The 144,179-nt window shown below is 39.8% G+C and overlaps 2 protein-coding genes and 1 pseudogene across 7 annotated transcripts; 1 reads left to right on the forward strand and 2 right to left on the reverse strand.

Annotated features, from left to right (window-relative positions):
• Window positions 1–3,775: 3,775 nt before the first annotated feature.
• LOC145801651 (uncharacterized) lies at window positions 3,776–7,171 on the reverse strand. Of its 6 annotated transcripts, none has more exons than XR_014343283.1 (5): window positions 7,095–7,171; window positions 5,611–5,689; window positions 5,450–5,496; window positions 4,260–4,452; window positions 3,776–4,161 (listed from the first exon to the last, which is right to left on the reverse strand). XR_014343283.1 is itself a non-coding variant. In XM_082893384.1 (4 exons), the coding sequence occupies exons 1-4, from the start codon at window positions 5,717–5,719 to the stop codon at window positions 4,408–4,410; spliced, it is 249 nt and encodes an 82-aa protein (XP_082749510.1). In that variant the 5' UTR covers window positions 5,720–7,088; the 3' UTR covers window positions 4,187–4,407. The 6 variants fall into 6 exon arrangements, 1 of the variants encoding a protein (XP_082749510.1); XR_014343284.1 differs by having other exon boundaries at window positions 5,280–5,496; XR_014343282.1 differs by lacking the exon at window positions 7,095–7,171 and adding an exon at window positions 5,280–5,327 and having other exon boundaries at window positions 5,611–7,088.
• An 8,472-nt stretch (window positions 7,172–15,643) lies between these two features.
• Window positions 15,644–18,530, reverse strand: LOC145800464 (uncharacterized). Its single transcript, XM_082890144.1, has 3 exons — window positions 17,110–18,530; window positions 16,670–16,967; window positions 15,644–16,399 (listed from the first exon to the last, which is right to left on the reverse strand). The coding sequence occupies exons 1-3, from the start codon at window positions 18,528–18,530 to the stop codon at window positions 15,644–15,646; spliced, it is 2,475 nt and encodes an 824-aa protein (XP_082746270.1).
• A 23,523-nt stretch (window positions 18,531–42,053) lies between these two features.
• LOC114256987 (putative aquaporin PIP2-2) lies at window positions 42,054–115,280 on the forward strand (annotated as a pseudogene).
• The last annotated feature ends 28,899 nt before the right edge of the window (window positions 115,281–144,179 follow it).

Raw genomic sequence — 144,179 nt, forward strand, 5'->3', positions numbered from 1 at the left:
TCTGTACCATGTGACCATCTGACACTCCATATGTATTGTAATTAATAAATGAAGTGAGACTCACGATTTTATATTGAATAATTAAAAAATATGAAGAAATATAAGAATTTGTGATTAACCTAAAATATAATCACGTGATATTCTAAAATTAACTAATATTTTTTCTTAAAAAAGAGTCCTATTTCAATCCGTCCTCTCCCCATCCCATATTAATAATTCCTTTTAAAAATTCAAATTAAAAAAAAAACATAATCATTACATTTTTACAATTCAAATTTTAATGATTTATTTTTGAAATACATTTCTATTCTTATTTTTAAATATATTTATAATTATTTTATAAGGAATAATTTTAGAAACTTTTAAATTTAAAGTTTTAATTTTTTACATTGGACATTTATTTTGGGACAATAAAAAATGAGATAATAAACCAATAAAATGAAACAGATCGAGTATAATTTTATGGGTAAATTACACCAATCTCTCTCAAAATTTGTAAAATGTATAATTGACATAATTTTTACTAATATGTCTTTTAATAAAATTAAAATGACTAAAATTTATGCAATCATTTTTTCATTCATATGACTGATAAATTATTGATAAAAAGAGAGTTCAGTATTTCATAAATTAAAATTTTGAGAAAACTGAATGTAATTATGTTAAATTTGTGATTTGATTGTATTTTTTCAGAATCTCAAAAGAAATCAATATAATTTATCCTAATTTTATAAACAAATAAAATAAATTGTTTTATATTTCAATTAAAACTGATGGCTATTGTTGGGATGCCAACCAACCCCTTAATTTGTACAATATGACAAGTATGTCAATGTTTTGTAAGAGAGTAATATAATCATCAAATTTTGAATGAGAGTAATATAATCGTCAAATTTTGTAAGAGAGTAATATAATCATCAAATTCTGATGGCTATTGTTGGAATGTAATTCTTGTTTCTCTCTCTAGAATGAGAGCGTCTCTCTCTAGAATGAGAGTTCCACTGCCTTAGTGCCGTTTTTTGGGGTCTTTCTTCTCGCTCTCTTTCTTCATTCTTTTCACTTTTCCTTGGGTTTTCATGGATAGTACATCGGTTTCATCGACAGGACTAGATTTTGTGGAACTCCAGGAGGGGTCCGATGAGTATGTTTATGTCTCGAACCTCTGTCTTGTTGGGAAGGTTTTAACTCCCAAAACCCTTAATAAGTCTGCAGTCACCAATATCATTATGAAAGCATGGAAGCCGCGGGCAAACCTGGGGATCTCGCCTTGGTCAGATAATGTTTTCATGTTTCAATTTGAGAATGTGGATGATCGTCAACGAGTCTTAACGGAGGCTCCTTGGTCTGTCATGGGTTTTTTGCTGGTCCTACAACCCTTATTACTTGGAAAGCCTGTTGAAGATATGGAGTTTAAATGGAGCCCTTTCTAGGTTCAGGCTTATGGCATCCTGGTGGCCAAACTGACACGCCAAAATGGCGAGATTATCGGTCGGAGAATTGGGAATCTTATTGGGGTTGAGGCCCGTCATGATGGTCTCTTTTTAAATCGGAATTTTCTTAGACTCAGAGTAGAAGTAGATGTGACTCAACCCCTGCCTCTGGAACTCATTTTACAACAGCCAGGGACTGAGGAAAAGGAATCTTGGGTCTCCTACCGGTATGAAAAACTATCTGATTTCTGCTATGATTGTGGCAGGAAAGGCCATGATAACTCTTCCTGCAAATTTGTGTCTCGAGTGGAAGGTCAAAAGTCCGGTTATGGGCCCGAATTGTGTACCACCAGAGCTCCTATGTTGAATATATCGTTGAAGGAGTTTTGTCATTGGGTGAACAATGCGGAGGAACGGGTGCGCAACCTGGTTGGCAATCGACCGATGCCGGAGTAGAGGGAAAACGCTTGTATGGTGCCCCCCAAGGACAACATCGCATACCCAACCCAGAAGCGGCTGGTAATAAGGATCAGGATGATGTCCTGAGGCAAATCGTGGTGTTAGATACTGGAAGAGATAGTGGCCCTGGTGACACGTTCTCACCACAAGTTGAGGTGGCAGGGGTGAACGTTAGTATACCCAAACTAAAGGAAAAGAACATCATTTTGGGTCAACCAGAGGCCGCTAGAAGTAATCTTCTTGGTAAGGTTTTACTGTCCTTAACCCAATCTCCTGGTGGGCCTGGGCCAAAATACTTTGTTACTGAGCCTTTGGATAATAATCTTATAGTAGCGCCTTCTCCTAGCTGCGGGAGTGGAATTAGGCCTTTCCATGAAATTGGAATTGAGGAAATTAGCCCAAGCTCTAGCCCAACTAGTACTTCTTTTATGGATCAGGCTCTGGATAAGAGTATGGCCATTTATTTCCAAGACTTATCTATTAAAAAGAAGGTCCATGATGAGCTCGGTGAAGAAACCCAACCCAAAAGGCTCAAACAGGATAATGTTAACACAGACCGAAAGTTTGTAGTGGCTTCAAACAGAAAGGGCAAGCCCAATCGAAATGATAAAAGGAAAAATTACTCCAGAACAAGACGAACTAGGCAAGGCTCGCACCCAGATTTGTATGTCGGCACTAGGGCCAGCTTGGTGAGGAAGACAGATGATGAAGCTTTAATACAAGTTCCAATTTCGTGGAGTCAAGATGGTGGGGAGTTCTACTGTTCTCAAGTTCCCAGTAGTTTTCCGGTTGAAGATTTGACCAATGCAGATAGGGCTCTGGTGGCTGACCCTCAACAGCCACAAGCACCATGTTGATTCTAAGCTGGAACTGCCAGGGGCTGGGGTGACCCCTGACAGTCCAAATCCTTCGAGGGTTGTGCTCAACCCATCGCCCCTCTGTGGTGTTTTTAATGGAAACAAAGAATATAGCCTCAAAACTAGAGAGGACTCGTCGAAGACTCCAATTTACGCATAGATGTTACGTGAACCCGGTTGGGGCTTCTAGCGGGCTTGATTTTTGGTGGGTGGACGAGCTTAATTTGGATGTTCGGTTCACATCTAAACACCTCCTTCGGTGCATTGTCGGTAACAAAAATATGGATAGGGCGTGAGCTATTTCTTTTGTTTATGCCCCTCCTAATAGACACTACAAGAAATTGCATTTTTCGCAACGCAACAAAATATGTTGCTAAAAGGGAAAATTCGTTGGCAAAGAGTTTTGCCGACACACAAAGCTACGTTGGCAACCCGTAGGCAAAAGTGAGTTGGCAAAAGTTTTTGCCGACGAAATTATGATTGCGTTGGTAAAAGTAATGCCTTTAGCGACGAATATAGTCATCGCTAAAAGCCTCCATCCATCGTCGGCAATTTACCTTGCGTTGGTAAAAGTCATTCAAATAGGATGATTGTGTGGCACTTTTCGCAATACAAATTTGCATGGGCAAAAAATATACTTTTAACAACAACATATGCGTTGGCAAAAGTAAACTTTTGGCGACACATTTACGTCGGCAAATGTTGCCATTTGCCGACGATTTGTTTGTCGCTAAAGCTTTACTTTTGGCAACGACAAATTGGCATTGGCAAAAAATACACTTCTACCAACGCAATATGAGTGGGGAAAAGTAACTTTTAGCGACACATTTACATCGGTAAATGTTGCCATTTGCCAGCGATTTGGTTGTCGATAAAGCTTTAGTTTTGGCAACGACAAATTGGCATTGGCAAAAAATACACTTTTACCAACACAATATGAGTGGGCAAAAATAAACTTTTAGCTACATATTTACCGACTAGTTATTTGTCGAGAAAGCTTCACTTTTTAACAACGACAAATTTGCAACGGCAAAAATAATTGAAACTCATTTATAATTTTTTAAAAAATTTATAGATTTACAAGAGGCATCCCTCAGGCACCACTATAACAAACTAATAACATGGATATGAAATCACACAAAATACCCCCTCCATACCCTTCCAGCCAAAACACCAGCAGTTGCCCGAACTTACACCTAATGACAACCCCCATTAATGAAAACCTGATCTATTACAGATTGGACAAAAAGTCATGCACCCTTCCAAACATCAACAACACCAGCAACACCAACAAACATCCAACAACAACACAGCAGCACCTTATCGTAACAAACACCATCACAGCAGCATCACCACAGCATCTCAGCAACAGCAGCAACAGCACAGCAGCACCAGAAGAATAGCAGATCAGCAAACTGATTTAACACAGATCATCACCAGTTCAGAAAACCATTTCAACTTGGCAACCCAAACAAAATCATATAACCAAATCAGAATTGACGCAGCAGTTTACCTCATTTACTAAAACAGTCAGAAAACAAATCAAACAAAACCAGCAACAAAACAACTCAACCAAATCAGAAATCAGGACAAACAGATCGCATCAATCAAAAGCTGCATCAGAGGCAGAGCACACAGAACAGAGCCAATCAGCACCAGATTCAACGCAACACAGCATCATGCCACAAAAGTATCCACCAAACAAGCTGCATCAATTGTTCAACCAGCCCTCAAAACTATACAATTCTTAGTAACTTTTAAGCCATCAGGTTAACAGAAGTTAAGTTAAGTAAAAATTCAAACTAATTCACTGGCTGTCATGTTTACACTAGGAGAGTGAGTTATATAAAAACACTCAATTCAAGTACACCACAATGGGTTAATTGAAATCGATTTGGTTGTGTGTTTGTGAAACTATTTCAATTTCTGAATTGTACTTCATTTTTCATTCATAATAAATGATGATCTAGTTGAAGCCACCCTTTTTTTTTTTTTTTATACTAAACTTATAAAAAAGGTTATAAGAAAAAATAACTTATAGATTTGGGTAAATCTTATATGTTTTTACTAAACTTATAGATTGAAAACGACATATAGATTTGGGTAAATTTTACTAAACATAAGTTTTCTATTTATTCTATAACTGATATATAGTTATCTGTAGTCAGGAAACAACTCCCACTTCTAAGAGAAAATGGACCAGCATAATCTAGAGATGCAATTTATTGATGAGCAATACAAGTCGTATCCAGACTTCGGCAGCAAATTTTCAACATATCTGAAACAATTATCAAAGCAACAAGCAACTTATTACACTACACCTATAATAGATATACGACAATGGCATTATTACCTCAACTACAAAGAAATAAAAGACCACCAGTAGAATGCCTTTTAGTCAGCACAAACTTTAGGAGAGACAGCAGATGCTGTTCTGCAGTGTAATATATGATACCTAATTGACCATCTGATGCAGCAGACTTGACTCGGAATGACATTTTATTAATATTTTTTTTCATAAATAAGTTTGTACCATATTGATAGCATTGGTAATGTTCACCCCATATACTTTCTCCCAAGCCTGTGCAAGAACAGGTGTGTCTACTTAGCAAATGGCATGTTAATATTTACATAACCTCAAAGCAAGTAAAAAAGCCACATAATATAACTTTTATATAAAAGAAATTAGTTCATGAGAACAACCTTGATCAATGTGTCATCACCATCATTTCCATGACCATGAGAGGAGCCTGTGAAAGGACAATTGGAAATTAACAAAGTGAGTATCAGGTTGCTCCAAAACATTAATAGCTGCCACCTACAGATTATGGTTGTGAGAAATTGTAAATCATGCAGATACATACCTGCTATTAGATGTTGAAAAGCAACTGCCAGAAGTGGAAGAGGAAATGTACATGATTTGGCCATATCCAAAACAATACCCTTCAAGTTGGACAAAAACCCATCAGGCATAATTGACTCATCCAGCCCTTGATAGAGCGAAATAGAGGAAAATGATTCATGTAACTGACGCTACTTGATTGGGGACACAAGGCTTAGTTTGGTTTGGTTTAGTTTTAGCTTTGCAGTTCACAAAGAGATCTCTATTGAATAAGAGTTCAAAGATTTGAACAAGAATTTGTTTAGATTAGAATGACAAAGCTGTCCACTTAAGGTCTTTCCAATAAAGTGATTAAGCTGAATAGGATTTTAGTATTTAAGATAACCAGCTTATTTTTTTCTCACATTAGCACTTCTACACTTCAATGCCTAGCCAAATAAGTCTTTTCTATTTTCTACTTCATAAAAACATAAGTTTTCTTAATGTGAACTTATTTCGTACATTACTTTATTTTATCAATAATGAGTTCTTAAAAAAATAAGTGGATAAGAGACCCATTTAAGAATGTGATTCTGAATTGAGGTCTACCTTACAGTATCAATATCTCAAAAATCATTATTGAAAGTCTCAATGTGTCCAAATTCATTGATGAAGAAATGATTACCGAGTGGTGTTCAAGTCTAAAATTTTAGTATGCATTTAGCAGATGGTCCTCAAGTAAATGTCCTAAATGCTAAATCCACCACAAGAAAGGAAGCATAATTTGAATGGAATTATAAAACTGCAGTTAGCATTTAATTCACCCAAAATCCCCATTGAACTTAACTTCAAAGTCAAGAAGAAAAGAAATTACTCATAATACACTCGAACAACACTAAGAAACTTACAACATGAGAAGACTTACCAAATTTTGAACAAAGTATTCAAGAGATGTTTGGTTTGATTATCCCTTAGCAACTGGGGAACATGATTCTTGAAAACCCTGTAAAATTGAATCCAACGGAAGGATGTCTAGTAGCAAGGTAACACAGTATCTGCTTAAGAAAACGCTAGCAAATTCCAGGAATGTCATGAAAAAAAAAACTAACTACGGCATTTACATATACCAACACCAACCACCAAAGCCTTGAATACCTATTGAGTTAGTATAAAAATGCACAGATCTTTGAAAGTAAACAGATGTTCCCATGTATGTGTATACATGTAAGCACATAACAAGAAGGGCTTTCAGTGTTCAATAAATTTTGCAGCTAATTTCTTTAAAGGCATGGGTTCTACAAAATCAGTTCATTGTCAGAAACAGAAAGTGCCAATCAGTGCCACGGTCTCAACTGGTGCCCATGGTGCAAATCAGATTATTAGCAGTCTCATCTATCAAGGTTGTGCCTGATCTAGAATTGGCAATTTCAGATCAGAATGCTTATAAGGAATGCTTCAGGACTAGAAATATTTAAATTTTAAACACACAACATAATCCTCAGTAAAGAATTGTGAACAATAATTTACCATGAATTTCCAGCAGCATTAGAAATAATGTCATAAATTATCCATGGATGAATACCAGCTTGGGCACCAAGACAGAAGAAACAAAATGAATGCCCTCAAGCAGCTCTATTACCATTTTAATTTTGCTGCAATTTAAAAAAGAAAAGTAGACATTAACAATAACATCATCTAATATGATATTAGAACACCTAACATAAATAAACAAAGAAAAAGGGCCATTCCCCTGTGCCAATCCCTGTTAAATTGGGTTAAACACCTAGCACAAACAAATTTACTATCAAGTGGCACAACCAAGACACAATTAAATTATCATTTGAAAAGCATTGTTCAAAGATATGAAATTACTTAAATTTGTATTGGAATATTCAAGAATCATTTAGTTGTAAGTTTATAGTAAATTAGATTTGACTTGGTTTACACAATCACTAGTGTAATATTAGGTCAGGTGTTGTTTTCTGCACAAAGCCATTAGTTTTTTTTTTTTAACCAAATTTTAATTCCACTTCTTGTTTCCAATATTTACATGTTATCAAAGCCATATCACTACTAAGAAGCAGCCTATCAGTTCTTGTATTCCTGTCAAGTAAAAAAAATCTCCTATGGTTTCCTAGTGCTGTCTTGTGAATTTTCTAGTCTCCAATGGTTCAATAGCTACATGTTGAATATTGTTATAATTTAGCAATAAAAAGAGACAAAATGCTATATATTAGCAATGTTGCTCCAATGATGACTTTGCTCCCTCCATTTATTCTCCCATTTCAACTATCATTTCAAAATAACAAGTACATGCTACTTAATCAAACTTTATTAACTTAATTTAGAGTTACATACTGCAAAATAAAATAACATAAGACATAATCATGGAAGAGGAAGAACATAATAATCTGAGTTACTTGATCGTGCCAAAATTTTTGTGCCTGATCGTTCATTTAGAGGTATCTCAAGTCAGCTCTTGTGAAATGGATCCTGTGCTCTAACCATGATCACTTAAAATTGAAAGCATTGAGTGATACAAATTGGGTTGGTTCAATCGATGATAGACAAAATGCAAACATATGTGTGTATAAGAAGAGAACATGTGCCTACTTTTGGTGTCTATCATTAGCCTTTTCCTGTATTTCTCTCTCTTCTCTCTATCTCTCTCTCTCTCTCTTCTTGTCTTCATCTTTTACCCTAAATTTAATTGTCACCAATTTTATATGAAAATTTGTCTCAACAACACAATTCATATTGTTCTAAAATCTAAACATGACAAAGAAATTGGTAAGATTGTGAAGAAAACTCACCTTCCAGCACCAAGTGCCCCCTCAAAAACATAAAGTTTCTCACTCATAGCTGTTTGAAAAACACAATAGTTTGTCTTAGAGATGCAATAGAAAATTTAAAAGTAGTGATCAAAAAACTGAATCCTCATGCAAGTGTTGCAGAGTAGTGACATAAGTAGATTGTACCAGAGAGAATAGGGCGTGCCCTTGTAATGGCATCCAACTGTCCTGATGAAATAATCTGCGTATTATAGAAATATCAGCTTCAGCCAGTTATAAAATAGCAAAACAAAAGTAAAATGATCCTCTACTTATGTGAGGAAGAAATAGGATATGAGATATATAATCTTACCATTATTTTGCCATTCAAAACCTCTGGCATTCCCTTAGAGACATATATATCAACTACAAAAACATGTAATATGATTAGCAGGCGAAATGACCATCAGTACTTTACTGAGCTCAAAAGAAAAGACATTTCTCGGGACCACTTTTCTAGTAAGATATAATACCCACTACACTGCACTCCAGAGTTGTTAACCATGACAATAGAGAAGAATCTGAAAAATGTAGACATCCAATCCAAGCAGCAAGCATATCTCATCACACTGTGACTGAACAACTAGCATATACACGAGAATGAGATGCTTAGCAAGGCAAGAAACAGCTTTTTATATCAGTTTCTAGACTTACCAAAAAGAGAGGATATGAAGCAAGCAACGAGCGGGGAAGTGCTGAAGTGAAGTACCAATAAAATGGGATGTGTCTAGAGACTAAATATTGAGGAACAAATAAAATATGAATTTCACAAGATACTCTAGTTATGTCAAGGGTGTATTTTGACGAGAGTTTTGACGAATTTATGAAATAAAAAGTATAATAGAGTAGCACAAACAGACCACTACCTGAGCATAGCTGAGCAGCCAAGAATTAAAACACCCAAAAAACAGTAGCAAACTTACCAACAACATAGCACACCAGAGACCATCACAGCAGCAACCATGCTCAGACCACCCTCAGCCATTCACACAGATTCCAGTGAACATTGCTTCCATATAAAGAATACATCTAATTAAACATACTGACATATGCATAGCTCAGCTCCCATTCCTAATGCAATATTGAACCTGCTGCCATGTCATGATCCTTGCTCCATTTAGCAGCAACTGAAAGTGATAACTCAGAGCCCACCCAGCAACAGGGCAGCCTTCTTATAAGCCCAGAGAACTCGAGGCCAATCCACAGCAATAGACAACAATATCACCAACCTCAAGGCCACACTCCAAAACAACATGTCAATTTAGTATCAGTTAGGTAAAACAACATGTAAATCCAAATCTGTTAGAAGAAAAATTCCAATAAATATTAGAAAATATAAAGTAATTAGTTTGTAGGTAATAACATTTCTATGAGGGAGAAAAAAGAAAAATTTTAGACTTAAATTCATATACAACAAATTAGATATTAGCATATTCCTATCGATGTGTATTTTTAACAGAAGTCACTGAAGTCAAGGAGCATTTAACCAAAAAATAACATGATATGCAAAACTTTTGCACCTGCTTTCACTTTTTCTCCTTCCCCCCCCCTCCCAAGGTTAGGCTCCAAACCTTCAACCCAATGCTTTTTGAAAAGGCAGAAGGATAACAATTTTTCATTTACAAAATTCAAGAATAGGAACATTGTTACAGTTGAAAGTCAATCATGTCACATAACAAACAGAGGCTTGGTTTCAAAAAATTAAGCCTTAACATGCCTAAGAAAGTTAATCAAAACTAACAAGTAAATGACAACAACATACTGACAGTCTAGCAAGCGCAATGATTTCAGCTTATGGATGACATATAAGTGGTAATTTGGCTTCTTTGTGATATTATTATCAAGAAGACTAAGAAACTGCAGCTTAGGGAGTGATGCAAGAGGATCAATCTCAACCAAATTCGTTAGTTGATTGTTAGTGAGAACCAAAGTATGCAACTTGGGCAAGAACTCTGCAAATCCACAAAACAGAACATATTTGAATGATTGTAATTGCATAAGCATGTCACCTGGTTTGAGTGTATGAGAATTTTGTCAAACTCCCTCTTCTCAGCAAACGCAGTAACAACTTTTGGAGTCACTCTTGCTTTAATGTAAATTTTCAGTGCAAGGTCATTATCCACTGTCTGCAGTAGAAACAGGATTCATTACATCAGAAATTCCAATAGAACAGATCTGATAAATAATATAGAACAAGCAACTTTGGGAAATTATTTTCATTTCAGGTAAATTTTTGTAAGTATAGTTTAAACAATGAGTAAATTTGAAACAGAGAGATTAAAAATAAAGAATTACAGAAAAGTTTTGTATAAGAACTATAGCACAATAAACATCATGAAAAGTTCAATCCTCCAAATCAAACCTTCACAAGATCTCCAAGCTCCTCGCTACATTCAAGTTTGTCCTCTGCCAACCAATTCTCCAAAAGATTCTTTTTGTTCTGATTTACAACAAGACGAGATAGTTCCAATGTCTCAAAAGCATTGAGCTTTCCCCTAGTTAAAAGAGTTCCAAAGTACTGCAGCAAAGGAGGTGTTTGCCTAGTTTGCACTGGAACACTCTGCAAAGCATAAAGAGTAAACGAGGGCCTTGACATTTACACCTTCTGAAGAAAAATGGTTAGGGCTGATATCATGTTAATAAAACCTGAAATTTAGCAACAGTGTCAGAAGTGCGCAGAATTCCCTGTGGTGACTCTGCAGCAAGTTCCGCAGCCTCCTTATACTTCCTCCTTCCAACCAACACCTGGAGGACAGAGCAGAAGCAAGCGGAAACAGCAGCAGAGGAGTTCCACCCAGGTTAGCCAATAACCTCAGCAGCCAGAGGAGTCCACCCATATCAGACTCTAACCTCCACACCCTGATGGTAATGCACTTCACAGTCATACCAGCCATATCAATTACCTCCTTAGACACTTCTTCCTGAAATACACCTTCTCACTTGCCTAAGATTAATCGCAAAGTCCAGAACTGTAAACCTATGAATGTAGCAATGTTCAATTAAGTGTGCATGTTGAAGGAACCTTGAAATAAAGGCAAGTTTAAAGCTTGGCTACAGAATCACTTAATTCGTTTTGGTTGTCGGGATATCATGAAAGAATTTTGGAAAAAGGGACGTTAAGAAAGCTTGCTTTTTCACGAGTAAAATCTCGTGAGAGGCATTTTCTTATTACTTGTTCCCATGATGGGGGACCTCTGTCAATGAGACTCAGAAGCCTGGATTTCTTGTTTCAAGAATACAAATAAAAACATCCGTATGAGTTAAAGATGGAATTTAAAAAAGAAAAACGAATTTTGTAATCACTGAAGCTGAAATGATAATAATAATCAAGTCAGTCCCAACTCAATAGGACTCAAAAATAAACACAAACATACGTCAGGTAGTCACTTACCTGGAGAAGAATCAGAAAAGATAGTGGACCTTTAGAATTTGGATCATGGCAAAGAGAGCAGACATCTTGTGTGGGCTCTCCAGTGTCGCTTCTGATATCAGAGGGGCATGCTTCTTCTCCACCTTCTGAACCATCCAACCCATCATCTGTAATTGAATTAATGCTTGCCAAAAATTTGGATTGCTGGGCTCGCATTTTTTCCTGCATATCAAATGTAGTGAGATTTTAAAAGACATTTCTAACAAGGGCTTCACTAGGTCTTGTTCCGTCATTGATTGATCCAACCTGACCCAGGGCAATTTTGGTACAGTTATCATTCATATCTGTTGTTACTAAAACAAGAACATATGAACCAACCACAATCTAGTCTAAAAGTAAGAATATACTAGTCGTTACCTTCCCTTCAACATGCATGTCCGACAGGTGCAACTTCACCCACATTCCGCAAACCATTCACTTCCTTAGTTGTATACACAGGACACCACACCACATGTTGCAGAAGTTTCACATATGCACGCCTCACAGCAACATTGCAGCAGCCGCAGCAAGCATCAGCCACCACGGCAGCAGTAGCAGCAGCAGCAACCAGCAGAATTAAAGATGAAGCCATTTTTTCTTTCTTTTGGGAACAAAAAAAGAATTTGAAAACAAGTTACTGCAAATGAATATAAAAAATGCAAGATAAAATAAGACACATTGACACCCTATACTTTTTTCCTGATGATTAAAATTATTGTCAGCCTAACCATCTAAAACAAATTCAATCTTAGCTTCTCATGACCTATTATTACTTAGCAATTCATACTACACCTAAATCCTAATTGATCCACTTCCTGAACGTGTATTTCTAAGTAACTTGTATTTCTCTGTAAAACATTCCAAAAAAACCTTTACATAACATTGCGTAAAAACTAAACTGAACATATTATAACAATTAGTAATGTAACCAAATTAATATCAAATGCATTTCAATATCCCAAATTTTATTCAAATATCCAACTATACTAAACATAAGAATCCTAAAATGCATCTAACTATATCCAACAATCCCAAACATAATAATTCCAAAAAGTATATAAACATTCAACAGAAAAACCTATAAAACGAAACAAAGAAAAATTAAATGAATGCCAACGTGCAAAACGATATATATCACTACTGAACCACGAACATCCATCACCAACCTGTGAACAAAGGATAAAAACATGAGTATTTTATTAATGCATTAACTTCAACAATAATATACAAATATAGTTAAAATTAATCAAAAAATTGTTGTGAAGCTATTGTTTTATCAAGCTATTGTATACAAAGGTTGTAATGCTAGGATTGTAATACAAAGTTTATATAATTTTATATTGTTGACACATGTTAGGATTGGTTAAATAAAGTAAATGAATTTAATGAGGTGTCAAATTTACCTCTATTTCAACCGAGAGAAGTTTCATCCTCCCTTACACCCGATGCATCCTCCCCGACATTGTTGCTTGGAACTAACCCCGGAATGTTTGCTAGATCTATCCCATTTTTTGCTGCCAACATTTGAATGATAGTTTGCATTGTACTCATGTTTTGAGCCTGGTCAACTAACTGCTTTCCTTGGTCAGCTAATTGTTGTCGCTGGTCAACTAACTGCTGTTGAAGAACAATCACCTCGGAGTTAGGAGCCTCAAAATGTGTAGAAGATGAAGTACTGTCCTTGCGGATCCCGTATCCCTTCAAGAAGACAGACCTCTTCCCAAGTACTTCTCTGGAAATCTGCTCCTCAGACAATGGATGTGTGACACTAGGTTGAGATTGCTCAGCGATCTTTGAAACCATAGTGGCCTATGAATGAAACATAAATAAGCTTAAAACATAACATCAAAATGCAAACATTTATTATTGAAATTGAAATAGTTATGGTTACATGATGTTCCTCAGCTGTGTTATTTATCCACACTCCCCCATGCCGGTGACGTTTGTGGGTGTCCTCGAATAGTTTCGTAATAGTCGGTTTGCTTCCTTGTACCTTTCATTTCATTAGATTTTCTAGTCAATCAAAAAATTCTATATTTATAATTTAGTATGTTCAAATTTGTAAATCTACACTTACAATGATAAATGCTCGCGATGCAAATGATCTCGAGCCGATCGTATGATTATACTTCACATAACCTCTCGCTTTCATCGCATTCTCTGACTTTACCTACAAATTAAAAAAAAAATTTGGTATTAATATACAGGAGGATGTTACTTTAGTAAATATTTTTATAAATACCTTCCAATCATCAGTTTCCCACAAATTGTCAATCATCCATTCCCAAGCATCCTTTGTACAAGGATATAGTATCTGACTTTTGAGGTCAGATACATTGTCTTTTTTAAGGGATTTGTAGTGTGTGTGTAATCTACTTTTCCATTCACTGTACAAAGTTTGGCACTTTTGATCAATAATACATCTCACATCCACATCATTATTGTAGTCCCCAAAGTCAAAAGTTTGCTGCAATTGGAAATAATAAAATTCAATATATTTTATATATCATTCCGATTAACATAAATAACATGTTAAATATATAACACATATATTTCAAATTACCCCAACTCTTGTAACAATGGACTCTCTTAACCCAAAGGCAATTTCTAGCCATCCATCATTTCGAACTGGGGCATGAACTCGAATTTGTTGACCAAGAGCAGCTGCTAGCGGTGTGGCGTAATCCCCTTCTATTGCTTTGGTCAAACGGTTAAATGTAACGGGTATTTGATCACCACGTTCCTTTCTAATCTTCTCCACATTCTTTCCTCGGGTCGGTCCTCGTACACGTTTCTTGCCCAAAACTGGAATTGATGCTACTATGACCAAAATTTTATTCAATTTAGTCGACATAAAACATGAATGCACTAAATAAATATTGAGATAAGAAATTATCATTTCATTTAAGTGGTCATTTATTTCTCACCTCCACTGTTAGTCACAGTACGTGGACTTGAAAGGTGGTTAAGTTGAGTGGCGGAGGTAGGGAGCTGATCGGGCCTAGTATGTAAGGTGGGAAGATGGATAGGTTGGGTCGATACCTCAGGTGTGCTCTCTGAATGATTAACTTGTGCAGCTACAGGTCGTCTCGGAAGAGTAAGTGTATCTTCATCAACAGTACTTCTCTTTTCCCTAGGTGTTTGTGAAGCTATTAGGCGAGCTGCACACCTATTTGTTTTCCTACCAGGACCCATATGAATATCCTGACATAATATAAAAAAGAATTGTTAGTACATTTTCAATAATTTAAGGTTGCTTAATAAAAAATAAATTTGAAATAACTAAACATACCACAAGTAACAAGTGAAAAAAATAGAGAAATTACTTTTTAAACACACATTTATTACCTCAATCACTTGAGAATCAAAAGGCTCGCCATTATCACTTGAAGAACTCAGTCCTTCATCATCATCAAGTGGTTGATAGTCCTCATCATTATCAGTTTCACCCACCTTTCTCTTTCCCACCCTACAACTTTCACTATTGTCCTTTTCAATAGAACCAAACATTGAATTCTTGAGGGACTTTATCTCTAGAGCATCAAATCTGATTTTATTTTTCTGGATTGTTTTTTTTCCTATCCTTCTCATATTTCGTCATCTTTTGGACTAAGCCGCCGGGCTTAAGAAATGATTTACCATTTTTGGACATCTTTGTAACTATACATATGGCATATAATTAAATGAAATGAAATAGAGAAACAATGCTATGAAATTTGAAAAACAATGCCATGCAATGTAAACCAAGCAATTTATTATTAAATTATAACACTTGTCCATATAATTAAAAATTAAACACTACATATCATAATCTATATCAAGATCTATATCAAACACTACATATCATAATCTATATCAAGATCTATATCAGGATCTACATCAACATCAGGTTGTCTATGCAGTTCATCATCTTCATCATCATTATACTCTATGATTGTGTCGTCCTCGTCATCATTGTGAACTAAATTCTCTGCCATTAGTTGATCATTGAAAATGATCTCAAGATCCATATCACCCCTGCTGTATTGAACATCATTATCTTGGATCACTACCCCAACACCATCAGTGGTTTCTTCCTGTTGAAAAGCATCATTAGAGACATCATCCCGCTCTGGTATATCCCATACTCCCCGATGCTTAACACGTTCAATGACTCTCCAATTTTTGCCTTTGCTGGTATCATTGACGTAGAATACTTGTCTTACCTGACTAGGTAGAACAAATTGGTCATCTTTATACCAAAGTCTTGTAACATCAGTACTTGTGACATGTTCATCGGAGTATATTCTATTCTTGTGACCGGTGTCATACCATTCACATTGGAACAAAACCACTGTACCCCAATGCAAGTATTTCAATTCCCATATTTTGCGCAAATAGTCGTAAAAATTAATTTGGTTCCCATTATGGTCCCCTTCTACGACCAACCCACTATTTTGGCAGGTACGACGATTTTCACGGTTTCTAGTATGGAATCGAATTCCATTGTAGATGCACCCAGAATAAAAGTCAATTACCAATCCAGGACCATTTGTTAATGACCATAATTCGTCAGCTGCTTCAGGTGACCCTTTCGTTCGCAAATCATTCATCTACATAAAACACCATACGACAAGTGTACTAAGTTAATGTGAATTGAAAGTTTCAACAATTGTATTCAGTTATTTTCTTTAGTATATCTTACACGATTTTTGAACCATTTTGGAAATTCTTCTCGTTATACCCGAGTTATGTCATGTCCTTGTAGATTATGTAAAATATTCTTCTGCTCCCTACCCAAGGAAATGTGATATACGTAATTAACTTTGAGAGTTCGAAACAAAATGGAACGATTATGCATAAACGTAATTAAACTTAAATACATACTCAATATACGGCTCCACCTCAGAGCTATTGTACAACACAAACCAGTGAGCCATTTCTTGTTCATTTTGTGAAGGGTCAAGAGCCCTTGTGATAGGTGAGAATAGACGAGCATTTTGGGTAAAGACCTCCATCCCGGGACCACGTTCACCACCATCATCATTTCGTTTAGGTTTATCAATCCCTTTTAAGTGCATTGAACAAAAAGTAAGACACTCTTTCACAATGTAAGCCTCAGCGATAGAACCTTCTAGACGTGCTCTATTACTGACATACCCTTTCAAAGTCCCGAGAAACCTTCAACAAAAATGGACAATGAAAATTATGCTTCTTGATGCAAGAAAATTACTTCTTAAACATTAGTCTTTTATGGGTGGATTTTTGTACATTAGTTTAGTTATAACAAATTAATAAATAGCCATATGTTCATAATGATTACCTTTCAATCGGGTACATCCATCGATATTGCACTGGTCCAGCAAACATGGCCTCACGGGGCAAGTGAACAGCCAAATGGACCATCACATCAAAGAAAGCTGGAGGAAAATTTTTCTCCAACTTGCAATGTATGAGCACAATTCGTTCTTCCATTTTTTCCAAATCAGTCTGCCTTAATGTTTTTGAGCACAGTTCTTGGAAGAAGTTGCCCAACTCAAATAGTGTTGTACAGATCTCCTTGTTCACAAAACCACACATGCCAATTGGTAGAAGTTGAAGCAGGACATGACAATCATGGCTTTTCATGCCTGATAATCTTCCATTTTTAGAAGTCACACATCTTGAGATGTTTGCTGCATAGCCATCTGGATAACTAATCGACTTCAAGAATTCACAAAAACCATCTATTTGTCGAGAATCCAATGTGTAGGCTGCCCGAGGCTTTACAACGGATCCGTTATCTTTCCTCTGTAGATGCAATTCTTGCCTTATGCCCATTTCTTGCAAATCATCACGTGCTTTGTACGTGTCCTTGTTTTTCCCATCTATGGCCAACATCGTTCCGTAAAAGTTTTCACAAATATTCTTCTCAATGTGCATGACATCAAGATTGTGTCGGAGGTTTAATTTCTTCCAATACGGTAGCTCCCACATTATGCTTTTCTTTGTCCAATTCAATTCTTCAGACTCTCGTGGTCTTTTCTTGTTGGTAGGATCCTTTCCAAACTTGACTTCCCGCAATTGATCCAATTGAGCCATTACTTTTTCCACCGGTAAATCCAAGGATTTCTTTTTGAGCTCAGTTAAACCATCAAACTTCTTGTCTTTCCTCCAAAGGTGGTTATCAGGCAAGTAAGCTCGATGACCCACCCACCCAATCTTACCGATCAACCCGCGTGACAATGGATTATCATTACAAGGAGGGCAAGACAAATAACCTTTAGTTCTCCATCCAGATAAGTCACCATATGCAGGGAAGTCATTTATGGTCCACATTGCAGCTGCATGCATCCGGAAGGTCTGTTCAGTGGAGGCATCGTAAGTCATCACGCCATTCTCCCATAACTCCTTCAACTCATCAATCAATGGCCTTAGGTAGACATCAATATCAGTCCCTGGTTGATTACGTCCAGGAATAAGTAAGGACATCATGAAAAATAGGGCCTTCATACATCTCCAAGGTGGGAGGTTATAGGGCATGAGTATGACAGGCCACATGCTATAGGAAGTGCTCATGTTCCCAAAAGGGTTGAACCCATCGGTGGCTAGGCCCAACCTAACATTGCGAGTCTCCTGGGAAAACTCTGGATAATGCAAATCAAATTCCTTCCACTCTTTATAATCAGCCGGATGCCTCCCTACACCATCATCCACACGCTTATCACTATGCCATCTCATGTCTTTTGCCGTCTTCCTAGACATGTACAATCTTCTCAACCTAGGTGTCAATGGGAAGTAACGCAATATCTTGTGAGGGATCTTCTTACCCTTGCTATCATTTACTCTCTACCTAGATGCTTGACATGTGGGACATTTTTCCAAGTGAGCATTCTCCTTCCAGAATAGTACACAATCATGTTTACATGCATCGATGAGCTCGTACCCCAAGCCCAAGTCACGTAGCAACTTCTTGCACTCGTAAATTGACCTTGGCACCACGTGGCCTTCTGGTAGGAATCGCCTTTGTATCTCCAAAACCTTGTCAAAAGACTTATTGCTCCACCTATTTTCTACCTTAACATGTAGCATCTGAATAACGAATGATAACAAAGTATCTGAGTTTTTGCAACCTGGGTACAAGCAACATTGGGAAGCATCTAACAATTTATCAAAATGTCGTACATCCTCTCTTTCTAGAGTATCACCCTCCATAAAATTCCCCCTCTGATAGTCCTCTATGAGTTCATCATATTCATCTTCATCCTCATCATTCTCACCATTGCTTTCATCAAGGTTATTGTGTTCTAGAAGTTCACCGTGTTCTAACCAAGTGGTGTATGATACTATCATCCCACTTATGAGCAAATGAGCCTTCACACTATCATACTCCTGCTTATAAAAGTTACAACAATTGATGCATGGACACTTAATCTCTCTAGCCTCACCCAAATGAACCTTTGCAAATTCAATAAATGAGTTCACCCTATCTACATATGGCTGACTGAAGCTATCAGAAATTAACATCCAACTCCTGTCCATGTCTGATCATAAGATAGTAGTTAATATCAATAGGACACAACCTTTTATTTTTTATTTTTTATTTTTTATTTATTTATTCTTTAAACATGAAGACAAAGTAGTTAATATAAGTGTAGAGTGACACATCATCGTCAATAAAGGTGCATCTACCTATAGGCTTTTTTAATTTTGTATCAAGGTTTCGACCAACAAATCCTTTAAAGTTCTATTATATCTGCATATATTATGTATTAAGTTAAGTGTTTTTTACATTTATCAACAAAAAAACAAGAAAATATATATATTTTTAATGTCTGTTAAATGGTAAAAGGCAGCTAGCATGGCAATGTACCATTCCAATTCATTCCAATATCTTTCTTAAAGGACATTACCTAATGGGCTCCTACAAATTAAGGGCATAGGGAAGGAGTAAGGGTGGCTACAGGCCTAACCTCTATAATATTTGTGAGAAGGGACTACATTTTTCAATTCCAACCCATATTTTCATACACGGGAACTCAAGCATTTACCACTACACCAATCAATACCCCCTCTTTGATGAAACTTCTATGTTTATCTAAAAGGGATTTTCAGCTCTCCTAAAAAGCCCTAGCACAAATTACATCCAGCCACTGCCTCTAAATTTTCTATTAATGAACCAATTGAAAAGTCGGGAACCAAAGTGACACAAACCTCAAACTATAGGGACCGTTAGTATAATTCGCCCATGATAAAAAGATCAAAAATAAAAAGTGCACTTTTGTAGTACACCCCAAACACTCTCTTAGCTTAAAAAACCATCTAAAACCCAACTTAAAAAAGTAAGCTATTTAAACTTTTTTTGAGCGGAAAAGAAAAATAAGCTGAAAACAAAATAAGTGGAACCAAACACCCTACAATTTTAGGTACAACTACTAACGCATGTGTTTTCAAAATTTAAACAAAATAAGTTGCAAATAAGTGGAAACCAAACAGCCTTTTTATATACAACTACTAAAGCATGTGTTCTCAAATTTTAAATTAAGTTGGTTGCAAATTTTAACTACTAACGCATGTGCTTTCAATTACTACATTGTATTTATGCTTTTATATTCACATTCAAACACGTAAAAAATCAGAAGTTGGCCCTTAAGCTTTATGGTATAATATCTTACTGCATCCTCTATTTCTAACATTACATTGTCTCCAGAGTGTTCTTATACTGGATGCAATAGACCATTTCCTTTGTGAGACAGAATTTCAACTCCTGAATAGGTGCTTCAGTGAGCAAGGCTACATGAAAGAGAATCCCAGTAAGCTTCAGCATGGAAGTGGGTTACTAAAGGTATGACAAATAAGCCACCTCTATGCCCTGGGGGCAAGGATGAAATGTCAACACTCATAGTAGGGGCACTAACAGGCTCAGAATTGGTGACTTGTATTGGGTTTAAGATGGAACAGATTTTAAAGCCTCTCTTATTCATATGCACCAGTAGAAGTGTTCTTATTTTATTACCTTACATAAATAGTCACTGTGGGTTCTTATTAATATTTGAAGTAAGAGGCCCACTGAGAAGATGAATAAATTCCTGGTGAATGGGCACAGGCATCCTCTCATACAGAGGCAAATCCATGTTCTAACCTAAACGTTTGATGTGGATTCAGGTTAGGTGTTCATTAAAATTTCATATCCTTTTAGTTTTGCATTTCAAAATGATATTGTACTGGACAACCCGTAAAGGCCCCATCTTCCCCAACTCAAGCATGGAATTTGTTTGGAAAAAGCATCCTTCAGAGAACCCCAAAATCTAAATAATAGAAGAAGTGAAAGTAGACAAACATAGATTCATTTAAGAAATTGAGAGAGAGAAGCAGGGGCATTGAGATACAAAGCAAAAGGGAACAAACCTGTAATGGGAGACTGATGCACCGATCTCGCACGGCAGCAGCAAACGGCACAAACCCTACGATCAAGAGTGAAATCGTGAGGGAGAGAGAACTACGATCAAGAGTGAAATCGTGAGGGAGAGAGAACTACGAATTCTGAGATAAGGATGTAAAAGAGTGAAATCGTGGTGATTGATTTGGGGAGATTTGATGAGGGGAAAAAAAAAGGAGGGAATTTTAAGAGGAAAATGTCACCGCTGATCCCCTATCTTTACCTGCTCTACCCCAAAAAAATAAATAAAATAAAATAAAATAAAATATTCAAAATAATTTTTAGATTTGTTTTTTTTAAAAAAAAATAAAAATAATTTCAGAGCAATAAAAATAAAAATTATATTTTTAAAATTTTAAAAAGTTTTTATGACCTAAAAGATTAAAAAAAAAACAAAAAAAAATTTAGATTTGTTTTTTTTTGAAAAAATTAAAAATAATTTGAAAGCAATAAAAATCAAAATTATATTTTTCAAATTCTAAAAAGTATTTATGCCCTAAAAGATAAAAATATACAAAAATAATAAGTTTTTTTTTTCACCCAAATTTTTTTTTAGTTTTTTAGGGAAAAAAAATTTGAAACTATTTTCTGAAAATAAAAACAAACATATTGAAATTGATAATCTAACCATATTCTTTGAAAAAGTTTAAATTATCTCAAATTAATCACATCAACTTAAGAGTGTGTTTGGGCTCAATGGGTTCATTTTGTGATCTAATTCAATGATTATTTTAATTTTACAATTCAGTAACTAAAATATTTAAAGCTCTTTCAAAAATTATAATAAAAAACAAAAATCACTAAATCACATTATTCCACTAGCAAAACTTTTGCCGACGAATAGTGTCATCGTCGCTAAAGGTTAACTCTTTGCCCACGCCAACTTGTCGTCGCCAAAAGTAAGCACACTAATAGCAACGCTCATTGTGTTGCTAAAACATAAGCCTCGTAGGTAAAAGTTTTGAAATTTTGGCGCCAACCAAAAAATTTGGCGCTAAAATAATGTTATGCCTTTTTAGCGACGGCAACAAATTGCGTCGGTAAAGGTATACTTTTACCAACGAAATTGATCACTGTGTCACCAAAAATATACTTTTGGCGATGAAAAATTGACGTCGTCGCCAAAAGTAGTCGCCAAAAGTGTAATTTCTTGTAGTGAGATCACAGCGTAAAGATTTTTGGGAACTCTTGATTCATCAAGCTCGGGACAATTGGTATCCGTGGTTATGTGTGGGTGATTTCAATCAAGTTGGCTCCATGTGGGAAAAACAAGGTGGTGTGGATTGTTCTAGATCTCAAATTGACGGGTTCCAGGTTATGCTTTCGAAATGTGCACTGATGGATCTTGGTTTTAAAGGTAATGCCTTTACCTAGACTAACAACCAAGTTTGGGAAGCCAATATTCGGGAGAGGTTGGACAAAGCTTTTGCCTCGGTGCAGTGACGAGATAAGTTTCCTTATGCACAAGTCTTCCATGAAAATATTTTTGGCTCTGATCACTATCCTTTGATTGTTAACTGCTGTGTCCCTCCTAATAGAGTCCCTCAGATGTTTAAACTTGAATCTATGTGGGCTTCCAGTCTGAAGTGTGGGGAAGTTATCAAAAGGTCTTGGGCCTCTCCACAATCTGGCTCCCCAATGTTCCAACTGGTCCAGCATTTGAAATTGTGTAGTAATGATCTATTATCATGGAGTTGGCGTGAATTTGGCAATAACAAGAAACAAATTGCAGCTTGCAAACTCAAGTTGAATTATCTTCAGGGCCTTGCTTCCACATATCAAAACATTTTGGACCAAGCTTCCATCCAGTCCATATTGGAAATGTATATGATGAGAGAGGAGATGTTTCTACATCAGCAGTCTGGGGTCAATTGGTTATCTTTTGGAGATAGAAACTCGGCTTTTTTTCATGCCACCCTTAACCAACGTCGGCAGAGAAACCAATTAGTTCATCTAAAGGATGATAATGGGGTGTGGCTAGAATCTGCTAAGGAGATTAACAACCATTTGCACTCTTACTTTATTGATTTATTCTATTTTGTCGGTCATCGGAATATGGAGGAGGCCTTAAGTGTGGTGGACTATGTTCTCACTAATGAGATGAACTCTCGGTTAACTAGGGAAGTGACGGACGATGAAATCAAATCAACGGTGTTCCAACTTGGCTCTCTCAAAGCCCCTAGACCCGGCGGGTATCCGAGGTTTTTTTACCAACGTTTTTGGGCTGAGATTGGGAATGAGATTTGTAAGGCAGTCCGAAGTTTCTTTGTGGGTGGATTTCTGCTAAAAGAGTGGAACCAAACTAACTTGGTTTTGATTCCAAAGGTTATAGCTCCTGAGTCCCTCTCACAACTTAGACCAATCAGTTTATGCAACTTCAATCTTAAAATCATCACCAAAATTCTAGCTAATCATTTGAAAGAAGTGTTAGGAGAGATTGTTTCACCATATCAATCAGCGTTTGTTCCCAGACGCATGATCCAAGACAATATATTGGTAGCCCACGAAGCTTTTCACTATCTTAAATTGCTCAAAGGGGGCTGCCATTCGGACACGGCTGCGAAGCTCGACTTTAACAAAGCTTATGATTGGGTTTGATGGGATTTTCTTGAAGTGGTTTTGCGTAAGATGGGCTTTCATGAAATTTGGGTTAAATGGGTGATGCAATGTATTACAACGGTTACGTTTGCTGTGGTTGTGAATGGGGCTGTGCGAACGACCTTTACACCTTCTAGGGGCAATCGACAAGGGGACCCTCTCTCTCCTTACCTATTCCTATTGGTGATTGAGGTATTGTCAAAACTTCTTCAAAAAAGTCTGGAAGCAAATAGGTTATCAGGAATCAAGATCAGTCGAGGTTGCCTAGTGCTATCACATCTATTCTTTGCTGATGATGCTCTCTTATTTCTTAAAGCGGATGTGGCTCACTGTCAAGAGATCCTCCGAGTATTGGCTATTTACGGCCAAGCATCGACCCAACAACTTAACTTTGATAAGTCAGGCATCCAATTCTCCCCTAACACCAGTGTAGGGCGTCAACGACAAATTTCTGATCTTCAGCGCATTGCCCCTGTTAAATCGGGATCCAGATATTTGGGCCTGCCAACTTTCTGGGTGAGATCCAAATGTGAGACATATAATTTCATTGTTGATAGGGTGCATGATAAACTACAAGGTTGGAAGCTTAAACTCTTGTCCCAAGCGAGATGGAAAATTCTTCTTAAATTGGTTGCCTAAGCTATTCCCTCCTATGCGATGTCTTGCTTTTTATTCCCCAAGAATTTATGTTCTGAATTGAATGCGTTGCTGAGCAATTTCTAGTGGAAAGGTGACTCTGACAATAAAGGTATACATTGGGCAGCGTGGGATAAATTAACAATGCCTAAATTCCAAGGAGGAATGGATTTCTGACATTTTTGTTCTTTTAATAGAGCTCTGTTAGCTCGTCAAGGGTGGTGGCTAAGTCGGTTTCCTAACTCCCTCTGTGCTCAAGTTTTCAAAGGCTGGTATTACCCTCATTCAATTTTTTGGACTGCCAGAAAAGGACCGCGGGCATCATGGGCGTGGACCAGTATTCTGGAGGGTCGAGAGGTGTTAAACAGAGGGGTTAGATGGCAAGTTTATAATGGGAAGTCCATTAATTTTTGGGGTGATAAATGGGTAGCTTCTTCTCAAGACTTCCGTGTCAAATCTCATAAACCTATGGGATGTCAGCTAACTAAAGTTAGTGATGCAATTAACCCCATTACCAATTGTTGGAGATTAGATGTGCTACACAGTGTGATTTCTACGGATGAAGCTAATAATATTTGTTCGATTCCCATTGCGACTGAGCCTCAAGAAGATTGGCTCATTTGACATCATGATCTGAAACGAATCTATTCAGTTATGTCAGGATATCGAGTGGCAGTCACAGATCCAACGCATCACTCCGAAAATCGACCTTCTTCTTCATTTCAAATGCTCGAGCAAGTCTGGAAATTCCTGTGCGCCCTCCTAATTCCTTCAAGGCTTCGAAACGTTTCGTGGCGGGTGTGTAACAATCTGTTGGGATCCAAAGCTAATCTTTTCCGGCGTCATTGTGCTTAGGATGAGTTATGTCCTATTTGTAATTTGGAAACTGTAGCACTTGTATCTTTCAAAGCTTTTGGGAAGTGTATTCGAATCCTTTATTTTTATTTTGGAAATCTTTGGTGTTGTTGTACATTGGTTTTGGAGGAGTATAATCCAATTTAAACTTGTTGGGTTTGGTTGTTGGCACTTATTCTTGTCAAAAGTTCCTTAGAGACTTAGAAATTCTATTCTAGGGTCGACACCAGCCTTCCTAAGGGTCGACCCTTACCTGTTGGTGAAGTTTCTAGGAGTGTTGCTAGAAAATAGGGTAGACACTAGACTGGAGAGGGTCGACCCTCTTATGTCTGTGTGTTGGTTGCTGGAAGATAGGGTCGACCCTCTCCTGTCTAAGGGTTGACCCTTGCGTGTTTTTTTTAGATTTTTGAGGTCCGAATGGGCCTTATCTAAGGGGTTTTTTTGGCCTATTATTTTATTTGACCTTAGGGCTTTTTCTCACTACTATAAATAGGCCTAAACCATTTTATCTCTCATGATTTTCCATCACATTTTCCTCTTAAACCGTGATTCCTCTCTTCTCTCTCTAAAACTCAACTTTTTCACTTAAATCTCTAGATCTACTCACCTAGAGTGATGTTTTCACCTTGCTCCTTTGAGATAAAGTGTAGAGCTTGTCAAGGGCTTCGTTTTGATTGCGGCAAAGCATGGTTTCATTACCATCGACTTTTAAGCTTTCTCTCTTCTCTCCCATCTAACCTTGAGGTAGGGATATTCTACTCTTTAATATGAGCTTTAACCTATATATTTGTCATTTTGTATAAATGGTGGGATTTGGAAAGATTTTGGTAAAAGTTAAGGTTTGGGTTTTAAACTAAAGAGGGTTTTTCATGTTGATTTACAAAGTAACCTTGGGGGTTTGTGTATGAGGTTCTTCATTGTTGAAATGGTGAGATTTAGACCTATGAGTTGATATTTTGGAAAAAGGGGAATTTTTCCCTAAGTTGAGTTGAAATAACTATTCATGTAAATTATGAAATTGGCTTGGGAATCATGAAATTGGAGGAATATGTGATTGAATGGTGTAATTTGGTTTGAGAAATCACACACCTATGGAATTTGATAAATTATCTGTTGATAGATTTATTTATCTATTTAGATATATCTACTTTGGGCTATCAGTGGAGGATAGCTATGATTGTTGTAGAAATTTCATGAGGACTACGCAAATTGAAACTAGTCATATGAGTTATGTCATTGAATATGATGGGTTGATTAAATTGTTGAATATGTGATTTGATTAGTCATTGTATATGACAAAGTGTTTAAATACATTGTATATGTATCATTGTTTGAGAGGAGATAGGGGATGTACTCCATTGTGTGGAAGGAGATAGGGGATGGACTCCATTGATAATTAAGTTGGCCATTTACGGTGAAAGTCCTGAAATCTTATATAGTTATGGGTGCTGGTTCCCTCGGACGTGGTTCCATAAAATGGCAAGAAATAGAAGTGTTGGATTTGGTGAATGTATTGAATTGTGAACCATTGAGTTGTACTCTTATATTGGTTGCTTGATAATAATGAATTTGGTTAATTAATTTACCCGAAATGGTAGAATGGAAATGAATTGAGATATTGGTTATCTATATTGAATGACCTTGAAAAGAATATGTGTTGGTTAAGAATGTTGCACATTTATCTAATGCTCATAATTTAGTTAATTCTCATGTATGGTTTAGCATATCTCTACTAGGCTTTGGCTCACCCTACTTGGGAAACCATTTTTAGGTACAGGTGACATGCCACATCCAAGGACATAGCTTAGGAGGCTTAGGGGCTGAAGGCTCCATCTTTGTGATTTTGTTTTGAGTTGGACGTTTATTCAAGCCGAGGGCTTTACTTGTATAGAGACTAGACTCTTTTTTTGTTGTAGCCAAGCGAAGTCTTGGAAAGATGCAAGCCCTTAGGGCATTAATTTTGTTGTTCTAAACTAGAGTTACATGCTACAGTTTCAAGATGAATATTTATGAAAGTGTAATGCATGTGATATCTTTTGTAATATTAACTCTAATGAATGAAAATATAACATTTCTATTATGTCTCTAGACTTTATGAATGGTTGATTTGTATAATATTTTGAGGATGTTACAACTTGGTATCAGAGCGTACCGGGTTTGAATACTTTGGGTACGTGGGAAGTGGTTAGTACCACATTGGGTTTGTCTCGCTTGTTAGGGACTTATGTATGATGTTATGTGCTTATTTGATAACATGTTTATGTGACTATATGGGTATGAGATTTAGTTTCTAGGATGTTGATCAGATCTATGGGTTTCTGGGGGTCCTGTTGGAAAGGCACTTGATCACTGCCGTTTCTAACTGGAACTCTAGCAACGCCACGGGACGGTCATTATCCGGAGACGAAATTCATATGTGTTTATGTTATTATGTGCTTACGTGCAGTGAATTACAGTTATCCAATGTATTAGGACACGAGTGAGTTAGCTTCGGCACATTTATGAATGTGCAAATCTCTTATTTCCCTTATTAGGCTGCCTAGACGAGGAAGTGACAACTTCCCCTTCTTCCACATGGGAAGAGTTACAGAAATGGTTTATCGAGTTACGCCAAGGTACCACACCTTTGGTATAGTTTGAAGCATGGTTTACTAACTTGTCGAGATTTGCTCCAGAGTTGGTTGTAACAAAAGAGCAACGTTGTCTTGAGTTCGAAGGGAGGTTGTGTGATGCTATTTGGAGAAGAGTTGCTGGGCAATGCATAGAGATTACCATGCCTTGGTAGAGGCAGCGGCTCACGTGGAGACCGTTATCGATAGTGTTGGTCAGGATGAGGAGGAAGAGTTCATTCCGATAAGTTCAATTGTTTGGAGAGGTAGTAGACCTAGTAAGGCAGGCGTAGTTGACGCCTCGGGCTGCTCTCGTTTCATCAGACTCGTCCTTTGGAGAGTCTAGCCAGACTTAGGCGTTCTCGAGTCAACCTCGGGATAGAGGATCACCATGGTGTTTTCACCTCGGGATAGAGGATCACCTTGGTGTTTTCAAAAATTATGCATCACTCATAAATATATAAAACATATTCAAATTCAAATTTAATCACAAAAGTATTATTGTATAAAAATTTATTGCACTTTTGTGTGTGACGGTAGTGTCAGAAGGGTATTTTACATCTTACTCACTAAAATGATTTTGTTAACTCTACAAATGCAATATAGTAATTTTTTATTAATAAAGTACCTCTAGGCTTATAAATTAGTGAAAATTAAGTGGATACAAAACTTTATCCTAATTTTTATTTTTTATTTTTAAATTACTAATGAGATTTGACTATTGGTGATTGCTAATTAATTAATTAATTTTAAATCATATATCAGCTACGGTGAACTCATCAATTTTCTTGGCAATACCTAACACACTATTTTATTTGGAATCTAATATTTGTTAATCAATTTTTCAGTGTGCACTCTTCTAATCAATATATTATACTTAGAATATAATTATTGTACCAATTAAACCAATTAAAGTAAAAATTGAATTATCATTTGGGGTTTTTTTTTTTAATGTTATTTCCCCCACCCTCCCAAAAAAAAAAAAAAAAAAAAAAAAAAAAAAAAAAAAAAACTATTCTTGTTATTTCTTTAGTAGGACAGTGGGACTTAGATAATATAAAATATGAACAGATAGCAAACATCTTATTATAAAAACATTAAAGCAATCAAAAGGCTAAGAAAAGCAACACCAATAAATGACATAAAACATGTCATTTTATTTCAACATAGGTGGTAATTAAAAAGGTTAATAAAGAAATTATCTATCCCAATAATAATTAGAGGAAATTGTGGCGAAATGGATTTAGAAATACTTTTTCATCCAAACAGAACTTCTTAATCCTCTCTCTCCCTCTTACTTTTTTCTCCCTTCTCTTTTCCTTAAGCATGGCTCTTCCTTTTATAATGATTCCTCCAGGGGCCATCGATGGGCCCACTGCTTCTTGGTCTTTGATCCTGTTCCTGGACCTTTTGTATATGAAAGGGTATAGTTGGCTCATATGACATTCATAACTTGTTCGTACTCAACTTCTCAATTTGCCTGACTCGGCATGGCCGACTTGTATTCGGCCATATGGCGAGCACTTGAGTCAATAAAAAATGATAATTTCTTTTTTCGACCACCACAATTTCCCCCCGAACATCCGATTAACATTAGTTATTCAGCGTGGTAAGTGTACTTTTTTAGTTTACAGACTTGATGGACCTTGATAGTCGGGAATATGGTGCTTGCACGCTTTTTAGTGTTAATGCGTCAGAATAGACGCGATATGATATCATCATTACTTCCCACCCATTCATGCTTTGACATTCATTTAATGCGATTTTAAAATTGTTCCTCCATATGTGTTGAATCTTGGTTCTTTGACATTCCTCATTCCATTCTTCCTTCTTCACAAGACTTACGATTTGCAACTCTTGCTTCCTATCACTCTAACCTGTAAGTCCCCCCCTCTCTCTTTTGTTCGTATTCCAGTCCCTTTTTGTATTTTGTTATTTGTGTATCTTCCCTTCCGTTTGGGATGGCAACTCATTTGAAAGCTCTCCTCTCTGAGGAGCGAATCGCCATTTTCTGCCGTCGCTTTTCTATTCCAGACGATGTCCAATTGTCCCTCATTGCAGACAGTGTGGTTGATATGGAGAGGATGGATGCAAACACCATTATTTTTCCTCTCTTGTCAATTGCTGAGGATGGGGTTCGGTTCCCCTTACACCTATTCCTCAGGACTGTCCTGTGCTACTGGGGCCTCTTGCCTTCTCAACCCAATGTGAACTTCTATCGTATAATCATGAGTTTTGTAGAATTGAACCACTTGCTTGGGCTTAACCTAGGGATTCTGGCTATTCGGCACTGCTATGTTATGGTGAAGTCAACCAGTCGTCAGGGCCGTTATTTTCTTAGAGCCAAGGATATAGATCACAACTTGGTGACTATGCTTGCTAGCTCTAGAAAAAGAGTTTATGATGTTATGGTCGTCGTTCGAGGCAATTGGGAATTCGGCGAGGGAGAGGATCGCCAAGACCTTGTGCTTGGACGGAAAGACGAGACATATGGCTGAACAGTTGCTTAAAAATAAGATTTATTTGGCTCAAAGATACGGTGCTGACCCAATTTACTGTGTGTAGGTAATGACTTAAAAAGAGCCCTCCATTTGGCAGACGAAGTCGTTCTCAGTCAGGTGAAGACGGTCCTTAAATACAAAGGGCGTTCAAATCTTTAAGGACAAGGGCACGCTGCTCATATTCTGTTAAAGTACAACCCCACCTACGCAACATTTTCGATCGTCGATCATATTCCTGTGCCAAGGAGAGAACAGCAATTGACGGCACTCGTTTTCCATAATTTCAAAAGTTTTAGGGATACTTGTCTTGAAGGTTCAGACACCGAGAAGGCTGGACTTGAAGACCGTCTAGAAGAAGAGGGTGCAGACGACAAAGAATCTAGACTTGAAGCCCATTTGGAAGACCAAGAGTTAAGTAGGGAGCTTGAGTCGGTCTTTGAGCAGTTTATCCTAGAGGGTAGCGGCCGACCTTCTACTGTCGGCCGAGCTACAGTTGCCTCTCCTGAAGATGATATTTTCACCAAATTAGGAGATTTTCCTGGGGTCGATTCTGAAGAGATGAGCGGAGAGTCGCTTGCCCAATTCGCTAGGCGGCGGAATGTCGAAAAAATGGCAGTAAGGAGGAGAGCTAGTACTGGGAGTGACCTGGAAACTCCCCCTCCAACGGCCGTTCCAGAAACTGCACAGTTGACTGTGGATGAGGTTGTGAAAACTTCATACTCTGAGCAGATAGAGCAAAAAGGCAAAAAACGGCCCACCGAGACCCTTGTCGAATCATCAAAAGAACCAATTGACAAATGACAAAGGATGGAATCCTTTTCCCCCGTCACAGAATTGACCAGCCATTCAATATCCAGCCCAGGTTGAAGAGTTCGCCAGTTTTGGCCAGTGCATCGGCCATCAAAGATACTGCCGTTGCATTCAGTGTTGTGTTGGCGCTTTCACTTCCGTCTGACAGGTCTACATTTCGTGCTGAGCCAGTCATCGTTTCCATTACTTTGGCGACACAATCGACAATATTGGTAAGTCGCTTTGGATTGTACATTGTTCTTGTGCTGATTACTAACTTTGTTATATCATGTTTGGTAGGCGGCAGGGAGGATCACGAAAATCAGTCGTCGACATTATGACACCGTGGAAAAACTCGGTGTTTTGGAAGGCGGACTTGCAGAGGAAAAATGCAAGGTTAAAATTGCAATGGCCAACTTCCTAATGGCGACTCAGAAGGCGGAAGCAGAATCCAAAAGAACTGATGAAGAACAACAGAGGGTGGATAACGAACAGAAGAGAACCAAGCACGCCGATCTGCTCTTTCGGCCGCTGAAGAAAGGGCAAACAATATTGACCGCGAATTGAAGTTGGCCAAGGAAGAAAACGTTAAATTATAGGCCGAGTTAGAGAAATCAAAAGAGACGTTGGCACGTGCAGAGGCCGATGCAACTAAAGCATACGAAGTCGAAGAAACGGCAACAAAAAGCTATATGCAAACGAGGCGTTAAAGTTTGAGAACTGCGGCTTCAAGCACGGCTAGTTGAAGGCTCTAGCAACTGCCAACGTAACGCTTAAGTAACCAATTCCTTATGAGCAGTTGGAGGTGGAGCCTCTAGAGTCCGATCCAAAGGAGTTTGAAGATAATTTATTTGGCTTGCTTTGTATTTTTGTTTTGTTTTGTACTTCTGCAAGGATGCTGTTTGTTTTGAAGCTTTCCTTGTACGTTTTGTTTTTTCTTTTTTCTTTATTATAGTAGTCGGTCATTTTCATTGATAAAATGGCCTATGTTTGAAGTACAGTTTATGAATGAAAATGCATGATTTAATAAAAGTTGTTTGAATCTTGATGACTGTCGTTCGAATCTTAATAACTGTTTAAATGATGAATGTTTGAAGTTCACATTGGTAGTTAATTCGGCCATGTTCAGAGAATAGGGAGTTCCTAATGCACTTAGTGCCGAATAATTAAGATCAGTGTTCAAGTGGGGAAGTGGAGACAGTCGGTGACTGAAGGAAGAGGCCGAATAGATTCACATATTTTCCCCTATCCCAGTTGAACGAGTTGCCACCATTGTTGATGACGCATGCAATGCCAAATAAATAAGGTTAGTGTGTTTAAGTGGGGAAGTGGAGACATTCGGCAAATGACGGAGAAGGCTGAATAGATTCACATATCTGCCCCTGCCCCAGTTGAACATGTGTTGCCACCACATTGATGACACACATAATACCGAATAAATAAGATCAGTCTGTTCAAGTGGGAAAGTGGAGACATTCAACGAATGAAGGAGGAGGCAGAATAGATTCACATATCTGTCCCTGCCCCAGTTGAACATGCCTTGCCACTGCCATTGAGGACGCACGTAATGCCGAATAAATAAGGTCAGTGTGTTCAAGTGGGGAAGTGGAGACATTTGGTGAATGAAGGAGGAGGCCGAATAGATTCACATATCTGCCCCTGCCCCAGTTGAACATGCATTGCCATCGCCGTTGAGGACGCACGTAATGTCGAATAAATAAGGTCAGTGTGCTCGAGTGGAGAAGTGAAGACATTCGATGAATGAAGGGGGAGACTGAAAAGATTCACATATCTACCCTTACCCCAATTGAATAGGTGTTGCCACCGCGTTGATGATGCAAGAAATGGGCATTTTGGCGATCGTGGGCGCATCGTAAAGGTTGCACTGTCATTAATGTAGGGGGCATTGTTAAATAGACGATGTGCAACCCAAAAAATGTTTTATTGTCGAACCACGAAGTGGCTAGCGAACAAAGTAGAGGCAGAAGCCTTGTGCAGTGAATAGTGTATACGCATGTCTAGCAGGTTATTCTTTAACAACAAAGGTAAATGAAAGAGTTTGGTAGAACTGGAAGTAGAGATGAATTGTGGAGAGGGTGGGGATGCTGCCAGAGCGAGCACGGTAGCTTCAGAGGAGCAGGAGAAACGTCGCTCACCCTGTCATCGAAGTAGATCGCCAAGGAGGGGGGAGGCGAAGAAGGCACACAGGGATAGAACGCAGCAAAAAGGTAGTGAGAGATCTGGCGGATACGAGCCGAGTAGACCACTATGCCCATTGAACTTTGCTGTCTTGATTGGCAACAAACCTATGACTGAGACAGACTCGATCATTCATGATCTGAACGTGGTAGTGGATTTTTCCAGGCAAATATTTCCGCCCGAAGTTTAACAGTCCATGATTGGGCGAAGTGACTACGAAGTGTTCAGAGAGGGTGTTTATGGGTCCCTCAAAGGGCTCTATTGCGCATATGAGATGAGTATGCACCTGCAGACCGCTCAGAAAGAGATAGCGCAGAAGGACAGCCGAATTTGTGATTTGGAACATCGTGCGAAGAAGGTTAAGAATGAATGGCGGAAAGCCAGGGCTGCCAAAAAATAGCCTTTGGTACCGGCAACCATTGTTGTTACCGATAAAGTGAACCAACGGCAGATTGATCACGCTATTGCCGATTGAGACACGACGACTGTGTTTGCCAAAGAGGCAATATGACCGCGCACCTATGAAGAGAGTTTCTTTGATGGGCGGAAAATCGGTATTGCGAAGACGAAGAAAAAGCTGGCCGATGATTTATGTCGATATGAGATTCGCGGGTTTAAACACGGATAGATCAAGGCACTTCAGGTTACGGGCATGGATTCAGCATCGCCCCTGTACCAAAATTACAAACTTCCGTTTGAGGCCTATGACGCCGAAAATGATGAAGAAGAGGCTGATGACGAGAAGGCTGCAACAACTTCTAAGAGAGCTTGAGCAGCTTAATGGACTTAGATCTTTGTATTTCTTTTGCTCTTACTTTAATAAATTATGTGTAATGGACATTAGTGCATATTGTGTTTGTTTTTTTGAACCAATATGGTGTATGGCACTTGTAAGAATGCATTATGGAATAAAAAACGGAAAAAATATACTAATTATTCTGCCAATTTCATTGTGCTAATTTACGAAGGATTGATAATTGCACCAAATTCAGAGTATCTAATCAACTGCCAATTATACCAAGCACAAAAGGTGCTCCGAATTCGGAGGCTTATTCGGCTAATCGTGTTATTGGCCAATTGTGCAAGCACAAAGGGCGCTCTGAATTCGAAGGCTTATTCGGCCGATCGTGCCAAGCACGAGGGGCTCTCCAAATTTGGAGTCTTTATTTGGCCAATTATGCTAAGCACAAAAGGTGCTCCGAATTTGGAGGTTTATTCGGTTGATCGTGCCATTAGCCAATTGTGCAAGCACAAAGGGCGCTCCGAATTCGGAGGCTTATTCGGCCGATCGTGCCAAGCACGAGGGGTGCTTTGAATTCGGAGTCTTTAACTGGCCAATTGTGACAAGAAGTGCCAAGCACAAAGGGCATTCCAAATTCGAAGGCTTATTCGGCCGATCGTGCCAAGCACGAGGGGCGCTCCGAATTTGAAGTCTTTAATTGGCCAATTGTGCAAGCACAGAGGGTGCTCCATATTCGGAGGCTTATTCGGCCGATCGTGCCAAGCACGAGGGGCGCTCCGAATTCTGAAGTTTATTCGGCCGATCGTGCCAAGCACGATGGGCGCTCTGAATTTGGAGTCTTTTTCAACCATTCATATGAGGTTCAAGCAAACAAAAGCCAAGCTAAAGTCATAGATGAACTGAATAAATATATTCATATTAGCAGAAATAGAAGATAAACACGTGATTGCTACATACTTCAAAAAGCCAAAAAGCATGGACAGTTCCCATATCGGTTAATGATAAAATTTGCATAAGTGGGTGGAATTCCATGGTTGGGGAAGCTTTTTTCCAGCCATGTTCGAGAGTTGATATGCCCTTGCCCTAACAATGGTGCCAATGTAATATGGGCCATGCCGATTGAAGCCCAGCTTGCCGTTGGCTGGATTTTTAGTGGCAGGAAGCACTTTCTTGAGAATGAACTCTTCGGGGACGTAACGGCACGACTGTACATGCTGATTATATGATTTGGTGAGCTACTGCTGATAGCGTGCCATATGCATAAGAGCCTGATCACGTTGTTCATCAATCAAATTCAAATCCAAGGCCAACATCATGTCATTCTTTCTTGTGTCAAATGCTTTTGATCTTAGAGTGGGTAGGCCGATTTCAAGGGAAATAATAGCTTCGGTCCCAAAACATAAAGCGAACGGTGTTTTGCCTGTAGGTCGCCTTGGGGTAGTGTGATGGGCCTAAAGTACACTAGGTAGTTCTTCAACCCACTTGCCCTTGGCCTTTTCCAACTGTTTCTTGACTCCATCCAGGATTACTTTATTAGAGGCCTCAGCTTAGCCATTGCTTTGTGGATAGGCTGGTGAGGAGAAGTATGGTCTTATGCCATATGTGTCACACAGCTTGCGATAGACGCTGCAGTCGAATTGGGTGCCATTATCGGATATGAGCGCTTGCAGTATGCCAAATCTGGTTATTATGTTCTTCTAGACAAAACGTTTCACATCTACGTCTCGTATGTGCGCCAATGGTTCCACCTCGACCCATTTTGTGAAGTAATCCGTTGCAAAAATCAGGAATCGTTTGTTTCCTGGAGCTCTTGGTAGTGGTTCGACGATGTGCAAACCCCATTGAGCAAAAGGCCAAGGACTAGTGACAAAGTTTAGTTCTTCCGCGGGTAGATGAGTCAAAGGAGAGAAGTTTTGGCATTGCTCACACTTCTTTATGTAGTTCTTTGCGTCAGTCCGCATGGTAGGCCAGTAATACCCCTGGGTTACAACTTGGTGGGCTAGTGAACGCCCTCGAAAATGGGCACCACAATTGCCTTCATATATTTCATCCAAAAAGTCCTCTACCAAGTCTAGGTGCACGCATTCGAAATACGGCCAGAGAGAGATTTTTGTAGAGCTTACTATGGGGGTCCAAATAGTAGGGTAGGGCCTTATTCTGCAGCTTATAGGCCTCTTTCTTATCCGTAGGCAGCTACTCTAAGGATAAAAGTGCAGCAATGGGATCTATCCAACTCGACCCCTGGCCAATAACATTGATGCAAACGGAATTCAGGAGATCAATACTCAGCTCACTGACGAATTCCATATCAATGGTCCACTTAACCTCCAAATTGATCGCAGAAGCCAAGCAAGCAAGAGCATCCACATGGGCATTTTGGTCGCGGGTAATTTGATTCAAGTCATGGTGGTTTACAAGTAATGAGTTTTCCATTTTCATGTACGCTGCCATTCGATCGTCCCTAGTCGTATACTCCCCCTTCAATTGATTGATAACCAACTTTGAATCATAGAAAGCCTGTAACCGCTTAGCACCAAGTCGATGCGCGTTACGAAGGCCGATAAGCAAAGCCTCATATTCAGCTTCGTTATTTTATGCGTCGAAGCCGAGCCTGACCACTTGCTCTGTTACGGTACCTTCAGGAGTCATAATCAATACTCCGGTCCCGCAATCACCCTTGTTGGATAAACCATCGTAGTACATCTGCCAAATATCTCCAACATACATCCTCCACTCCTGTTGAGGCTGGAAGGCCAGTTGTTCTGGCTTTAAGTCGGCATAACAGCCAGTAAATATGGCAACGAAGTCGGCTAAAACCTACCCCTTGATTGCCGTTATGGGTGAGAATTGAATGTCATATTGGCAGAGTTCTAATGCCCATTTGGAGACGCGCCCTGATGATTCTACACTGCGAAGTACTATTTAGAGAGGGTAGTCCATTAGCACGGTTATTGTATGGGCTTGGAAATAGTGCATTAACTTCCTGGCGGCCACCACCAGGGCCAAAATCAGCTTTTCTAGTGGTAGGTATCGCGTCTCGGCATCCACCATTACCTTACTAACGTAGAAAATGGGCCGTTGCTCTCCTAGCTCTTCTTTAAGCAGTACGGCGTTGACAGCATGATCTGAGACCGCAAGGTACAAGATGAGTGTGTCGTCCGGTGACGGAGTTGTCAAGAGCGGCATTGAATGAAGATAAGCTTTTAAGCCATCTAGGGTAGTTTGGCACTCGGGGGTCTAAAGGAATGCTTTCCCCTGTCAAAGGATGTAAAAAAATGGTCGGCAACGATTCGAAGAATGGCTAATGAATCTGTTGAGCACCGCAGCCATTCCCATCAACTTCTGTACTTCTTTGATTGATTAAGGGGAGCCAATTTCGAAGATTGCGGTGATTTGTTTTAGGTTGGCCTCCATTCCCTGATAGTTCACAATATAGCCCAGGAATGTGCCACATCCAATACCGAATGCACACTTTGAGACATTAAGTTTCATCATGTATTTTCGGAGGATGTTAAAGGTTGTGGTCAAATCGGTTAAGTGGACATGCTTTTCTTTGGACTTTACCACCATATCATCAATGTACACCTCCATGGTATGGCCGAGTTGCTCCTTAAACATGGTGGTGACAAGCCTTTAATGAGTTGCCCCAGCATTCTTCAGGCCGAAGGGCATGACTTTGTAACAATATGTGCCCCTCGAGGTAAGGAATGCCATTTTTTCTTGATCCTCAGGATGCATGGCTATTTGATGGTATCCCTTGTATGCATCCAAGAAGCTCATATGCTGATGATCCGCAGTTAAGTCCACTGGTTGGTTGATTCGTGGGAGGGGGAAACAATCCTTAGGACAGGCCTTATTCAAGTTCGTGAAGTCTACGCAGACGCACCAAGACCCATTTTTCTTCTTTACAACCAGGTGGGATAATTCACTTCACGGATTGCACCAGCCTCCAGGAGCTTGTGAACTTCTTCAACAATGGCCGAAGTATGCTCGGCTGCGATCTATGACTCTTCTGGATGATGGGCTTAACCTTTGGGTCCACGTTCAAACGGTGTTGTGCTATGCTGGGATCCACTCCTGGCATTTCGTAAGGCGTCCAGGCGAATACATCACAATGGACGGTTAGGAATGAAATTAACTCCTGGCATTCATCGACATTCAGACAGGCACCGATTAGGAAGAATTTATTTGGTTCATGCCCGAGTTCAATCCGCACAAGATCCTCAGTTGCCTTATCAGTGGGGGGTTTTCCAACAGCCTCGAGGTTCTCCCAGTTTGGAATTTCAATTGAATTGATCTCCAGCTCCCTTGGCTTTTTGTTGGAGGCAGTAGTATCAATCCTTTGCTGACTTCTGAGAGCCTCGAATCTGCCCAATACCATGTTGTGTTGGGAAGTGGAGTAGCTGGTGATAGGTGCTTGGTACGGCTTGCATTGCGTGCAGCCAAGTTCTCTCCATGATGATGTTGTATGGCGATGGTAGTTTAACGACCAGAAACTCCACATCGAGCATCCTAGTGCCTACACGTACCGCAACCGTGACCTTGCCCAAAGGATATTCCGGATTCGCGTTGAAGCCAAACAAGGGGTATGCTGCCGACAATAGATCTGAATTCATGGATTTGAGTTTCAGATATGTCTTGTAGTACATTATCTTTGATGTGCTTCCTTGGTCAACCAGAATGCGTTCGACAGCAAATTTGTTTATTCGCAATTCGATAACAAGAGCATCGTCATGGGAAAGGATCAGCCCCTCTAGATCTGTGTCATCAAAGCTAATCTTGCCGGTTTGATGGGGCAGTTTGGCTAGTGTGGACGGCTTGGATGGGGTCGGTTAGGATACTTATGATTGGATTGTATGGATGCTGTTCGGCGTCGGAAGACAGTATATCATATGAATGGTGCCCATCGGAGGTGAGTCCGGGCTTAGAGCAAGTGCATTAGGTTGAGTGATCTTGTGGGGGAGGGATTGGAGGAGTCGACCATCCTGCACCAACTCCTTAAGATGGTCCTTCAAGGTTTAGCATCTGTTGGTTTCATGTCCATGGTCTTTGTGGTATTCACATCGTCGATCCCTGCGTCTTGTGTCGGGGGGTCTAATCATCTTGGTCGGCCATTTAAAGAAGGGTTGGTGTTGGACTTTGGGAAGTATCTTGCTAATCAGCTCGGTCAACTCGGTATAGTTCTTCTCGGACCGCTTGGGGCGTCTGCTGTCCACTTGATATTGCTTGCTCAATCGGCGCGGCTCGCGTCGAATTTCTCGTTTTGACCTGCCTTAATGCTCGGGGCTCCTTTTTGGTAGGGCTACGCTTATCGGCTGTACCAAGACCAACGTAGCTGTCTCCACGACCTTCTGTCCGGCTTTGATGTGGAGGGCATCATCTTCGACTTTGCAATACTCCTCAACCTTCTTCATTAAAGCCTACACTGTTTTTGGAGGTCATCTAGTTAACAAGATCTGGAGCAGACTGTTAGGGTATAAGCCCATCTTGAAAGCAGTAATGGCTGTAGAGTCTTTACGAGCATCGTCGACCAAATTGAAACATTCCCAATAGCGCTGAATATTCACAGAGGGTTTCTTCTGGCTTAATTTGCATTGCCCAAAGTGAGTCGGCTTGCTTAGGTTGGACCTCGTTGGTGATAAATCTTGCTCGACAAGATTTTTGGAGCTGGTGAAAACTCTTCACCGAGGCTGGTTCAAGTTTGTAATACCACCGAACTGCCAGCGGACCTAAGCTGCTTGGAACATGTGACACATAAGTGCTTCATCATCAGCGTGCAACGTCATTGCCTGTTTGTAATGGTGAATGTGGTCCATTGGGTCAGATTTACCATCATACAACGTAAATGTCGGGACTTTAAATTTTTTCGGCAGGACGACCCTAGCAATTTGTCGTATGAAAGGGTCATGCCTGTCTTCTCTGTCTGACCTATCTTCCTTTCCTTGTCTATGCCGCACATATGGACTACCCTCAGATGAGCTAGACATGCCAACATGCCCCTTTTTAATAGGTTCTTGAGCTGATGAGTCGGAAGCCCAGCTGCCATCGTGTTTCCGTTACCGACGTCATTGAGTTCCCTTCTACTGTTTAGGCGATCGGCCTCGCTCATTATGTGGTGCGGTCTGTTGAGATTTGGCTAACTCCAGAACCGGCTCTTTACGTAAGCGCTCATTGTCAACCACCATCTCTTCCAGATGTTACTCGTTTCGTTTTGCTTGATCCATGATTGTCTGTGTGGTTTCCTGCATGGAGGTTGAGGGTAAAGATTGAACGACTGGGTCAAAATTCAAGGCTCTTTGAGCGGGGTTATTCTCCGGACCAAGCATAGTTCTTGGTGTTACATTTGGTGTAACATCATCAGTTCTGAACCTAGGATCGTCGGTAACGTCTGTCATGAACGTACTTGAGTATTCCCACAGACGGTGCCAATTGTGGTGAAATGGATTTAGAAATACTCTTTCGTCCAAATAGAACTTCTTAATCCTCTCTCTCCGTCTTACTTTTTTCTCCCTCCCCTTTTCCTTGAGCATGGCTCTTCCTTTTATAATGATTCCTCCAGGGGCCATCGATGGGCCCATTGCTTCTTGGGCTTTGATCCTGTTCCTGGGCCTTCCGTATACGAAAGGGTATAGTCGGCTCATACAACATTCATAACTTGTTTGTACTCGGCTTCTCAATTTGCCTGACCCGGAAAGGCCGACTTGTATTCAGCCATATGGCGAGCACTTGAGTCAGTAAAAAATGATAATTTATTTATTCGGCCACCACAGAAATATTAAAGAGTTTCTTTTAATATATATATTTTTGCTAGATTTTGATCTTATGATTGGAGGTTGTAAGTTCAAGCCTCATGTGAGGCATTGGGGGTAATTTCCTTTCCTTTTCCTTAGATTATGATAGTGTAAGTTCTAATGAGTAACCCTCCCCTCCAAAAAAAAAAATAAAAAATTTAAAAGAAATGTATTTCTTTCTAATATGGGGAGAAAGTATTTTATATAACTGATGCACCAATGTGGTGCACTTGAGAAATACAATATTTTTTCATTATATGGGGTAAGGGTTGCTATTGTCTCTTACGGTGCTATACCTTCGTAGGCTCCATTTTGAATTTTTCTCAACGATTCAAACAGTTAATTTTATATAGCTCATCAAGAAGATTATTTATGTAAAAAATTAAGTTAATTGGATATTGATAGTTACATAATCACTTCATTTTTGTTAAATAATTTATTCTCAAAATCATATTAATTATTCATATACATATATATATATATATATATATATTTGAAATGAATAAGATCTGATGTGTGGTTGCCAATATCCAATGTATTGAATTTTGTACATAGATAATTTTTTAAATGAGTTTCTTAAAATGAATAATTCGAATTATAAAAAATTATCTAATGTGATAACTCTCTAATATGTATGTTCAATTGTTGCAAGAAAATAGAAGTCAAATCACAAGTATCTGTTTCATTTTCTCTCAATTTTTTTCTAGTTGAAAGTAAAGTTCAAATATTTTTGTACATAAACTCTCTTATAAATTGAACAATTAACAAAAAAAAAAAAAAATCATTTCTATTTTTTCCTTTAATCCATAAATATTTCATTATATTATAAAATTCTTAATAAATGGAGCCTAAAAAATGAAGAGGTTATAAAGAGGTGGGGTCACTAAGCACTGAAAGTGAAAGAAATTAATAAAACATAATTAAAAACAAAAATGGGGCCGCAAAAAATAAACTTTAATTAATGTTAAAACATTCCCATAAATACCCAGATTTGCCTTGTCTCTCAAACACCATCAAATTACTCTCAACACCTAAAACACGCACACGCACACGCACACGCACACGCACTTTCTCTCTCTCTCTCTCTCTCTCTCTCTCTCTCTCTCTCTCTCTCATACACACACTAGCCATGTCAAAGGACATAGAAGTGGGAGGCAACGAGTACGCGGCAAAGGACTACAAAGACCCACCACCAGTGCCATTGATAGATGTAGAGGAGCTGACACTGTGGTCATTGTATACAGCCATAATTGTAGAGTCCATAGCAACACTCTTGTTCCTCTACATTACATTTTTTACTGTGATTGGGTTGGCACCATAAAATATCTTCTTCTTCTTATTATTATTGTTATTATTTTCAAGACACTTGGCATCCTCTTATTCATTTGGAAGTTAAAAGAAGTTATGGAGATAATGGAGAACATGAAGGACAAAGTGGATGAGTGGATGGACACATGGCAAGACAAGGATGAAGATGGGAGAAATGGGTAGTTACTAAGTAGTTATTGCTATATTTTTTCCTCTATGAATAGCCATCAATGGCTACATTGTAAAGATCCAGAATTCAAATCAAAGACAATTGATTTCAATATTTCTTGTCATTTTCCTTATTTTAGGAGTAGTTTAACATAGATTTATATTTCGAAGCATTTATTTTCAGCATTTCTTTTTCGAAGCATCTTATGCACTTCATTTTCAAAGTATAGGAGTAGAGGTAAGTAATTGTTACTTTGATTGTTCATTCAATCATCTTTATTCATCTCTGTCTTTATGATAATTTTTCTTTTCTTTTACACTTGGCAATTTTGAAGTTCTCTTTGTTGAGGCAAAAGAACCGTCAACACAATCTCTTGATAAATGACTTGAATTTAATTTGTAAGGATTTTTCAATCCTTATTGGCACGCTCGCATTTATGATATTTTCCTTCATAGGAAAAATAAGCCAACAATTTTTGGCACGCCTAGTGGGACGTCAAGTGTAAGAAATGAAAAATGAATTTGATTCATCCATTTCAAATAGCCTAGATGAAATCTATTGGCATAAACAAAAAAATTTGGATCTTCAAGAAGAGATCCATTTCTTGATGAAATAAACTTTCATCCCTTACAATATTATTTGGTGGAAGAAAAACGACACCATTTAATTGGAGAAATTCATCAACTTGATATTGAAATTCGCCAATGGAATGATGAGTTGTCAACTCTCATTATCAAGTCTTTAACTGAGACTTTAACGGCCGGAATTGGTGAATTTTTTCAAACTTTTTCCATGGTTGAAAATAGCAAAAGCAAAGAGTTGATTTCATCAATGGCTCGGGGGGGTCAAAAAACTCATTTTTAAAGAGCCAATTTATAACATGGCTGAAAAGTGTGTTTTTCAGCCAAGCATGGTTAAAAATAATGTTCCATATAAGACTCGGGGGGTTGAAAAACCCATTCTTAGAGAGTCAAACCATGGACATAATAAGATGTCAATGAAGGATTTTCACAAGCCAAACATGGCTATCAATGATGAACAATTTAATATTTATGAATCTGAATTTTTTAAAATTATTCAAAATGTCAAGTTGTTTGAATTTTTAAGGCCATCTTGTGCTATGGTTCTTGGTGTTCAAAATCCTTTTTGGATTTGTGGTTTACATCAAAATTTAATTTTGATGAAATGGCTAACAAAACAATCATCTTTAAGCATTGTTTTGATGAGTTTGGATTAGTCATGTTTTTGGTTCGGCCCTTCAAAAATTTAAGTAAACATCATTTTTAAGGGCCATGGGGGATAATTTTGGCACCATAAAATATTATTATTATTATTATTATTATTATTATTATTATTATTATTATTATTATTATTATTATTATTATTTTCAAGACACTTGGCATCCTCTTATTCATTTGGAAGTTAAAAGAAGTTATGGAGATAATGGAGAACATGAAGGACAAAGTGGATGAGTGGATGGACACCTGGCAAGACAAGGATGAATATGGGAGAAATGGGTAGTTACTAAGTAGTTATTGCTATATTTTTTCCTCTATAAATAGCCATCAATGGCTACATTGTAAAGATCCAAAATTCAAATAAAAAACAATTGATTTCAATATTTCTTGTTATTTTCCTTATTTTAGGAGACATAGATTTATATTTCGAAGCATTTATTTTCAACACTTCTTTTCCGAAGCATTTTATGCACTTCTTTTTCAAAGTATAGGAGTAGAGGTAAGTAATTGTTACTTTGATTGTTCATTCAATCATGTTTCTTCGTTTCCCTCTTTCTTCTAATTTTTCTTTTCTTTTACACTTGGCAATTTTAAAGTCCTATTTGTTGAGGCAAAAGAACCGTCAACGCAATCGCTTGATAATTGGCTTGAATTTAATCTGTAAGGATTTTTCAATACTTGCTGGCATGCTCGCATTTATGATATTTTCCTTTGTAGGAAAAATAAGCCAACAATTTTTAGTATTATCTGTAGCTCGGCTTTTTCGCGCCCCCTTTCACAAGCTCGGAAAAGAAGCCCTACAGTTCGGACTCCTGTGGTTCTGAATCTAATCTCATAAGTGCAATGTGAAATTGATAACCACCAAACAGTCCAAATCCGGGAAATCTTTTTGGAAAATCAATTTTAAATCAAATAATGCCAAATTTGAACTGTTTTGCCAAATGCAGAGTTGCCACCTAAATATTTTTTTTTTTGGAAAATTTAAGAAACCCTGACTCATGCCAAAGGCCACGTGTCCGTCATCACCAAAGTTGCCTCGGCTCGAGAACTTGGGTACGAGAGGGGAAGGTCATGAATTGAGCACCCCTGCTCGTCCGATCAAAGATCGGCCTCTACTAATCACGATATGATATTTCATAAACATTATGTGCTATTATTTCGGTTATTAAACTAGCTTTACTATGTGATGTGCACAATCAAGTATAGATTAGTTTGCTCAATTTGAAACAACTCAACTCATGTTTGTTTACAAAAATGGTTTGAATTTGCCACCTCAAGTGGGCTTAAAGATTGTGGATTTGCCACCAAACATTGTGGGCTTAAAGCGCACATTCGTTGAATTGTTCCAATTCAAACAACGATTCTTCATCCACAGGCATTCAAGCAGTTTAGCATTTAAGTACATAGCCTCATGGCAAGCATGCTAGTCATGGCAACATTCACACTTATGGAAGTATGCTAAAGCATAAAAACTCACCTAGTACTCCATGCTAAGAAGATATGAGTTAGAAAATAATGCATGGTTCCTAACTATACAAGATGTCTAATGCAACACATGCAATATGCAATTAACAGGCTCGGCTACTAATATGGCATATGGATTGATTTGAACAACATGCGATGAAACACGTAGTCAAAGAAGTATTGAAATGACAATGTAGTTTGAATGATGCGCCGAGCCTCGGTGCATGCAAGACAAGATGAATGGATGCAAGCATGCGATATGCAAATTAAAATGTGTCCCTAATTAAACCATCAAAAGCGATTAAATAAGAGGGAGAAAAACGTGGGGTTGGAAGACATACACGCACGCACGTACATTTATTACAACATTACGCCCTCGCGGAGAAGGGTTCAAATGAATGGAAATTAACTAGCTAGCTAACTAATTATTATAGGCCGAATTAATTAACTATTCTAGTTAACTAATTACAAACGAAATTGAATAACTAGTTAAACTAACTAATTATTTACAACACTTAATTAGCTACGCCTAATTAATTACAACACACATTTGATCTATTGTTAATTAAACTAATTAGCTAATCTAAGGAAGCGAGGGAGGCCCATGCATGCTTGATTTTAACCCGAAAAGCCACTGTCTTGCTGCTGACTGCCTCTGCTTGCACATTGAACACCAACAATTCAGCCCACTTCCAGAACACCTCTGCTCCACCTTACCAATAGATTGTGCAAATTTCAATGATGGCTGACAAGGGGCCGGTCAGCTACCAATGGTGGTTGGTCGGCTACTGGTGGTGGCCGGTCGGCCACTGCTAACATGGACTCCCTTGTTGCAACAGAGAGTAAATAGAGCAAAATAGTGTATTTCTCAAGGGTTGTTTGCACACTTTGCCTCTCCTTTTCATGGGGAAATCAAAAGAGGGACAAAATTTGGTTCATAAACCATCAATGAAGCAATTTCATTGCATGATGGCCTGTAAAACCAATTGTGCAAGTTCAATAAATGCAAACTGAGACCAAAATGTCCATAACCCTATCATGCATGATCAAGGGCAACGAGGACCTAGTAAAGTGGTACATTTCATCACTTTTAAGTATGAAATGTCCCATTTTCCTTGTGTTCAAATTAACGTCCGATTTGAATACATGCAATGCAACTCGAAGACATGCTTATTTTACCACTTTTACTTGCCAATTTTGTTTACACGTTTTAGTTACCAAATCCATTCTTTAATCAATTTGTCCATTGGTGAGTGTCCTCTAATGGAAAGAGGGCTCAAACCACAAGTTTCTTTGGGCATGAAAGAGGCATTACTCTATTGGTAATGAACCCCCTAAGGGATTAAACCATTAGGTGTAGCACCTCCATTTCACACTTAGGCAAACAAATGGTTTGAAACCACTTTCAAAGCAAAACAAAAGAGTGAAGAATTGAGGGGGACTGCAGAGATTGTAAGTGCTGAAATGAAGTGGGAAAAAGCACTAAAACGTAATAAACTCAAACTAATGACGGTTAAAGCCTAAAAACACCAAGCTAGTGAAAGGACTTACACTACAAGTATACAAAACAAGACTCAAATGAACTAACCAGCCCAAAATAGAGCTAAAACAGGTTATTTCAGAGGCTAAAACATGCTGGACTAGAGCTAAGTTAAGCTAAAAAAAATATGCTAACATGTGAAGTTAACTAAGCATGCAAACAAGATACAAGGAGGGAAGGCTAACCCTCTAAATTTAGGCTTCAAAATGAGTTTTTTGCCACTAAAAAACTTCTGAAATTCAGTGGTTAAAAGGCCCCAAAAATTTGGTTTGAAAATGATGAACAAAGGTACAAAAGCTTGACAAACTAAGAAATAAGATGGGTGAACCACCCCTAACTGAAAATGGCCTCAAACCACCACCTTTAGGCCACAAAAATAGAGCCTTTTACAGTTCAAAACCAGCCCAAAAATAGCCCAAAAATAGTGGAAAGAGATAGGAAAACAAGTGTGCAAAATAAGCTTAAAAGGAGAGTGTTATACCTCTTGAAGCCAAGACACAATTTGGCAAACAATGAAAGATAAAACCACCTTCAAGAGCTCCAAACAAGTCCCAAGGAACCTTAGCTCAAAGGTGAGAGGATTTGGTTTAGGATGTGTATGCAAAAGTGTGGAGATACTAGGCAAGTATGCACAAAATTGCAAGAGAGAGAGAGAAAGAAATCTAGAGAGAGACATATTTTTGTTCCAAAATTTCTAACCCTAAAAAATGGTGGAGGAAAACAAGCCTTGAGCTTAGAAACATCCCACCCTACACGTGTAGGGAGATTCAACTCAATGTGCTAACAGCTGGCACAACTGTCAACAAATATTTGAAAAAAGACACTGGTCGCTGACCGGCCACCACTGATGGCCGACCGGCCACACTAATGGCCGACAACCATGAGCCATGACCGATAACCTATGGTGGTGGCCGACAGGTCACCAAAAGTTCCAGGCTTGAAACACCAAGGTTTTGGTCCAAAATAAGGCAAAGAAAAGAACAAGGTTTAAAGGCTCCAAGACAGGGCGTTCAGCCAAGGACTTCGGGCACTCAAAACAAACACATGCAATCACAATTATCAGGTGCACAAGTGATGACGTCCAAGTCTTGAGGACGGTCAAAAATTGGGCGTCTACAGTTGCCCCTCTTTGACAGAACTCAAACGTCATGAAGTGACGGGAGTTAATGTCAAAGCCTAGAGACAACCCATTTTTAACAACGCCGAAGACTTGGACAAACAAAGGCTGCCTACGTATCCCTCTGCATGGAATCAAACTAGCATAGTTCTGGGGCAAGATGCAAGTGATATGCACGATGCAAGAACATAACTTATGATCACGCAATGAGGTTGTAATGAAACATTTACATGCAAATGCTATGCACAGAAATGCCACGTTGACACAAACCGAAGGAATGTACAACAGTCTCACTCATGAAAAGAAGTAAGAAAACACGCCAGGCTTGGGAAACATGAACCAAACCACATTTCATGTAGAAAAAATGTAAGAAAATTATGCAAACTTAACTATACAACGCACAGGAAAAGGCGAAGAGCGACATAACCATCGGGTGCACCCGAGGTCTCAATCGAGATCCTAACGTGTTGCACGCGAAAGGAGAAAGGATGGTGTGAACTACTGGAACGCACCCGAATGTTTTTTACTGGAGGCTTGGTGTGAACACTGGGATGCAGCCAAGTGTTTCTAACCGAAGGGAGCGGTGTGAACACCGGGATGCACCCGAATATTTTTAACCAAAGGGAGTGGTGTGAAAACCGGGACACACCCAAGTGTTTTTAACCAAAGAGAGTGGTGTGAACACCGGGACAGACCCGAGTGTTTTTAACCAAAGGGAGTGGTGTGAGCACCAGAACGCACCCAAGTGTTTTTAACCAAAGGGAGTGGTGTGAACACCAGGACGCCCCAAGTGTTTTTAACCAAAGGGAGTGGTGTGAACACCAGGACGCACCCAAGTGTTTTTTAACTAAAAGGAGTAATCCTAACATGTTGCTCGCGAGAGGAGGGAGAGTAGAAGGAAGTAAATCGAAGGGCACGAACGATCTCACCTAGAACTCCTCTGAATGAACCATACATACAATATTGTGCTTGCATGAGAAAGAAACTCAACAAGTACAGCATAGTAAGGGTGCATGTTCTATGCACGATTACAATAATGTTAAGGCATGTTCAATGCAAATGTATTGACGGCATGTTCTATGCATGATAATTTGGAAGCATGTTCTATGTATGATAATTTGGAAGCATGTTCTATGCACGATTAATTGGAAGCATATTCTATGCAAGAAGGGAGAAGTGCATATTCTATGCAAGTGGATTGACAACATATTCTATGCAAAACAAATTGAGTAGCAACTTCCGATTTACCTCTCAGAATAGTTGCAACATGTTTTAAAAGGATACACCTCGTTCATATTGACTAGTGATGAACATCATGCACTAAAGACACGGTTTGGAGCTTCTGCAAAAGCAATCTGAACTTAAAAGTGAACTTTTCTTATACTTCTTGAGAAATAAGGACACAAAACAGCATCAAAACTCAATGGAGGAGCATTGGACACTGGACGATCACAAGGGGAGGGTGTCAGCCACCTGTCGGCCACCCTTGAGCATTGTTGGCCACCAATGTGGCCTCTCGGCCACCACTGGCAGATCGGGCCCATGTTGGTCTTTCTACCACGGGTCTTTAAGTAAAGGCCATGGGGCCTCATTTCCACACATCCTCAGGTCCGAAATTCCACCCTCTCTCTCTCTCTAGACCTTTCTTCTTTCTAGATCCGTGCTTTCTACGTATTTTTCAACATCCCACGCAAAGTTGATTCGCTTTATCCTCTTTGTGTTCCTTCGTTTTGAACCGATTGAAATTTGATTTCGGTGTTTTTTTCTTCATTTTCACCACTTGAGGCTTGTTCCCCACGAGTTTCTCCCGAGTTCTGTGCACTTTTCCCCGGCTTTGACTTTTTCTCCCATTTTTTCTCTCCTAGGGTTTGACTTTTTTTTTTTCAAGTTTACCTTTTTTCTCTATTTTGCTCCACTTTTCACTGACTCTTCACCTATATTCCAGATGGCAGAAGATATACCGCCTGATGGAGCTCCTCTAGAGGCAGAGTTTGAGGCAGAGTTTGATTCTGAGGACGAGCCAGAGCCATTACCACTGAGGGTATGACCCTTCGATCCAGCGAGATACCACCCCCCAAACACACATCCTGTCTGTTGGAGGTATTAGATGCTTTACTGATTTTGCTCCCAGTGCATCGGAGGATCTCCTACTGAGGGAGCCTGCCTTACATCTTTTAGTCATTGTCGTTGAGGTATGGGCTCTATCTGTCGTATTTAAGTTGCATTTCTTGCACTGTCTTTCATCTGACTGTACTTTCATAATTGCTCTATCTGATTCATTTGTACCTGATTTATTTGCATATGTTCTTTGCCACAGGGTGAGTCTCGCTCCTTCAGGGGCTACGGTGCTACAACTGCACAGGACTGGTATGACGAGCTCACTACAGAAGTACGCCACATTATCGACGAGGCTAGCTTCGGCTTTTTCTACTCTGGTCTGACGAGAGTCATAGCTAGCCGTCCTCTTCTAGGGGCCCCTGTGGAGAGATGGTGGGCACCACCAACTCTCTCCACTTCTCCACAACCAGGGAGATGACGATGACTCCCTACGACTTTGCCATGATCACCGGCTTAGGCGTAGGGGGAGATCCGATCCCTCTTGATACAGACATGGGAGAGTGGGAGGCAGCTTGGGTTGAGCTATTGGGGGCGCGCCCACCTTTATACTGGCCAGGCATGGTCAAATACAGTTGGTTCGAGGAGCAGTTCCGAGGGACTAAGCTAGAGATAGTTGAGGAGGTAGAGCAATACGCTCGGGGTTTTCTAATGTACCTCTTTTGTACCACTGTGTTTACGAACAGGGCGAACACCGTAGGATTATACTTGCTGAGTGCATTGGTGACCCTTCCCCGGGTGAGTTCCTATGATTGGGGCGAGGCTGGCCTCGCCACTCTATACGGCTATATGAGCTTAACCTCCTACCTGAGGGGAAATTTGATCGGTGGCTACTAGCGAGCCTGGAAGGTACATATCTTTGCACTTTACACTTTTTGTTCAGCATTTCCTGCTTTGTATTTGTTCAACACATGTGCTTTCTACTTTGCACTTTACACTTTTTGTTCAGCATTTCCTGCTTTGTATCTGTTTAACACATGTGCTTTCTACTTTGCACTTTCTGCATATGTTTATGTTGTATGCTTTTTGCTTTGCATTTTCTATATATGTTCAAATTGTATGCTTTCTGCTTTGCATTTTTTGTATCTGTTCAAATTCTTTCCTTGCTGCTATGGGTGTATGCTTATTTTTTCTGACTTTGGCCCCAGAGCCTGTAGTGGAGCTTCAATTGACAGTCCCCTATTCACGGAGATATGACGATCAACTCTACCGTAGGGCCCACAAGTCCTTCTCCTTCTTCAGGCATTACTTTGACACAGTAGCTGCTCATGAGGTAACCCAAAACACAGTCATTTTTGTCTTACAACAATTCTGACTCACATATTAGCAACTGACAACAGCTAATAATCTGTTCACCTTCTACTTGCAGTTCACGTGGCAGCCATGGGCCATGATACCGACAGGGATTCAAGGCCAGTATAATGCGGCCAAGGGCATTTCTTGTTATCGCATTCTACTTGAGGGCCCAATTTGCTGAGCCTGGTTCCTGGGCGAGCGAGTCATGCGTAAAACCATGGGTTTGTCTACTCTGATCATACCGATGGCACTGCTAGAGTCCATGAGGTCAGCAGACAGCCTATCTGCTGAAGAGGTCTTTCAATTCATGGTGGGCTTGGAGGCAGACTACTTCCGAGTTGAGGGCGATTATACAGTCTTCATTCAGACATACCTTATGCCACCTCTGATCAGCGTTCGTAGTGGCGAGGGAGTGAGAGCTCCTGCTGTGAGGGCATCGCCTAGAACGATTAGAGTGACCAGGGCCCATGGGAGAGGGACTTCTCGGGTGAGGCAGATGACTGGTTGGCCAGAGCTTCCCACTATACTCACATGTTGGTGGCATATTGGGGAGGCTTACCAGATCCCTATTGAGCCTGCACTGGCCGGGCACAAGCTTGCTGGGGTTCGAGGCCTGACTACAGTATGTACCACTGTTTACGTTTTGCATGCCATATTTCATTTCAGCTATATTTATAGAACCTTGATAAGATAAATGTACTTGCAGGCATCTATAGAGTACACCGGGGACGCTCTTGAGCTGGAAGTTTCCCTGATAGGGATGGTGCAGAGGAGCATGAGCCTACTCAATCTCTACAGCATTTAGGTAACCTTCTTTAGTTTATACTGCATGCTGTCAATCTTTCTGCTGATACACTAGTATTTCAACAGTAATCTATTCCACAATGCATTGATCTGATACATTGTATCTGATACATTGCACTCAAATACCATACTTATACACTCATGCTGCATACCATCTTTACATATAATACATACATTGAGACTGATATGCTGACAATTGCCCTTTTCAGATCCCAGCTATACTGGGTGCGCCGGCAGGAGCAGCACCAGGATCAGCAGTACCTCCTCTAGCAGTAGGGAGGGGAGGGAGAGAGGCTCGAGCACCAAGATGAGACAGAGCCAAGGGCACCCCAGATGAGAGTGGTCCTTCAGAGCCCATTCTGAGTGATGACAACACCGAGACAAATGACTTCAAGAAGGCAGTGAGTCCACAGTCTGAGTCCTCTAAGAGTGGTGACGACGGTGACTCTAGATCTGAAAGTGGAGGTAATGCTGAGCCGGGTTCTAAGGAGGAGAGCGGCGATGATTCTGGTTCCAGTTCGGTATCTGGTTTAGACACGATGCAGATGGAGACAGCTCTAAGTTCCCTGCCCAGGAAGAGAATGAAGAGGGCCTCTCGAGCCTGAGATGGCTGGCGTTGATTTTCTGTATTTTTGCTTAGTTTCTTTTGTTAGTAGTGCTAGCACGTTGTATAACCTGTAGACAGGTTTTATTTGCTTTAAAAACTTGTACTGCACTTTTGTAAAAACAACCATGATCGGAATGAAAACTAGTTTTCATTTGAAAAGCGTTGTATTTTGCATCATGAGCACCGCATTGCATGAAAATGAGATTGATTTTGATACTAAAAACTGAATACTTGTATTGGCACAACAGTCTTAATCAAGTAATTAATGAATCGACCAACAACTAACAAACAAAGTAAAACAACTCGATAATCAAAATAGCAACAACTCGATAAACAACAAAACGACTTGATACACAACAACATAACTCTATAAACAAGAACAAAACAACTCAAATGCAACTCAACAAACTTGCTAAAGTTAAAAGGACTCAAAACAAGACCTTAAAAGACAAAAAGAACAGAACAAAACACATGCCTTCAGTATTTTCAGCACACAAGTGGACAGCAGGATAGACAAGAAGGCTGTTGGCCATGAATAGAGGCTGTTGGCTACCAAAATGGCCTGTTGGCCATCAATATGAGAAACCTCCAGATTGTTGGCACCTGGTTTCCACTCACTGCCTTATCTTCTACAAAATGTTGAGCTTCATGATTTCGTCATTTTACCTACAAATTCTTCACAAATAAAGCCATTCTTTGCCGAAAAACTCTCGAATTGGATTGCAACTTTAGATGGCTCGAAAAAGTTGAATTTTCGGGGTTTCGGCATAAATGCACTATTCCCGCTGAGTCGTTCTCCGCTTTGTTTTCTGTTCCTACATGTTGCGGCTAGATGTTGGAACCCGATTACACATGCCTTTAGTTTCGGGAGACAAGAGACATGCCCGACGGTCGAAGAATTTCAAATGCTAATGGAGTCTCGGCGTGATGAGGAAATCTTGCCTCAGCCCTGTTTTGTTCACATCCAAGCTTTGGGAAGAATATGTGGGCTTACTCTACACGAGGCCTGATCCTTGGTTCATAATCGAGAGCTGAATATTCCTAGCCTAATTCATCGATTTTCTGAAGCCAGTGACCGAGGCGACCTTCTTTGGCGAGGTTTTTGACAACACACCCTTTGTTTGTGCATGTTAGCTCATTGCCTTCCATCGGCGAGAGACAAACAAATTTGTAGGGAGTCCACTACTTCTTCACGTAATGTTTCCCACCCTTTCTGATATGTATTTCTCACATCTCTCAGCACTCATACTCTGTTTTTCTCTTAAAGCCCTTTTCTTACTTTTCTCTCAACATATACCTCTCTATTCTTTAATCTCTTTTTTCTTTCATCCCTCCCCAAGTGTGGCTCATGGACAAGTTAAAGGTAGTGGATACATGCCTTGAATACTCAGCATAGGGCTATTTCTTTTGCCAACAGCTAGCGGATTTCCTAAACGAGGGATGGTGGTGCCATTGGATGTGCAACAGGTCTGCTATTAACATTGCTTGGTGTTGCCCCTGGTTTGATTTGCCCGAGATGAGCTACAGTATGACTCGGCAACCTGGCATTCCACTGATTGGCTTGACATATTGTGCATTCTATTTTCCATTCCGATTCAAGCGTCAGTTCGGACATGATCAGGCTTGCCTAGAGGAGGGGGTAGAATACCCGGTTTCATTCCCTGTCCGAGGTTCACAATTGGCTAGATACCCCACTGCTTGGAGGACGAGAGAACTTCTAGCTCCTGCCACTAGTTTCAACTGCACACTTTCTAGCGAGTGCTTGACTTGGCTTGAAGATAAGGTGTAAGCTGGGCCTACTTTAGCATCTGAAACTTCTACGAGCTCAAGAAGGAGATGCAGGAGCACTTGACTCATCTATGCCCCAAGTTTATTGCTTTGATCTGTACTTTTTGAGTCTTCCTTTTGAATGTAATAAAAACAACTTTGATTTGTATCAAGAGTTGGAGAACTTTGTATTGAAATCAATGAAATTGAAGTTATGGACACTGAAAGTTTTCCTTTTGGTCCAAAAATGGTCTAAGTTGTAAAAAGATTAATTTGAACAAAATCAACTTTTATTAAAAACTTTTCAAAACTATTTTCAATAAGGATCACCACTTGATACACATGGAACCTATCCTCGAGATGTACGATCCCGAATCCAAAGATGGAAAATTGCCCCTTGTCTGAACAGCACTGCTCAACACTGTAACTAGCTCTTCTCTTAGAGTAAGGATCACAACTGAACTTTCAAATAACGAACAAACAAAGATGACTTGATCAAACACATGGACATGGTAGTTGAGTTGGACGTATCTACGGCCGAACTTCAAGATGAAGTTGCCTACGTATCCCGATCGGGACTTACTTAGTTCGGTGCGGGTTCACTTGAGTATTAACACTCTCCTTTTGCGCTATAACTTTTGCCAAGGCCGACTTTCGGGTTTTCAACCTTGTGAGCTCAGTTTTTCTTTATTTCCATTTTTTTATGCCCTAATTTTTGCCTAGGTCGCCCTTCCGGGTTTTTGGCCTAGTGAGCCTCTCAGGGATAGTATTTCTTCAACTTGTCCATGTTGATCGGTTAGGAAAATTCTAGGCCATCCAGGTCCATGAGAATCACAGCTCCACCCGACTAGATAGTTTTGATGATGTAAGGACCAGTCCAATTAGGTCTAAACTTGCCCCTAGGGTCATGGATGGGAGCTCGGTTGTCTTTCAACACCAAATCCCCTTCTTTGAGATTCCAAGACTTAACCTTCTTGTTAAATGCCATAGCAATCCTACGTTGATAACCCTGAACATGGTACAGTCCTTTCAGCATTCTCTTATCAAACAACATTAGTGCTTCGAACCTGCTCTGTTGCCAGTCTGCCTCTGCTATCTGACATCAGCCATAACTCACAGCGACAACACTTCTATTTCGATTGGCAAAACAGCCTCCATCCCGTAGACAAGAGAATAAGGGGTCGCCCCTACCGATGTCCGAATTGAAGTCCTATAGCCCCAGAGTGCAAATGGCAATTTGTCTGGCCAATCCTTGTAGGTCTCAACCATTTTCTGCAAAATATGCTTGATGTTCATGTTGGCGGCCTCGACAGCTCCGTTGGTTTGCGGCTGGTATGTGGATGACTTATGAAAAGCTACGTTGTATTTCTCCAACAAGTCTATCATTTCTTTCTTGAAATGGGAGCCATTATGTGAAATGATCTCGTTTGGGACTCCATAATGGCAAATGATACTGTTTCGAATGAACTTAGCCACATGCGCTACCTTCAACACTGCATAAGACTAAGCTTCCACCCACTTTGTGAAGTAATCAATTGCCACCAGAATATATTCATGCCCATTCGACCCTTTCAGTGTAACTGCCCCAATGACATCAATTTCCCAGACTGAGAAAGGCCATGGTAAAGCCATGTTATATAGCTTCAATAGCGGGATATTCATGCGGTTAGCATGAATTTGACATTTGTGGCATCGCCGAACAAAACCGATACAATCCTCCTCCATGGTAGACTAGTAGTAACCTTGCCTGAGAATTTTTCGGGCTAACATTACTCTGCTCATATGCGCTCCACACTCTCCCCCATGGATGGCCTCCATTGGGCTCTTTGACTCCTCTGCGTCGACACACAACTTGTGCATTCCCAGATGACCTCTTTTATATAACTCACCCCTACAGATGACAAACTGAACAGCCATCCGCCGTATTGCCCTCTTATCTTTGGCATTTGTCCCCGGTGGATAAGCCTCATTTTTCAAGAAGTTCCAAATATCATAGAACCAAGGGTTTTGATCTTGCACTTCATCTATTGTGACGATGGTCTCATAGGCTAGCGTATATCTCTGTTCAATGATGATCGGACACATCCGGACCCTAAATGGGATGTCTATCATGGAAGATAAAGTTGATAAAGCATCAGCAAACCTGTTGTTCTCTCTTAGTAGATACGTGCATGGAAGATAAAGTTGATAAAGCATCAGTGAACCTGTTGTTCTCTCTTAGTAGATACGTGAAGATCAGCTTCTCAAACCTAGGAATCAGAATGTCTAAGGTCTGGTAATTAATCTTCAAATTCTTTTACCTTCTAGTCTCTTTTTGCTTGAGACACAACTAGGTTTGAGTCCCCGATGACGTCCAACCTTTTTGCTCCTAGTTCCAGGGTGGCTTCCAAACTAGCGATACACACCTCGTATTCTGCTTCGTTGTTGGATACCTTGAACTAGAGTTTGAAGACTAAAGGTATATAGGAATTGTCGGGTGCTACCAGCAATACACCTATCCCATACCCATATTGATTAGATGTTCCGTCAAAGTACATTGTCCAAATCTCTTCCTCAACTTGTAGAATAGCTTCATCTGGGAACAGGTATTCTACCGTTTCGTCCCCTTCCACTGGGTGATCTACCAGAAATTCTACTACTGCTCTCCCTTTGACAGACTTGTGAGTGACATACTTTAGATCAAATTCGGAGAGAAGAAGCAGCCAATGAGCTAGCCTACCCGTAAGCGCTGGTTTCTCAAAGAGATATTTGATGGGATCTAATCTCAAAACTAGAATTACAAAGTGAGCTAACAAGTAGTGCCTCAACTTCTTGGTAGCCCATACCAAGGCTAAGCAGGCTTTCTCCAGCGGGGTGTAAGGGGTCTCATATTCCATCATCTTCTTGCTCAAGAAATAGATGGCTTTCTCCAACCTATCCTCAGATTCCTAAGCAAGCATGCATCCCATTGTTGTGTCTGTGACTGACAGATACAGAATCAAAGGCTTCCCGGCTCCGGTGACGATAACACAGGCGGATTCTGAAGATACTACTTGATTTGCTCGAAAGTAAATTGACATCGGTCATCCCATCGAAATTTCTTTCCTTTCTTTAGGAGACCAAATAGTGGTTCACAAGTCAAGGTTAATTTAGAAATAAACCGTCTTATGAATTGCACTTTATCCAGAAAGCCTCGCACCTCCTATTCAGTCCTTTGAGGTGGCATTTCTAGGATGGTCTTGATTTTGGAAGGATCTACCTCGATGCCCCTCTGCGTGATCAAGAATCCCAGCATTTTCCCTGCTATTACGCTGAAAGTACACTTCTGTGGATTCAACCTCAGTCTGTATTCTCTGATCCATTGAAAAAAAATTCCAAGGCGGTGTAGTGGCCCTCTCTTTCTTTGGACTTGACAATCATGTTGTCCATGTATGCCTCGACCTCTTTGTCGATCATGTCATGCAGAATGGTGGTTGCAGCCCTTTGATAGGTAGCCTCGGCATTCTTCAGCCCAAATGTCATCACCCTGAAGCAGTAGGTTCCCCAAGGCGTAGTGAATGCAGTCTTCTCTCTGTCCTCGGGTGCTATCAAAATCTGGTTATACCTTGGAAAATCCATCTATATAGGAGAGCAATGCATGGCCTGCGGTGAAGTCCACCAATTCATCGATGTGCAGTAGAAGAAAGTCGTCTTTCGGACTAGCTCTGTTCAGATCTCTGAAATCCACACACACCCAAATTCTGCCATCTTTCTTCGGCATTGGAACAATGTTGGCTAACCAAGTTGGATACTCAGATACTAGCAAGAACCTTGCATTTATCTACTTGGTGACCTCTTCCATAATCTTCAAAGCCCAATTCGGGCATATTCTTTGCAACTTCTATTTGACGAGTCGAGCCTCGAGGTCAAAAGGGATCCAATACTTACAATCTCAGGATCGATTCCAGGCATGTCTTCGTAGGACCACGTGAAAACATCTTTGAAACGTTTTAATAAAGCGACCACGCGCTTGTGCTCCTTCAAAGACAACGTGGACCCGACCTGGACCAGACGCGGATCCTTCTCAGTACCCACATTAATTGTAATGATTTCATCAACAAGGAGTTTTACAAACCTCTCCTCCTCTCGATCAACCATATGTTTCAAAACCAGAGGAATGCCTTTCTCGTTGTTTTCATCAAATTTTGAAAATCATGATCAATATAATAAACAAGTGGCACATAGAACTACTTAGAATCTACAGCAACATTCTCATTCACAAGGTCAAGTTCATCTAATTCCTCGGTTACAACCAACTCAAAAGAAAAGAAAAAAGACGACCTGGACAAGACCTCGGCTTCCGGGCTATCACTCCCAGGAATACCAGACACAGACTCAGAGGAACCGGAATCTAATTCCGACTCCATAGACTCTGTGGAATCAGATTTTGGCTCACTACCTGGCTCAGAACTGCTGGATAAGTAGCCCTTCTCTAGCTGCCAAATGATAGACGATGCATCGGATGCATCCAAGATGCTGCTAGAAGGGTTCGTACCTAGTTGGTCCCTGACAGGGAAACGACCAGGTTATCCCCCAAGCTCTCTGAGTCGATCGGAGGATCTGAAAGGAGACATGCTAGTGCTACTCCTATTTCAAGATCACTGTTGTTAGACTTACTTTCTGTACTCTGTTCAGCTTCAGCAGTAATCGGCTCAGCCCTTTCCTCTGTATCACTGTCTTGCAGCTACAAGTCGAAGAAAATCTCAAAGCCAGTAACCCACTGTTTCTCAGAGTTGAACCAGGGTTCGGGGAAACCACAGAATGGGAAGTCTTCACCCTCCCGAACAAAATGACTAGTCAAGGTTCCCCGAATTGGTCGGTGCACAAGCTCGCAGCGCTACCCGGTCTGCTTAGCTCTGGCTCTTCCTGCCATTTCTTTCCATCTCCTCACCCAATCCTCTTTGGTGGGCATATAGCCAAGACCAAAGGTATACGAGTTATGTGGCACATCGGCCAATGTAGTGACGCCCATTTGGTTGCTCCTTCCTAATCCCATTCCTGGCATATATTGTAGCTTGTTCATGAGGTATACAGATTGGGCACTGACATACAAGCCCTCATCAATAGCTAAGATATTCTACACTACTCGGGCCACAGCCAAGGTAAACCCTGAAAAGGAAAACATCCTCATCGCCATGTGCAATCTCCAGCATGGGTGTAGTGATCTCTGGCGGAGGATGAATAGATGAATTCCCAAACACTATGGCCACCCTTTTCCTATGGGGGTACTTCAGCATTTGTTGGAGGGTGGAAGAAACAGCTCTCACTTGGTGTAGCCAGGGTCGCCCAAGTAGCAAGTTGAAAGTGGCCGGAACATCCAGGACGTGAAACTCAATATCCTGTTGAGCTAGTCCAACCCACACTCTGATCTGTATTGTTTCCATCTTCTCTCTACTCGTATTGTCATATGCCCGGATCACCTGGGCCGTAGGTACAAATCTGCCGATTTTAGGCCAATAGCATAAGTCGTGCGCCATGGATAGACATTAATCACTGACCTTGTGTCGACTAATACGACTGGTACCCATTTTTCTCGGTATTCCACCGATATGTAATTCCTTGTCTGAGAAGGTCAATGTTGGCGTAGCACCTTTCGGGAAAACCAATCCCACCAGTTGTTCCGGGATAGTCTCGATGGACAATTTGGCTTTATCCATGGCCGACAGTACATCTTGTTTGTGCACTCGCGAAGCCATAAGCAGACCCTAGATGAAAATGTCAGCTTGAATCTTCTTCAATTGTTTCAGTACAGCCTCCTCTCCCAATTTCTTTTCCTTTTGCTTCTCAACTTCCTTACCCTTCCTGGATGCCTCGGTTTGGTCTAGATGTGGTGGTTTGAAATATTGACCGCTTCTTGTCATATGGTCGACCTCTCCCACATACCAAGTGTTGTCAGGAAGGTCATCACCTCAATTCTCATCAGCGTGGGCAAGATGCAAATCATCATCTTCCCACCATATTCCTCCGGCAACTGACAAACTATGGTCCGGTTCTGTCCTAATTATTCTCACATCCCCTGCAGGGTGTTGGGCTTTTCCAGCTTTCTATTTGTCTTGGTCCCTTTCTTGTTCAAACCGCTTCAGTACGACTTCTTGCTCTGTATCTGCAGTACCGATGACGCCCAGCTCTTGAGCCAAATTCTTAATACCGATGCTCTCTAGTAATTTACCCTTTCCATCGACCATTCCGGCCATTGCAGCGGTTCCTGCTTTCTATTCTTCCAGCTTCAATTCAATTCCCTCCTCTATATCGGGTTCATCACTTAGCCACCTAGAATTGTCTGTTGACCTGTTCAGATCAAACCAATCAATATGCACGTCCTCTTGATCTTGCTCATCAAAGAACTACAAGTTGTTTATATCCTCCTTCAGGTCGGCTAGATCATCTAATCCCTGACTTGGTCCATCTTCTTGAACTACACTAACCTCCATCCCAGTCAACAACACCACTTCTGGCTTAGTTTGATTGATTGGCACAATATAACAATGTGGATTGTACGTCCCTTCAGATAAGTCCTCAAAGCCCTCGGGCAACGGATTAACATTCTCCACCAAGGCTGACCTCTCTTTATCTTCCACTGTCATCACCACTGGTTCGGGTTAGAGTGTAGATGTGTTCATCATGCACAAGTCCGTACTCTCAGGGATGAACAACGCTGGCTTACGTAGGTGGGATGGGATGATATATATAGTAGGGTCATAAGGGACGACTAGTGTATGGATAAGGTTTATACGCCGGGGTAGAGGGACTTGATTATGTGGTGGGAGAGGATTTGTAGTGACGTTGGGTTTTTGGGGAGGTGCTATCACTTTGTTATCAATAAGATCTTGGATCTCATGACGCAGCCTATAGCATTGGTCGGTGTCATGACTGTGCTGCTGGTGAAAAGCACAATATTTGGCCGGGTTGTGTTTTGGAGGAAAGGGATCAGGTAGATGGCGAGGCTCTAATGGCTTAAGATGCCCCTTTTTGATCAACACGCCCATGGCTTTTGATAAGGACATGTAAAGCGGGGTGAAGACCCTTTGGTTTCGGGTTTGATGGCTCGAGGTTTGTGAAGTTGTGTTAGATGTATCGGTAAAGGAGTTGGCAGTCTTGAGTGTGGTGGTGACCATACCCACGTCTGAAGGTCTTACAGTTGCGCTACTGCAAGTGGTCGCATTAGAACTGCATGTGAAAGGCCTCTTGGGATGTTCCTTTTCATCATTTATTAGCCCCTGTCTCATCGTATCTTCAATATGCACTCCTATCTCATAGAGATCAACAAATGTGAACAAGGGTAAGACAATCATCTTCTACAGTAATTTCCCCTGCAGGTTGCGGACTATCATTCTGATTTGATCTTTTTCGAATGGCCGAGTAGTCATCACCAAAGCCTTGGCCCTCCACCTTGTCACAAAGTTTGAGAAGCCCTCCTTTGGCGCTTGATGTGTTACTTCAAGATCACGGGTGGTGACCTCGTTCGGCGCGTTGTATGAATATTGTGCAACAAAGGCCTCGGCCATTTCATCCTAGCTCCGTTTCATAGAGTCTTCCAGTTTTGCATACCAGATAGCCGCTATCCCTGACAGGGTTCGGCCGAAAAACGAGAGCTTTTGGAGTCTAGAAAGGCCCATTGGTCACAAAATGTCTAAGAATAGCCGCAAGTGGACCATGGGATCATCTGAGCCATCAAAGCGGTCTATATGTGACATCTTGACTCTGTCCGGCAAAGTCACTGTCGCGTCAGTATAGCCATCTTCGATATCAGGGATTGAATTCACACCCTGCGCCCGTTGGAAAAGCTTTTCCAACTTGTTGACTTTCAGTGCAGTAAGGTCAACCTCGAATTCAAATGGCGCTTCCGTTTGATACACTAGTCCTTTGGAGGCTTGCGGCGGGATCAGATCTACTGGCATGCCCAAATTCTCTTGGACATTAATTGTAATTCCAGGTGCTGGAATCCCCGCTGGAGCTGCATAGGAAGCAAAACCTGATGCTTGTTGTGGTGGTTGTTATTGCTGTTACTACAGCTTATTTATCATTTCTACTTGGCGGGCTGCAACCTCTGCTTGGTGGGTTGTGACCTCAGCCTGGCGGGCAGCATCTAGCTGCATCGTCTCAATGGTCTGTTGGAGATGACGGATCAGATCTTCTATACCGGCGGGGTACTGAGCCATTTGAATGGATGAATGATCTCTTACTGGCCTGGATGCAGAAGATTGTCCCTGACTTAGTGCAGGTGATTGTTGAACTGGTGAGTTATGCCAACCTCTCCTCTGTCTCGTAATAGATGGGAGTGAAGCAAACAATGGCTATCCTCTAACAAGATCCTTGGATCTGTAAAGTCTCCTTACACAGGTCTAGAATACTTGGGGGGTAACAGAATCGTCCGAAGCAATTGTGAAACACTACATTGCAAAAGAAAATAAATCAAAAACAAAAAATAGAAACCGCACAGCACCTCTGCTCAGATTCTAATCAATACACTGGATGTAATCAAAGCTGTAGAACCATGCTCAATACTGAATTCTGCCTCCCAAAAACTAATACCCAGACTTGCAACTGATACATACATTCCTGCAGAGTTTCTCTCTAACGCACATATCAAGCAAGTGAGAGCCAAAACACCCCTATGATGGGGTAGGGTTACCCTGTCCTAGTTTGGTCAGGAACTAGGGGTTTCACTATGCAAAACAAGCGGTTTCATACAATTCCTGCATTCGGGTAAGCAACTTGTCCCAGTTTAGAACAGTCTCTATGGTTTCTGATATGCAACTAGGTCGATTGGTCAAAAAGGGTACCTCAGCAAGAGTACCTAATATACCTCTCATACCTAACACCGAGAAGTGAAAGAAGGATCAAACAGTACAGCAGTAGTCCAGATCCAAGGGTTGTGTTCCCATCATGGCAGAGCCCGCAACCGGTCAGCCTTTTTGCAAGCTTTTCCAAGTAAGCCTTTGGCAAACCGCTCAGGAATAGCAGATGGCAAACACAGTGACTCAGGCTCACCGATGCAAGTTTAATGCAAAGAAGCACATAAGTGTAGATAAAATTTCATATCATGAGTTTGAGTCAAGCTCTCTAAATCCCCAGCAGAGTTGCCAGAAACTGTAGCTCGACTTTTTTACGCCCCCTTTCGGAAGCTTGAAAAGAAGCCCTACAGTTCAGACTCCGGCGGTTCTAAATCTACTCTCACAAGTGCAATGTGAAATTGATAATCACCAAAGAGTCCAATTCGGCAAATCTTTTTGGAAAATTGATTTTAAATCAAATAGTGCCAAAATTGGACTGCTTTGCCAGATATAGAGTCGCCACCTAAATATTTTTTGTTTTGGGGAAATTTAGGAAACCCTGACTCATGCCAAAGGCCACCTTTCCGTCATCACCAAAGTTGCCTCAGCTTAGGAACTTGGGTACGAGAGGGAAAGGTCATGAATTGAGCACCCTCCGCTCGCCCGATCAAAGATTCGCCTCTACTAATCATGATATGATATTTTATAAACATTATGTGCTCTTATTCTGGTATTAAACTAGCTTTATTATATAATGCGTGCAATCAAGTATAGACTAGTTTGCTCAATTTGGAACAACTCAACACATGTTTGTTTGCGAAAATAGTTTGAATTTGCCACCTCAAGTGGACTTAAAGATTGCGGATTTGCCACCAAACATAGTGGGCTTAAAACATGATTTGCCACTCAACAAAGTGGGCTTAAAACACATATTTGTTGAATTGTTCCAATTTAAACAACGAACATTCATCTACAAGCATTCAAGCAGTTTAGCATTTAAGCACATAGCCTCATGGCAACATTCACACTTATGCAAGTATGCTAAAGCATAAAAACTCACCTAGTACTCCAAGCTAAGACGATATGAGTTGGAAAATAATGCATGATTCCTAACTATACATGATGTCTAATGCAACACATGCAATATGTAATTAATAGGCTCGGCTACTAATATGACATATGGATCGATTTGAACAACATGTGATTAAACACGTATTCAAAGAAGTATTGAAATGACAATGCAGTTTGAATGATGCGTCGAGCCTCGATGCATGCAAGACAAGATGAATGGATGCAAGCATGCGATATGGTAATTAAAACATGTCCCTAATCTAACCATCAAAAGTGATTAAATAAAAGAGAGAAAGACGCGGGGTTGGAAGACATACACGCACGCACGCACACTTATTATAACATTACGCCTTCATGAAGGAGGGTCCAAATGAATAGAACCTAACTAGCTAACTACGCTAATTAAGCTAACTAATTATTACAGACCGAATTAATTAACTATTCTAGTTAACCAATTACAAAACAAAATTGAATAACTAGTTAAACTAACTAATTATTTACAATACTTAATTAGCTACGACTAATTAATTACAACACAAATTTTTTCTATTGTTAATTAAACTAATTAACTAATCTCAGGAAGCGAGGGAGGACCAAGCATGCTCGATTTCCATCCGAAAAGCCACTGCCTTGCTACTGAATGCCTCTGTTTGCACATTGAACACTAACAATTCTGCCCACTTCTGGAACACCTCTGCTCTATCTTACCCACACACTGTGCAAATTTCACTGATAGTCGACAATGGGCCGGTCGGCAACTGGTGGTGGCCGATCGGCCACTGCTAACATGGACTCCCTTGCTGTAACAGAGAGCGAACAGGGCAAAATAGTGTATTTCTCAAGGGTTGTTTGCACACTTTGCCTCTCCTTTTCATGGGGAAATCAAATGAGGGACAAAATGTGGTTCATAAACCATCAATCAAACAATTTCATTGCATGATGGCTTGTGAAACCAATTGTGCAAGTTCAATAAATGCAAAATGAGACCAAAATGTCCATAACCCTATCATGCATGATCAAGAGCAACGGGGACCTAGGAAAGTGGCACATTTCATCACTTTTAAGTATGAAATGTCCCATTTTCCTTGTGTTCAAATTAATGTTTGATTTGAACTCATGCAATGCAACTCAAAGACATGCTTATCTTGTCACTTTTACTTGCCAATTTTGTTTACACGTCTTAGTTACCAAATCCATTCTTTAATCAATTTGTCCATTGGTGAGTGTCCTCTAATGGAAGTAGGGCTCAAACCGCAAGTTTCTTTGGGCATGAAAGAGGCATTACACTGTTGGTAATCAACCCCCTAAGGGATTAAACCATTAGGTGTAGCACCTCCATTTCAAACTTAGGCAAACAAGTGGTTTGAAACCACTTTCAAAGAAAAACAAAAGAGTGAAGAATTGAGGGGGATTGCAGAGATTGTAAGTGCTGAAATAAAGTGGGAAAAGGCACTAAAACATGCAATCAACTCAAACCAATGATGGTTAAAGCCTAAAAACACCAAGCTAGTGAAAGGACTTATACTACAACTATGAAAAACAAGACTCAAATGAACTAACATGTTGGACTCGAGCTAAGTTAAGCTAAAAATAGATTATTTGAGAGGCTAAAACATGTTGGACTCGAGCTAAGTTAAGCTAAAAAAAATATGCTAACATGTAAGCATGCAAACAAGATACAAGGAGGTGAGGCTAACCCCTCCAAATTTAGACTTCAAAACGAGTTTTTTTTCCACTAAAAAACTTCTAAAATTCAGTGGTTAAAAGGCCCAAAAAAGTTGGTTTCAAAGTGATGAACAAAGGTACAAAAGCTTGACAAACTAAGAAGTAACAAGGGTGAACCACCCCCTAACTGAAAATGGCCTCAGACCATCACCTGTAGGCCACAAAAACATAGCTTTTTACAGTTCAAAACCAGACCAAAAACAGCCCAAAATAGTGGAAAGAGATGGGAAAACAAGCTTAAAAGGAGAGTGTTATACCTCTTGAAGCCAAGACACAATTTGGCCAACAATTCAAGCTAAAACCACCTTTACGAGCTCAAAACAAGTCCCAAGGAACCTCAACTCGAAGGTGAGAGGATTTGGTTTAGGATGTGTATGCAAAAGTGTAGAGAAACTAGGCAAGTATGCACAAAATTGCAAGAGAGAAAGAGAGAGAGAGAGTGAGAGTGAGAGAGAGTGAGAAAGAGAGAGGGATGAATCCAGAGAGAGAGAGAGATACTTTTGTTCCAAAATTTCTAACACTCAAAAATAGGGGAGGAACCCCCCCTATATATAGAAAAACAAGCCTTGAGATTAGAAACATCCCACCATACAAGTGTAGGGAGATGCAGCTTAATGTACTAACAGTTGGCACAGCTGTCAATAAATATCTGGAAAAAGACACTGGTGGCCGTCGGCCACCACTGGTAGTCGACCGACCACCACTGATGGCTGACTAGCCACACCAATGGCCAATAACCATGAGTCATGGCCAATAGCCTATGGTGGTGGCCGACAGGTCACCAAAAGTTCCAAGCTTCAAACACCAAGGTTTTGCTCTAAAACAAGGCAAAGAAAAGAACAAGTTTTAAAGGCTCAAAGGCAGGTGTAACAAGCCCGCGGAGGGACCCTAGCTACAGTTCGGACTCGATTTGTGTCACGGTTCTTAATCTGAACCAAAGAGTCCAAATCTGGCAAATCGTTTTGAGAAACAGATTTTTGAAAAAGTAGTGCCAAACATGGACTGCTTTGCCAGATACAGAGTCGCCACCTAAATATTTTAAAATGGGGAAATTTAGGAAACCCTGACTCGGTGCCGAAGGCCACATGTCCGTCATCACCGGAGTTGTCTCGGCTCGGGAGCTTGGGTACGATCGGGGAAGGTCAGCTATGAGCACCCCCTTTCGCCCGGTCTGAAGACCGGCCTCTACTAACCGTGATATCCGTTTTTGAAAACTTTATGTGTTCTTAAACCAATTGTTAGCCTAGAATTACTATGTTATGCGCGCAGCAAACAAGTATAGACCAAATCGCCCAAATTGGAACAAAACATTTCATGTTTGTTTTGAAAATGGTTTGCTACTCGCAAGTAGGCTAAAATGCGGATTTTGCCACCCTCAAGTGGGCTTTTAGAAAAGATGATTTTGCCACTATCTAGTGGGATTAAAACTCACAGTTTTAATGCATTATTCCAATTTAGGTAATTCAACCTCCATCCACAGGCATTCAAGCAGTTATATCACATAAGCAGTTAGCCTCATGGTAATCATGCTATCATGGCAACATTCACACGCATGCGATATGCTAAAGCATAAAAGCTTACCTAGTACTCCGTGCCAAAACAGTAAACTAGCTAGCAAAATGTGTGTGTCCTAGTTCATGTTAAATTGCCTAATGCAACACATACAAGATGCAATTTAGATAGGCTCGGTTAACCTAAGCATGGCATATGTAATGCGATCAATTATCACATATTCGATTTGTAAATTGAAGTACAAATGCAGTTAGCGTGATGTACCGAGCCCAATACATGCAGTACAAATGCATGAATGCACGCATGCATGGCATAAGGTATGCTGAATTTAAACATGCCCTAATCTACCATCGTAAGCAGGTAAATAAAAGGGAAGAAAGAAGTGGGGTTGGAAGACATACACACCACCCACACACACTTATTACAGATTTGCCCTCACTCGGAGGGCCCAAATAAATATTACAGTGCCAAATAATAAACAAATAAAATTATTACAGAATTTCTAATTAATTAAAAGAAAGGATGCAAAAGAAAAAAGGAGGGTGGCCACAGCCTCTGCCTCGGAATGCGCGAATGATGCAAGCTTGGATCCGTCTCGCCCGGAAAGCCCGTACCATAACACTGCCACCTCTGTTTATACTGCCCTGTCTCTCTGAAAATTGCCAAAACTCCAGGACAGGTTCCTTGCATGCTACAGAGCACCACCGGCTAGGGGAAATTCCCACCGGCAGTTCACAACTTCCATCGGCTGTTTATTGGGTCACCGGCATTTCAAAAAGTGCCGGTCGGCACTAAATTATGCCGGTCGGCAGAAGCTCCCTGCAGAAGACAGTTTTGACAGCAACAGAGAATAGACAGTATATGGCATAGGATTTCGGGCACATGTATGCATAGACACACTCCCTATCATGTAATGGACTCAAGGGAACATGGCCCTCGACCCTCGGGCCACCAATCACGCATTTCGATGCATGATGGCCAAAGAGTCAAGTATGCATTTCAATGTCAAATGCAATGCACACAAAACATACAAGGGACCCAACCTCAATCATGGTTGGTCAAGAGGCGAGGCAATGCACAACAATGCATATGCGACCTAAGCATGCAAGCAAACATACAAACATGCAATGTAACTACATGGCACACACAATGCTAACAACATAACATGCACAACGTATTGAAACATGGCATACACAATGCAAGATGGGCTTACACCAATACAAGTGGACCTCAGCCACACTCACATAGGAGGCCATAAGATGAAAATGAAGTGCCTCGAAATGCGTGCACACGGGCACGCAAACCGAGGCAATGGCATATGCAATGCAATGGCATGAATAGCATATAGAATGCAACATGGGCTTATACTAACATGAGAGAGCCTCAGCCACACTCACATAAGAGGCCGATGGATGAAAATGAAGTGCCTCGAAATGCGTGCACACGGGCACGCAAACCGAGGCAATGGCATATGCAATGCAATGGCATGAAAAATGATATGCAAACATGCTAATGGGATTTCAGCACTGAAATGTGGGGGAAAACAGCCCCGAAATGAGGCGAAAGCACACCCGATGCATGGAATAGTCCCGAAATGCGAATTTAGGCACCCGAAATGGCCTATAGCTATGCCAAACATGCACGATATGGACATGGAATGTAAAGACAGAAGCAAGGAAGCTCCAAAATTAGCGTTTTACTAGTACAAAACATGGTCAAACAGAAAACCAAGATAGGGCAAAACTAGCATGCAAGAAATGGCCCTAAACATGAGATTAAAAAGAAACTCATAGGTGCTGGCCCCAACCAGGTTAGGGTCCTTCAACAATGTTGAAGAGGGACCCAAAATAAGACTATTTACAGTTTATGGCAGCCCCAAAAACAGTATACAAATATATTAGAAATGCAATGCAAAAATGAGGCTCAAAAGTGGCTATAACATGAGGTATACAAAAAATTCACCAAACAAGAAAATACCCTTAATAAAACATGTTCAGGAGGTCAAAATAAAGCCACTTTTAGTTCGGACCAAGGTCCAAAAACAGCAAAATCTGGGGCTGCCAAGACATACAAAAATGGGACCAAAAAGAGGATATAAAGGGAAGTACAACATGGAAGTCCCAAACAGTGTTGAGCCCTTCTTAAATGTTGAAGAGGGGCTCAGAATAAGCCTATTTTCAGTTTACCTCGGACTCGAAAACAGATCACACATAGGCTAAAAGAATCATGCAAAATAATGGCATACAAAGGGGTAATGAAGAAAGTGCCAAAAATAAGCTTCAAACTGTAATAAGCCCTTAACGAAACATGGAATATAGCTCAAGAAAATGGCATTTTATGTTTTGGTCGGAGCTCAAAACAGCAAGCAAAGAGGCTAAAAAAATGAGGCAAGAAATGAGCTAGAAAGAGGGAGAAGAGTGCTCACCCTTGAAGACCCAACCTTTGCTGCCTCTAGGACTGAAAAATGTTGCCTCTTAGCTGCTGGAAAGCCACTCCTATCTGCTGGAATGGAGTAGTGGTGGTGGTGCTTTGTAGTGATGAAGGAATGATGCAAGGGACTTGGATGCTTGAGCTTGAAAGAGAGAGATGGAGGGAGATATATGGAGGGATGTATATATCAATCCCAGCTGGTTTTTCTAACCTAGTATAAGGAAGAGGAGAGCTTCCTTTATAGGCAAAACAAAGTGTAAAGCTTCTTGAGGAAGCTAACCAAGGGTGCATATCCTCCATACACGTGTATGGAGGATCCATTCTGTGCCCTCCAGCTGGCATAGCTGGCATATACTCAATCTGCAGAATGCTCCGGAAGGTCGTCGGCCAGCAAAATTTGCCGGTCAGCACAATAAAGTGCCGGTCGGCACAATAAATGGCCGGTCGGCACAAACAGAGTGCCGATGGGTGGTCGGTGAGGTCAAAAAGTACCGGTGGATGTCTAGATTGAAGCCCCAGAAGTTATCTTTCCAATGGCGCAAACCTTGCATTAAAATTCCTTCTGTGCAAAAAGTTATGCCCTTTTTCGTGAAGCCGCCCAGATTCGATCCAACCAGGATGATGCCCGACTTCAACTGATCATATCTCCCCCACCCGGACTTGGCTCTAGGAGATTCTTGAGTGCAAAATGAAGCCCCGGAAGTCTTCTTTCCAACGGTGGTGACCTCATAACTAAACTCCAAGTGTACAGATAGATAAGCCCGATTCAGCGAGGGCTGCTCGACTCGCTTCTACCCGGATTCATGCCGAACTTCTCCCAAATTAGTTTTCTCCTCTCCTTTCCTCTTTTCTTCAACTCCAAAACCCTAAACGAAGTGTTTTGAAAGATTTGCTTCTCTTCTAGCCGAAGAAACTGATTCTTTGCCCTGTACATCTCTCAACACCAAGCAAACCATCAGTAGTGCCCAAGTCTTAAGGGCGGTCAAAAATGGGGTGTCTACAGTTGCCCCTCTTTGACAGAACTCGAAAGTAATAACAATGATGGGAGTGAATGTCAAAGCCCAGAGACGACCCATTTTTGACAAGGCCGAAGACTTGGACAAACAAACAAAACACCGATAAATAAATGGTTGTGCCCACAGGCTGCCTACGTATCCCTTTGCAAGGAATCAAACCAACGTAGTTCAGGGGCAGGATGCAAATGATATGAAAGAAGACTTTGATAATTGGACTTATACGCTACGCGAAGCCGGTTTGTATTCAAAACAATGCAATGTACTAACAAGTACAGGTGAGGTGCGCAAGATAGCGCAATAGAATGCATGCAAAATGCAAGTAAGGTGCACCAAACAGTGCAATGCGCAAGAAAGCGCGAGTGATTTGAAATGCACAAGACAGTGCGAGTGAGATGAAATGCGCAAGAAAGTGCGATTGAGATGCGCAAAATAGCGCGAAATGTAAACTGCACAAAACAGTGCGATGCGCAAAATAGCACGAATGTAAACTGCACAAAACAGTGCAATGCGCAAAATAGCGCGAATGATCAACTGCACAAAACAGTGCGATTGAGGTGCGCAAAATAGCGCGAATGTAGCTGCACAAAACAGTGCGATGCGCAAAATAACGCGAATGATAAACTGCACAAAACAGTGCGATTGAGGTGCGCAAAATAGCACGAATGTAGCTGCACAAAACAGTGCGATGCGCAAAATAGCGCGAATGATAAACTGCACAAAACAGTGCGATTGAGGTGCGCAAAATAGCGCGAATGTAAACTGCACAAAACAGTGCAATGCGCAAAATAGCGCGAATGTAGCTGCACAAAACAGTGCGATGCGCTAAACAGCGCGATTGATTTTGAAATGCACAAGACAGTGCGATACGCTAAACAGCGCGATTGATTTTGAAATGCACAAGACAGTGCGATACGCTAAACAGCGTGATTGAAATGCACTAAACAATGCGATACGCTAAACAGCGCGATTGATTTTGAAATGCACAAGATAGTGCGATACGCTAAACAGCGCGATTGAAATGCAATGCACAAAATAGTGCGAGTGAGATACAACCACAAGATGCACAAGACAGTGCTAGTGAGATACAAAGTGTAAGTGCACAAGATAGTGCGAGTGAATGATTGTTCTATGCAAATGAGGTGCATTTTCTATGCAAGTATGGAAGAGTGCATTTTCTATGCAAAAGATACGAGCATTTTCTATGCAAGAAAAAGCATATTCTATGCAATATTGAAAGCAAATTCTATGCAGAATCGAAAGCAAGAATATTCCATGCATGAATCATAACGATGTGCGGCACGCATGTCACAGAAGTGTATATGAAAGTGCACATTCTATGCAATGGAAGGGCATCAAACATGTACTCAGGTGCCTCCGATTTACCTTTCGGAGGACTTTGTAACACACTCAGCTCAAAAAGGGCACACCCTGTTTATGTTGGCAAGAGATAACATCTATTGCTGCTTTAATTGCCATTCTGACTTGAAGCAGGCTTAAGCTTGGAGTAGAGGCACACTCATTCTTCGGAGCACTGACAAGGCCTGAAGAGGTACATCTGGAGTACAATCACGGAATTTGCTGAAGGTGGAACACACTCAGATGCTTCGATTTTCCCTCTTTTCTTTTGCTTTGTAGTCTGGAACCCACATAGCTTCAGATAGGCCCTTGTTCTACTGTTCACACTTATCGGGGGTGGACCCTGCGATTTTATGAAAGAACGAATCTTGTTTTGCACAAACGTGAAGAATGGCACAGCACTCTAAGCACAAAATAATTTTATTTTTGAAATTAAGAAAAGAGTTCTTAACTGGATATTGAGCCTACGACTGAACACAGTGAAAAAGACTCAACAACGAAAAACAAAAGGTAAACAACCTAAACACATCGAGACACGCTCGGAACGACTCAAGACAAGAATCGAGACAAGACAAAAGACACGACACACAGACGTGCACAGGGAGCCTGTTTCACCGGGTATTGTTTCCCACCCTCTCTCATTTGTGATCCTCACATCACTCGGCCCTCAAGCTCTATTTTTCTAAAAAAAAGCCCTTTTCTTACTTTTTCTCTCATCGCACATCTCTCTATTCTTCAATCTCTCATTTTTCAATCCCTCCCCTGGGTGGTTGATGGATAAACTGGAAATTGTGGGCTCTTGCCCCAAGCATTCTGCTAGATTCTCTTCTTCTGCTCACAACAGTGAGTTTCTCCCAGAGAGGGGCTGTGCTACAACTGGACGGGTAGCAGATCTGCAGCTGACATCGGTTGACGATACTCTGCTGGGGAGTTTGGACGTGATCAGATCTGTCCAGATAAAGGAGTGGAATATCCTAATCCATTCCAATTTGTGCTTCGCACTTGGCTTGATACCTCGTTGCGTGGAGGATGTGAGAGCCTTCTGCCCTTTTGCGGTCAGCTTCAGTGGTGCCCTTTTCTGGCAGGTAGAGTGCCCTTTCTGGCAGATGCATTGGCAACGGGAGAAAGACAGGAAGCCTGACTCAACTGTGCCCCTAATTCATTATTTTGACCATTTTTTGTTTTTGCTTTTTACTGAAACCATTTTGACCAATATGAGAGTCAGATTAACATACTTGTTCAATTTTTCGATTTGAAAACCATGGAAGTTAGGTTATGAGCACTGAAAATTTTCCCTTTTTGGGTCCAAGAAATGGTCCGGTTTTGGAAAAGATGGAATAATTTTCGAGAGATCAGTCAACCTCAGTAAAAATTCTCAAAAATTATTTTTGCAAACGGCCAATGCTCAACAAGCACGGAACCTACTCTTGAGATGCGCAACTTCAGATCCGAAGGAAAATTGCCCCTTGCTTGAAAAGAGCTGCACGGCAACGGAAAGTTGCCCCTTGTTTGAATGGCACCGCGGCACACTGTATGGCAACGGAAAGTTGCCCCTTGTTTGGATAGCATCGCAGCGCATTGCAATCAGTCCTCAGAGTGACGATGACAACCGAACTCTCGGATACAGAGAAGGCAAAGATGATCAAAACCATTACATGGACACAGTTGATTTTGAAGTGTTTTACGGCTGGACTTCAGAATGAAGTTGCCTACGTATCCCAAAGATGGGAATCAAGCCTTACGTAGTTCGGGGTTAAGGTACACTCGGGTATTAACCTCTCCTTTTTTAGGCTCTAACTTTTGCCAAGGCGCCCGTCGCGGGTTTTCGACCTTGCGAGCTTTGTTTTTCTTTTCTTTTCAATTCTTTTCATTTCTTTTTGATTTTTTTGTTTTTTTTGTTTTTTTTCTTTTCTTTTCTTTCTTTTCTTTTCTCCTTTTTTTTTTCTTTTCTTTTTTGTTCTTTTCCTTTTTTCCTTGCTCTAACTTTTGCCTGGGTCGCCCTTCCGGGTTTTCGACCCAGCGAGCCTCTCAAGGGTAAAAGTGTAGCTTTGTCCATGTCAAATGGTTCTGAGATCTCGAATCCGTCTGAATCCAGGAGAGTGACTTTTGTTCGCTGACAATGCAGGAGTCCATCCCATGGGGGCCGGATTTGCCCCTAGTGTTGTAGATCGGAACTCAATTTTTCTTTAACAATACTTTCTCTTTCCTCCCTCTGGGATTTGGTGTTCTTGCCGGTCTTCATTGATTTGCAGGATGACCAATCTTCGGCTCTTCGAGCACATCTGGCATTTTTGCCCCTAGTTCCAGGGATACTTCTGATCTAGCTTTGCAAGCTTCTTTTGATGACATCTGATCTTCTTGGTCTGACTTCCCTGCCCCTAATTCATGGGCTGCTTCAAATCAGGCCACACAGGCTTCACATTGTGGTTGATCGTTGAACCTTCTGAATACAAGTTCAAGGTTTGAAAATGAGGGGTCGAGTCTCGAGGCTGAGAGCGATCCTAGGCTGCACAATCTCAAGAGCGATTCCACACAGGTCTTCGCAGGATCGCGCAAAACATTTTTTTTTTGAAATCTTTTAAGAAAGCAACTAGTCGCTCGCGCTGAAGACAGTGTGGGACCAATCTGGATCAAGCCAGGATCCTTCTCAGTACTCATATTAACAAGCATGATCTCGATCATTAAGGGCTTAGCATGCCTCTCTTTCTCTCAATTGATTAAATTTTGCAAAACCCAAGGAATTCTTTCCTCTTTGTTTTTATCACAATGTTTCGAAAAACGTTTTGGAAAACTTAGGTCATTACAATGACTTCAAAGGCACAGAAAAGGCAGGCGAAGAGCACTGTCATGTCATTCAAACTTCTGACACAACTGGCACACGGCAGAAGCAAACACAAGAGTATGAAAATTGCTGCTGTTTCATTCAAATCTGTTGGCATAACTGGCTCCAAGGCAGAAACAGACTCAAAAGAAGGCAAAAAGACAAACGCAAAACAAGATAGTGATGTCCGAGGTAACACCCCCGGAATCACCCGACTCTTAACAAAACAGGACTGACTCGATACAACAAGACAGACCTGAAACAAAAAGACTGACTCAAAACAGACTCAAAACAACACAACAAGACTGACCCAATACCCAAGTCAGAAAGTACCAAAGCTAGTGTTCGCACATTGCTCAAAACTGTGCGTGTCAAACGCCACATCTGAAGTAAACTGAGCGCCGCCTGCAGGTGGTTCATCCCCCGATCGCACCGCATTATCCCCCAGGTTCACTGATCCAATGACGATAGACTTTGTTGAGTTGGTGTGATGATGACCTTATTGTCAATCAGATCTTGTATTTCGTGGCGAAGACGGAAACAACCATCAGTGACATGGCCGACTTGCTGATGAAAGGCACAGTACTTGGTCGGATCATGGGAGGAAGGAAGTCTATCTGGCAGTGGTCGCGGCTCTAAGGGTTTCAAATTCCCCTCTCTCAAGATCCTAAAGGCCGCTGATAGAGACATGTACAGTGGTGCGAACACCCTCTGGCCTCGAGGTGGATATTTTGAGGTTTGTGGATTTTTACTGGGCGCACCAGCAAAGGGATTGGCAGGCGTTGACTGGGTTTGCTGATCGTTTCCGAGCATGGGATTAGGGTTGAAGGGAACATTCCTAGTACAAAGGCCCATCTCCCGGCTTGCCCCTTGATTTAGACTGCTCTCATTCTGAGTGGCGAAAGTGTCATCCACAGTTTTTGCGACAACTGCGAGGACTTGCTCTTTGTTCAGTCCCACAGCTTTCAAAGCCTCAATATCCCAGCGAAGGTGTTCATGGTGACCATTTCCTGCTCCTACCTTGCTCTTACCCGTCGCTTCCGCTTTGTCAAGAGATTGGCCTTCTTCCAATGCAACCCGTCCCAAAGTTGGGGAGCCTTTAGACATGAACTCCCTGGTACGTGATGTGGTTGATGATGGGGCCAAAACCCCAAAGGCTAGATCTGCCACAGTTCTCTGAAGATCTTCGATCATCTTCATCAGCTCAGAAGTAGTGGGTTCATGGGTTTGAGATAATTGGGGTTCAGATGCACCCATCATGCATAAGTTCATGCTTTCCGGGATAAACACCTCAGGCTTGGGTAGATGGGCCGGGGTGATGTATACGCTGGGGTCGTAAGGGACGGCCAGTGTGTGGATCAGATTGAGATGTGGATGAGGTACTTGGTCATCGGGGGCTGAAGGTGGAGCTATCGTCCGGTTGTCGATGAGATTTTGGACCTCATGACGAAGGCGGTAGCAACGGTCGGTGCCATGACCGCACTGCTGATGGTACATACAGTACTTGGAGGGATTATGTCTGGCTGGAAGTGGGTTAGGCAGAGGTTGAGGATCGAGGGGTTTGAGATGCCCTCTTTCCATCAAGGCTTTTAGTGCGCTAGTCAGGCTCATATAGAGGGGAGTGAAAGTTCTGCCCTGAGCTCGGGCTGGACCGGCTGTTTGTAGGCTTGGTTTGCCAAAAGGGTTGGCTATGGCGACTGCATTGATCTCGGTGGGTTTGGGAATGACGCTACTACCAACATTGGTACTCCCTGCAATCGCCCTCCTTGTCGGTTCACTTGTTCTGGGAATGATCCCGCTGTTGAACGCATTCTCGACCTGAACCCCCAGTTCATGCAAACTTTTGAAAGTGAATAATGGAGCGACTATCAACTTTTGCAACATATCATGCTCGAGGTTTCGCACCATCATTTGCACTTGATCCCTCTCAGAAGGACGATCTGTCATCTGTGCTGCCTTTGCCCTCCACCTTGCTACTAATTCCACAAAAGGCTCTGTTGGGTTCTGGCGGGTTGTTTCAAGCTCTTGCATGGTCATTTCAACTTGGGTATTGTAGGAATACTGATCAACAAAGGCCTCAGCCAATTCTTCCCAGTCTTGCTTCACTTTGTCCTCCAACTTAGTGTACCAAGTAGCTGCTACACCCGACAGGGTTCTTCCATATAGAGAGAGTTTCTGTGGCTTAGTCAGTCCCATCGGCTTTAGGACATCCAAGAAAAGTCGGATATGTACCATTGGATCTCCAGACCCGTCGAAACGGTCAATACATGGCATTTTTGAATCTGTCTGGGAGCCGAACGGCAGCCTCGGTGTGCCCATCCTCAATGTCGGGAATGGAGTTAAGGCCCTGGGCCTTTTTGAATTGCTTCTCAAGGTTCGCAATCTTCACTGTAGTCGGGTTGAGCTCATTAACATGAAAGGGTCGAAGCCTCTCAGTAGGCTGCACCAGGGGTCTGAGCACCTGAGCTTGAGTCAACCTTTCCCGAGAATTCAGACACGGCAAATCTTCAACCGGCGGAAGTGGGTCAAAGTTTGGCTGGGGTTCCAAAGCTGGATGTGAGGTAGATACCCCAGGTGGGCGCTGCGTTTCAATACTGGTCTCAGCCTGCATGGCAGTTCCCTGATTTAACGCTGCTATCACGGCCACAAATTCTTCTGAACCCTGTGCCATCATGGTCTGCTAAGTCCGAACAAAGGTGGTGTGGCTGGTGACTGTCGGATCAGATGAACCAATGAGCCCTGTTTGGCCCTTCTTTACCTTTCCTCGGCAAAAGAACACTGGTTGCCCTTGAATTGAATTTCTGACCTAACAAAGTCTATCAGCACTAGTCCAATGTACCCGGGGGATATCGGAGCCTTCTGAAGCTATGGTTCCAGGACTACCTTGCAAAAGAGAAAATAGACAGCGTCTCAGCTCGGATATAATCATAGTGGAATGACTGTGCTCAATACTGATCACTGTTCCCCAAATATCTGTCCCAAAATTGATACCCTCAGGTAAAACTGATTCCCCAAATACTGATGCCCACAGGCCTGATGCCCAAACTTGCAAACTGATATATGCATTCCTATAAAGATACACTCTAAAAGCACATAGCAAGTAAGAGAGAGCCAAAACACCCCTATGTTGGGGTAGGGTTTCCCTGTCCTATTTTGTCAGGAGCTAGGGTTTCACTATGCACACAGCAGTTCTCAAACAACCTAACATCGGGTAAGCAGCCTGTCCTAATTTGGAATGGTCACTATGGATCCGAAAATGTACTAGGTCGAGTGGTCAAAAAGGGTGCCCCGGTAAAACCGGGGTTTGTGTTCCCATACTGTCAGAGCCCATAGCCGGTCAGCCTTACAGACATGCCTTGACAAGACAAGCCTCCGGTAAACCGTTCAGGAATGGCAGATGGCAAACACGGTGTCCTAGGCGCACCAATGCACATGCAATGCAAAGAAACACATAAACGAAATCAGAACAGGACATCATGAGTTCGAGTCAACCTCTCTAAAATCCGCAGCAGAGTCGCCAGAAACTGTAACAAGCCCGCGGAGGGACCCTCGCTACAGTTCGGACTCGATTTGTGTCACGGTTCTTAATCTGAACCAAAGAGTCCAAATCTGGAAAATCATTTTGAGAAACAGATTTTTGAAAAAGTAGTGCCAAACATGGACTGCTTTGCCAGATACAGAGTCGCCACCTAAATATTTTAAAATGGGGAAATTTAGGAAACCCTGACTCGGTGCCGAAGGCCACATGTCCGTCATCACCGGAGTTGTCTCGGCTCGGGAGCTTGGGTACGATCGGGGAAGGTCAGCTATGACCACCCCCTTTCGCCCGGTCTGAAGACCGGCCTCTACTAACCGTGATATCCGTTTTTGAAAACTTTATGTGTTCTTAAACCAATTGTTAGCCTAGAATTACTATGTTATGCGCGCAGCAAACAAGTATAGACCAAATCGCCCAAATTGGAACAAAACATTTCATGTTTGTTTTGAAAATGGTTTGCTACTCGCAAGTAGGCTAAAATGCGGATTTTGCCACCCTCAAGTGGGCTTTTAGAAAAGATGATTTTGCCACTATCTAGTGGGCTTAAAACTCATAGTTTTAATGCATTATTCCAATTTAGGTAATTCAACCTCCATCCACAGGCATTCAAGCAGTTATATCACATAAGCAGTTAGCCTCATGGTAATCATGCTATCATGGCAACATTCACACGCATGCGATATGCTGAAGCATAAAAGCTTACCTAGTACTCCGTGCCAAAACAGTAAACTAGTTAGCAAAATGTGCGTGTCCTAGTTCATGTTAAATTGTCTAATGCAACACATACAAGATGCAATTTAGATAGGCTCGGTTAACCTAAGCATGGCATATGTAATGCGATCAATTATCACATATTCGATTTGTAAATTGAAGTACAAATGCAGTTAGCGTGATGTACCGAGCCCAATACATGCAGTACAAATGCATGAATGCACGCATGCATGGCATAAGGTATTCTGAATTTAAACATGCCCTAATCTACCATCGTAAGCAGGTAAATAAAAGGGAAGAACGAAGTGGGGTTGGAAGACATACACACCACCCACACACACTTATTACAGATTTTCCCTCACTCGGAGGGCCCAAATAAATATTACAGTCCCAAATAATAAACAAATAAAATTATTACAGAATTTCTAATTAATTAAAAGAAAGGATGCAAAAGAAAAAATGAGGGTGGCCACAGCCTCTGCCTCGGAATGCGCGAATGATGCATGCTTGGATCCGTCTCGCCCGGAAAGCCCGTACCATAACAATGCCACCTCTGTTAATACTGCCCTATCTCTCTGAAAATTGCCAAAACTCCAGGACAGGTTCCTTGCATGCTGCAGAGCACCACCGGCTAGGGGAAATTCCCACCGGCAGTTCACAACTTCCATCGGCTGTTTATTGGGTCACCGGCATTTCAAAAAGTGCCGGTCGGCAGAAGCTTCCTGCAGAAGACAGTTTTGACAGCAACAGAGAATATACAGTATATGGCATAGGATTTCGGGCACATTTATGCATAGACACACTCCCTATCATGTAATGGACTCAAGGGAACATGGCCCTCGACCCTCGGGCCACCAATCACGCATTTCGATGCATGATGGCCAAAGAGTCAAGTATGCATTTCAATGTCAAATGCAATGCACACAAAACATACAAGGGACCCAACCTCAATCATGGTTGGTCAAGAGGCGAGGCAATGCACAACAATGCATATGCGACCTAAGCATGCAAGCAAACATACAAACATGCAATGTAACTACATGGCACACACAATGCTAACAACATAACATGCACAACGTATTGAAACATGGCATACACAATGCAAGATGGGCTTACACCAATACAAGTGGACCTCAGCCACACTCACATAGGAGGCCATAAGATAAAAATGAAGTGCCTCGAAATGCGTGCACACGGGCACGCAAACCGAGGCAATGGCATATGCAATGCAATGGCATGAATAGCATATAGAATGCAACATGGGCTTATACTAACATGAGAGAGCCTCAGCCACACTCACATAAGAGGCTGATGGATGAAAATGAAGTGCCTCGAAATGCGTGCACACGGGCACGCAAACCGAGGCAATGGCATATGCAATGCAATGGCATGAAAAATGATATGCAAACATGCTAATGGGATTTCAGCACTGAAATGTGGGGGAAAACAGCCCCGAAATGAGGCGAAAGCACACCCGATGCATGGAATAGTCCCGAAATGCGAATTTAGGCACCCGAAATGGCCTATAGCTATGCCAAACATGAACGATATGGACATGGAATGTAAATACAGAAGCAAGGAAGCTCCAAAATTAGCGTTTTACTAGTACAAAACATGGTCAAACAGCAAACCAAGATAGGGCAAAACTAGCATGCAAGAAATGGCCCTAAACATGAGATTAAAAAGAAACTCATAGGTGCTGGCCCCAAACAGGTTAGGGTCCTTCAACAATGTTGAAGAGGGACCCAAAATAAGACTATTTACAGTTTATGGCAGCCCCAAAAACAGTATACAAATATATTAGAAATGCAATGCAAAAATGAGGCTCAAAAGTGGCTATAACATGAGGTATACAAAAAATTCACCAAACAAGAAAATACCCTTAATAAAACATGTTCAGGAGGTCAAAATAAAGCCACTTTTAGTTCGGACCAAGGTCCAAAAACAGCAAAATCTGGGGCTGCCAAGACATACAAAAATGGGACCAAAAAGAGGATATAAAGGGAAGTACAACATGGAAGTCCCAAACAGTATTGAGCCCTTCTTAAATGTTGAAGAGGGGCTCAGAATAAGCCTATTTTAAGTTTACCTCAGACTCGAAAACAGATAACACATAGGCTAAAAGAATCATGCAAAATAATGGCATACAAAGGGGTAATGAAGAAAGTGCCAAAAATAAGCTTCAAACTGTAATAAGCCCTTAACGAAACATGGAATATAGCTCAAGAAAATGGCATTTTATGTTTTGGTCGGAGCTCAAAACAGCAAGCAAAGAGGCTAAAAAAATGAGGCAAGAAATGAGCTAGAAAGAGGGAGAAGAGTGCTCACCCTTGAAGACCCAACCTTTGCTGCCTCTAGGACTGAAAAATGTTGCCTCTTAGCTGCTGGAAAGCCACTCCTATCTGCTGGAATGGAGTAGTGGTGGTGGTGCTTGGTAGTGATGAAGGAATGATGCAAGGGACTTGGATGCTTGAGCTTGAAAGAGAGAGATGGAGGGAGATATATGGAGGGATGTATATATCAATTCCAGCTGGTTTTTCTAACCTAGTATAAGGAAGAGGAGAGCTTCCTTTATAGGCAAAACAAAGTGTAAAGCTTCTTGAGGAAGCTAACCAAGGGTGCATATCCTCCATACACGTGTATGGAGGATCCATTCTGTGCCCTCCAGCTGGCACAGCTGGCATATACTCAATCTGCAGAATGCTCCGGAAGGTCGTCGGCCAGCAAAATTTTCCGGTCAGCACAATAAAGTGCCGGTCGGCACAATAAATGTCCGGTCGGCACAATAAATGGCCGGTCGGCACAATAAATTGCCGGTCGGCACAATAAATGGCCGGTCGGCACAAACAGAGTGCCGATGGGTGGCCGGTGAGGTCAAAAAGTGCCGGTGGATGTCCAGATTGAAGCCCCGGAAGTTAGCTTTCCAATGGCGCAAACCTTGCATTAAAAGTTCTTCTGTGCAAAAGGTTATGCCCTTTTTCGTGAAGCCGCGCAGATTCGATCCAACCAGGATGATGCCCGACTTCAACTGATCATATCTCCCCCACCCGGACTTGGCTCTAGGAGATTCTTGAGTGCAAAATGAAGCCCCGGACGTCTTATTTCCAACGGTGGTGACCTCATAACTAAACTCGAAGTGTACAGATAGATAAGCCCGATTCAGCGAGGGCTGCTCGACTCGCTTCTACCCGGATTCATGCGGAACTTCTCCCAAATTAGTTTTCTCCTCTCCTTTCCTCTTTTCTTCAACTCCAAAACCCTAAACGAAGTGTTTTGAAAGATTTTCTTCTCTTCTAGCCGAAGAAACTGATTCTTTGCCCTGTACATCTCTCAACACCGAGCAAACCATCAGTAGTGCCCATGTCTTAAGGGCGGTCAAAAATGGGGTGTCTACTGCGCGTTCCGGCGAGGACTTCAGGCACTCAAAACGAATACATGCAATCACAATCATCGTGTGCACAAGCGATGACATCCAAGTCTTGAGGACGGTCAAAAATGGGGTGTCTACATTATCCTTCGAAGCTTTTCTACAATAATATCCCTTCAAGGCATATGTATATAATTTGCGACATCTAGTCACAATTTTATGCTCATTCGAAGCACTTTATTGGTGCCGTTATATCATTCGAAGCACTTTGTTGATATTATTCGAAGCATTTTGTTGCTAGATTAGTCATGTGCTTGGTTTGGCCCTTCAAAAAATGTAAGTAAACATCAATTTTAAGGGCCGCGAGGGGTAATGTTGGCACCACAAATCTGTAATTTTTATTATTTATATAATTGCAAGACACGTGGCATTTCCTACTCATTTGGAGGTTATGGGAAGTTATGAATCATTAAACATATGTGAAAAAGTGATGGAGAATGTGGAGGATCATGGGGCATAATGTGGAAGAACATAGAGGAAAAGTGGAAAACATGGAGCATGAATTGGAGGTTAAAGGAAGTTATGAAGACATGGAGGGATCTGTGGCATTGTGGGAATGAAGATGGAAGAGTGGAGAGTTTTAGGTGGTTATTGGGTAGTTATTATTGGAAGTTTTTTCCAACAAATATTTGCCTATAAATTGCCATTTATGGCTACATTGTAAAGGGATCGAGAACTCAAATCAAAGACAATTGATTTCAATATTTCTTGTCATTTTCCTTATCTTAGGAGTAGTTTAACACAGATTTATATTTTGAAGCATTTGTTTTCAGCATTTCCTTTTCAAAGCATTTTATGCACTTTTTTTTGAAAGCATAAGAGTAGAGGTAAGTAATTATTACTTTGATTGTTCACTCAATCATCTTTCTCCATCTCCCTCATTCTTCTTTTAATTTTTCTTTTCTCTACACTTGGCAATTTTGAAGTCCTCTTTGTTGAGGCAAAAGAACCGTCAACACAATCTCTTGATAAATGACTTGAATTTAATTTGTAAGGATTTTTCAATCCTTATTGGCACGCTCGCATTTATGATATTTTCCTTCATAGGAAAAATAAGCCAACAATTTTTGGCACACCTAGTGGGACGTCAAGTGTAAGAAATGAAAAATGAATTTGATTCATCCATTTCAAATAGCCTAGATGAAATCTATTGGCATAAACAAAAAAATTTGGATCTTCAAGAAGAGATCCATTTCTTGATGAAATAAACTTTCATCCCTTACAATATTATTTGGTGGAAGAAAAACGGCACCATTTAATTGGAGAAATTCATTAACTTGATATGGAAATTTGCCAATGGAATGGTGAGTTGTCAACTCTCACTACCAAGTCTTCAACTGAGGCTTTAATGACTGGAATTGGTGAGTTTTTTCAAAAATTTTCCATGGTTGAAAATAGCAAAAGCAAAGAGTTGATTTCATCAATGGCTCGGGGGGTTCAAGAACCCATTTTTAAAGAGCCAATTTATGAAATTAACATAATGAAAGAGCATGTTCTTGAGCCAAATTTGGCTAAGAATGAAGTTCCATGCATGGCTTAAGGAGTCCAAAAACCAATTTTTAGAGTCAAGTCATGAAAATAACATACCTATGGGGGATTTTCATAAGCCATAAATGGCTAACATGGAAAAACAGCCCACTTTGCCAAATAATTATGAAAATCAATTCGGCGAAAGTCATTTTTTAAGACCAAACATGGTCAAGAAGAATGAACAAGCCACTGTTCATGAATTCAAAATTTTGACATTTTTCAAAGTGTCAAAAAATATGAATTTTCATGGTCACGCTATACCATGATTTTTGTTGTTCAAAATCCATTTTGGATTTGTGGATCACATCAAACGTTGACTTTGACGGAATGGCTAACAAAAAATATTTTGTTATCGCAATATATTGGGGCAAAAATATGGTTATTAGTTGATCCATAAAACCATCATCATTTGGTTTTGTGGTTACCTACAAAACATGTCCCAAGACACTTCGAAGGATGTTATTAAGAACATGTGAGGGTTGTTCATCCAACTATTTGGATTTGGTTCAAAGGGATGTCAGAAGCACTCTCGAAGGACGACTTTGATCCTTTAGTAACATATGTGACTTTCGAAGGGTGGTTTTGTCATCAATAAACACCTTCGAAATGTAACATGGAACGAGAAGGCTTTCGAAATGTGTACCTCCCTTCAAATATATGCAAAATGGCAATTAATTAATTGTCAAATAATGCCTATTTTGGCATGATAATTAGTAGCTTTACTGATAAACATTTTTATAGCCATTTGTTACATGAAAATGTAACTAGTATTCTACAAAAGTTGGTTCGAAGAATAATGGTTTTAGTGTCTTTGGAGAATTAATTATTGGTTCGAAGCATAAAATTAATATTTTTATTAATTATGTGTGAACCAGAACATATAAAATTTGAATAACCACAATGTTGGCCAAAAGTTGCTTTGAAAGCCATTTTGCCATAATTTTGTAAGCTTCGAAGCACTCCGTCTTGCATCAACAATAGCTTCGAAGAAACAATATTGGTGGTCATGAACCTTCAATGTTGGCCAAAAGTTGCTTCGAAAACCCTTTTGCCATAATTTTGTAAGCTTCAAAACACTCCATCTTGCATCAACAACAGCTTCGAAGAAAAAATACTGGTGGTTGTGAACCTTTGAAGCTTTGCCGAGTATTTGCAAGGATGTAATTCTTCCTTTGTTGGCACTTTTGACCTTCAAAGGATGATTTTGGTCCTCTATACCACCTTCGAAGCGGGTTATTTAGCATGTGTAACAGTTTGCTAAGGTGAATCATTGGCTTTGCCTTGAAAATATAAGGTTATCCTTCGAAGCTTTTTTGTAATAATATCCCTTCAAGGCATATGTATATAATTCGCGACATCAGTCATAATTTTATGCTCATTCGAAGCACTTTATTGGTGCTGTTATATCATTCGAAGCACTTTGTTGATATTATCCAAACCATTTTTTTGCTTAGATTAGTCATGTGCTTGGTTCGGCCCTTCAAAAAATTTAAGTAAATATCATTTTTAAGGGCCGCGGGGGATAATGTTGGCACCATAAATCTGTAATTTTTATTACTTATATAATTGCATGACACGTGGCATTCTCCTACTCATTTGGAGGTTATGAGAAGTTATGAATTATTAAACATATGTAAAAAAATGATGGAGAATGTGAAGGATCATGGGGCGTAATGTGGAAGAACATAGAGGACAAAGTGGAGAACATGGAGCATGAAGTGAAGGTTAAAGGAAGTTATGAAGACATGGAGGGATATGTGGCATTGTGGGAATGAAGATGGAAGAGTGGGTAGTTTTAGGTGGTTATCGGGTAGTTATTGTTGGAAGTTTTTTCCTATAAATATTTGCTTATAAATAGCCATTCATGGCTGCATTGTAAAGGGATCGAGAACTCAAATCAAAGACAATTGATTTCAATATTTCTTGTCATTTTCCTTATCTTAGGAGTAGTTTAACATAGATTTATATTTCGAAGCATTTATTTTTAGCATTTCCTTTTCAAAGCATTTTATGCACTTCCTTTTCGAAGCATATGAGTAGAGGCAAGTAATTATTACTTTGATTGTTCACTCAATCATCTTTCTCCGTCTCCCTCATTCTTCTTTTAATTTTTCTGTTCTCTACACTTGGCAATTTTGAAGTCCTCTTTGTTGAGGCAAAAGAACCGTCAACACAATCACTTGATAATTGGCTGGAATTTAATCTGTAAGAATTTTTCAATCCTTGCTGGCACGCTCACATTTATGATATTTTCCTTTGTAGGAAAAATAGGCCAACAGATTGGTTACAAGAGCCAAACTGACCCAACCAAGACTACTGATCCCTGTGGTCGTGTTGGAATCCTTGGTATTGCTTGGGCCTTTGGTGGCATGATCTTTGTCCTCGTTTATTGCCCTGCAGGCATCTCTAGCGAGTACTTGTTCTTCGAAAAATTATTCAGTAGTTTCAGAACGTTGGAGTTGTTTTTTTTATTAATGGTGGGGGATTCAGAAATTTGTGGGAGGGGATCAATAAAAAATTACTTAGATTTTAAGGGGCTTAAGTGATATTATGTAGAATCTGGAAGATAAAATGCTATTTTTTTTAAGGACAAATTATAGATACACCTCCTGAAATTTGCTTAAAATATGGATTGTCCCTTGTGATTTAAAAAATTACAAATACTCTCTTATCAAAATTTTTTATTTAACAGAATTAACTGAAAAAATAAAATTTCTAACGATTCTCTTATACAATAATAAAATTACTCGAATTATTAATTAAAATATATTTCTAACATCATTAATACAGCGATCTCGGTTTTTCCCTTGTCATTTACTATATTTCGAACTCGAGTTCCATGGTTGTATGTTGTTGTCTATACCTTATTTCCATCCTTTATTCTTTGTATTTGAGTTTTTGGTTGTGTTGGGTGAGTTTGCAGCATGTTGGTTGCTTTCCTTTCAAAATCTGTGTTGCCCAGGATTTGGTCTCCCCGATCGAGCGGGACTTTTCACGCTCGAGTGAGACTTTTTACATTTGCTCCTCCGCTCGAGCGGCCAGTCTGACGCTCGAGCGAGATTTTTTAGTCTTCGGCATTTTTGCAGGTCTGCAAATGCTGGAAGTGTGCTTTCGACGTACGAACGTCCAATTTCACGCTCGAGCGGGGCTTCCCACGTTCGAGGGGACTGCGCGTATTTCAGTCCGAGAAGAGGTCATTTTGAACCATTTTTTCTTCTCTCTCTCTCTCTAAGATTTTTTCATAAGGCTTGTTCTTGAGCTTCTCTCTCTACATTTTAACTTTTCTTTTAGGTTTTATCTAGATCCGTTAGGATTTCCACCCTAGTGCCTTTGAGAAAAAGATAGGGCTTGTCAAGGTCTTCACTTTGATCCGAAAAGAAGTAGATTTCGGCATTTTTGGAGTTTGTCTGTTGTGTGGTTTGTCTTCTCCGTTTGAGATAGGGATAAACTACTCTTTTTCATGAGTTTTAACATAAATTTTTGTCATTTTGTATAAATGGTGAGTTATGGAAATTTTGGGGAGTTAGGGCTTTGAATTTGAAATTATAAAAGAGGGCTTTTCAATTTTCATACTCCATGTGTGCATAGGAGGTCTTGAAAATGGGGTTTTGTGAGTTTGATTGGTGAAATTTGGTCTTAGGATCAATGTTTGAGAAAAGGGAGAAATGCCCTGGTGGTATTTAAACAATTAATTTGTATAATTAATTTAGAAAATTGTGGGAATATGAAATTGATTTGAAAGTCATGAAATTGGATGGGATTGGGATTAATTGGTGTAGTTGGATTGATGAATCTCTCACCGATGGAAAATGTGATAAATTATCTGTTTGAGATATTTATTTGTCTGTGTAGAAATAACTGCTTTGGGCTATCGGTGGAGGATAGTCTTGATTGTTGTAGACAATGCATGATGATTAGGAGAATTGAAACTAAGCAATTGGATTAAGTCATTGAATGTGACGGTGGAATTAACACATTGAATATGTGAATTGTTGGGTCATTGTATATGACTATATGTTTAAATACATTGTATATGTATATTGTGTAGGAGGAGATAGGGGATGTACTCCGTTTGTTTGGGAGGAGATAGGGGATGGATTCCAATGATAACTAAGTTGGCCAGAGTGTCCTGGGTGCAAGTCCCGAAATCTTTTATATTTATGGGTGTCGGTTCCCTCGGACGTAGTTCCGTAAAATGGCATGTGAATAGACGTGTTGAATGATGTTTGTTATTGAAGCGTCATTGTATGAGTCGTAGTCTCATTTGAAACAGTTTGGATAATATCGGATTATGTTAATGGGTTAATGTGATTAAATGATGGGAAATAGATTGAGCATGATGAAATTGTTGATTGGTCATTGAATGGTACAAGTTGGTTTATAAGGTTAAATATTTATCAAATGCTAATGTCTTAGTTATTTCCCATGTTTGGTTTAGCATATCTCTATTGGGGTTTGGCTCACCCTATTTGGGACACCATTTTCAGGTACAGAGGACATGCCGCCTCCAAGGTCTCTTCTTGGGTGATTTGAGGGTTGAAGACTCTCTTTTTGGTTATTTTGTTTTGTTGTTACATGTATATCCAAGCCATGAGCTTTCTTCGTATAGAGTTAGACTCTTCTTTTGTTGTAACCAAGTGTTGACTTGGAAAGTTATGAGCCCGTAGAGCATTTACTTTTGTTGTCAACATGTAATACTTTTTGTAAAGAACACTCTGATGAATGAATATATTTTATTCTCCTATGTCTATGGATTTTATGAATGATTGACTTATGCATTTATTTTGAGGGCGTGACAATTAAAAATTATTAATTAACTTGATAATTTATTAATAAAATGAACAATTAATTATGAAATTAGAAACATTAGGGGATGAAATATAATTTTCAAAACTACAGTGGACAATTTATATTTTAAACAAATCTCAAAGATGTATTTGTAGTTTACCTTCTTTTTAATATATACACACTATGAATTGCATGAGATTAATGATACTATTGTAAAGTTTAAAAGGGCTGAAATAGAATTATTACGAATGCTAACAAGTTTAATATTAAACTCATATAAAGTGTTTGGAAATAGTGAAAGTCAAAAATAAAATTTCGAAATTAATGAAGTGTTTTGTGTTTCAGCCTTTCAGGGACACTTTTGAGTGAGAATGGGAGGTTAAAAGATGCTTTCTTTTATTATTTTAATTTTTATAAATATTCAAAATTATATTGGGCTAATGAAAAAATGTGAAATTTAAGATGTGGCTCCCGCCCACCCTTCTAATTAGTGATGCCACGCCAATTATTTTATTTTATTTTATTTTATTATTATTATTATTTTTTTCATGAGATCGATTTTATCTCCTCTTTATTTGGCTAAAACTTAAATAACCAACATAACTTTTCAACTTATTTTTGAACTTCTTAAGCCCATCTCAATTAAACTATTTTAAAAATTACAAAATTTGAGTCAATTTTCAAAACAAAAGTATAATAATGCCAAAATTGATTTATTTATTTATTTAATTTTCAAGATTAGCTAGTTAGTCATGATGGATCTGAAAAGTAATGAATTTTGACCCATTAAGTAAGGTGAATTAAATAAAAAATAAGGGTAAGTTATAAATACACTTTTTGCGATTTGCTTAAAATATGAATTACCTCCTATGGTTCTAAAAATTACATTCCGCCTCCTAGAAGTTCTTAATTTCATAACAAATGACTCATTTTATCAATAATTCTTCAAGTCAATTAACAATTTTTAATAATTTCATAAATATATTTAAATTAATAATTCAAATAATTTTATTATTGTATAGGAGAGCAGTTAGAAATTTTATTTTTCTAGTTAATTCTGTTGAATAAAAAATTATTACAAAGATATATTTGTAATTTTTTAAACCATAGGGAAAATCTATTTTTTAAGTATGCATTAGGGGGTGTTTTTGTAATTGACTCAAAAAATTTATAAAAAAAATTTAAAGAAAAAAGGTAAGTTAAATTGACTCAACCCTGACTATTGTTGTGTGCCCTAGGACACTTGAAATTTTTTACCAATATTGAAATCACAACATCAATATATAGAGTTCCATATTTTCTTAGTTTCATATTGAAATTTCAGGGAAATTAATGGTGGTTTCTAGCTAGGAATGTGTCTCTGGTCCGAGCCATTCTGTACATTTGTGGCTCAGTGCTTCGGTGCCATATGTGGTTGTGGGTTGGTGAAGGCATTCCAAAAGGCCTACTACGTTGAGTATGATGGTGGAGCCAAAGAGCTCTCTTTTGGGTACAGCACCGGCACTGGACTCGCTTTTGAGATTATTGGCACTTTTGTCCTTGTTTATACGGTCTTCTCTGCTACCGATCCCAAGAGAAATGCCCACGATTCTCATGTCCTTTATAAGTATATATTAGTATTGATTCAAGTCTTATTATTACGCTATGCAACTTTTATTCTTCTATTCATCTACTTAAAAAAAAAAAATTTAAAAATGACTTGAGGTTAGGAAATCAAGCAAGCTTCAGTTAAATTGATAGCAAATCGAGCTCAAGTATCTTGATTTTTTTATATAGTAGAATACTTGAATCCTATATAAGCTTGTTGATTTGAGTTATTCAAGGCAAGCTAAAAAAATGAATTAGTTTCAAAATTTGTTCAAATTTAACTAGTTTACATAATAAATTAATTTTGAACAGTTGAGTTTTTTTTATGACATGTTTATCTTTGTAATTAAAGGTTTTGGCTGTTGGAAAAATGGTGTTTTATATGGCTTATGTTGGGCCAACTTTGAGCCCAAATTTGAGTGGGCCCCAAACGTCTTTTGGGTTGGGTCCGAAGAGGTGAAGTGTTCCTTACCGCGTGACAAGTCACACAGTGAAGACGGAACGCCAAAATCATCTATGAGTGAATGGAAAGTTGACGTCGTTTTCGGGTCTAACATTAATTTTTTAAATAAAATTCATTTGAATTTTTTCAATAAAAATTATTGTGGGAATTTAATTTAATTCTAAATTCAAATTTTGGATTCCTGAGTGGTTTCCTAAAACTTGTAATTATGAGAATTTAATTTATTTCTAATTTCAAATTTTAGATTCCTAAGTTGTTTCCTAAAATTTGTACATCTTTCTTTATTTATTAAACTATTTAAATAGTTTAATATATATATATATATATATATTTCAATAGTTTAAACAAATAAAGTTGCTACAGGTTTGACTTGGTCCACTACGGTTTACTTTTCAAATTGTCTGGAAGGAAATCAACTCCATGTGCAACAGTCAAACTAACTTTGAAAACTTGGTTTTCCTGTTCAAACATATTGATGCACATTTTCACTTCAAAATTGGAACTTGTTCGGGTCTTAAGTTTTGTGCCTATATATATACCCATCAATTCCAGCAGTCTTGGTACCCAATTATTGATTCGGAAAAAACAGTCTGTTAAGTTTCTTTGTGCTGTCCAATTTTTCTTTTGTGCATTATTCTTCATTTTAGTTTAGAATAAATATTCAGAGAGTTAGAACACAGGTTTGGTTCGCCGAATAATTTGTTTTGGAGTGATGCTGCAAATTGGTTAAGATCATTGTATCTTGGGAGATAGACGCCACTCAACCGTAAGCACCGTAAAAAAGGGCGAATCTGTCTTATGGACAGAGTGCCACACACTCGACTTGGTCTTTTTATTTTTAATTCGGTTCAATAAATAAATTCGGTACGTTATTTATTTATTTTGTTTGTATTAGTTTCAATTTATTTTATTTACACAGAAGATTGTTCCAACAATCTTAAGACATATTCAAATTATTATGTTTACAGAATTTTTCGTTTGTTTCCTTTTTCAATTCTTCGTTTATAGAAAATTATTTTCTACTGATTTACAAAATAATATTCTGGTTGGAAAAACAAATAGTGATTTTATGCTATTTGACAGATAGTAGTAATATACTGTCTATTTTCTTTGACAACTAGTAGAACGATACTAGTGTCATTAATAATTCAGAATATATTTTTGTGAAATTTTTTCAGAAATTAATTTTGGGTTTTAGAAATTATTTTCTAATTTTTCATTACTTGAAATTCTGTTTTAGTACTTTAATTATTGAAGTATTACAGAAATTAATTTTCTGTGTGGAATTAATTTGGTTAAATATAATTTTATTTTATTTCCAAATTAATTGAAAAATAAAAGTTATATTCTTATTTCTTTTATTTTACAAAAATTAAATTTTCTGTGTGGAATTAATTTGGTTGAATAAAGTTTTATTTTATTTCCAAATTAATTGAAAAATAAAATTTATATTCTTATTTCTTTTATTTTACAGAATTTAATTTCCTGTGTGGAATTAATTTGGTTGAATAAAATTTTATTTTATTTCCAAATTAATTGAAAAATAAAAGTTATATTCTTATTTCTTTTGTTTTACAAAATTTAATTTCCTGTGTGGAATTAATTTGGTTGAATAAAATTTTATTTTATTTCCAAATTAATTGGAAAATAAAAGTTACATTCGTGTTTCTTTTTATTTTTTACAGAATTTATTTATGTGAATTTGGTTTAATTTTCTGTGTAGTGTAAATTCTCATTATAATTTTGTTTTATAAATTAGAATTGATGGCTATTGACACTAATGCCCAAACAAGTACTACTGTGGTGGCTGCAATGATGCCAACCCCCTCTCTTGTTGTAACAGTACCGGTAAATCATGATGAAAAGCCAGAGAAGTTCTAAGGAACTGACTTTAAAAGATGGCAACAAAAAATATTCTTCTATCTTACAACTCTGAACCTGGCTCGTTTCCTCCGTGAAGATGCTCTTATCTTGAAAGAGGATGAAACCGACTGGCAAGTGGTTGTTGCGGTTGATGCTTGGAAACATGCCGATTTCCTTTGCCAGAATTACATCTTGAATGGACTTGATAACACATTATACAATGTCTAAAGTCCTATCAAGACAACAAAGGAACTTTGGGAGTCGTTGGAGAAAAAGTACAAAACAGAAGATGCTGGTTCAAAGAAATTTGTGGTTGGCAAATTCTTGGATTTTGTAATGGTTGATTCAAAAACTGTGATCAGCCAAGCTCAAGATTTCCAACTCATTCTGCATGACATTCACGCAGAAGGCATGTCTCTCAGTGAATCCTTCCAAGTTGCAGCCTTAATTGAAAAATTACCAAAAGGTTAGAAGGAATTCAAGAACTACCTCAAACACAAGCGCAAAGAAATTTCTATGGACGAATTAATTGTGCGTTTGAGGATTGAGGAGGACAACAACAATTCTAAAAAGAGGGCTGGTAAACATCCTATGGAGTCTAAGGCAAATGTGGTGGAACATGCTTCAAAAACCAAGAAACAAAAGTTTTCTGGAGAGAGTTCATCACAAGGCTCTAAAAGGGGGGATAATAAAAAGTACAAGTTTAAAGGCAAATGTTACATCTGTGACAAAGAGGGACATCGGGCCAAAGATTGCCATAGCAAAGGCAAAAGCAAAAGAAGAACAAGCAAGAAGCCTGCTCAAGCTCATATGACCGAAGTGGACACTATTTCCAATGGTGTCGAAGGCATCAATCTTTCTGTAGTTGTTTCCGAGGCAAATCTTGTCGGAAATCCTAAAGAATAGTGGGTGGACACTGGTGCTACTCGCCATATTTGTGACGACAAAAAGATACTCACATCTTATTCTACAGTGGACAATGGTGAACAACTTTTTATGGGCAACTCCTCAACTTCCAAAGTTAAAGGACAAGGAAAGATTGTACTCAAGATGACATCAGGAAAGGAACTCACTCTCAACAATGTGCTGCATGTACTGGACATTCACAAGAATCTTCTTTCCGGATCTTTGTTGAGTAAGAATGGGTTTAGGCTAGTATTTGAGAGTGATAAATTTGTACTTACTAAGAATGGGATGTATGTAGGAAAAGGTTACATGTCTAATGGCCTTTTCAAGTTAAATGTAATGACCGTTGTACCCTCAGTTATTAATAATAATACATCTTCTTCTTACTTGCTTGAGTTTTCAAATTTATGGCATGGTAGACTAGGACATGTTAATTATGGATCTTTGCGTAGATCAATTAATATGGAATGTTTACCTAAATTTGCAATTGATTCAAATCATAAATGTGAAATTTGTGTTGAGGCAAAATTATAAAAAACTCATTTTCATTCAATTGAAAGAAGTACGGAATCACTTGAATTAATTCATAATGACATTTGTGATTTTAAATCAATTCAAACTAGAGGCGGGAAAAAGTATTTTATCACTTTTATAGATGACTATACTAGATATAGTTATGTTTATTTAATTCGAACCAAGGATGAAGCTTTGGAAACTTTCATTCAATATAAGAATGAAGTTGAAAATCAACTTGGTAAGAAAATCAAGAAACTTAGAAGTGATAGAGGTGGTGAATATGAATCACCTTTTGGTGAATTTTGTAAAGAACATGGAATAATTCATCAAACCACCGCTCCTTACTCACCTCAACAAAATGGAATTGTTGAAAGGAAAAATAGGACTTTAAAAGAAATGATGCATGCCATGTTATTAAGTTCTGGATTACCTCAGAACTTATGGGGGGAAGCAATACTTTCTGCTAATTATATACTTAATATAGTACCCCGAAAGAAAGTGAATCAAACACCTTATGAATTGTGGCATGAAAGAGTACGATCCTACAAATACTTAAAAGTGTGGGGGTGTTTGGCTAAAGTGGCTATTCCTAGTCCTAAAAAGACTAAGATAGGTCCTAAGACCATTGATTGCATTTTCATTGGTTATGCTAAGAATAGTAGTGCATATCGGTTTTTGATTCATAAATCAGAACATGCCGAAATGCATGTAAATACTATTATTGAGTCTCGAAATGCATCTTTCTTTGAACATGTATTTCCAAATAAGACTAGACAAGAGACTAGTAACAATAAAAGATCTCATGATGCTATTACTAGTCAGGATCAAGAAAATGATCAAGAACAAGAGTTAGATCAAAATGAGGAAGAGGAACCTAGGCGTAGTAAACGTGCTAGAACCTCAAAATCTTTTGGTCCAGATTTCCTAACATTTTTGTTAGAAAATGAGCCTTTAACTTTTAAAAAGGCTATATTCAGTCCTGAAGCTCCTTTATGGAAAGAAGCTGTCGACAGTGAAGTTGAATCCATCTTGCAAAATCACACTTGGGAATTGGTGGATTTGCCACCAGGTTGTAAACCTCTTGGGTACAAGTGGATTTTCGAAAGAAAATTGAAAGTGGATGGATCAATTGACAAATACAAAGCAAGACTTGTGGTGAAAGGATTTAGACAAAAAGAATGTCTTGATTACTTTGACACATACTCACCGGTTACTAGAATAACATCCATTAGAATGCTAATTGCCATTGCCTCTCTATACAATCTAGAAATTCATCAAATGGATGTGAAAATCGCTTTCTTAAATGGTGAGTTAAATGAAGAAATTTACATGGAACAATCAGAAGGTTTTTCTGTTCCAGGAAAAGAAAAGAAAGTGTGTAAATTGGTTAAATCATTATATGGTTTAAAACAAGCGCCAAAGCAATGGCATGAGAAATTTGACAAGGCAATGATGTCAAATGGATTTAAAATTAATGAGTGTGACGAATGTGTTTATATTAAAAACACAGACAAAGGTTATGTCATTGTATGTCTATATGTAGATGATATGCTCATCATAGGTAGTAAAAACGACATGATTAAAACTACCAAGAAAATGTTGAATAAATATTTTGACATGAAAGACATGGGCATTGCTGATGTATTCTTGGTATGAAAATTACCAAAACATCAGAAGGATATGGTTTGTCACAATCTCATTACATTGAGAAAATACTTGACAAATTCAGCAAAGATGATGATCATCTTGCTAGAACACATGTAGATGTTAATTTGCATCTTTCTAAGAATGTACAGGAAAGTATTTCTTAATTAGAGTATGCCCAAATTATTGGAAGCTTAATGTACTTGATGAACTGCACTCGCCCAGATATAGCTTATGCAGTAAGTAAATTAAGTAGATATACGAGTAATCCGGGAGTAGAACACTAGAAAGCAATTATAAGGGTTCTTAGATATCTCCGATTTACTTGTAATATTGGGCTTAATTATACTAGATATCCAGCAGTACTTGAAGGATACTGTGATGCAAATTGGATATCGGATACAAGAGACTCAAAGTCCACTAGTGGGTATGTCTTTACTTTTGGTAGGGCGGCTGTATCTTGAAAATCTTCCAAACAGACTTGCATTGCTAGGTCTACTATGGAATCATAATTCATAGCATTAGACAAAGCAGGGGAAGAGGCAGAATGGCTTTGCCACTTCCTTGAAGATATTCCAATATGGCCAAAACTGGTGCCTGCTATATGCATACATTGTGATAGTCAATCAGCTATAAGTAGAGCACAGAGTCATATGTATAACGGTAAGTCACGACACATTCGTCGTCGACATAACACCGTAAGACAACTACTCTCTAATGGAATTATTTCCATAGAATATGTTAAGTCTAAAGACAACATAGCGGATCCACTAACTAAAGGGTTAGCAAGAGAGTTAGTTGAGAATTCATTGAGGGGAATGGGACTTAAGCCTATTAAATAAGAGTTACCATAATGGCAACCTGTAGACGCGCCCGTGGGCCTCGCTACAGTTTAGACTCAATTTGTGTCACGGTCCTTAATCTGAACCAAAGAGTCCAAATCCGGCAAATCGCTTTGAGAAACAGACTTTTGAAAAGAAGTGCCAAACATGGACTGCTTTGCCAGATACAGAGTCGCCACCTAAATATTTTTTATGGGGGAATTTAGGAAACCCTGACTCGGTGCCAAAGGCCACGTGTCTGTCATCACCAAATTTGCCTCGGCTCGGGAGCTTGGGTACGATTGGGGAAGGTCAGCTATGAGCACCCCCTCTCGCCCGATCCGAAGATCGGCCTCTACTAACCGTGATATCCGTTTTTGAAAATGTTATGTGTTCTTATTCCATTTATTAGCCTAGAATTACAATGTTATGCGCGCAGCAAACAATTATAGACCAAATCACCTAAATTGGAACAAAACATTGCATATCCGTTTGTTTGGAAAACGCTTTGGAATTTACTACTCACAAGTAGGCTAAAATACAGATTTCAACGAGTTATCCCAACTCAAACAATCCAACCTTCACCCACGGGCATTCAAGCAGTTTATATCACATAAGCATCTAGCCTCATGGTAATCATGCTATCATGTTAACGTTCACACTCATGTGAGATGCTAAAGCATAAAGAGCTCACCTAGTACTCTGTGCCAAAACAAGAACATGTTAGCAATCATGCATGATCCAAGTCCATGTTTAAATGCCTAATGCAACGCATACGGAATGTCACTAGAGTAGGCTCGAGTAGTCTATAAATGACATGTGAAAATGCACAAGTAGCACGTATTCAAGTTAGATTTGAAATACTTATGCAGTTAGTATGATGCGACAAGCCTGGTGCATGCAAGACTAATGAATGATGCACGCATGTATAGCATAAGGTATGCTAAAGTAAACATGTCCTAGTACTAACCATCAAAACAGGCAAGTAAAAAGGAGAAAGAAGTGGGGGTTGGAAGACAAGCACACACGCACCCACACTTATTACAAATTCACCCTTGCTCAGAGGGACCAAAAGAATAATACAAATTAATTAATCTACAAGCTAATTAATTATTACAGACCACCTAATTAATTAAGCAAATTAACTAAGCTTAAGAAAGCAGTAAAGGCCTCGGGAAGAGGATCCAATGCGCGCGTGCTCGGGTTTGCTCGGAAATCCATCGCCATGCACAAGCTTGCCTCTGCTTTGACTGTTCTGCTTCTCTGAAAATTGCACAACTCCCAAGGTTGCTTCTCTGAGTGTTGTGGAACACTACCGGCTGAGTGAGAACACCACCGGCCATGGAGAATGGTCACCGGGCACAAACTTATGCTCTCGGCCAAACCTATTTTACCGGTCGGCACCCAACACTGCCGGCCGGCCAATTCTTCTTGCTGAAACCTGCAGTTGACAGCAGCAGAGGGCAAGCAAGGCGTGGCGATGTATTTCAAGCAAATGTATGCACCAGTATATCCCCTATCATGTTTATGACTCAAAGGGACACGGTTCTCGATTCTCGGGCCACCAATCATGCATTTCCATGCATGATGGCCCAAGGGACCAAGTATGCATTTTGATTTCAAATGCAATGCACACACACAAACCAAGGCCCAATCCCTATCACTAGATCAAGGGACAAGGCATGCATGCTAGATGGAATGCAACCTAGGCATGCAAACTAGTGTGCTATATCAACATGAGGGCAAGCATGCAAACATGAACATGGGGGAAGCATGCAACAAAATGCAATAGCTAAGCATGTGTCAACAATGCAAGTAATGAGCATGCAAGCGTGTAGCAATGTGATCACATTTGAACAACATTCGAAAGGTGGACTTAGACCAATATGGACAAGCCTCGGCCATGTCTAAATAGGAAGCCAAAATGCTATGGAATGGAGGCAAATACACGCACAAACAATGCATGCAGAAATGACCCAACACTTAAACATTAAAGAACATCTTTTAAGAACACTTAAAAGTGGATAATCATGGACAAATGGCATGCTCATCAAACTCTGAAAATCATGTTAAGATGATACCAAGTCCAACTACCAATGCAAGCAAGGCACGCAACCAAGCCCAAGAACTTAAACTATGGTTAAATGACACATGAAGCAAATGACCAAAGGGGACCAAAACAGTCCCAAATCATGTTAAGGCTAGTAACATGACTGGAATAACATGATAAGTGGTTCCAAACCACTGAAATAATGCAAGTAATGCATGCTAGAGAGGCCAAAGCTTAAGGCATTCAAGAGGGATTGCATGGTAGCTATACAAAGAAAGACATGAATGACTCAAATGACCTAAAACAGTCCCTTAGCACATCAAAATATGCATGTAAGCTTCACAAGGCTAAGCCTAAATCATGCTAGAACAAGGGACTACACCTAAAGCATGTTAATGCAAAAATGTGGCATTACAAGACATGTATGCAAGGCATGCAAGGTGTGTCCAAACCAACTAAAAATAGAGGCATATTATGACATAATAAGCACAAAAAATCAGTTGAAGTATGGCCAACATACACTTAAACAAGATGCTCCCTCAAGAGGCAAAAATGGCCCTTTTCAAGGACAACAAGGAGAGGGGGTGGCCCTCTCCTTCTTAGGACCTCAAGGCACCATTCTCACCTCTGAAATCCCTCAAGATTTCATTGGTGAGGAGGCCCAAACACAATGGTCCCAGAGCTCAACCGAAATGGCACAAAACAAAGGCCAAACAAGCCTTAAGAGGGGTCAAACAACCCCAAAGCTTAAAACACCCTTAACAAACTATTTAGAGCACTCAAAAAAAAGACTTTTCTATGTTATATGTTAAGGTCAAAAACAGTTGCAAATATGGCAAAATAAGCTATGAAAACAAGACTTAAAAGAGGTAAAAGCTCACCCTTTAAGCACAGCAGCAAATCAGCAACTTTTGGACCAAGAAAAGGCTTCAAATCACCCCAAAAATCATCTCCAAGGATCTTAGCTCAATAAAGGGAGTAGAGAACTAGGTGTTTGTATGCAAAAGTGCAAACAAAATGCACTTTTGAGCATAAACAAGTCCTAAACCTTAAAGAGAGAGGCAGAAAATGTAGAGAGAGAGAGAGATTTTTTTGTTCCAAGTTGTATATCTCTTTCTTCTTCCTCTTGTATCTCTCTCTCTTTTGAGAGGGCTTGATTTATATAGATATATCAATCTGCAGCCCCCTCAGAAGTCCCACGTCCAAGCATGGGCTGGGGTATGGCCTGGAATGACTGCTGCCAGCTGTCTACAGAAATATCTGTTGAAAACCACATTTGGCCGGCCGGCCATAAAAGTGGCCGACTGGCAGTCAAATTGGCCGGCCGGCCATCACATTTGGCCGATGGCAACATAACACTGCCAGTGGCCTCAAGCCATGGCCGGTGGAGTGTGGGGATGTCCCAAAAGCCATTCCCTTCCCTCCAAAGCAAAAACACAAGTGTTTGGTCCAAAACCAGACACAAAACGGTCGAGTCGAGAGATCCTGAGGCAAGGCGCGTAGCCGAGGCCTCCGGGAACTCAAGACGAACACAAACATGGATGATCACCGAATGTTCAAGCGGTGACGTCCAAGTCTTGAGGACGGTTAAAAAATGGGGTGTCTACAGTTGCCCCTCTTTGACAGAACTCGAAAGTCGTAACAATGACGGGAGTGAATGTCAAAGCCCAGAGACGACCCATTTTTGACAAGGCCAAAGATTTAGACAAATATGCAAGGCAAACAAGATATGCGCCCGAAGGCAGGGGCAAAATGCAAGACAATGTACAAAGCCGAACATAACTTATGATCATGCATAGAAAGCTGTAACGAAGCATAACATGTGATAGTTTTAAGCTAGCATACACCAAACTACACTACAATGCATAAAGGATGTAAGAGAATTATGCAATTCTCGACACGTCTCACTCGGAGAATACAATACCTGTGCGGTTCGTCTGGTTGCACCAGCCTCAAATGAACCGTACATACAATATCGTGCCTGAAAAGAAAGCAAACTTAACAGGTACAATATCGTTAGCAACATACATAACATGCAAAATGAATGCAAAACGATATGAAATATATACAAAACTATGTATAAACAATGCAAATGAAAATGCAATGCTATTGAATCATGATCAAATCCTGAGCGTTTCAAAACCACACAAATGTCAAATAGATTGATGGAGATGCAAAGTTCGTCTACCATAGAAAAGGTGCCGCAACCCTCAAACCAATATACCAACGTGGAATAGGCGCGTACACATGCAGAACTATGAGTGATGTAGATAGACACAAGAACAAGTAATTGGGTGGAATGACATAAGTGGGGAAATGACCCGCTGAAGAAAGACCAATGATCCTAATGCTGGATGCAAAGATTACACTACAATGTAACATATATACAATGGATATGGCAAGCAGCCAAACCAAATCTTGCCTAGGAAAGGCATGGACACATACAAACCACGTCTAACATAGAACGGTCATACAGAACTATGAGTGTATAGACGTGAAATGTATGGGCACATACCAGACCAAGCTCAACATGGAAAGGCGCAAGCCCCAGATGGAAGTGATGCAGTCGATGTATGCAAGCTACAATGCACTATTTACAAATATGCAATGGAATGGATACAGTGGAATAAGGCCTACGGCCAAGCTGTATCTTGCCTAGGAAAGGCATGGACATGAACAAATCACCTCTAACATAGAACGGTCATACAGAACTATGAGTGTATAGACGTGAAAAGTATGAGCACATACCGACCAAGCTCAACAAGGAAAGGCGCAGACCCTAGATGGAAGTGATGCAATGAATGCATGCGAGCTACAATGCAATATCTACAATATGCAATGGATGGGCGTAAATGTAATATTTGCAGTAAGATGCACGACATATGCATTATTTATAGTGGTATGCATGACATATGCAGTATTTACAATGAATGCATGACATATGCACTATTTAACAATGATGCATGACATATGCATTATTTACAATGAATGCATGACATATGCATTTTTTGCAATGATGCATGACATATGCACTATTTACAATGATGCATGACATATGCACTGTTTACAATGATGCATGACATATGCACTTTTTTTGTTTTGCATGATGATGCATGATTTTGAAATGCGCGACAACGTGCGGCTTTTGAGATGATGAGAAGGCAGATGATCTTGAAATAGGCGACAACGTGCGGCTTTTGGAATGCACGTGAACTTGAATATGCGACGACGCGAGTCGCTTGAAATACATGTATAATGCAACTTATCAAAAGTCGTCCGGGCACGACAAACACCGAAGGACTTACACCTTTAGAGGATTTAAGGTCTCCTAGACCGGAGAGTGCACAAGAAAGTACAAGTGAAGAGTAAATGCACAAAATAGTGCTAAAAAGATGCACGAAACAGTGCGATGCAACGTACTAACAAGTACAAGTTAGGTGCGCAAGGAAGCGTGATAGAATGCATGCAAAATGCAAGTAAGGTGCACAAAACAATGCGACGCAATGCACTGACCAATACTACAAGCATTTTCTATGCAAGATGAGACAGAGCATGTAATGAAATGCACAAGATAGTGCGATGCGCAAGAGAGCGCGAGTGTAAACTGTACAAAACAGTGCGATGCACAAAATAGCGTGAATGAAACAATGTGATGCACAAAACAGTGCGATGCGCAAGAAAGCGCGAAAGTAAATTGCACGAAACTGTGCGATACGCTAAACAACACGAGTGTAAATTGCACAAAACAGTGCGATGTGCAAGAAAGCGCGAGTGATTTGAAATGCACAAGACAGTGCGATATGCTAAACAGCGCGAGTGATTTGAAATGCACAAGAAAGTGCGATACGCTGAACAACGTGATTGATTTTGAAATGCACAAGACAGTACGATACGCTAAACAGCGCGAGTGATTTGAAATGCACAAGAAAGTGTGATACGCTAAACAGTGCGATTGATTTTGAAATGCACAAGACAGTGCGATACACTAAACAGCTCGAGTGATTTGAAATGCATAAGAAAGTGCGATACGCTAAACATCGCGATTGATTTTGAAATGCACAAGACAGTGCGATACGCTAAACAGTGCGAGTGATTTGAAATGCACTAAACAGTGCGATATGCTAAACAACGCGATTGATATGCAATGCATAAAATAGTGCGAGTGAGATACAACCACAAGATGCACAAGACAGTGCTAGTGAGATACAAAGTGTAAGTGCACAAGACAGTGCGAGTGAATGCATGTTCTATGCAAATGAGGTGCATTTTCTATGCAAGTATGGAAGAGTGCATTTTCTATGCAAAAGATACGAGCATTTTCTATGCAAGAAACAGGAGCATATTCTATGCAATATTGAAAGCATATTCTATGCAGAATCGAAAGCAAGCATGTTCTATGCATGAATCATAACGATGTACGGCACGCATGTAACAGAAGTGTATATGAAAGTGCACATTCTATGCAATGGAAGGGCATCAAACACGTACTCTGGTGCCTCCGATTTACCTTTCGGAGGACTTGGCAATACGCTCAGCTCAAAAGGGGACACCTTGTTTATATTGGTGAGAGATAACATCTGCATGTGAAACCCTCAAGTGCTGCTTGGACTGCCATTCTGACTTGAAGCAGGCTTACATTTGGGGTCGAGATACACTCATACTCCAGAGAAATGGCGAGGCCTGAGAAGGTGCACCTGGAGTGCAGTCTCGGAATTTGCCAAAGTTGAAACAGACTAAGATGCTCCAAATTTTCCCTCTTTTCTTTTGCTTTGCGGTCCGGAACCTATATAGCTTCAGATAGGTCCTTGTTTTATTGTTCACACTTATCGGGGGTGGACCCTGCAGTTTATGAAAGAAACAATACTGTTTTGCACAAATGTGGAGAATGGCACGGCACTCGGAGCACAAAGCGATTTTATTTTTAAAATTGAGAGATGAGTTCTTAACCGGGTATTGAGCCTCTGACTGAACACAACGCACCACGACTCAAACGACGGAAGACAAAAGGTAAACAACCTAAAGACATCGAGAAACACTCGAAACGACTTGAGACAAAACAAAAGACACAACACACAGACGTGTTACAAAAACGAGAGTCCTCAGACCACGAGGAGCCAGTTTCTCCGGGTATGTTTCCCACCCTTTCTAATTTGTGTGATTCTCACATCCCTCGGCCCTCACGCTCGTTTTTTTTCTCTCAAGACCCTTTGGCTCGCTTTTTCTCTCAACTTACACCTCTCTATTCTTTATTTTCTCATTTTTATCCCTCCCCAGGGTGTTTGATGGATGAATAGGAAGTTGTGGGTTCACACCCGATACGGTTAGCTCGCGGCTATTTCTTCTGGTGGCGTTTGGTCGATGCCCCAGACAAAGGAGTGGAGTATCTTGATCCGTTCCGATTCGTGCTTCGCACTTGGTTTGATACCTCGTTGCTCAGAGGTCGAGGGCTTTCGGCCCTGTTTTGTTAGTTTCTGCTGTACCCTTCTTGGCAAATGGGGTGCCCTTTCTGGCAAGTATGTTGACTACGGGGGAAAGACAGAATACCTGACTCAACTGTGGCCCTAGATTATCGTTTTGACCATTTTTTATTTTGGTTTTCTACTAAAACAGCTTTGATCAATATGAGAGTTAGATTAACTTGCTTATTCAATTTTTTGATTTAAAATCATGCAAGTCAGGCTATGAGCACTGAAAATTTTCCTGTTTGGGTCCAAGAAAATGGTCCAGTTTTGGAAAATGAAATAGTTTTTGAGAAGATAGTCAACCTCAGTAAAAAATTTCAAAAATTAATTTTTGCAAACGGTCAATGCTCAGCGAGCACGAAACTTACTCTCGAGATGCGCAACCTCGGATCGGAGGCAACGGAAAATTGCCCCTTGCTTGAAAAGAGCTGCACGACAACGGAAAGTTGCCCCTGGTTTGAATGGCGACTCATGGCAACGTAAAGTTGCCCCTTGTTTAGATAACGCCGCAGCGTACTGTAAATAGTCCTCATCAGTGATGATCACGACCGAACTCTCTCGGATATAGAGAAGACAATGATGGTCAAAACCAATATATGGACACAGTCACTTTGAAAGTGTTGGTGGCTGGACTTCAGGACGAAGCTGCCTACGTATCCCAAACATGGGAATCGCAGACGATTAAAACCATTACATGGACTGAGGTGCTATGAAAGCATTGGGGGTTGGACATCAGGATGAAGTTGCCTACGTATCCCAAACATGGGAATCAAGCCTTACGTAGTTCCGGTTAAGGTATACTCGGGTATTTTAACCTTCACCTTTTAGGCTCTAACTTTTGCCAAGGCGCCCGATGCGGGTTTTCGACCTTGCGAGCTTTTCTTTCATTTTTCTTTCTTCCCTTTCTTTTTTTTCTCTCTTTTGTATATTTTATTTTTTTCTTTTTTGTATTTTTCTCTCTTTTGTATATTTTTTCTTCTTTTTTGTCTCTCTTGTATATTTTTTTTTTCTTTTTTTTACATATTTTCTTTTTGCTCTAACTTTTGCCTGGGTCGCCCTTCCGGGTTTTCGGCCCAGCGAGCCGCTCAAAGGGTAAAAGTGTAACAAGTCCATGCCAAATGGTTTTAGGGTTTTGAAGCCATCCGTATCCAGGAGAGTGGCTGTTGCATTGACTTACTGAAGGACCCATCTTCGGCTCTTCGAGCAAATCGGACATTTTTGCCCCTAGTTTGGAGGGGTGCTTCTGTTCTAGCTTTACAGGCTTCTTCTGATGAGATCTGATCTTCTTGATTTGGCTTTGATGCCTCTTGTTCGAGGGCTGCTTCCAATCTGGCCACACAGGCCGCTCTTGATGGTCGATCGTTGAACACTCCGAATTGTGGTTCAAGGCTTTAAAACAAGGGCTCGAGTCTTGAGGCTGAGAGCGATCCTAAGCTGCATAATCTCTAGAGCGATTCCATACAGGTCTTCGCAGGACCACGCAAAACATTTTGTTTTTGAAAGTTTTTAAAGAAGCGACAAATCGCTCACGCTGAAGATAGTGTGGAACCAGTCTGGATCAAGCCAGGGTCCTTCTCAGTACTCACGCTGACAAGCATGATTTCAATCATTAAGGGCTTAGCACGCCTCTCTTTCTCTCAATTTGATCAAAGTTTTGCAAAACCCGAGGAATTCCTTCCTCTTCGTTTTCATCACAATGTTCAAAAACAGCTTTGAAAAACTTAGGTCAACGCAATGACTTAAAAGCACAGAAAAGCAGGTGAAATGCACTGTCGTTCCATTCGACTTTCTGGCACAGCTGGCACAAGGCAGAAGTAAGCACAAAAGCATGAAAAACCACTGCTGTTTCATTCATAACTGTTGGTGTAACTGGCTCCATGGCAGAAACAGACTCAAAAGAAAGCGAAAAGACAGACACGAAACAAAATAGTGATGCCCGAGGTAACACCCCCGGAATCACCTAACACTAACAAAACAGGACTGACTCGATACAATAAGACAGACCCGAAACAGAAAGACTGACTCAAAACAAAGAGACAGACGCAAAACAACACAACAAAACTGACTTAAATACCCGAGTCAGAAACTAGCATTCGCAAATGCTCAAAACAGTGCGTGCCATACGCCACATCTGGAGTAAATCGAGCGCCACCCGCAGCTGGTTTATCCCCCGATCACATATTCACATTATTCCCCAAGTTCACTGACCCAGTGCCGATAGACTTGGCTGAGTTGGTGCGACGATGACCTTATTGTCAATCAGATCTTGTATTTCATGGCGAAGACGAAAACAACTATTAGTGACATGGTCGACTTGCTGATGAAAGGCACAGTACTTGGCCGGATCATGGGAGGGAGGAAGTTTATCTGGCAGTGGTCGCGGCTCCAGGGGTTTTAGATCCCCCTCTTTAATCAGAACCTTCAAGGCCGCTGATAGAGACATGTACAGTGGTGCGAACACCCTTTGGCCTCGAGGTGGGTGTTTTGAGGTTTGGGGAGTTTTGCTGGATGCACCAGCAAAGGGATTGGTAGGCGCTGACTGGGTTTGCTGTCCGAGCGAGGGTTTAGAGCTGAAAGGAACATTCCTGGTACACCGGCCCTTCTCCCAGCTTGCCCCTTGATTTGAACTGCTCTCATTCTGAGTGGCGAATGTGTCATCCATAGTTTTTGTAACAATTGCGAGTACTTGCTGTTTGTTCAGCCCTTCAGCTTTCAAAGCCTCAATATCCCATTGAAGGTGTTCATGGGGACCAATGCCTGCCCCTACCTTGTTCTTACCACTTGCCTCCACTTTGCCAAGGGAGTGGCCTTCTTCCAATGCAACTCGTCCCAAGGTTGGGGAGTCTTCAGAAGTAGTGGGTTCGTGGGTTTGAGATGATTGGGGTTCAGATGCACTCATCATGCATAAGTCCAGGCTCTCTGGGATAAACACATTAGGCTTGAGTAGATGGACTGGGGTGATATATACGCTGGGGTCGTAAGGGACAGCCAGTGTGTGGATTAGATTAAGATGTGGATGAGGTACTTGGTCATTGGGGTCTGAAGGTGGAGCTATCGTCCGGTTGTCGATGAGATTTTGGACCTCATGACGAAGGCGGTAGCAACGGTCGGTGCCATGACCGCGCTGCTGATGGTACACACAGTACTTAGAGGGGTTATGTCTGGCTGGGAGTGGGTTAGGCAGAGGTTGAGGATCGAGAGGTTTGAGATATCCTCTTTCCATCAAGACTTTTAGTGCGCTAGTCAGGCTCATATAGAGAGGGGTGAAAGTTCTGCCCTGAGCTCGGGCTGGGCTGGCGGTTTGTAGGCTTGGATTGGCAAAAGGGTTGGCTGTGGCGACTGTATTGATTTCTGCGGGTTTGGGAATAGCGCTACTACCAGCATTGGCACTCCCTGAAATCACCCTCCTTGCCGCTTCACTTGTTCTGGGAATGATCCCGCTGTTGAACGCATTCTCGACCTGAACCCCTAGTTCATGTAAACTTTTGAAAGTGAATAGTGGAGCGACAATCAACTTTTGCAACATATCATGCTCGAGGTTTTGCACCATCATCTGCATTTGATCCCTCTCGGAAGGCCGATCTGTCATTTGTGCTGCCTTTGCTCTCTATCTTGCAACAAATTCCACAAAAGGCTCTGTTGGGTTCTAGCGGGTTGTTTCAAGCTCTTGCATGGTCATTTCAACTTGGGTATTGTAGAAATATTGATCGACAAAGGCCTCAGCCAGTTCTTCCCAGTTTTGCTTCACTTTATCTTCCAACTTAGCGTACCAAGTGGCTGCTACACCCGACAGGGTTCTTCCATACAGAGAGAGTTTATGTGGCTTAGTCAGACCCATCGGCTTCAGGACATCCAAGAAAAGTCAGATATGTACCATTGGATCTCTAGACCCGTCGAAATGGTCAATATATGGCATTTTGAATCTGTCTGGGAGCCGTACGGCAGCCTCGGTGTGCCCATCCTCAATGTCAGGAATGGACTTAAGGCCCTGTGCCTTCTTGAATTGCTTCTCAAGGTTCGCAATTTTTACTGCGGTCGGATCAAGGTCATTAGTGTCAAGGGGATAAAGCCTCTCATTAGGATGCACCAAGGGTCTGAGCACTTGAGCTTGAGCTAACCTTTCTCGAGGATTTGGACACGACAAATCTTCAACTGGCGGAAGTGGGTCAAAGTTTGGCTGGGGTCTCAATGCTGGATGTAAGGCAGATGCCCCAGATGGGCGCTTCGTTTCAATACTGGTCTCGGCCTGCATGGCAGTTCCCTGATTTAACGCTGCTATCACGGCCACAAATTCTTCCGAACCCCGTGCCATCACGGTCTGCTGAGTCTAAACAAAGGTGATGTGACTGGCGACTGACGGATCAGATGAACCGGTGACCCCTGACTGGTTTTTCTTTGCCTTGCCTCGGTGAAAGAACACTGGTTGCCCTTGAATTGAATTTCTGACCTAACAAAGTCTATCAGCACTAGTCCAATGTACCTGGGGGATATCGGAGCCTTCTGAAGCTATGGTTCCCAGACTACCTAGCAAAAGAGAAAACAGACAACATCTCAGCCTGATTTCGCCAAAACAGATTTGAATCTTTACTGAATTCTGCCCCAAATTTTGCCCTGTAAACCGATACCCTTAGGTAAAACTGATTGCACCAAAATACTGATGCCCGCAGGCCTGATACTCAGACTTGCAAACTGATACACACAACCTGTAGAAACACACTCTGACAGCACATAGCAAACAAGTAAGAGCCAAAACACCCCTATGTTGGGGTAGGGTTTTCCTGTCCTATTTTGTCAGGAGCTAGGATTTCACTACACACATAGCGGTTTCAAACAACCTATAATCGGGTAAGCAACCTGTCCTAGCTTGGAATGGCCACTATGGTTTCCGAATATGCACTAGGTCGAATGGTCGAAAAGGATGCCCCGGTAAAACCGGGGTTTGTGTTCCCATACTGTTAGAGCCCACAACCGGTCAGCCTTATGGCATGCTTTGACAAAGTCAAGCCTCCGGCAAACCGTTCAGGAATGGCAGATGGCAAACACGGTGTCCTAGGCGCACCAATGCACATGCAATGCAAAGAGACACATAAATGAAATCAAAACTGGATATCATGAGTTTGAGTCAAGCTCTCTAAATCCCCAGCAGAGTCGCCAGAAACTGTAGACGCGCTCGTGGGCCTCGCTACAGTTCGGACTCAATTTGTGTCACGGTCCTTAATTTGAACCAAAGAGTCCAAATCCAGCAAATCGCTTTGAGAAACAAATTTTTGAAATGAAGTGCCAAACATGGACTGCTTTGCCAGATACAGAGTCGCCACCTAAATATTTTTTATGGGGGAATTTAGGAAACCCTGACTCGGTGCCAAAGGCCACGTGTCCGTCATCACCAAATTTGCCTCGGCTCGGGAGCTTAGGTGTGATTGGGGAAAGTCAGCTATGAGCACCCCCTCTCGCCCGATCCGAAGATCGGCCTTTACTAACCGTGATATCCGTTTTTGAAAACGTTATGTGTTCTTATTCCATTTATTAGCCTAGAATTACAATGTTATGCGCGCAGCAAACAAGTATAGACCAAATTGCCTAAATTGGAACAAAACATTGCATATCCGTTTGTTTGGAAAATGCTTTGGAATTTATTACTCACAAGTAGGCTAAAATACGGATTTCAACGAGTTATCCCAACTCAAACAATCCAACCTTCACCCACGGGCATTCAAGCAGTTTATATCACATAAGCATCTAGCCTCATGGTAATCATGCTATCATGTTAACGTTCACACTCATGTGAGATGCTAAAGCATAAAGAGCTCACCTACTACTCCGTGCCAATACAAGAACATGCTAGCAATCATGCATGATCCAAGTCCATAGTTAAATGCCTAATGCAACGTATACGAAATGTCACTAGAGTAGGCTCGGCTAGTCTATAAGTGACATGTGAAAATGCACAAGTAGAACGCATTCAAGTTAGATTTGAAATACTTATGCAGTTAGTATGATGCGCCGAGCCTGGTGCATGCAAGACTAATGAATGATGCACGCATGCATAGCATAAGGTATGCTAAAGTAAACATGTCCTAGTACTAACCATCAAAACAGGCAAGTAAAAAGGAGAAAGAAGTGGGGGTTGGAAGACAAGCACACACGCACCCACAATTATTACAAATTCACCCTTGCTCAGAGGGACCAAAAGAATAATACAAACTAATTAATCTACAAGCTAATTAATTATTACAGACCACCTATTTAATTAAGCAAATTAACTAAGCTTAAGAAAGCAGTAAAGGCCTCGGGAAGAGGATCCAATGAGCGCGTGCTCGGGTTTGCTCGGAAATCCAACGCCATGCACAAGTTTGCCTCTGCTTTGACCGTTCTGCTTCTCTGACAATTGCACAACTCCCAAGGTTGCTTCTCTGAGTGTTGTGGAACACTATCGGCTGAGTGAGAACACCACCGGCTAGGGAGAATGGTCACCGGCCACAAACTTATGCTCTCGGCCAAACCTGTTTTGCCAGTCGGCACCCAACACTGCCGGCCGGCCAATTCTTCTTGCCGAAACCTGCAGTTGACAGCAGCAGAGGGCAGGCAAGGCATGGCGATGTATTTCAAGCAAATGTATGCACCAGTATATCCCCTATCATGTTTATGACTCAAAGGGACACGTTTCTCGATTCTCGGGCCAACAATCACGCATTTCCATGCATGATGGCCCAAGGGACCAAGTATGCATTTTGATTTCAAATGCAATGCACACACACACAAACCAAGGCCCAATCCCTATCAGTAGATCAAGGGACAAGGCATGCATGCTAGATGGAATGCAACCTAGGCATGCAAACTAGTGTGCTATATCAACATGAGGGAAAGCATGCAAACATGAACATGGGGGAAGCATGCAACAAAATGCAATAGCTAAGCATGTGTCAACAATGCAAGTAATGAGCATGCAAACATTATGCAACCGAAGCATGCAAGCGTGTAGCAATGTGATCACATTTGAACAACATGCGAAAGGTGGACTTAGACCAATACGGACAAGCCTCGGCCATGTCTAAATAGGAAGCCAAAATGCTATGGAATGGAGGCAAATACACACACAAACAATGCATGCAGAAATGACCCAACGCTTAAGCATTAAAGAATATCTTTTAAGAACACTTAAAAGAGGATAATCATGGACAAATGGCATGCTCATCAAACTCTGAAAATCATGTTAAGATGATACCAAGTCCAACTACCAATGCAAGCAAGGCATGCAACCAAGCCCAAGAACTTAAACTATGGTTAAATGACACATGAAGCAAATGACCAAAGGGGACCAAAAAAGTCCCAAATCATGTTAAGGCAAGTCCTAAAAACCACCTAGATGGCATCTAAATGATCTACACATGGAGGCATGCACAAATGCTTAAACATGGAGCATACAACACAACCTCTTAGAGACATCAAAGAGGCATCAAAGGCAAGGATACAAGCATGTTATAAGGACTGAAATAACATGATAAGTGGTTCCAAACCACTGAAACAATGCAAGTAATGCATGCTAGAGAGGCCAAAGCTTAAGGCATTCAAGAGGGATTGCATGGTAGCTATACAAAGAAAGACATGAATGACTCAAATTACCTAAAACAGTCCCTTAGAACATCAAAATATGCATGTAAGCTTCACAAGGCTAAGCCTAAATCATGCTAGAACAAGGGTCTACACCTAAAGCATGTTAAGGCAAAAATGTGGCATTACAAGACATGTATGCAAGGCATGCAAGGTGTGTCCAAACCAACTAAAAACAGAGGCATATTATGACATAATAAGCACAAAAATCAGTTGAAGCATGGCCAACATACACTTAAACAAGATGCTCCCTCAAGAGGCAAAAATGGCCCTTTTCAAGGACAACAAGGAGAGGGGGTGGCCCTCTCCTTCTTAGGACCTCAAGGCACCATCCTCACCTCTAAAATCCCTCAAGATTTCATTGGTGAGGAGGCCCAAACACAATGGTCCCAGAGCTCAGCCGAAATGGCACAAAACAAAGGCCAAACAAGCCTTAAGAGGGGTCAAACAATCCCAAAGCTTAAAACACCCTTAACAAACTATTTAGAGCACTCAAAAACAAGACTTTTCTATGTTATATGTTAAGCTCAAAAATAGTTGCAAATATGGAAAAACAAGCTATGAAAAGAAGACATAAAAGAGGTAAAAGCTCACCCTTGAAGCACAGCAGCAAATCAGCAAGTTTTGAACAAAGAAAAGGCTTCAAATCACCCCAAAAATCATCTCCAAGGATCTTAGCTCAATAAAGGGAGTAGAGAACTAGGTGTTTGTATGCAAAAGTGCAAAGAAAATGCACTTTTGAGCACAAACAAGCCCTAAACCTTAGAGAGAGAGGCAGAAAATGTAGAGAGAGAGAGAGATTTTTTTGTTCCAAGTTGTATATCTCTTTCTTCTTCCTCTTGTATCTCTCTCTCTTTTGAGAGAGCATGATTGATATAGATATATCAATCTGCAGCCCCTTCAGAAGTCCCACGTCCAGGCATGGGTTAGGGTATGGCCTGGAATGACAGCTGCCAGCTGTCTACAGAAATATCTGTTGAAAACCACATTTGGCCGGCCGGCCATAAAAGTGGCCGACCGACAGTCAAATTCGCCGGCCGGCCATCACATTTGGCCAATGGCAACGTGACACAGCCGGTGGCCTCAAGCCATGGCCGGTGGAGTGTGGGGATGTCCCAAAAGCCATTCCCTACCCTCCAAAGCAAAAACACAAATGTTTGGTGCAAAACCAGACACAAAACGGTCGAGTCGAGAGATCCTGAGGCAAGGCGCGTAGCCGAGGCCTCCGGGAACTCAAGACGAACACAAACATGGATGATCATCGAGTGTTCAAGCGGTGACGTCCAAGTCTTGAGGACGGTCAAAAAATGGGGTGTCTACACAACCCAACCTAGTTGATTGGAGATCCCAAGATCTAGGTTCAAAGGGACAACCGAGTTGTGTACGACTCAGAAGGATCACTGAGGAGTCTTACTCCTACCCATTTCTTTGATGAAATAGTGATGTCTGCAGTGTTTGAGGTTAAGTAAAATTTTAATGATTCTTATATCTAGGTAAACCTAGTGGAGTATGGCAGGATACTCTTCATAAGAATCGCCTATGTGAGTGTGAACTGGGCCGGTTCTATGAGTTATGTGAAGGGCTACAATTCTCTAGAGCACTCATGAAAGACCAGGTTGTTCAGAGCCAAAATAAACACAATAGTGAGAACTAAACTGTGTCTAGAGATATACTGTGTGAGTTCTATTGTCTTGGTTTACACAAACGGCTGAACAGTTCAAGACATCATGTTCACTGGTTAGCTAGTAAATCCGATAGTGTCTCATAAGGGAAGGTTCAAAGCCAAAAGTTACTTATCCTTTGCAGTATATTTCTAATTTCTGTACTCTCTGTAATTAGATCATGTTGTTGCATTTTTTCTCCGTCAAATTCCATTCATGTGGGGGATTGTTGGAAAAATGGTGTTTTATATAGCTTATGTTGGGCCAAATTTGAGCCCAAATTTGAGTGGGCCCCAAACGTCTTTTGGGGTGGGTCCGAAGAGGTGAAGTGTTCCTTGCCGCGTGGCAAGTCACACAATGAAGACGGAACGTTAAAACCATTTATGAGTGAATGGAAAGTTGACGTCGTTTTCGGGTCTAACATTAATTTTTTAGATAAAATTCATTTGAATTTTTTCAATAAAAATTATTGTGGGAATTTAATTTAATTCTAAATTCAAATTTTGGGTTCCTGAGTGGTTTCCTAAAATTTGTAATTATGAGAATTTAATTTATTTCTAATTTCAAATTTCATATTCGTAAGTGGTTTCCTAAAATTTGTACCTCTTCCTTTATTTATTAAACTATTTAAATAGTTTAATATATATATATAGATATATATATATATATATATTTCAATAGTTTAAATAAAGTTGCTACAGGTTTGACTTGGTCCACTACGGTTTACTTTTCAAATTGTTTGGAATGAAATAAGTTCCATGTGCAACGGTCAAACTAACTTTGAAAAGTTGGTATTCCTATTCAAACATGTTGATGCAGCTTTTCACTTCAAAATTGGAACCTGTTCAGGTCTTAAGTTTTGTGCCTATATATACCCATCAATTCCAGCTGTCTTGGTACCCAATTACTGATTCGAAAAAAACAGTCTGTTAGGTTTCTTTGTGCTGTCTAATTTTTCTTTTGTGCATTATTCTTCATTTTAGTTTAGAATAAATGTTCAGAGAGTTAGAACACAGGTTTGGTTCGTCGAACAATTTGTTTTGGAGTGCAACTACAAATTGGTTAACATCATTGTATCCTGGGAGATAGAAGCCACTCAACCGTAAGCACCGTAGGGGGGCGAATCTGTCTTAAGGACAGAGTGTTACACACTCGACTTGGTCTTTTATTTTTAATTCAGTTCAATAAATAAATTCGGTACGTTATTTATTTATTTTGTTTGTATTAGTTTCAATTTATTTTATTTACACAGAAGATTGTTCCAACATTGGCACCACTCCCTATCGGATTCGCTGTGTTCATGGTTCACTTGGTGACCATCCCAATCGCCGGCACTGGCATCAACCCAGCCCGAAGCTTTGGCACTACCGTGATCTACGGCAAACAAAAAGCCTGGGATGATCAAGTACTTACCTCCACCCCTCTCTTTTAATTCCATGTTGTCTTATACATAGTACTTATATTGTACCTTAATTTTCATGTTTTAACTTTGTTTTGTGATGTTAATTATTTCAATGAATTTTCTGGGTTGGACCATTCATTGGAGTGGCCATCGCTGCCTTCTACCACCAATACATCCTGCATAGCCGCCGCACTTAAAGCCCTTGGATCATTCAGTAGCAATGCCTAAATAATGTGAATTAGTTTCAATTTTACATGTTCAAAGGGTATTTTGGCAACGTGGCAAAGTTATAAATATGTGTTTGGATCACTTGTGGCATTGTGGTTTTGGCACTTGTTTTTATTGTGCTTATATGTTGTTTTCTACTCTTTTATTTATTTTTTATTTTTTATTTTTTTTTGTGTGTTCATTGTTGTTTTGCTCTTTTTCCTTGGTTGTTTTGCATCTTAGTATTCCTAAGCATAATATATGAACAAGTGCTTACTTTTTTGTCTCAATCAACTATGATTTCTTTAATTCATGGTTCATTTTCATGCGTTGGTATTGTAAAAAGCAGTATTAGCTGATCACAATGATCTTCTTCATGTTTTCGGTTAATTTGTCGTAATTCACCTTAAATTAAAAGTTAATAATTTAATCTCACAAAAATATGTAATTTAATACAAATTTTCTGTAAGTGATCTCATAAAAAATTTTAGGAACACAAAATCACACAAGTTTTTACGAAATAATGTAAACAATCTCATAAAAACATTTAAATAACACAAATTTGAGTAACTGATGTCACAATATTTTGAATAAAACAAAATCACATAAGTTTTTCATAAACTCACATAAGTGATCTTATAAAAATGCGTGAGTTAACATAAATTTCCTGTAAGTGATCTTATAAATTTTTTGTGGAACCCAAATCACGTAAATTTTCACGAAATCATGTAAGCGATCTCATAAAAATGGGTAAATAACACAAATTCGAGTAAGTGATCTCATAAAATTTTGAACAGCACAAAATTATATAAGTCTTTCACAAACTCATGTAAGTAATCTCACAAAAATGAGTAAGTTAACACAAATTTTTTGTAAATGATCTGATAAAATTTTTGAGAAATACAAAATCACGTAAGTTTTCACGAAATCACGTAATGATGTCACAAAAATGCGTAAATAACACAAATTCGAGTAAGTCATTTCATAAAATTCTGAACAATACAAAATTACATAAATTTTTACAAACTCATGTATGAGATCTCACAAAAATGCGCAAGTTAATGTAAATTTTCTGTATAAGTGATCTGATAAAAGTTTTGAGGAACATAAAATCACGAAAATTTTCACAAAATCACGCATGTGATCTCACAAAAATGCATAAGTAACATAAATTCGAGTAAATTATTGATCAATTTATCCAATCAATTGACGAAGCTAATCGGTAGGCCAATTTATTGGTTGTGGACAAGTCATCCAATCGATTGACAAATCGATTGGAGTGACCAATTCCTCCAATCGATTCACTAATCAATTTCTTTGTGAAATTTTAGATGTGTAATCAATTATAACATCGATTGGTTTTTGTCAAATCGTCCAATCAATTGAAAAATCGAATTGCTGGTGGTCAATCAAATGGTCATTGGATTGGTTACTGGAGTGACTAATTCTTCCAATCGATTGACCAATCGATTTTTTTGTAAAATTAGATGTGCAATCAATTGAAAAATCAATTGGTGGTAATGAAGCCGTTCAATCAATTGGAGAATCGATTAGTGGTGGTTAAGCCATCTAATTAATTGCACAATCAATTACAGTGGTGTATTTTTCCAATTGATTGGCCAATCAATTCTTTTGCATGGTGCTGGACCGTCATCGGCAAATGTTCAAGTTGGAGACACCTAGTGTTGCTTGAAACAACGAGTACACTTCAGTGGATGTTTGGTATATGGTGACATCCATACAATACAATAGATAGATTGGTGATTGGATGGAAAAGAGGAACTACAACAATTTACACTTTTGGCGACCCAATTTGGCGACTAAAAGGAATTTAGTCGCCAAACGTTACATTTTTGGCGACTAAAATATATATTAGTCAGCGTTGGTATAGCTGCTATTTTTTTTTTTTTTTTTGTTGAGATATTGTAACGCCCAAAAATAATCCCAACATATCTAATACATCAACTCACTTCCAAATAAAATAATAATAAAAAAAAAACCATGACTCAAGGGATGCCGGAAGATATGTTCACTATGTTTCTTCACATGATTCCAAATATTATACAACAGTAATTTCACATGCGATTATACATTCATTGACAAATTAGTACATGAATTTATAGCATGTAAAATCATTTAATCAAAACGAATAAGGCCCTCATGGGCTTACAAGTTTCAAGACAATAGCCCAGTTACACAAAATGGTCTCTCGGACCCATACATATTAGCCCTTGGCTTTACAAAAATTTACAACAAAATAAAAGAGAGCAATTTACTCTTCACAAAATCAATCCACACCCTTAACTCGGCGAGATCACCACATCTTTACCTGTACCAAATCCCATAGGGGTGAGCATAAAGCCCAATAGAGAAATCCTTAACAAAGTATATACATTTATGTAAGATGTCCAATATTAAATGCAAATTCATTGCCATGCAATGTCATTTCAAAAAAAATAATCATATGTCATTCTTTTCTTAAAAATCATCATGTTTCATCAACATTTTTGCAATCTCATCAATTTTCCAAAACATCCAATTTAAAATCAATAGAGGTGGTAAATACGACACTGGTAATCCCTTGGTTGGTGTCTGCAAGTAGACTCTACAAGTGCTACCAAAATGTCATTTTTACCGATATTAACCGGAAGGCTTGACACCTATCCGCGCAGTTTTCTGGTCTTTCACCATGGATACTCAACCCAACTTATCAATTTCGTCTACATCTCCTAACCGGACTTACCAACGTATTTACCCCATACACAATTCCGTTGTTCTTATTACAATACCTTTTTCTTTCATGAAGTAAATATCATCACTTTTAAGTTCACAATGCATAATAATGAACTGAATGAATTTGTAATGCAATGATTTCCACACCTCATAGCATTTCCACAATGATATCAATGATCACATTCCTCAATCCCTCTCTTTAATGTGTTTTCACAAGATAACCACATATCATCATCACATAACTACAATTTCTCATCATATATAGTTCTCAACAATGTGATATATTCACGGCTACATGTGATGTTTTCAAGTATTAGTTCCCAATGTTTACAATTCTCTTTAGCCATGGTGCACAACTGCAACGCCCTCAAAAAAGTACACGACAACCATTCACAAATTGTCATAAACATAGAAGAAATATCATCTCTTCATTCATTAGAGTTTCCTTTACAGAAGATATTACATGCATTACATTTTCATAAACATTAATCCTGAAACTATAGCATGTAACTCTAACTTCTAAACAACAAAATAAGTGCCCAATGGGCTTATAGCTTTCCAAGTTAACACTTGGTTACAACAAAAGAAGAGTTCTAACTCTTTACATATAAAGCCCTTGGCTTGAAATTTTACATTTAACACCAAACAAAATATGTAAAATGGAGTCTTCAACCCCTAAACCTCCCAAGCTATGTCCTTGGAGGTGGCATGCCCCCTATACCTAAAAAATGGTATCCCAAGTAGGGTGAGCCAAAGCCCAGTAGAGATATGCTAAACAGTATATGAGAATTAACTAAAACATTAGTATCTGATAAATGTTTAACACTTGAAAACCAACTTACAGCTTTTTCATAACCAATCAACATCGACATCCATACTTCTATTCACTTACATTTACTTATCCAAATCAATTCATGGACATAAGCCATCATCATCTAAACCATTCAAAATGAGACTACAACTCATTTATCAATACTTCAAGCACAAACATTTATTCATACACTTCCATTTCTTGCCATTTTATGGAACTACATCCGAGAGAACCAGCACGCAAATATATATATGATTTCGGGACTTTCACCCTGGACACTCCGGCCAACTTAATTATCAATGGAGTCCATCCCCTATCTCCTCCCAAACAAAGATACATATACAATGTATTTAAATATGTTGTCATATACAACGACCAATCAAATCACATATTCAATGTTTTAATCCAACCGTTATATTCAATGACATAATCCAATTGATTAGTTTCAATTCACATAATCATAATGCAATTTCTACAACAATCATGGCTATCCTCCACCAATAGCCCAAAGCAAATATTTCTAAACAGATAAATAAATCTAACAACAGATAATTTATCAACTTTTCCCATAAGTGAGTGATTTTATTAATCCAACTACACCATTTAATCACATGTTCCTTCAATTCCATAATTTCCAAGTCAATCTCGTTATTTATACAAAATAACTTATTTAATTCAAATTAGGGCAAATCTTCCCATTTATCAAATATTATACCTAAGACCAAATTTCATCAATTCTTCTCAAGTCATAACATGTTCAAGACCTCTCATGCCCATAAGGAACCCAAATAGAAAACCCCTCTTTTATATATATAGAAACCAACCAAAAATTCACCAAAACCCTTCCGAAATCACACCATTTATACAAGATGACAATATCTATGTTAAAACCCATATAGGATAGTAGAATATTCCTACCTCAAGCTTAGAAGAGGAAGAAGGAAGAAAAACCTAAAAGTCGACGGAAGAAAAACGGCGTTTTGCTCCGATCAATATGAAGCCTTCAACAAGCTCTACAATGCATCTCAAAGGAGCAAGGTGAGTAGAGGCCTGCAACCAAGTAGATCTAAGGATCTATGAGTGAAAAGTGCCTTTTTGAGAAAGAGATAGAGAGTCTCACAGTTTTGAAAGAGAAAAGGAAAGAAAACATAAAGAAAAGGGTTAAGTGAGAGCCTATTTATAGCACTAGGTAAAATTAAAAATAAGCCCCAAAGTCAACCCAAAATATCTAGTCAAAATCCCCACAAAGTAGGCCCCAAATCAACAGAAAAATATGGAAAAAACGTCGCAGGTGTCGACCCTTAGACAGGAGCGGGTCAACCCTATCTTCCAGCAACCAACACACAGACATAAGAGGGTCAACCCTTTCCCAGTCTGGTGTTTACCCTAACTCCAGCAACTAACACACAGACATAAGAGGGTCGACCCTCTCCCAGTTTGGTGTCTACCCTATCTTCTAGCAATACTTCCAGAACTTCACCAACAGGTAAGGGTCGACCCTAGGAAGGCTAGTGTCGACCCTAGAATGGAATTTCTAAGTCTCCAAGGAACTTTTGACAAGAATAAGTGCGAACAATCAAATCGAACAAGTTTAAATCGGATTGTACTCTTCCAAAACCAACCAAAAACAACACCAAAGATTCCCAAAATAGAATAAAGGGTTCAAATACAGTTACCAAAAGCTTTAAAGGACACAAGTGCTATAACAACAATTTGCCACTTCACAACAATACATTTTCAAGTGTTTAGCAATATTGTTAAGATAACATCTCATTTCTCATATATCAAGTAAATTGCTATTTTGCTAAGGATATAGTAAAAATTCACTCTCATTCATTCTCTTGACAGAAAACCATAAAGAAACCCTTAAACATGTTCACCTTTTTCCAAAATCCCCAATTTTCTAGGTTTTCCACAAAAACCCTAACAATGTTCATCTCTTTTAAAAAGATCTCATCACATACTTCAATATCAACCAATGTTGTCCAAAATTTCAAGAAAAGTCTTTAAAAGAGCACAAGGTAGAGTTTGCTCTACAAAATCATCAATTTTCTTCTTGAGCTACAAACCCATTTTCAAAATAACAAAGAAGGGTTCACTAAATCAACCAAAACCTACATAAACATATATATAACTCAAAGGAAACCCTACCTCAAAGTTTGATGAAGAAAGAGGAAATGAAACCCTAGCTTTGATTGATGATCTTCCTCAACTTCCACTACACCAAGAGGAGCCCTAGCTTTTGATCTCCAAAGCTTGAGAGGGAGAGATGATGATGATGATGAACCCAGATCCAAGGGATTGCAAAATCAAAGAGTTTTTAGTGTTTGAGGAGGTTTTCTAGAGAGAAAGAGGAGGGAAATAAGGTTTAGATTGAGAGAGAGAAGCCCCAAAGTGAGATATATTTCGGCCAAAATGAGAAATAAAAACATAGATTCGGATTGCCCAGAGTGCTGCACGTGCAACGCCCATCCCCGCACATGTGGAGTGCGCTTCCCGCACGTGAGGTCTTCACCCCCGCACGTACGGTGGTCCTGCCGCACCTCAGCCCGCACTTGCCTTTTAGGCAGTGTGCAACCCTCAGGCCCTCACCTCTCACCGCACGTGCAGCCTCACCCCCCGCACGTATGACCCCCACCCCACACGTGCGGTCCTAGCCCAGCAGCCCAGAAATTCTCCGCTTCACTTTCGAGCACACCAGACCAGACCCTGCACTTCCCGAAACAAATGAAATCCATCACCGAACACCATAAGAACAAGAGTTCTATTTGAGAACTATTTTCTAGACCCTCAAACCCAACGAAAAACAAAAGGAGAATGGAGCGAAGAAAAGAAAACAAAATAGACCCGGTCGTTACATATATATTAATTGTTGGCGACTAAAAAAAATTAGCCGCTAAATATCATCATAGGCTACTAAAAAAAATATTAGTCGGCATTAGTATGGATTTTAGGCTACTAAATTTTTTTTAATCGTCTTATAATACTTTTTGCTGACAAAAGAAAAATTAGTCGCCAAATAGTAGCCAGATTTTTAAGGAATTTTTTTGGCGACCAAAACATTTTGTCGGCAATTATTATGTTTTGGTGACTAAAAAAATAATTAGTCGTTGTATACTCATTTTTTCCGACCAAAAAAAATTTTGTCGCTAAATTACTACCTTTTGGCGACTAATATTTTAGTCGCTATTAATTAAGATTTGGCTACAAAATGATTTAGTCGTTATATATTAACATTTGCCGACAAATAAAACATTTAGTTGGTAATTTAGTTGCTAAATTTTTTAGAGGGAATGAATTAATATTTGCGCCCCTAACCTCTTTGTGTGTACACAAACACAGAAGCTCTCTCTCACACAGATCAATCACCAGCAAACCTCACCTCAAAGCATCTTCAGCACCGTCGGTCCCCATTCGCTGCAAATTAGCACCGCCATAGCGGCAAATCAACATCACCATTGCCACAAACAGGTTTGCTCTCTATCTCACTCTCGGTCTCTCTCTCTCTCTCTCTCTCTCTCTCTCTCTCTCTCTACCCCTTCTTCTATTTCCCTAACAGTGAACTCTTGCTCACAGATTTTTTATTCTACCCATTCAGTATAATTTTGTCTTTATTTCTGAAATGAGTTTGGTTGAAGTGGTATGATTTTTAGAGTTTTATGGGTTTGATTTTAGGGTTTGATACCTTTCCCCCTCTTTTTTTGTTTCTCTCTCATTAGTTTCAATGCCCTAATCCATTGATTGTGTATGCATTTGCATGTATATGTAATCTCATGTGTTCTGATTATCTTAATTTAAATTTGATGATCTGATTGCAATAGTAAATAATTTATTTTCTTCCCTCTAATGATTATTTCTCAGATTTTGGGCAATACCCATCAAGTCATACATTGTGTTTGATTTATTTTCACTTCTTAATTGCTCACTAAAATAGTCCCTCAGCATTGTCAAAAAATGAAGGTCTAAAATTTAATGTTATTTCAAGGTTCAAATCATTAAATGCTTGACCTAATTAGAATATAATTTCGTACACTTGTGAGAAATTTCAAAAGCATAAATCTGTTTCTAAACTGTATGATGAGTGATAAGCTGAGAGTCATCATAAATCTATATCTAAATATGTTTCAAAAGCATAAATCTATTTCAAAGAATATAATTTTGTGCCACAAGTTTGTTTTTTTGAAAGTATGTGTTAATGTTGGTAATACATTCATGACTCATTTGGCAGTCACTTACCCAACTTTGGATCTTTGTTGCATGAAGTAGCAGCTGGGGTAGGGGTGGGAACAGAGGCTGGGAAGTGTGGGCTCATAGAAGTGTTTGGGAGTGCCTATGAGAGCATTTATATATTATATAATATATTAATACATTGCAAGAAATCGTTTTTCTTTTTTTTTTTTTTTACTTGTAATATATCTGAATATGAAAAATAGTGCTGACCGATGTCAACTGTAAATTGTTTATTGTAAATGTAAACAAATATAATGTAAATACAAAGTATTAGAATCAATTTGGATTACATTTTCCCATCATAGTTGGAAACACAGTTTCTTGATGGGAACATGATTATTAAAACTAGATTCTTGCTCTGAGTTGTGGAATTGCGATTTTGGAGTAGATTCATGACGTTCCTACAACTAACCTTTGGATGCGTTATAAGCTCACTGTAATGGTTTAGATTCGACCCATATCTATCATATTTTATTGCGATGTATAGTTTAAATAGGTCATACAATTTCATTTATCGAAAATAAATATATGTCATACAGGTTCATCGATCTTGTTGGTGCCTTTGCCTAATGGTTTTGGATGCCTTTTTTTATTTTATTTATTTAAATGCGAGTGTCCATATCCTTTTTGTGCATAAGTAACTTAAATTTAATGTCCTTGCCTTTCCTTCTTTCTTTCTTCTTTTTCATTTGTAATCCTCTTAGCTTATTTCACTTCATGGTAGTGCCTTTCAATTTTACACTATAATAGTCTTCAGCATACATTCCCTATGATGAAGTGAAGGTTCAATTTACAATTTTAGTCTTTTAAATTGAAATATCATTCGTGTAGATTTGTTTCAGTAATAGGATGGAAAAATTGGAAGATCATTTTAAAATTGATGGGTTCTACTTTGAAATAGTTGATTCTTGGTTGATTGCTTGCAAATGATGCTGTTTACAATGTTTTTGTCCATTGCCAAAAACAAAACTGAGGTAAAAGATGCTATATAATCATGCTTTTGCGCAATAAATTGGGGCTTGATGTCATTTTAGCGGGATTCAAAAAGTCAATTTGGGTACTTCAAGTTGTACTGCCATTTGTAGATTGCAATATTATAAAATTGAAAATCCTAGTTCTGTTTGTTCGTCTCCCTTTTTTTATATGTTGTTATGTTATTTTGCCCTTAACTGATTCAAATCTCTTTTTTATTTTATTTTATTTTATTTCTTTTTATTGCGACTATGACAACAAATATCTAAGATTGGTAAATGTTTTTGGGTAATTTGAGGAGGAAAATTTAGTCGTAGATCTATAAGTGTGTACAGGGTGTAATATGACAGTACCCGTTTCGTGAAGGGGGTATCTATATCAAAAAACACACCAAACAACATAATCATAACTTTATTGAATCGTAAGTACATTTTAACCTATTATATCAGAGACTTCTCACTTAAATGTTACAATTTCGCTTGTTGAGGAAATTAAATTGTTACTGCAACATTGAATAGAAGTAAGTACAACATTAATCATGACAAAAGGAAAAGATACATTAAACTTTTAGCACTGGATTAAAAACCCCAAGTCCCCTCCTCCTTCGACCCCAACTAAAAAATGAAAACATCCAAATCCTCATACTCAATGGAGACTAGAAAATATGCAAATTACCATAACGAAATCCTCTCAATTTTAAATCCTCCAACACTAATAATATCCAACCTTTCTGCTACAGGCTGTGTTTGAACTTCAGTTTTCTACTTTTTCTTTACACTCACCATGGAACTCAACTCCTCATAGTGCAAACAGAAAATTGAAGGGAATTGTGAAACTTGTTTGCCTTAACTACACACCTATTTTCTTCTTCTTCTTCTTCTTCTTCTTTTCTTCTTCTTTTTCTTCTTTTTTCAGTTTTTTTTTCCTTATAATTCTTCCACCCTCCCAAATCTCCACCCACAAATTCCTCTAAAAATTTGAGATCCAAACATAGCCTAGTTAGACCTAGGGAAGAGGCTACAATGCTGCAGTAGATGACCTCTACTGTCAGCAATTACCTTCGGTCACCGGCGACAATCTTCGACTTCTAGTAACTACCTCTGACATCTGGTTGTTTCTAACTACCAACAATTATCTCTAATCTCAGACGACTTTTGGTGATATTTTTTTCACCATTTTCTAACAAAAACAAATGTTCATCTTCACCATTTGACTACTACCACCACGTCCTTAGTTCTAGTACCAACAAGAGACAAAGAGAGAAGGGGGATAAGGAGGAAAAATAAAATTTTATTATGAAATATTTCACATTAGTCTTCAATATCATAGATCAATACAAGATGAACAAAAAAAATTTAAAGATACATTAAGGGATAATTTTCACTAAACACATCAATGATAAATTTATTACCGAATGATTTGTAAAAAAATTATAGATGTCAATTCACTCATTCACATTCATACTTATACTCACTTACTCACAAGACACTCACGTCATACATACATACACAACCAAAGATTGATAAATTTAACCCTAAAAAATAAATTTGCAATAGATTTGGTTTGAAAAATAAAGAGACAAAGATAAGCAAGAGCAGTAAGATCTAAAAAACACTACTGTTAGTTGGAGTCATTTGGAGTTGATTTTACCATTGAAACAATTAGATAAGGGAATATCAAGAACTATATTGGTAGATTAGTGTAATAATAAATAATAAATTATCAAGTTAATTAAAAATTTTTAATAATGTCAAAAATATATTTCAGTTAATAATTCAAGCAATTCCTCTCGTATGATCACAGAGAAATTTCATCGAGGGACCTTAACTAATAAAAAAAACATATTGAACCTCTCCTACTACACAAAGTTGGAGAGGAATGTTTTATTAATTTTCCCTATTAATCATGTAATGAGTGTCTGGTTGAGTTTTTAAAAATTGGTAAATAGTTTGAATATATATATATATATATAAAGTAGAACTCCCAAAAATTTAATTTTGAAGAAATTATAAAAAAAAATTACAGTTTGACCATCGTAACAAAATATATTGAGAATTTTATTTTTATCAATTTAAAATTTAAACTTTTGATTTGTTTTCAATCTAAACCATTTGTTTATTTTTGTCAAATAAAATTAACAAAAAAAATATTTTATTCATTAAATTCAATATAAGTATATATAAAATGTTTAAAATATAATTTTTTTTGAATTTATTGACTAAAATATTATTTTTCATCGATTTTACTCTACAGAAATAGACAAATGAACTACATTAAAAATAAATTAAAATTTTAGAGTTTAAATTGATATAATTTAAAATTTTATTTTATTAGTCAAACACAAATTTATTTTGTGGGAATTACTATTCAGGCCATAAGACCAAGTGTTTGGGGTATAACTTTTTTGTGAATTTTTACACAGAAAAAGTTGCACACCACCCTTTTGTAATTATTTTTTCTACTTGCCACTGTCAAGTAATTTTCTCTTTATTTACTTACTTTTTTGTAAATTTTTCATTTACTTTATATTTTAAAAAAAGTACAAATTATAAATACACCATATGAGATTTTTTTAAAATACGGATTGACTATTGTAGTTTGGAAAATTACAAATATTCCGTTGTTAGAATTTTTTATTTAATAGAATTAACTGAAAAAATGAAATTCCTTATTGCTCTCCTATGCAATAATAGAATTATTTAAATTATTAATTAAAATATTTTTTCGACATGCCTAGGTAAATCACTACAACAAAAAAGGATTTTTAAAACACCAAATGCACGTCGTGGAAACGATTCTACGACTCACAAGGTAAAGCCGTGCTATGACCAATCATGGAAATCCATTCATTTCAACGACATATCGTAGTACGCTGTTAAAAACCCTTTAACAACGTATCTTGTGCGTCATGTTTCACTTTTCTACAACTACTTTTGCACGCCGTTAATTGAAGGGACAAACCATGACGTTCATTACTAGTCGTTGAATATTTAATACAATGACCTATTTTGCCTACCGTAGATAGCCCAAGTTTCACAGCATTTTTTGCATGCCGTAGAATATGTCTATTTTAAATATATAAAAAAATCAATAGGTTTTATTTCACCTGTTCTGTATAATCTAAGAAAACATTACAAACAAGCTTCACAAATATATATATATATATATATAAGCATTAATCAAACACCAAAATATTGTTTCAAACATCCATAAAAAACTATCCATAAGTTCTAAATATCGAAAAACTATCTATACATTCCAAACCATCTAAAAACTATGTTTCTAAACATAAAAAACTATTCCTAAGTTCGAAACCATCCAAAATGTTCTAAATCATCCAAAAAAAATTATCATTAAGTTCTAAACCATACAAAATTTATCCAAATATCTTCTTGTGAGTGCATCATCATGGGCTGATTTAATTGCATCAACATTTGGCTTGTGTCCTTCATATCTTTGTATTAGGAAATTCCTCAGCTTCAATTTCGTCTTCAGAAGCTTCCTTACTTATTCCAAGTCATTTATAAGGGTCTCTTATATTGATTCTGGGAAGTATAACTTCACTTGACAAAGCAATTACAGAAATTTCATAAATTCAAGATTGCACAAAATACTGTAATGCCTAGCATGCTTCAATAGAAAACCAAATGCAGAGCGATAATGTAGATAAATAGTGTGTGGGTGATTTTTCGACCACACTGCCAAACAGGTACCCAGCTGGAGAGCACTGGCAGAATAGATTAGGCCCGAATGACCTGCAACAGAAAGAGAAGATTCCGGCGGTGGCTCATCCACCCGGGGGTACTCTGACGATCAAGTCAGTACTCCATATCTCTCAAACATAACCAGTAGTGCTTAACTCACTAGACAGAATATCAAAAGACATACCTTAAACCCATGGGGGTGCCTCCCTCTTATAGCCAACATAATCTTAGTCCCAATAGAAGTCTAGCTCTAATGGACTTAGGATTACTGCTAATCCTGGACTCCCAGTAGGATTGGGATAAACTCTCTAAGAGTCTTATCTTTACCCAAACTGAAGTCTTTTCCCATTTTAGGACTCTTGTCCCTTATCCGCTTATCTCGGATTCCGGTATCTTCTGAGATAACCTCGGCCCTGCCGAGATAACCTCGATGTCATGGCCAGGACACGTGGCACCTCGGCTAGCACTTCGATGACACCTCGGCCACGTGTCGTTATTCAAAATTTATGTCCCCACAACTGCCCCCTAGGTTCTATTACCTCGGCATCCTGAGGTGATGGAACCTATATCATTTCTTCCATTTAGCAGATCGGCTAAGCTCGCTCCATTATTTGTTGCCGAAGTCAGAGCTCGTCGGCTCAATATGACCAAGACCTATAGGCTGCTTTCATCAATGGTTTGGAACTAACAACCAAGCTTTGTTCCAGTTTCTCAGCCGAAACCGTCCTCCTAGCCGAGGTATTTGCTTCATTGAATCAAGAACTCCAAGAGTGTCATCACGCATGAAAGCTGTCACGCACAACAACCCAACTGTTTCAGCCATGCGTCTTTCCCTCACTGGATTATACTTTGTTTTTCTTTTTGAAGTAATGTAAACTCTTTACATCGCCGATGTGCCTTTAATTCAACTCTTTTGTTTTGAATGCTTATATGTTTGCCTTGTGTGCTTCCGTACTTAGAATATTTTGCATATCTTTAATATGCACTTCAATCCTTGTGCAACCTTCTCGGGGTGACACACCTCGTTTATACAAACTGATGATATACCTCGACAAGTACCCAAGTACCTTTCTTGGCACAACCTTGGTTTCCACTAGTAAATTTTTCACAAAATTTCAACAAGTGTTAAATATTATCTCAGTTTAACTTTAACTTGTAAACTTTTCACAAGTTTCAACAAGTGTTAAGCATCATATCGGTTTAACTTGTAAACTTTTCTCAAGTTTCAACAAGTAAACATCATATCGGTTTAACTTGTAAACTTTTCTCATGTTTCAACAAGTAAACATCATATCGGTTTAACTTCAACTTGTAAACTTTTCTCAAGTTTCAACAAGTGTTAAACATTATCTCAGTAAGCTCTTCTCTTCTCGGACTTAATCATCCAGGCCGAGATCTTGTCTTCTGGGATCTGGGATCTGAGATCTGGAATCCGGAATCTGCTTACTTGGGCTGAGCTCTTGTCTTCTCATATCCAGTGTTATCTTGGCTTCGCTACGGTGAACCATTTCTCTTCTCTGGTTTTGACGCCATTGTCCCTGGCGTGTCCTCCTCGGCTCTGGCATTCTTTTCTATCCTGGCCATCAGCTTCTCCATGCTTTTCAGCAATGTCTTTGCTAGTGATTTTCGAAGCAGGCAGTCATCCTTCAAGCCATTTTTAAACGACATGATTGCCACCTCTCGATTGCATCTTGGTATTCGGTTGAATACCTCATAATACCTTTTGGCATAGGCCCTAAGGCTTTCATCCTCGCCGATCTTTAGGGCTATTAGGGCGTCCACCCTCAATGGCTGTAGCTTGTTTGTCACGAACCTGGCCACAAACATCTCGGCCAGGCCTTCCCAGGTTTTCACAGTTCCTCTCGGCAACTTGTGAAACCAATCCAATGCAATTTCTCTGAAGGGTGAGGAGAACACCTTGCAGAGCAACGGCTCGTTCCTGGTGTACAATGCCATCGAGTTCAAGTACAAGCTGACGTGAAAGTTCGGGTCTGACTTACCGTCGTATATTTGGAACCTCGGCATACTGAACCTTTTTAGGGGCTCAAATTTGTCCAATTCTACCCAGAACGGTGTCCTCGGCTCGATAAGAGAGGTCACCTCGGCATCTTGTCGCTTTCTCAGGAGGTAATCCCTCAGATCCTCCTTGGTTTGTCCAAGAGCTCGGCTATCTCCGAATTTCAGCCTCTTTGGTGCACTACTTCCAGTGTCATTGCGAGTCCTTTTGGACCTCCCTCCATTGGTCGTGTCGAAACAGAGTTCCTTCCCTTGAACATGCCGATGTTCTTTGGGGTCAGCTTCCTTAGTGCGATGCGTCCTCCGTGAATCTCCCCCTCTTGATTCTCCTTATAGTGACCCCGGTCTTTTCTTATTTGTTAATTGTATCCAAACTTAGGTTCCGTAGATTCTGTCATTGTATAATTGTTGTTGTTGTCCCTTATTTTCTCATTTGGAATTATAGGATGTGTTGGGTAGGTTTGTTTCAGGTTGGTTGGGTTTAGAAACCAAGTGTTGCTATCCAGGTTTTTGGTTCTTCGCTCGAGCGAGGAGTTGGTCGCTCGAGCGAGAAGTGGCGTCCAGTATGGACCTGTAGCTTTGCATTCTTGGCTCGAGCGAGATTTTCTTCGCTCGAGCGAGTTAGTCCGTTCTTCGCTCGAGCGTGTGTCTGGTTACAGACCTGAGGGTTTGAGTTCTTCGCTCGATCGAGTTTTCTTTCGCTCGAGCGAGCATTTGGGTTGTTGGCTCGAGCAAGGCTTCCTTGGCTCGAGCGTAGCTTCTCTGTGTCTGGTCGCTCGAGCGACCAAGTCTTCGCTCGAGCGAGCCTGTCAGGTTTAAATAGGCAGCAGCGTGTTTCAGATCTGTTTTTCATACACTTTCATATTCCAAAACCCTAGTTACGAGTTTTCTCTCCCTATACACACCTTCTCTCTTAGGATTGATCTTCTTAGGGTGTGTTTCTACCCTAGATCCTTCATTAAAAAGAGTGTGTGAGTCGAGGGCTTCGTTTTAATCTGAATTGTTGGTTGTTTGGAGCACATTGGTATTTGGGTCTTCATCTCCGTCTTCTCCATTCGGGTTATTTTCTTCGAGGTAGGGATTCCCTACTCCATTTTATAGGTTTTGTTCTAAGTTTTGGTATTTTGATATGTTGGGGATACTTTGGTAAATTTTGGGAAAAACCCTAGTTGTATTATTAAATTAATTTGTATAATTAATTCATGGAATTGGGAAAAGATGGTTAAATTCATGGAATTGGGGAATTCATTGATTAAATGGCGTAGTTGGATAATGTGAATCATTTGTCTATTGAATTGTTGTCATAGTTATTTTCAGTTTAGAAATAATTGTTTTGGGCTATCGGTGGTGGATAGTCGTGATTGTTGTAGACATTGCATGTGGATTAGGAATAACTGAAACTAATCACATTGGTTAAGTCATTAATTTTGACTATTGCATTGATACAGAAAATACGTGTATTGATTGAGCATTGCATTTGCATACATTGTTTTGTGTGGGAGGAGATAGGGGATGTACTCCACGGTTTAGGGGAAGATAGGGGATGGACCTCTAAACCGGATTTTGTTTGGGAGGAGATAAGGGATGGACTCCATTAGCATCACTTTGATGTGTGCTTATTTATATAGAAGTGTTTTATTGATACAGCACTAAAATGTGTATCAATCTGGAAGTATGAAGTGTTTTGATTTGAGCTTGAGTCTCATTTGTTTGTTGATATTGGAAGGATGTGAATATGATATATGTAATTCACTGTTGTAAGTTTGGCCAGGTTCTGAGCCATGCTGATAAAATTGGAAACTAAAACGTATCTTAGACAATAGTGTCATGAGACTGTAAAATGAAGTAATTGATTATCTTGGTTAACCATCTGTTGAATGCTATTGCTTTATTCATTGCTTATATGTGGTTTAGTATATTTCTACTGGGCTGTGGCTCACCCTTTATGGGAATATCATTTTCAGGTTCAGGTGATAAGCTACCTCCAAGGACTTAGCTTGGGAGGGTTTGGCTTCTGGATTTTTAAGAAGACTATCTTTAGTTAATTGTCTTTATTTATTAGTACATGTAAACATTCAAGCCTAGGGCTTTTCTTGTATTGAGTTAGAACTCGTATTTTTGTATCCAAGTGTTGGCTTGGAAAGATGTAAGCCTGTAGGCCATTTTATTCGATGTTACATGTAATACTTTTATTGAGTAATACTCTGATGAATGAATTAATAAAGTGTTTTCATTAAATAATGCATGTCAATGATATATATAATGGGTTTATTTTGAGGGCGTGACAACTTGGTATCAGAGCGTACCGGGTTTGAATACTTTGGGTACGTAGGAAGTGATTAGTATCACAATGGGTTCGTCTCGTCTGATAGAGACTTAGTGTAATGTTATATGCTTATGTGATAACATGTTTATGTGATTATGTGGGTATGGAATGTAGTTTCTGGGATGATGATTGGACCCTTGAGTTTCTAGTAGTCTTGTTGGAATGGCACTTGATCACTGCTGCTTCTAACCGGAACTATAGTAACCCATTGGGACTATCATTATCCGGGAATGAAATTCGTAGGTGCTTATGTGATTATGTGCTTACGTGGAATGAATTATTGTTGTCCAATGCATTAGGACGTGAGTGTTTAGCTTCAGCACATTTATAAATGTGCTAATGTCTTTGTTTCCTTTATTAGGATGTCAGGACGAGGACGAGGACGCGGTAGGCGTGGTAGGCCGGGTAGGCAGGAGGTGCCTGTGCCAGAGCAGATTCCGGTAGTTCAGGAGGGAATTGGCCAGGCCAATGAGGCCGAGCCAGTAGGTCAGCAGGCTATGGGCGCTCTAGCCCGAGAGATAGCAAGGGCATTCAGGGAGTCAGTAGGCATTCTCAGAGCTGAGAATCAAGCTCGGGATGTTGCTGCAGATGCAGGACCTTCCTTTCTGAAAAGGGAGTTCTTCCGGTCTAATCCGGATGAATTTGTGGGTGATCCTAAAGAGCCGCTTAAGGCAGATGAATGGCTCGAACAGACAACGAAGACGTTTGAGATGCTTGGCATCGAAGACGAGGGGTTGAAAGTGACCTTGGCATCTTTCCAGTTGAAGGGGGATGCGGGTCAGTGGTGGAAGTTCACTAAGGGTCGTATAGGAGGTACATGGGAGGCTTTTGTGAATGCTTTCCAGGAGAAGTTCTTATCTCCAGCAGTCAGGGAGAAGCTGAGAGACCAGTTCTCCCAGCTTAAGCAGTCGAGTTCTTCAGTAACCGAGTTTGAGGCTGCATTTACTAGTTTGTCCAGGTTTGCACCTAAGTTGGTGGCGTCTGAGGAACGCCGTTGTATTGAGTTTGAGAAGAAGTTGAGGCGTGGCCTCAAGCTGAGAGTTGAGGGAACGATGATTCGGGATTATGGGCGTATGGTTGATGCTGCAGCCCATATGGAGATCATGATGCAGGAGGAGGAGGAAGGACAGAAGGGCTCCAAGAGGAGTCAGGATAGTCAGACTGATGGTAGGAGACAGAAGGGTTTTAATCCTCAGCAGTCTCAGGGTAGCTTTTCTAGATCGACTTTTCCTGTGCCGAGTGCTAGTTCGGGGAAAGGCAGTCAGGGAGACATTACCTGTTTCAAGTGTGGCCAGCTGGGCCACAAGTCTCCAGTTTGTCCTCAGAGGGGAGGAGTGCAGAGAGCAGCATCATCTTTGGCTCAATCTCAGAGCCAGAGTCAGGGTAGAGGCCAGCCACTCTCGTGTTATCAGTGTGGTCAGCCAGGGCATATGAAGAGGTATTGCCCGCAGTTGGGTGGCACACCTGGTGCATCTGGTTTGAGGCCGATTCAGGGTCAGCAGCCAGCTCAGTCAGGTCAGGCCTCGAGGGCCAATCAAGGGGCTTCATCGTCCCAGTCGGTACAGCAATCTTATGCTCCTAGGGGTGAACAGGTTGATCAGAGGTCGTCTGGGCGCGTGTATGCTGTTACCACGCAGGATCTTGTGCCAGCACCATCAGTTGTGAGAGGTACCTTCTTGTTTTGCAACTCGGTTGCTAATGTTTTGATTGATACGGGTGCATCTCATTCCTTTGTGTCTGCTGCTTTTGCATCTGTTTTGGAGTTGGAGTTAGCACAATTAGCATCTCCTATTTGTGTAGTGTCACCTCTTGGGGGTGAATTGATTTTGAAACAAGGTGTTAGGGGTTGTGATATAGAGGTTGATTACCATAGAATCCCATTTTCCTTTGTAGTTATGCCTATGAGAGGTTTCAATGTTATTTTGGGTATGGACTGGTTATCGTCATATCGGGCAGTTATTGATTGCTACCGCCAGAGGGTCACTTGTTGTACCGTGAGCGGAGAGTATTTTCATTTTCTGGGGGACCGGGTGGGTAATGTGTTGCCACCGGGGTATGTTCCGCGAGGACGAAGTGAGCTTTGTGGTCTGCTTGCTAATCTTTCGATTAGTGAGGATGATGAGACTCAGATTGTGTTGCCAAGGGTGGTTTGCGAGTATTCGGACGTTTTTCCTGAGGATCTTGTTAGTTTGCCACCGCATCGAGAGATTGAGTTCTCTATTGACCTAGTGCCCGGCACGGCGCCGATTTCTATGGCACCTTATCGTTTTGCCCCAGCCGAGTTAGTTGAGTTGAAGATTCAGCTCCAGGAGTTGCTAGATAAGGGCTTTATACGTCCTAGTGTTTCGCCGTGGGGAGCACCGGCCCTCTTTGTTAAAAAGAAAGGTGGTGCTTTGAGACTTTGTATAGATTACCGGAAATTGAATCGGGCTACGGTTAAGAATAGGTACCCTATGCCTCGTATAGATGATCTGTTTGACCAGTTGAAGGGTTCCCGTTGTTTCTCTAAGATAGACTTGAGATCGGGTTACCACCAGTTGAGGGTCAGGGAGGAGGATATTTCAAAGACGGCATTCCGTACGCGGTATGGCCACTATGAGTTTCTGGTGATGCCATTTGGGCTCACCAATGCACCGGCAGTTTTTATGGATTTAATGAACCGGATATTCCGGGAATTTTTAGATCGTTTTGTAGTCGTCTTTGTGGACGACATCCTTATCTATTCATCTTCTGAGGAGAAGCACAAGGAACACTTGAGAGTGGTGCTCGAGTTACTTAGAGTCCATAAGCTTTATGCTAAGTTTGGGAAGTGTGAGTTCTGGCTAGAAGAGGTCAAGTTCTTAGGCCATGTGGTGTCTGGGGAAGGAGTGTCTGTTGATACATCCAAGACTGAGGCAGTGCAAGATTGGGCACAGCCTAAGAGTGTGTTTGAGATCCGCAGTTTTCTGGGGTTAGCTGGGTATTACCGTCGGTTTGTGAAAGATTTCTCCAGATTAGCGTCGCCTTTGACTAGGTTGACCCGGAAGGGAGTCAAATTTGTATGGAGTGAGACTTGTGAAAAGTCGTTCCAGGAGTTGAAAGTTAGACTGACCACCGCTCCAATATTGATTATTCCAGAGAGAGGGTTGGGTTATGCAGTCTATTGTGACGCCTCACGAGAGGGTCTGGGTTGTGTGTTAATGCAAGAAGGGAAAGTAGTTGCCTATGGCTCACGTCAGTTGAAAATTCACGAGCAAAATTACCCTACGCATGATCTAGAGTTAGCAGCTGTGATATTTGCCTTGAAGATTTGGAGGCATTACCTTTATGGTGAGAAATTTGAGGTATTTTCGGATCATAAGAGTCTGAAATATTTGTTTATACAGAAAGATTTGAACTTGAGGCAGAGGAGGTGGATGGAATTTATAGAGGATTATGACTTTGAGTTGCATTATCATCCGGGAAAGGCCAATGTGGTGGCCGATGCCCTTAGCAGAAAACCTGTTGGTGTCATAGCTAGTATAGCCATCCGAGAATGGGAGATGTTGGGTACACTTGGGGAGTTTAACTTACTTCTGGGTGAATCCGTAGAGGCTGCAGCCTTGTTTTCTGTTGTTGTACAGCCTACACTCGTGACTCGAGTGTTAGAGGCTCAGAGGGGTGACCTCGAGGTAGAAACCCTCCGTGAGAAGATTTCCGGTGGGAAGGTTGAGAAGGGTTTGACGGTGTATCCCAACCTGAGTGCGAGATACCGAGACCGTCTGTTTGTGCCAGAGTCTTGTCGAGAGGAGGTACTCCGAGATTTTCATCATTCACGCCTTGCGGTGCATCCGGGAGGCACTAAGATGTATCGGGATTTGGGTCGCCAGTTCTGGTGGCGGGGTATGAAGAGAGATGTGGCAGCTTTCGTATCTAAGTGCCTTACTTGCCAGCAAGTGAAGGCCGAACATCAGAGGCCAGCGGGTTTGTTGCAACCCTTGCCTATTGCCGAGTGGAAGTGGGAACACGTCACTATGGACTTCGTTGTGGGTCTTCCGAGGACTCAGCGGGGTAGTGATGCTATTTGGGTGGTTGTAGACCGGTTGACTAAGTCGGCGCACTTCATTCCTATGCGCGTGAGAGATTCGGTAGATCATCTTGCAGACTTGTACATTCAGGACATAGTGAGGTTACACGGGGTTCCAGTGACGATCGTCTCAGATAGAGATCCTCGTTTTACTGCCAGGTTGTGGCAGAGTTTGCAGAGTGCCTTAGGCACTAAGTTGACCTTTAGCACGGCTTATCATCCTCAGACTGACGGACAGTCCGAGCGTACTATTCAGATCCTTGAGGATATGCTTCGGGGTTGTGTTCTAGACTTTAGTGGATCATGGGAGAGGCACTTGCTGTTGGTGGAGTTTGCCTACAACAACAGTTTCCAGTCTAGTATCGGTATGGCACCATTTGAGGCCTTGTATGGCCGACCGTGTAGATCTCCTGTTTGTTGGGCCGAGGTGGGTGATGCACCTCTGTTGGGTCCGGAGTTGGTGAGGGAAACGACGGAGAAAGTTGAGCTTATCCGTAAGAGGCTGGTTACAGCACAGAGTCGTCAGAAATCTTATGCCGACCGTAGGAGGAGACCTTTGGTGTTTGAGGTGGGTGATCATGTCTTTCTGAAGATATCACCTAGACGGGGTTTGATGAGGTTTGGGAAGAGTGGGAAGTTGTCCCCTCGGTTCATTGGTCCATTTGAGATCCTTGAGAGAATTGGCGAGGCTGCTTATCGTTTAGCTTTGCCACCGCAGTTGTCCCGAGTACATGACGTTTTCCATGTGAGTATGCTTCGGAAGTATGAGCCGGATCCATCACATGTGTTGGATTGGACCGATTTAGTGGTTGATGAGGATGTCTCGTATGAGGAGAGACCGGTTCGGGTCTTGGATAGGCGGGATCAAGTTTTGAGAGGCAAAACCATCCCTTTGGTCAAAGTTTTGTGGAAACATCACGGAGTGAAGGAAGCCACTTGGGAACGTGAGTTGGAAGTTCGCGAAAAATATCCGGACATGTTTGTTGATTTGTAATCTTATAATTAGATTCTGTTATATTTTTGAACTTAAGAGCTTTACATATGTCTTAAGTTGTAAAACATTGAGTATGTTTTGGTAAATGGGTGTATTTTGAAACTTGCTTCATTATAAAAGTTTAGTGTAACATTGCATATGTTGATTGCATTGTTAAATGTGTTGTATGTATCATACAATTGACTATGATATGGGAATTGCTAACATTAAAGGGAATAATGCATAATAGTGATACAGGCTGAAATATATGTTGTTTTATATATTGTGAGATGCCTCTTGATAAAGAGATGAAGTGACCAGTATTGGGTCAAGTTGTTTATTATTGTTATATAATATCTTTGGAAATTAAGAAAAACCTGTTTTCAAAGATTTATGCTTAATTTCGGGGACGAAATTCTTTTAAGGGGGGGAGGTTATAGCGACCCCAGTCTTTTCTTATTTGTTAATTGTATCCGGACTTAGGTTCCGTAGATTCTGTCATTGTATAATTGTTGTTGTTGTCCCTTATTTTCTCATTTGGAATTATAGGATGTGTTGGGCAGGTTTGTTTCAGGTTGGTTGGGTTTAAAAACCAAGTGTTGCTGTCCAGGTTTTTGGTTCTTCGCTCGAGCGAGGAGTTGGTCGCTCGAGCGAGAGGTGGCGTCCAGTATGGACCTGTAGCTTTGCATTCTTGGCTCGAGCGAGATTTTCTTCGCTCGAGCGAGTTAGTCCGTTCTTCGCTCGAGCGATAGTTCCTTCGCTCGAGCGTGTGTCTGGTTACAGACCTGAGGGTTTGAGTTCTTCGCTCGATCGAGTTTTCTTTCGCTCGAGCGAGCATTTGGGTTGTTGGCTCGAGCAAGGCTTCCTTGGCTCGAGCGTAGCTTCTCTGTGTCTGGTCGCTCGAGCGACCAAGTCTTCGCTCGAGCGAGCCTGTCAGGTTTAAATAGGCAGCAGCGTGTTTCAGATCTGTTTTTCATACGCTTTCATATTCCAAAACCCTAGTTACGAGTTTTCTCTCCCTATACACACCTTCTCTCTTAGGATTGATCTTCTTAGGGTGTGTTTCTACCCTAGATCCTTCATTAAAAAGAGTGTGTGAGTCGAGGGCTTCGTTTTAATCTGAATTGTTGGTTGTTTGGAGCACATTGGTATTTGGGTCTTCATCTCCGTCTTCTCCATTCGGGTTATTTTCTTCGAGGTAGGGATTCCCTACTCCATTTTATAGGTTTTGTTCTAAGTTTTGGTATTTTGATATGTTGGGGATACTTTGGTAAATTTTGGGAAAAACCCTAGTTGTATTATTAAATTAATTTGCATAATTAATTCATGGAATTGGGAAAAGATGGTTAAATTCATGGAATTGGGGAATTCATTGATTAAATGGCGTAGTTGGATAATGTGAATCATTTGTCTATTGAATTGTTGTCATAGTTATTTTCAGTTTAGAAATAACTGTTTTGGGCTATCGGTGGAGGATAGTCGTGATTGTTGTAGACATTGCATGTGGATTAGGAATAACTGAAACTAATCACATTGGTTAAGTCATTAATTTTGACTATTGCATTGATACAGAAAATACGTGTATTGATTGAGCATTGCATTTGCATACATTGTTTTGTGTGGGAGGAGATAGGGGATGTACTCCACGGTTTAGGGGAAGATAGGGGATGGACCTCTAAACCGGATTTTGTTTGGGAGGAGATAGGGGATGGACTCCATTAGCATCACTTTGATGTGTGCTTATTTATATAGAAGTGTTTTATTGATACAGCACTAAAATGTGTATCAATCTGGAAATATGAAGTGTTTTGATTTGAGCTTGAGTCTCATTTGTTTGTTGATATTGGAAGGATGTGAATATGATATATGTAATTCACTGTTGTAAGTTTGGCCAGGTTCTGAGCCATGTTGATAAAATTGGAAAGTAAAACGTATCTTAGACAATAGTGTCATGAGACTGTAAAATGAAGTAATTGATTATCTTGGTTAACCATCTGTTGAATGCTATTGCTTTATTCATTGCTTATATGTGGTTTAGTATATTTCTACTGGGCTGTGGCTCACCCTTTATGGGAATATCATTTTCAGGTTCAGGTGATAAGTTGCCTCCAAGGACTTAGCTTGGGAGGGTTTGGCTTCTGGATTTTGAAGAAGACTATCTTTAGTTAATTGTCTTTATTTATTAGTACATGTAAACATTCAAGCCTAGGGCTTTTCTTGTATTGAGTTAGAACTCGTATTTTTGTATCCAAGTGTTGGCTTGGAAAGATGTAAGCCTGTAGGGCATTTTATTGGATGTTACATGTAATGCTTTTATTGAGTAATACTCTGATGAATGAATTAATAAAGTGTTTTCATTAAATAATGCATGTCAATGATATATATAATGGGTTTATTTTGAGGGCGTGACACTCCTCGCCTGACCTCCCTTGAAGACCGGTGAGAATGTTCCTTGGTCCTATTGTGCTGAGGAGTCGTAGGAGTTGTCTTCTGCCCCCCTGCCTGGGCATCTTTCTTGGCTGCTGGAATCGGCGTATCTTGTGACAGGAATGGTGGCTGCATGACGTTGTTCTGTATCATGAAATTGACAACCGTTTGTAGGTCCGCCAATTTGTTTGTCATTCCCCTTATCTCGTCGTCCCTTCGTAAGCATCTTCCTTTCCATACTTGGAAGTCGTCCTCATTATAATACTCGCTTCGTTTTGATTTCTTCGGCACGTTGCCCTCCTGGCCGACATCGTCTTCTCTGTGATTCTCATCAAGAGTTTCTTCGTTGTAGTTGTCTTCTTCGACGCCAAGGTCAATATGTTTCCCACTCTCAGTAGGGGTGTTGTCCCCAACCATCTCTTTCGGTCTGTCGTGGGCCATCTATTCTCCTTTCGTTCCCACAGACAGTGCCAAATTGTGTGGGTGATTTTCCAACCACACTGCCAAACAGGTACCCAGCTGGAGAGCACTCACAGAATAGATTAGGCCCGAACGATCTGCAACAGAAAGAGAAGATTCTGGCAGTGGCTCGTCTACCCGGGGGTACTCCGACGATCAAGTCAGTACTCCATATCTCTCAAAGATAACCAATAGTGCTTAACTCACTAGACAAAATATCAAAAGGCATACCTTAGACCCATGGGGGTGCCTTCCTTTTATAGCCAACATAATCCTAGTCCCAATAGAAGTCTAACTCTAATGGACTTAGGATTACTGCTAATCCTGGACTCCCAGTAGGATTGGGATAAACTCTCTAAGAGTCTTATCTTTACCCAAACTGAAGTCTTCTCCAAATTTAGGACTCTTGTCCCTTATCCGCTTATCTCGGATTCTGGTATCTTTAGAGATAACCTCGGCCTTGCTGAGATAACCTCGGTGTCATGACCAGGACACGTGGCACCTCGGCTGGCACTTTGGTGACACCTCGGCCACGTGTCATTATTCAAAATTTATGTCCCCACAAATAGTAATAAAGTTTGACATACAAATAGTATACACCAATAGATAATGAAATCAAGATTTATGCAAATGCAAATAGCATAAAACATTATCCCTTCTTTTTCTTGGTAAATTACCCAAAAAGAGGGGTAGCTAAGGATTGGATGCCCTATTTTAACTTTGGCTTGAGTTCTATCAGTTTGTGGTTTGGTTTTAAAATTAGCAAAACTTTAAACAAATAAATACTTTAGGAAAAAAAAAGACAACAACAATGTTGAACACGTAAATATCCAACATGCACTAGCACCACAACAATACTACTATGCATACTCAGTTGCATTTTTTATTGAAGAAGAACAACAACAAAGTTCTTAATGTACAACACAGTCCATGACAATCGATAAATTTGCCAAATCAAAGATTAAAATTTGCCAAAACATAAAATGACTTAATCCAAAAATTCAAACCAAGACAAAAATGGGGAAAGGGATACAAGATTTTGTGATCTGGTAGTTCTATGCTCTTTCACAAGAGAGGAAAGAAATAATTCAACAAATGTAAGAGGAGAGAGAAACATAGGGAAATTGGTTTAGTGGTGGTGGTCATCGTAAGTTGGTAAATCTAAAATGGAGGAAATTAAGATGTGTCTATTGGCATAATTCTAACACTTAAGTTTTTTTCCTCTATTTTCAGCAAAATTTAAGATTCACAAACACAACCAAAGTCATAGTCATATGATCATTATCAATATGGTCCAAAAACTAAACATGTGATACCTGCAATCCTGATGACCTCTCTACTGCCACCTTGCTAATTTGTAGCAAACTAGTCCAGGTCTATCATAATTGCAGAGAACACCACATATCATATGCTTTCAAAAATTCAATCATAGCATAAGAAAAGTTTAGTGCTCAGTTAAGCATATAAAATCTTTGCAATTAAGTACGAAAATTAATTCAAAGCAATAATATCATAAGAAAAGTTTAGCGCTCAGTTATACATATGGATATCCTATGCTATCTATGTTTGGAAAAGTATATAAATGACATAATCAGTTAGTCCCACGTCCAGGGGGACAACAAACTTACTAATAGCATATGATTGAGATCTTTTTTGCCTCATGTGTGTGTAGTATTGGGTTGTCATGCCCATCATTTATTCAATATCATAGTGATATAGTTGTATAGTAGCTAGGTATATCTCATCAATTGTACAGGGACACATCCATAGATAAATTCACAACCACTAAAATTGCTATGAGCACACTGGAAACAACATAAAAATAAGAGAAAAACACAGTAGAATGGGACAAACCTTCTATATGGGAGAATGGGACTAACCTTCTGTATGGAGGAAGCTTCTGTGTGGCAAACCTTCTATGCGACAAAACTAAGATTTGTCACATAGAAAAATAGTAGATTGGGACAAGCTTTTTGTATGGAGAAACTTTAGAAGATTCATACAAGTAGCTGATGTTGGTAATCGGTCAAGAGCCTCTTCAGAAGCATTACCAGCAACCCTAAGAGAATACTCAAAAAAGGGCTATCACCTATGTATGTAGAACAAAGGCTCAAGGTATTTAAATCCAAGCAAAGGTCCTTGAGAACACCCAGTAACAAACTTGAGACAGAAAACACAGAACCAGAAAAGAAAACAAAGATATTTGGTTACTGTTCCATCCAAAAGATGTTGAAGCCCTAACAGCTACCTACATAAACTGCATGACTACATAGAGAGTGCCATGTATGGTGGCAAACTCTTTAAAGCGCTCAACTTTTATTTGAGCAAATTCATGAACTAATTCACCTCAAGTCCAGTGGAATAAAATTTAAAAAGAAAAATGTCGTACAACATTAAAGAGAATTGGCTAAAACATTTCAAAATTGGTTTGAAAATAACACAAGGATGTTGCACACACTCAACATGTCAGCAAAGTACTTAGAGCCCTTATAATTATTTTTGAAGAATACACCCTATTCTTCGTGGCCAAGAAGGGTATTAATTGTAGGAGCCCTTAGTCTAGCCACAAATCTATGCGTGTGCTATTCATGTTTAGTTTTGAAGAATACACATATTTCTTCATGGCCAAGAAGGGTATTAATTGTAGGAGCCCTTAGTCTAGCCACAAATCTATGCGTGTGCTATTCATGTTGAAAAAACAACACAATAAACATTTAGTATCGCTGGAGCATCACAAATACTGGAAATTACGAAAAAATGATGCCTTTTGAAGAGAAAGTTAGAAGTTGACATATAGATAATGAAATGCCCTACATACCCTTATACAAATTCACCATACATAACATCTCATACATGGTCCCATAAATGTGAGTTTCTCATTTTGGCAAACCTCCAGGGAACACTGGAAATTATTAATACACCAATTGGCTAAAGGAAATGAGGCTGAAATTGGGTCAAAAAATTGACATTGGGGTTCTTAATTCTATCTCAATTACTTGAGGCATCAAAAGAATTGTATTGCTAGCCTGTAAGCAATTCGATGAAAGAATGGACACTTTTTAAGGGAAACCTTGAAATCTCAACTCTAAAAGCATGAAATTTTTTAACATAGTTGACAATGCAAAAAAAAAAAAAAAAAAAAAAAACTCTTATTGAGAGTGACCCATAAACAAAATGTTATGTGACTACAGCCCCTAAAAATCAATGAATGATTTTTGTTTATGTTTTTATAAATAAAAGTCAACATTATTTTTGAAAAGCATGAAGACAATGCTAGCTAATACAAAGCAAAAAAAAAAAAAAAAATCAACAGAAGAAAAGGTGGGGGGGGGGGGGATACTCTCTACACAAAGGCTCAAAATCTCTTGGGCTAAGTTTTGCACTTCCATTTCCTATTTATTTTCTAACCCCTCAGTAAATTCAAGTTCCTAGTGTAAACATTGATCACCACCACAAACATGCTTAACCACTTTTACCAAGGACAGTTTCAAGTTTAAAACATTTTTCATCTCCAATTTACCATTAAGAGTTATCTATGTAAATCAAGTACCGTCAATTTACTAACTTAGCAATTCCACATAAACATACTCAAGTCAACATATCGACTCAGAAAGGTTTTATCCCAATTGTTTTTGTTTTTTGGTTTCCCAAGATTGAATCAGTCGCAAAGAAAAGCACATAGATAAATATACTTGAAAAGAAGAAGAAGAAGAATTAACAGAAAGATATAAAGTTGAGAAAACAAACATACAATAGGAGTACAAATTGGATTTGGTTCTAAGGACATACACTAAGAACATAGCTAAATACATTGTGGCTACTATGAAACTATTGCACCAAGTATAACATTATATATAACCCACAAATCAGAGAGTTTAGGAAATAAATTATAGATGATAAGCTTACCTAAAATATTTCATCTGATTTTCCATGGAAAAATTATTGAGAATTGCCCAAAACATATCGATGACATAGTGCTCCTGTCAAAAGAAATGATAAGTAGCTGTCAACTACCAAAATATGAAAGCTCAAAGTAGCGATACTAAAAAATTCATCATAAAAATAGATAAATAAAAAACTTAATCCTGATCATAATTTGTATTCCTTCGACTCTTTTAAAACCCCATAGAGCAGTATACCACGCGTTAGTAAAAAATGAGTTGTTAAGGTAGCAAGATTAAGAGGTCTTAATCCAGACCTCGCACTATAAATTACAAGCTATTT

This window comes from Camellia sinensis, chromosome 10, assembly GCF_055761805.1.
Source record: "Camellia sinensis isolate YWXY chromosome 10, ASM5576180v1, whole genome shotgun sequence".
NCBI classification, from domain to species: Eukaryota; Viridiplantae; Streptophyta; class Magnoliopsida; order Ericales; family Theaceae; genus Camellia; species Camellia sinensis.

What these genes read in the sequence shown, in the direction of transcription:
- LOC145800464 (XM_082890144.1), bottom strand. Translation starts at nt 18,530, where the DNA reads ATGTCTAGGAAGACGGCAAAAGACATGAGATGGCATAGTGATAAGCGT. An exon ending in TGGATGTACCCGATTGAAAG is followed by an intron (nt 16,968 to 17,109) that starts GTAATCATTATG and finishes TTTTTGTTGAAG; the next exon opens with GTTTCTCGGGACTTTGAAAG. An exon ending in TGGAGCCGTATATTGAGTAT is followed by an intron (nt 16,400 to 16,669) that starts GTATTTAAGTTT and finishes TGTTTTATGTAG; the next exon opens with ATGAATGATTTGCGAACGAA.
- LOC145801651 (XM_082893384.1), bottom strand. Translation starts at nt 5,719, where the DNA reads ATGCCTGATGGGTTTTTGTCCAACTTGAAGGGTATTGTTTTGGATATG. An exon ending in GTGATGACACATTGATCAAG is followed by an intron (nt 5,328 to 5,449) that starts GTTGTTCTCATG and finishes GTTCTTGCACAG; the next exon opens with GCTTGGGAGAAAGTATATGG. An exon ending in TTACCAATGCTATCAATATG is followed by an intron (nt 4,453 to 5,279) that starts GTACAAACTTAT and finishes CAATTGATGCAG; the next exon opens with CTTGTTTGGTGGATACTTTT.